At 37.7% G+C, this 121,896-nt stretch overlaps 3 protein-coding genes across 3 annotated transcripts; all 3 read right to left on the reverse strand.

The window, feature by feature from the left end:
• Positions 1-11,371: 11,371 nt before the first annotated feature.
• Positions 11,372-76,467, reverse strand: LOC136237615 (uncharacterized). Its single transcript, XM_066027826.1, has 11 exons — positions 76,362-76,467; positions 67,516-67,632; positions 67,430-67,463; positions 67,244-67,383; positions 66,997-67,191; positions 59,974-60,028; positions 59,608-59,700; positions 54,622-55,208; positions 22,890-23,015; positions 22,642-22,837; positions 11,372-11,615 (listed from the first exon to the last, which is right to left on the reverse strand). Exons 2-11 carry the CDS (start codon positions 67,603-67,605, stop codon positions 11,548-11,550), a joined length of 1,584 nt encoding a protein of 527 aa, XP_065883898.1. The 5' UTR covers positions 67,606-67,632; positions 76,362-76,467; the 3' UTR covers positions 11,372-11,547.
• A 118-nt stretch (positions 76,468-76,585) lies between these two features.
• On the reverse strand, positions 76,586-118,419 carry LOC136237614 (long-chain-fatty-acid--CoA ligase ACSBG2-like). Its single transcript, XM_066027825.1, has 19 exons — positions 118,345-118,419; positions 118,180-118,290; positions 118,032-118,127; positions 117,880-117,975; positions 117,719-117,823; positions 117,230-117,340; positions 117,073-117,177; positions 116,912-117,016; positions 98,139-98,381; positions 97,999-98,087; positions 97,824-97,944; positions 97,496-97,576; positions 97,309-97,410; positions 82,289-82,336; positions 82,140-82,235; positions 77,336-77,404; positions 76,824-76,882; positions 76,729-76,779; positions 76,586-76,668 (listed from the first exon to the last, which is right to left on the reverse strand). The coding sequence occupies exons 1-17, from the start codon at positions 118,399-118,401 to the stop codon at positions 76,850-76,852; spliced, it is 1,668 nt and encodes a 555-aa protein (XP_065883897.1). The 5' UTR covers positions 118,402-118,419; the 3' UTR covers positions 76,586-76,668; positions 76,729-76,779; positions 76,824-76,849.
• On the reverse strand, positions 108,669-111,925 carry LOC136239195 (uncharacterized). Its single transcript, XM_066029924.1, has 3 exons — positions 110,320-111,925; positions 109,110-109,725; positions 108,669-109,057 (listed from the first exon to the last, which is right to left on the reverse strand). The coding sequence occupies exon 1, from the start codon at positions 111,701-111,703 to the stop codon at positions 110,567-110,569; it is 1,137 nt and encodes a 378-aa protein (XP_065885996.1). The 5' UTR covers positions 111,704-111,925; the 3' UTR covers positions 108,669-109,057; positions 109,110-109,725; positions 110,320-110,566.
• Positions 118,420-121,896: the final 3,477 nt, after the last annotated feature.

Raw genomic sequence — 121,896 nt, forward strand, 5'->3', positions numbered from 1 at the left:
AAATATAATAAACGGGTACGTACATAAAGTGTTTTTAAAAGCAATCTATAGGATATAATATATATCAAGACTCACGGTTGTGAGTCGCGCGGCCAGTAAAGCAGAAACGCGCCGCAGACAATAAATGACGCGACCACTGCGTGAGGATTTTACAGGAACGAACGTTGTCAAATTCGGCCGTTCTGTAACTCACCCGCCACTTACGCTATCCCTCTGAAACTCTAGAGTTGAACTCATCGTGTCACTAGTAACTACCACACAAGTAGTGAAGCAAATCCATGCCGATTGTTTCGTGATCGAGATTGCCGACATCAAAGGGGAAGTTTCATTTTTTTTTTAATCGCATGCGGTTATACGCAACCGCAGGTGTATGCCTTGCGTTCCTTTGTGCATTCCAAACATTGATTGCCCTGCTATCGCTTCAGTATTCACTCAATCGCCTCAAGATTCACATCATCGATTTCACCATACATGATTATCCTACAGTCGTAATTTCAGCACCAAACGAAGTTTCAGTCGTCCTCAGTCGACCTAGAGGCCAAATGCAAAACCCAGATTGTTGTTTTCCGCAATACTCGCTTGGCATGTAGGGCAATGTGTCTTTAAACTGTTCTAAAAGTTTGTTTAGATTGAAACATATGTTTTCGAGAATGGCTAGTTTGAAATTTGAATTTAGTCGCCCCCACGTAATTTGCTCTTTCTAAGAATTTTACTCGGAATTTAAAGAATGACGCAGAGCACAACTGCGGTCACTGGGTATTGATGAACTGGCACTCTATGTAGTTAATCAGTGCATAAAGCCACAAAGAAGTGTGCTGCCATAGATTATAGTCCACAGATATAATCTATGGTGCTGCATACCATCGTTCGGCGTTTTTAACAAATTTAGTCGCCCCCACCGTGATGTAATTTGTCCTCTAAGGGCGCGGCTTAAAGAATGACAAAATACAACTGCGGTTACCAGATTTTGACACAAGCTGCGAGTAATTAGCACATGTAGCTAGCCAATTGTCACCATGCATTATTACATTTTATAGCACCCCCACACAAAAATTATACATGTAATTACAACATACAGAGGACACATGAATGCCAAACACTTTTCACAACAATAATGTAAGAATTGTACAATAATGACTGTAATATAACAGCTATGAAATGTTTTCCAGTGGCCCGCCATGGTAGCAAGTCTCACATGACGGCATGTATATTCATCCAATCCAAGCACAATGGGAGTAACACGTAAGTATGATGACAAGTTGGTATGACTCCATTTGTAGAATCCAGATGAGTGGGTGTGGCTCCAGTATGTCTAAACAGTTAACAAACATTCCTATTATAAATACGTGCTAGAGTTGCAATATAATAGCATAGTATTTAAATGCAACAATACATAGTCACTATCAAACGACACTAAGCGGAGGATATTGTTGCATCTCTAGTATGTACACTCTATCAGTACAACCTGTCTTAATGGCCACCAGTATAGAAAGACAACCTCTCTTGAAAAGCCAATTCCAATTGAGAATTTATACACTGTTACCTGCTTATTGAGTGAAGGTGGCAATAAACAAGTTCCACCGTAATTTATACACATGGTCTGATCTGTATATCATGTTCTGTCAGTGGATGAGAACCACTTGGCCAGGACAAAATGTGACCCAAATGTCCTGGATGATCCATACTCAACCCACTTATGACCCAGTGGCACAATGGAATTGAGTATAGAGAATACATTTATATTTATTTCTAAGATGTGTGGATGTGTGGACACATTACAACACATTACATGTACATACAAGACATGCTACGTACTGTTTTAGCATTTCAAGTCACCACATTATGCACAGACCAGTCAACAATGCTTCATAGTGCCCATCAATAAACCTGAAGAAAAGTTACGAAAAGTAAAAATTCACATAAGTACAATGAAACCTCATCAATATGGCCAGCTGTGGAACCAAAAATTTGGCCTGAATAACAAGGTGGCCTTATGAATGTGGAAGATTGCTCTCTACACAAAATGACACATTCAGAGATGGATGATACAGTAACACATTGTGACTTCAATACTCGTGATGTGTCACTGCTAGGCAGCAACCATATACATGGCACTGCCAATGTACAACATCGCACTTGCTTGTACACACAATTTTGCTCAAGATTTTACAAATTGGTAATTAAGGGGTGTGGAAACTAGCTGCTCGCTCGAAAGACTGTGTGGCAGCTGTTTCCCTTCTGTACAAGTGGCCACCAAGACAGGTCCACTGTGGATGAAAGCCAGGCATTAGATATTTGGTATTTCATGTGTTGAAGGCATTCCAGGGCTTCCGGTAGTCTCAAATTTCACCACAGTTTAACTCAGGCAGTGTTGTGGTCACCACTAAACCACTGGAATGCTGTGTTATGTGAAAAATATATCCTATGGATAATGACTTCATCACTTTCTTCATCAGGAGCTTATAAGGACCAATAGTGAAACTTTTTACACTTTGGGCTGACAGCCAACTGCCTAAGTCTGAAGCAGTGCCTTTGGTGCTCTAACAGATTGGCTGCCCCCTTGCTGCCAGCACTCACTGTCTCATACGTTGTCACACACTAAATCCATTTCTATAGCCAGTTAGAACAGTATGCTTCTTACCTTTTTTATGGCGCAAAATGCAGCGACCTCTTTAAAAAGCTAGGTCAGAAAATTTTTGTCCCTACGGCCTGAATAATAACCAGCTTTCACTGTACTATTAGTGATTAGTGATCATGGAGGATTATTTATTAAGATACTAAGATATACAAATGCTACAACCTCTAAATATAGCAGTAAATTTTTTACCCTGGTCCAATGTCTAATAATCGTGAGAGACTCTACTGTGACAAATACATGTTTATCATGATATGTGCTAATCGCCTTTTTACAATAAGTTTTACAGCACAAATACATGTATAATTAAACTCACCAATTGTGACTAAATCCCTTCAACACGAAAAGACAAGTAATGAGACAACCTCGGAGACAACAGCCTCACAAGCCTATTCTGCACTGTTAAAAATAAAGAGTAACCACCACTCTGAGAGTTCCCAGTGTAGGGAGGATTTAACACCCCATGGAGAGTAACCAACACTCTGAAGAGAATAACCATTACTCTGAAGAGTAAGTGACACCACCTTCAGAGCATGTACTGTGTTACTCCCCAGTTACTCCTTTGGAGTAATGGTTACTCGTCAGGGGTGTTAAATCCTCCCTACACTGGGAACTCCTTGAGAGTTGTGGTTACTCTTCATTTTAACAGTGTGGTGCACTTATATAATAGTAATATAAATTTTAAAGGCATTTATTTACTACAGGAAATAATTACGCGCCCCTCTATTGTCTCTGTACATACTTGCCTTTTCTATTCTCATTTCATTTCACAAGATCTCTTGGCAGGGGCGTAGCTTCTTCACTTGAATTAGTCAATGCTTGAAGTAGATCGAGGTACTTTAATAGAACAGTCACATTTCTACAAGTGCCATATTTTTATATTGTAAAGTGTGTAAGTAGCTAGTAATTTAAAAACTATACAATCCAATGCTAAGCAGAAGTTGTAACTATGCTAAATATTGATTGCAGTGTTACAGCTATTTTGTGACTGCTCTAATAGAGTATTTTGATCGTTTTAATGCAGTACAAGATGAAAGGCAAAGTGTTATTAAGGGTTTACTAGTTAAAATGGGTGTTAGTTGACTGCATTTGCATGCCACTAACAGGGCCGCCCAGAGAAATTAGGGGGCCCAGGGAAAAGAGTTAAAGAGGGGCCCAGGGGCAAGGAAGGGTCTAGATCCTGACTGCTCTATTAGAGTATACTGATCTTTCTTTATTAAACAGGTATTCAAGGGGCCCCTTTTGGGCGGGGGCAGGGAGCAAAATACCCCAGTTACCCCCCCATGTGGGCAGCCCTGGCCACTAAAATTACAGTTATATTTTAATATTCTGTCACTGTAATCTGGGGTTTCTGTCAAAACCATGGAAACTCATGACCTACTGTTATCAACAGTGCATTGCTTATTCTAACAAAAAGTATTGAAATCCCATCCAAAAACAGCTTATAGCTGTAAAAAAGTGCGCGTCCAAGTAAAGCAGAGGTAACTGCGACAAAAAGTAATGATATCATAATGCGGCCATGTACGAGGTGTGCAAGTTGTAAAATTCATATTAGCTAATCAGATAATACAATGTTATTGTTAAAGTGTTAATGAGAACTATGTGCTGCTAGTTTATAAGTGTGTGAGCATCTTCATAAATGCCACACAAATTTAATTCTCAATAAAGCAATGTGTATAGATTCTCTGATAGTAATAAATAGTTTGAGTTTGGCCGCCTTTCCTGTATACGGCAATGCTACGAACAAAGGAAAAGTGGTCAAACTCAAACTATTTATTGCTATCAGAGAATCTATACACATTGCTTTATTGAGAATTAAATTTGTGTGGCATTTATGAAGATGCTCACACACTTAAAAACTAGCAGCATCACATAGTTCTCATTAACACTTTAACAATAACATTGTATTATCTGATTAGCTAATATGAATTTTACAACTTGCACACATCGTACATGGCCGCATTATGATATCATTACTTTTTGTCGCAGTTAACTCTGCTTTACTTGGATGCGCACTTTTTTACAGCTATAAGCTGTTTTTGGATGGGATACAAGTAACAGATTGCAGATGGTATATATAATCCAGCTATGAAAACTATTCTCTGTTGGTTGTTGATTGCATGCATATTGATTATATACCTCATTGTTCATGCATGTGTATGCATACACTACATGTGTGTAGGATCAGTGATTAGCAGCAAAAATATAATTCCTTGAGGCTGTACTGGACAAACACAGACTAATGTATGAGGTAATGCCATATATGGCCAACATTCTGTGCAACTTGTTTCTGATGCAACACATTACAATAATGCCAAGTGTTCGTAATATTATGGACTATATACATCAACAAAAATACTATGTCATTAGTGTATAATACACTAGGGCTAGATTAGCTGGTTAGCCGTACATACATGTCTGTGGAATTTCCTGCAAGATGATATCAGACAACTAAATTCAAAAGTGTCAAAATCAATTAATGAACTTATATATGCACAAGGCTACTAATATTATAAGTCATCCAATACATTTGTATGTAGCATAACTTCAAAAACTGCTATATAGTTGTAATGCAGGTTTTCTAAAGGCATCATGGTTGTTTTTTCCACTTAACAAATTATTATAAACTCGGCCTGGCTTCACCATGTTGCTACAACAACAGATGTTGTGTTGCATGTGCAAAATTAATGTGAGAGTATCTCAATCTTGCGTTACAAGCACTGAATAAGCTACTAGGAGCACTTAGCTTGATAAATGTACGTATTTGTGACGTCACATTATTGCGTTTCCTATCCCTTTTATCAAGAGTTAATAATATATTATGTACTCTATTATCTACGATAAAATCAAACCGGCAGTCATACAACAATACATCTAATTTAGTTTTAAAGTCCAGTACATTAGGTGCAGATACAATTTCGTGGGGTAAGGTGTTCCAATTATTGACGATTCTTTGTGAAAAACTATAACCTCTAATAGCAGTGTTGAAGCGATTTTTGTAAAGTTTGAGTCCATTTGATCAGATGGGACTTTAAAAGTTAAAAAAATTAGTCTTTGTCCACAGATACTTAATTGTTCAGGATTTTGTAAGTCATAATCGGATCCATTCTGGTTCGACGGTAAAGTAAGCTGGGTAGATTAAAATCTTGGAGTCTTTCAGAGTATGTCAAATTATAGAAGGAGGGTATAAGTTTTGTGGCTCTTCTTTGAACTGCTTCTAACTTACGGATGTTTTTCATAAGATGAGGGTTCTAGACAGTTGACGCATAGTCTAAAATTGGGCGAACAAGAGTAACGTATAATAATCTTATTGTGTTGGCATCCCTGGAGGCAAAGGTACATTTAATAATTTCCAATACCCTGTTAGCTTTCATTACAATTTGATTAACATGATATATAAACTTCAAATCTTTATCAAATACTACATCCAGATCTTTTTCCTCCACAACCATGGAGATCACATTTGCTTCATTTTCGGAGGGGAAATAATACTCCGTGTTTGATGAAGAATGTCCAATTGTGCTGTAGTGACATTTAGGAAGGTTAAGAAAGGATAACCATGTGTCACACCATTGCAAAGTGGAATCATTGTCTTCTTGCAGAATGGAAGAATCTTCAGATGAGCAGATGGGGTGATAAAGTTTTGTGTCATCAGCAAAGATACCCAAATAGCTCTGTATACAGTCAGGTAGGTTGTTGACATATATAATAAATAAGATGGGACCGAGCACACTACCCTGTGGGACACCACTAGTGACAGTAGACCACTCAGAGAGTGCTCCACGAACAACTACTCGTTGCTTCCTGTTTGATAAAAAAGCTTTAATCCAACGAAGTACCAAGCCATTAACATCATATGCTTCTAACTTAGTCAACAAACATCTGTGGGGAACTTTATCGAAAGCTTTTTGGAAATCTAGGTACACAACATCAACACTAGTTCCATCATCGATACACCTAGTCCAGTGTTCCATAACAGTCAATAGCTGCGTCTCACAAGATCTCCTGCTACAAAATCCATGTTGCTCATTGCAAAAAAAAGTTCACCCTTCTTATGAATGGCAGTGACTGTTGCTAGTTTCCAACATGAAGGAAAAGAGGACTCCTATAATGATTAAATAGGAGATAGAGGGGTAAAATAAGTCCATCTTTGATTTCTTTCAACACACGTGGGTGACAGTTGTCTGGGCCACAAGATTTATTTGGCTTAAACCGGTTGAGTTCAGTCAATATAATATCACCATAATATTGCCTAAGTGGTGGCCCATAGATTTATCTGGTAAAGATGGCAGATCTGTTTCTGGCTCAATAGTAAATATATTAGAGAAAAAATCATTTAAACATTGAGCTGTTTCACGATCAGAACAGGTGAATGATCCATCCCCTTTCCGTAAGGACATGATGTCACAACGTGTTTTCACATTCTCTCTAACATATTTCCAGAACATGGATGGATTTGGTTTGACACTATCAACAAGCTTAAGTTCAAAATGGGATTAGCCCTTTTAACAGTACCAGTGGTAATGTTTCTCTTTGTGGTGTAGGAAAGATAATCAACATGATGGTGAGTAGCTTTATAGGTGTTCCATGCTTTATGTTTCTGTTTAATTGCTTTAAGAGTAGAAGAATTTAGCCACTTAGCTTTAGAATTAGATTCAAACATTTGAGTAGGAACATATTTGTCGATAAGAAATAGCGGTTTAAGAGTGGAAAAGTAGCCACATTTTCTCAGTATTGAGTCCTTCAAAGAGTACTTCCCAGTTGGTGTTCAATAAAATCTCTAGTCATTGATACATAATCTCCATGGTTATATAGGTATTTAGATACACTATGGCATTCCACTGTGCGATAACACAAAAAGACAAACTCTATAACAATATGATCGCTTTTTCCAAGTGGCGATAAAGAGGTCATACTAGACACTGTTTTTTTATCGTTGGTTAACATAAGGTCCAGCAAGGAAAGCACTTGGTTGCTTCTAAATCTAGTGGGAAATGTGACATGTTGGATAAGATATAGGTCATCCAATAGGCTTAGAAAGGCCTCATTGTAAGTATTAGCAAGTGTGACAGTTAGAGATGTCCAGTTTATGTAGGGCATGTTAAAATCACCGACAAGTGGATGAGACACACCAACATCAATCAACAGCTTGTGTTAACAAAGAGCACAGGAGGTCGAAGTTTAGTGAGTCACTGTTAGGGGAATGATAAATCACACCCAAGAGTAAGCAGTCATTACCGGATAAGAGGATATGGCACCAAATGGACTTGGAATATATCACAGAGCACAAAACATCATCCTTGTAAGCACGAAGACTTGAGTTAACAAAAATACAAACTCCTTGTTTGTGAGGTTGAAAATTATTACAAAAAGTGTTTTACCCTTGGATTCACCAAATTTCGGCTTGATCTCTGTATGAGCCACAATATCAGGTTTGTCAACTGAGATTCTGGTGTTAAGCTCACCTAATTTATTGGACAATGAATCTGCATTTGTATACCAACATTTCAAAGATTTAAAAGTTGGATTAGATTTGTCATGTGGAGGGTCAGGGATTGGTCAGGGTCAGAAAATCCATTAGAGGCAGCCGAGACTGAATAGCCTAGGCTACACATGCTGCTGGTCTGCTTCTGCTTGAGTAGCGTCCATAGAACTATTTACAGGTGGGGTTTTACTAACAATTTGTCCTCTACGCATTATCAGTTCACTTTCGCCATTTCTTTCGCGTCTGAGCAATTCTTCACGTAATAACTTGTTATCCTGTCTCTCTTTTAGAGAGAGATCAGGTGTGATATAGATATTTTGATGAACTCCTGAAAGACCCTTCAACTTTTTAGCATTTGATAATAGTAGACGTTTATGTTGAAGGTTACAAAGATGGACCTTTAGGAGTCAGGATCTTCCTTCTATTTTTTTGCCTAGACGCACAGTGCTAGAAACATCAACTGATCCAATAACAATTTTATCAGCGATGTCGGCAACAGCATGGGTGTCATGAGTAATGCAAGTAGTGGACTCAGTTGATTCAGATCCAGGTACATTGTGTAAGATTATTTTTCTTTGCGGCTTTCTCTATCTCTGTATTCATTAATTACTTGTGAAGCTGAGATAGCAGTAACAGTTCTATCAGGCTTGTGAGCAGAAGACAAGGACTGCATCACAGAATTACTGCTAGGTAAGTTTGTTGTAATCTTTTTTTCAAGCTGCTGGAAGCGAGAATCAATTTGATCATTAATTCTGGCTGCCAGGTCAGTTAACTGAGTTTGTAATACTTTGATTTGCTCGTCTACAGTGGACTAGGTGTCTTTGCTTCCATTAAACTTTTCCAAGACTGTAGGTAGTTTGACAATGCATACACAGCAAAAGAACACAATTTGATCAGGGCAAGTGTTTAACATATCATATTGAGACTTACTCACGTTTGCACATTTTATATGTTGCCACTTTGCACACCAATGACATTCTACCGCATCATCCTCAACAATTTCTTTGCAAATTTCTCTTTCTGCTGAACTGGTAGCTGAACTGGTAGATGGAATACACTTCCTTTTCTTCTGCTTCTCTCTACCCATTGTGTATTCTAAATAAGGCCACCCTTTGGGCAACAAAAAACAGCGACAAAACAAACGACAGCAACAGGACACAGTTCAAACCTTTTGGGGCATTGTTAGTAGAATTTCCTGGCCACGGTACAACAGCTTTTAAGCAAGAATTTAGTAAGTTAGCAAGCAAGATGAATCAAGAATCAAACGATCACACTGAATCACGTGATTTTGTTACCTTGTAGAGAGTTCAGTTACAAAGAAACCATCATGTAGAGAGTTCAGCTGCAAACAAATCTCCCAGTAGAAAGTTCAGCTATGAACAGATCACCCTGTAGAGAGTTCAGTCAGAAACAAGTTATCCTGTAGAGAGATCAGCTAGAAGAAGTCACCTTGTAGAGAGTTCAGCTACAAAGAAACCACCATGTAAGGGAGTTCAGCTGCAAAAAAAACCACCTGTAGACAGTTCAGCTAGAACCAAGTCACCCTGTAGAGAGATCAGCTAGAAACAAGCCACCCTGTAGAGAGTTCAGCTGCAAACAAATCTCCCAGTAGAAAGTTCAGCTATGAACAGATCACCTTGTAGAGAGTTCAGCTACAAACAAATCACCCTGTAGAAAGATCAGCTAGAAGAAGTTACCTTGTAGAGAGTTCAGCTACAACGAAACCACCATGTAGAGAGTTCAGCTAGAACCAAGTCACCCTGTAGAGAGATCAGCTAGAAACAAGCCACCCTGTAGAGAGTTCAGCTGCAAACAAATCTCCCAGTAGAAAGTTCAGCTATGAGCAGATTACCCTGTAGAGAGTTCAGCTACAAACAAATCACCCTGTAGAAAGATCAGCTAGAAGAAGTTTCCTTGTAGAGGGTTCAGCTACAAACAAATCATCCTGTAGAGAGCTCAGCTAGAAACAAGTCATCCTGTAGAGAGATCAGCTAGAAGGATAACCCTGTAAGAGAGTTCAACTACGAAGAAATCACCCTGCAGATAGTTCAGCTACAAACAAGTCATCCTGTAGAGAGATCAGCTAGAAGGATCACCCTGTAGAGAGTTCAGCTAAAAAAACAAATCACCCTTTAGAGAGATAAGCCAGACAAAGTAACCCTGTAGAGATATTAGTAAGAAACAAACCACCTTGTAAAGAGTTCAGCCACAAACAATGTCACCCTGTAGAGAGTTCGGCTACATTTCAAGTCACTCAGTAGAGAGATCAGCTGCAAACAAGTTATCCATAGGAAATAATTGACATGTAATAAATGCATGTATTTGTATTGTATATATAAGTTGTGACCAGATTTGCAAAATGGTACCTTTTCCACACACAAAATTTGACCCATTTTTTGAACTTTGAAGCTTCACAACTTTTTGATCATTTTATATAATTGCCTGAAATTTTCCATGAATGAAGCTACAGTATCTGGCCGCAGTTTAAAACCAAGAGCAAGTTAATCAGTTTAAGGAGTCAGATGTTAAATCATTTTGTTTGCTGGTATGTGAAATTGGTGGAAAAGGTACCTTTTTGCAAATCCAGTCACATATGTATATTTACTGATAAAATCTGAATTAGTTAAAGCATTTAAAATCTGCTTCATCTTGTTCTTCTTCCTGTGGCAAAGAAAAAATGATAGGTTAAAAATTCCTAAAGCCAGCTATAGGCCGGCTTTTGGGTATACAAATACAAAAAGAAGTGAAATCTAATCCAAAACAGTCAGGCTGTAAAAAAATAGTGTGGCCCTCAGAAAGGCTATGGTGAAAAAAGATGTGAAATCCAAGGTGGTGGCCAAGAAATGGCTGTGATGGTAGGTTAATGGTAAATTTTAATAACGACAATTCAGGTGAATTTTGTGCCAAGGCTAAGCGGCACCAAATTCACCTGAATTGTCGTTTTTAAATTTTTACCATTAACCTACCATCACAGCCATTTCTTGGCCGCCACCTTGGATTTCACATCTTTTTCACCATAGCCTTTTTGAGGACCGCACTCTTTTTTTACAGCTTGGCTGTTTTGGATTAGATGTCTATAACATGAATACAATTGCATGAGAAACACAGATTTTTGAATTTATTTATGCATGAATTCTCTTCTAAAGGTACACTATAATCTGTAGGCATGGTCAACACAATGCAAAAGCACTCAGATCTAAAAATACAAGTGTATAAGATGTAAGTAACAAGGTCACAAACCTGTACAGCTAACATTAATTATATCCAACCCATTTTAGACTGCCTTCAATATACTTTTGCAATGAGATATTGTATATTCTAATCATAAATAATATTGCTAATAAACTGTTTTGTACATATATCATTGTATGCAATTAATAAAGTAACACATGCTCAATATATGGCAATTATGGTAGCTGCATCTTGACTAGGATTCCTCCTCTTCAGAGTCATCATATGCTGAGTGTTCACTTGACTGATTTACTGCTTCAAGACCTATTGGTAAACAACATAATTAATTTTGTGAACCAGTTTTTTAGTGGAACAGCAGCCTTTAGTAGATAGACTACATACCAAACTTAAGCTCTAAAATTAGTACCTCAAAATTTACTTTATTTTTTAACTTTCACACATACATCACATATTAATTGTATACACATTTAACAGATTTTGTCCTGAAATTTGGCATGCCTCCCAAGGAAAATTGTAGTTTTAATTTTCATTGGAATCCAACAAAGATCTGCAGGGTTGGGAACAATCATTAATACCTGGTTAATGACAATTACATCATTGCAGCCATTTTGATTTCACACTTTTCACCATGGCTCTTTGAATTCCACACACTTTTCAACTTGGCTGTTTCGTATACTTTGTATTTGTAAATGGTAAGCCCCAAAACTGCTCTATGGTTAACTTTAGCACTTTTATTTGTGAATGCTCAATTGTAGTGTAGCTGCCCTAGCTATTAGAGTAACTCATCTTGTACCTGTTACATATGATTAGTAGTTTTTGTTCTAGCTCCACTCAGATTTTAAACCACTAAGAGGCACTGCTATGGTAACTGATCTATGTGTAGACTGTTTTTCACTTTATTTCCATATAATTATTGTACTTTGCGTGGGAGAATCAAAGCAATGCCGCATATCGTATTGTCCATACAGTACTAATCAACTGCAAAACAGTACTGTATGAGTCATACAGTACAGTTATGCAGCTAATTGGGCAAATACAGTACAGTTATGCAGAGAATTTATTTAAGGAATGTTACATAAACAACACACTGTAAATCACTAAAACCAGCCAAACTGATCCTACAAGTTTGTTCTACGGCTAGAAACAGATTGTATAAACACATACTGATCATCTGATCATGAAGCTTTTTAAACACGACTCCTTTAAGACAGCACAATTGATCACGTGTTTGACATTATAAATTGCTAAAATTAGCCAAACTAATCCTATTGGTTCGTTCTACGACTAGAAATAGATTAGTTAAACACTTACTGATATCCTGATCACCGAAAGTCGCAGCGGTTTGAGTACTAGAGAAAATTGCTCTAAGCCAGACAACCAGGAAGTACAATATAACAGTTAAAGCACTGCCTATGCTTGTGTGTATGAAAAATACAGCACTCGGGGGTGTCTCAAGGTGAATACAGCACTCGGCTTTGCCTCGTGCTGTATTAGCCTCTCGACATGCCCCCTCGTGCTGTATTTTCTATAGACACGTGCGGCAGTGCTTTAACTATAATAAAGAGTTTACCTTGCGGGTAGGACAACACATTAGTTACTTTACAATAATACAAGGATACCTATATGTACACGCAGTAAATGGCTATGAGGATTATAGATTACGCTATTACTAATTTAACATATAACTGTCTGTGTGTTTATATACTCTTTCTGTGAGGTCTGCTAAATAACAATAACCTTTAAACTTTCCCAGTCAGGTAATCAGTTGGTCAGTTAGTCGATCAATCAGTCACTCAATAAAAAATTTGTAGCATTGGAGGCAATCTAAGTCATTATTCTGAACACGTTTGCGCTTGAGGTTACCAAACCATCACAAGCAAGCCATGTGATGCCTACAAGCAAGCCATGTGATGCCTAAGCCAGATTGTTGACACCTTCATGTTCAATTCTTAAGGAAACATAGCTTTCATTCTAAAATCTACCATAATTATAATGATTCCATAAATGTGGCCTGTACTATTATAGATGCCATTGTTACTTGTGGTATTGTTTCATTGTGCACTATATACTGTACAGATATATGTATTAGGGTTGTAGTGGGTCATGCAGCAATGCTCACCTCGTTGACCTGAATGGTAACCTGGATAGGACCCATATCTGACCCGGTTTAATTAATGCAGAGGCATGCACCAAGGACCAGATTTTAAAAGTCCACAGTCACAAGCTAGCCCTACAATTTTACAGTAGCATAGATTATACAGGTTATTACACTATAGGAAGGATTGCTTGCAAGAGGAAACATAAATGAGTAGCTAGCAAAGAGTACAGTAGTTTAACACCCATAATGAATAATCATTAAGTAGTAAGTCTACAATCAGCTCACAATTCCAGGCTATAGCCTGATACCAAATAGTTGCCTACAAGCAGCAACACTCAATCCTAATAAGTGGGCATGATACCATGCTGGTGCTCTGCAATATACCCATGTTTAGTCATACCAAAGTATTAACACCAAGGCACAACACTGAACTGTGATACCAAAATATCAAAAATACCAATTATATTGTAGTGTTTAATAGCAAAACACAAGGAATTAGACGTTGCATGTGGCAGACTTGGTAGCTGTGTACAAATTATGGTTGGAACAAAGGTTTGGAAGCTTCAAAACCTTCAGAGGTTTTTTAACCTTCGAAGGTGGTTTTACCCCTCCAAACCTTCATAACCATGGATATTGCCATGTTAAGCCATGTGCTTTCTAGGAAGCATGCAAATATCATTGACAAATTCATAGTATAATGTTGTAGTTTGAGCTAGAGCCTGTACTATACTGCAATAAAATGTGAGACCATATATGGGTATACACCCATCAGTTATGATCATTAATTACTAAAGTGGCATAATCAACAAAGTTTTGAAGGTTTGGTGGCTTTCTTACAAGAAGCTTCAGAAGGTAAAATTGACGCACACCACTAGTATCTAGATGATCATGATGTGAGCCATGGCAGTTTAAAATATTGGTGAAATAGGTCAGTTTCATGTAAGGGAAAGTATTTTAATTGATCTTTTAATTGTGGTTGCGCAACCACTGGATGCTGTGGTTAGCCATAAAAATGTACAGAAACCATTGGGAAACGGACAACCACGGACACAAAATCAATTGTCACATAGAATCTAATGGAAATATCCGAGTTTTTAAAGCAGCACTGTAGACTACATTGATTTCTACTCCCTGTGGTATTTGTCTGCTGTAAATACGCTAAGCCACTAGCAAGTTATGAGCCAATAAAGGTTAGAATGTGTGATAAAAATGTTTTCTGGAGACGAAACACACAAGCAGCTGCTTGTTATTCTTGTTTACCAGATGTACAGTATACAAGAGCAAGCTGTACTATCACCTGGATGATGTATCTGGGCTCCCTGAACACGCTGTTAACTTATTAGCTCTCATGCCAATTCAGCTCTTTCCTGCGAAGCGATTTGCAACAAAAACTATTGTTAAGACTTGTTGAAGTTCCTATGTTATTTTCTGACTTCGAACTTACAAATATCAGCTGTGGAAGGCCTTGTCTGGTGACATTTCTAACTTCACCACCCTATTAACTCGGGAATCTTTCGTCCTATTCACAGCGGACAACCACGAAACGAAAGAGAAATCAATGTAGTTTCTTTCCATGTACAGAAAATTAGAACATACCGTATACTTTGTAAGTTACCGAAGTTTTGCTGCCGGTTATCATCGTTTTCCCAATGGCTTCAATACATTTTTATGGGCATCCACAGCATCCAGTGGTTACGCAATAGACAATTAACACTGATTGCATTCTTAAACTGGCCTATTGGCTTGTTTTGTCAGTGAGAACTGCATCAACTGGCCCATTGCACTATTCAGTATCTTGTAAATAGTAGATTCAGTAGCCTCATTTACCAGACTTGTTGATATAACTTATAACCAGTTCATCAAAGCTAGCAAACAACCAGTGAATAGCCACTTAATTATGACCATGCAAGTCAATTTTGCAAAACACATCTTAGCTGTTGCATGCAATGCAAAACAATCACATACAACATTCACACTGTATTGTGTACTCATGTATGATTCACCAAAGTTATCACAATTATAATCAGCATGATCAAAATCCTTTTCTATGCACCAGGATAATGTATAGAGCAAGTGCCAAAGTAATAATGTCATAAAACGTACATGCACACTAATTCTAATCAAGTGCAGCAGGTAAACAGGTGCTTTAAGCAAAGTTTCATGCATCCCACAAGTTATGGATAACAAGGTTATAAATACATATTGCACTTTCCATAGCTGATAAGCACAAGTAGGCTAATCAAGGTTAGTCTTGGGGCACCACAAATGTCAACCAATATAACTGTCTTTGTAAGGCTATTCTCCAGCAGTGGTGTTCTGAGTTAATCATGCAAAGACCCATATATAGTGCAGATCACACCACAATCTTGGCCACATGACATTGTCACTTCATTGTACAACACCTTACATTATGTACTTCCATTGCAGACAAACTTTAGCAGAAAGTTCAAAACTGCAAGGCTACTTGCTTTGAGCAGCAATTATTCTTCTTATTTTTATTATTGCTTTACCTGTCTAAGGCAAAATGTATCCAAATTTTTGTAATAAAAACTATATAGTCAATGCTCCTTCTGCATGTTCACAATCCATGTATAAACCTGTATTCCATAGATCATTATCCACCCCAAGCTCCAAATTCTCATCGCCATTATTATGTACAAGGCTGTACCAGCACGCTTCATCCTTAGAAGATTGCATATAGCATCCCTGGTTCACATTGTATGCAATTTGCTATGAAAAGTTGTCTAAGCACTCATCATGTGTTTGGCAGTGCTGCCGCTGACTGATACCAAATTGACTGTTGTCATGAATTTGGTTGCCATAAATTATTTCCCTTCACACAAATCCCTATACAGTCTAGTCTTATTAACTGAAAATATTTTGTGGGTGTGATATTGTCTAGCCACAATTTTTAAATAACACCCAGAGAAAAGTTGCTGAGAACATTGTTTTCATGTGCTGCCTCTGAGTAACTGTAATACTTCCTAACTAAACCATAACAACTTATCTTTCTGATATTGGTAATATGAATGATGTGAGTACTGTCAGATTATCTATATACTAGCTATAGCAACACCGTGCAATGTGACAGTGTGTGCAATTAGGCTTTATTTTTCTTTTTTTGGTTATACCAATTCTGGCAATGCATTAAGTAGCAGAGAAGATTCCTGATTCCAGCTGCTATGGTTCCTTTGGCACATGTCTATAGAATGTATGTTGTTGGGAACCACTATAAGCTAGGACTATTTTCAGCATTTCACACAATTTTAAGTTCAATTGCAAGATTCTGACTCCCTAAATTTACAAGGTTTAGCTTTTTCAAGTGGGATAGCATGTACTAGATGTTGCTAGGCTGTGAATTAAGCACTCACGTCTAATCAGAGATAGAGTCTTCCAATACAGTCGAGATCATGTGCACTCATACTAAATATTTAGCCATATGTAGAAACTACATTCACAAGAGCTGCACAATTTTCAAGCATATTTTGCCTATTGCACAAGGCAGGGTACAGTATCAATTCTAAAATGTTCAGCTACACTGCATGCAATATATCAGTCTTCTCTGTACCCACCTTTTTGCATGCAGCCTTAGTAAACGACTAAATCAATCTATTAATGAATTTATAAAAAAGTTTTTAAAAATAGATAAATTAAAAAAAAAAGAAATTTAAAAAAAGGATCACTAAAAGAGCTACCAAACAAAAAGGGATTGCTGGGGTGGTAATGTAAACCACATCCCTATTTAGAGTCAAAATGTGACCGGGCTTGCAAAACTAGGGCATGTGGGTACAAGCTACATGTTGTCACACAGCATGTCACATAATATTGCTATAGAACATTTGCATTCTAAAGCCAATTTAATGCTGAATAAGCATTCTAAACTGCATGGCCTTAGCATGATGGCATATAGAGTTAGTCATGAAAGTTTTAAAAGTAGGCAACTTTTATGTGCCCACATGTCCTATTTTTGTAGGCCTGTTTACAAATAGAGATTTGTGGTTTACATTACCTCTCCCAACCATGCATTAAAAAAATTAATTAAAGGGTGGAGGAATGAGATGGAAACTTAGTTCATGCTACTAAAGGACTTAGCCCAAAAAGGCTTAGCCCAATTAAAAACAAATATAAGAAAAAATTAGGAATTTTAAACTAGAGAAGGGATCAACTAGAATATAGTGCGCCAATAAAAAGTACTGAAACAAGCTTGAGTTGGTATATTATGACAGCAAATTACTGTAACACAAAAAGAAGTGAATATCCATACTGCACTATGGAGTTACTATAATTGAAATGCACAGTAGGATCTTCAGTAGGGACCTTCTTCTAGTTTAATTTTTTTCTTATACTTGTTTCTGTTCTTTTTATAGAACTGGTGATCAATCTACATAACTAGTTTGTTTCATAAAGATGATTTGATGAAGCTATGGGTAGTCAATCAAAGAAGACGCCATCAATATTTTTTGTTGAACATATACTGTATAATTTTGTACATAGATTGGTGTACTGATATTCTACAACAACTGATTCAATTGATTAACTTATACATCTTATATGGTCTAAGACAAGTGTACAGGAAATAAATAAGTGACCTAGATGCAGGGGTACTAAGCTTTAAAGCAGCTGGAGCCCTGGCAAGGCAAACACACACACACAAAAGAAGCAAAACACACACAAATACATCAATTACTACATTAGATCTGACAGTTGAGGAGCAAGCACTGAAAATTCTGTCAGTATATACGTATGAGCAGGATATTGCAATTCTGGCAGCTTGATCAAACAATGGCTTAATGGTAACTTGCATGCATGAGATAGGGTGGTCAGTGTCTCAGGTGTCAAGTGCCCTGAGCAACCAATCTCAATTGTAACAAGCTGGGGATACAGGCCAGTACATCAGTGTTCATAGAATGAAATAACTTAGTACAAAGAACTTACACAGCAAAGCAGCGTGAAACCGTGCCAACTAATCAGCACATCTCTGTTCTACTTTGCTAAGAATGAGTCCTTATCTACCCCGGCATCGTCTGAAACAGTTTAGTTGAACTCAGACACACAAGACTAATCAGCACGTGCCTGTTCTACTTTGCTAACAAGGAGTTCTTATCCTCCAATCATCTGGAACAGTCAGTTAAACTCAAACACACAAGAAACAAACAATTAACAGTGTTCATATAATGAATACTGTAGTACAACTTACACAGGCAGCAAAGCAGTTCATTAATGAGAAACACAAGTGATTAAACCATGCCAACTAATCTATTCTACTTTGCTAAAAACGAGTTCTTATCCTACACTCATTGTCTGGAACAATCAGTTGAGTTCAAACAAATGAGAAACAAACATGAGCGAGCAGCATAGAAAATCAAGCAGCGTGTATTAAATAAATCAACAGGAAGCCACTAATGTGCTATCATGAATAAATGAACACCTTGCCTTGTCAGCAAAAAGAGCTGGGCACAAAGAAAATTCCATGTACTGGATAGAAGCCTTTAAATGCAGACAGCTTGATTTTGGAAAACTTCAATGGAAAATTCAATAATTTGTTTGATGTACTGTACATACATACATACTAACTGTGAAATAGCAAGCCTTCCTTCATAAGCAATGAGGTCATCTTCACTGAGACAATAACACAATTCTCATTCTTAAATAGCACTACGTATGTTACACATAAGCAACTTGATATAGCTACTCTAGACATAAAACTGGAAGATTTAACAATTACCACTAAGGGTCTCCATAGTTAGGGTGTTTGTTTTCATATATCACACCATGCACGGTGGCTATTAGAAGCATTATATGGGTATCTATGTTACTGCTATGAAAGTTCAGGGACAACAGACTGTCTAATTAAAATTGATACTGTTTCCTAGACTTGGTGACACCCTATATAGATTTTCCACAGCTTAAATCACACAATATGATAGTACTGTATAGTATAGGGACCACAAAGGAGTAGGTGTGGCCCATGAAAAAACATCACCCAAAAACCAGCCTCACTTTTCCCTGACGACAATGAAGCAGTATTGGTTAGTTAAAACTAAGCCCAAACAAGCCTTTGGATTACTCTAATAAGCTTTCAACCAGTTGCTATGAATTTTTTTTTTAAATTTATAAAATGGAATTTTCTACTGACTGACTGATGTCTTCAGACAAGCGTAACTTGATAATGGCTAAGGTTATGGGCTTGGTTTTTTTCACTGCTCGACGTTGCATTGGCCCGAGAGGTGCCTTTGGCATACCATAGTACATACAATGCATTCCTCATGGACTTACCAGTGTCCTCCTTTGTGTCCCATTCATCTTTGCTGACAGCGAAGTGTTGATTTGGTGGTAGCACATGATGATGGCTTTCCTTCGTAATGGAAAATTCTCTGTATTTTCATAGTGGCTACTTTGATTGCAGGGGTGCTTTTCGAATAGTTCATGTGTAATAGTGTGTAACGGGTTGAACATAGCTGACAATGAAGTGTACTGGATACTTTACTTTCAGACGATAATTGATAGTTGGGACGTCTAGCACCATTTCTTTCATTTGATGTGGTATGCATGGGTTCACCAGTCATAATAATTTTATTTTTCAAAAAAAGTTGACAGACAAGTAAACAAAAAAATCTTTGGAATTTTCAACTAGAGTAGAGACCATAGCACACTGATAAAAAGTACTGAAACAAGCTGGAGTAGTGCACAATATAGTAAAACAATAAGAAATGTTATATCTCTACTGTGCATGGTATCTTGAGCATAGTAGAGATACAAACATAGGTGGCGGAAAGGGGGGGGGCTAGGGGGCTTAGCCCCCTCTCAGAATGATATCACACCGAAATTATCTTTCTTGGAGTGGGGCTGAAAACCGTGATAAAGATCGAGATACTCTAATAGAGCAGTCACTCTAATAAAGTAGTCAGTGTGTAGCGAGCTATTAAAGGATTTTTATGTAGTTTATCAGCTAGAAATGGTAGCTGGTGAGGTGGAAAGCTCTTGTCAGTTGGTTGCGACCTTTTTTTTTTTTTTTTTTTTTTTTTTGGTCTCACCTTACCAAACTATAGAAATAAGTCTGGGTCAGCCCAGCCCCCCCTCATATCAACTACTTGCTCCGCCGCTGGATACAAACACTTCTTATTGTTTTACTTAACGTGCACTACTCCAGCTTGTTTCAGTACTTTTTTATCAATGTGCTATAGTACCTACTCCAGTTGAAAATTCCAATTATTTTGTGTACTTGTACTATAATTGACCAATCACTGTTCAGAATATGAATAAAAGCATAATAGCATAATCTACATCTACACCTTTCATATTCAAATATAGAAATACCACATATATACCATGAGCAATTATTATGCAATATGGTAGTACATACTGTAAAGTAGGATCCCCCAAACAAAATAGTGCCCCCAAAAATCACCACAGGAATATTTTCATGACAAAAAGTGCCTTCATGGAAGTTATAGCATTGCTAAACCAAATCCATTATTTAAAACAAGAAAACTCTTTAAAAACTATATTATTTTAATTTCTAAAAAAATTGCCCTCAACATCCAAAATTGGTCTACAGGCCTGCCAGCCTGCCTGACCATGGTTGCAAAGCTAGAGGTTAGAAAATGCAATAGCTATACATCTACAATTTTATGCCACAATACTTGACTCATAACATGTGCCTTTTGGGGTTCCAACAAGTGCCTGCCTTCTGCACCTTGTCTTTCTTTTATTTTCAGCCATGCTGTAACTGGTAGTCATGCAATGAAACCATACCAAAACATTCATTTTCCACATCAATGTTTTCCATAATTAGATGCCACAAAATTTTTTAACACTTAAATCCACGTACACCAATAAACCAAAATTTACACATGACTGTAAACAAAGCAATGTAACTTACGAATCGTTCTTCGTATGGATATGTAATCAACACCACTTTATTCCTAAGAATTAAAATGACACCTGGAGGTTTACCCTATCACAAACGCCTAGGGCCAAAACTCACCCTGAAACTGTTGTTACATAAAATAAGCACACATATCTTTTACATACTTTTAGAAAATAGTTAATATCTCCTTTCTACTTTATCAGATTTGTATGAAATAAACATGAGGTGATTTCCCATTCAATATCAAGTCAAGCCATATATAGCTCATGTGATTTAATTAATTGTTATTATGGCTGCCATCACGAGTATTGAGAAATAACAGAAAATTGAGTTGTCATTTTTCATTGCTCCATAACAAGTAAGCCTCTGTTGTTAGAGTGGCTATTTAGACTTCCTCAAGTAGCCCAATAAATAAACTTTCTGTTGGTATATGGTTTTAGGCTAATAAGAGTTAGGCTAGTCTAGTCTGGCATTTAAAATGGTTTTGTGTAATCACATATTCCTTAAAATTATGTGTGGGTTCAATGAATAAAGTGTTCATACTGCTGTAAGATACTCAATAGATACCATACCTGTAGCTGCACAATTAGAATGGCCACACCCCTTTATGAACTAATAACAACAAGCACAGCACATGCTTAGTACGATATTCTAATAGAACAGTAACACGTGTAAATCATAGCTGCATGCTATAACAAAAACTACTAACCAAACTAATTAAAATGAAGTTGGGATCTAAATAATAGTTAGACATCGAAATACAGGGTTCTGCGGAATTTAGAAACCCAAAGGGCCCTGTGTTGTGATGCATGAGCAAAGCGAGGGTGCTACTACAGAGCATGAGGGTTTCTAAATTCCATAGAACCCTGTGCTTTGATGTCTAATTATTTAGACCACAGCTCATTGTTGTACCTTCACTTGTGAGACAAGAAATGTAGCATTAACAAGCCCAATATACCTCCCTGTAACTTGTTACGCACATTACAGCACTTGCCATCCAGTTAAACACCCATGCATTGCCAATGTTACAGGCACGTAATTGCTGTGTTTTGTATCACCCCAGAGACAGAGATCTATTGAGACATGAACAAGGAATCTGCAGGATTTAGATACCTGTAAGTAGCAGGTAAAATTTGAGTATTTCACTTTGCTCTGGTATAAGTGGTAAAAAGTAGTGAAACAAGAGATGAATGATGGTATTACAACACAGCACTTGGGAAAATCCTAGGCCTACTTTGGCATTGAACAAAACAATTATGACATGTCAATGTAGGGATTTTCACATATACCTATGTTGTAATAGCTACCATCATTCATATCTCTTGTTTCATGTAATATACAGGTTATCAGTATAATGTTACCTGGTACATGGAGGTTCCAAGTACAAAGCACTTTTTCACTCTGGATGCATATATAAAAGTTAATATTCAACTTTGCTCTTGAGTTTTGACGGTTTACTCCAATCTTAAAACATGGTGGATAGCAATGTTGTTCAGTTTCTCTAGAAATACCATGGGTATCTTGAAAACTCTGAAGTATGATTTCACTTGAGCGTATCTACAATTAAGTAGACATGCACTGACAGAACTATAAAAATACACATAACTACCTTGAAACGACAAACATCACAGCTATAAGCCCGCTGGCGCAATTGGAGTTCTTCATTCCCAGCTATTTCAAACATAATACAGTTGTCTTGAATCATTTCCCTTTTTTTGTATATGTTTTCAGTTAACTGATAATGACAATAAACAATTTCAAAATATGATGATAAAAACATCATAAGCAAGTACACAATGTGTATATTTCAGTGTTTACTTAACCTAATGTTTAAATATTATGGTATAAACATCAAGACCATAAGAACAACATTGTCATGTGATCATTTATTGAAAAGGCTTTTTCAAAATAAATATTTCTAAGCAGACATATAATATCAGCAACAGCAGTAGAAAACCCTTTATTAACACATGACGCTGCAAAATAATGCTCAAAATTAAACATACATGGCATTTAAGATTTGATACATATAAGATCACATCTGTTTATAAGACTGTGATGTACATAAATTCTAGTAAGACATATATAAATGTTCATTATTGTTTAAGATAAAGCAGGTTGCTGAGGTTTCAAGTGTTTAACAATTCAAAAATTGCCTTTCACATACACATACACATTTATAGTATGCTGGTATGAGAAACAAGCCTTGTAATGATAATCCCATCCAAAAACAGCTTATAGCTGTAAAAAAAGTGCGCGTCCAAGTAAAGTAGAGTTAACTGCGACAAAAAGTAATGATATCATAATGCGGCCATGTGCGAGGTGTGCAAGTTGTAAAATTAATATTAGCTAATCAGATAATACAATGTTATTGTTAAAGTGTTAATGAGAACTATGTGATGCTGCTAGTTTTTAAGTGTGTGAGCATCTTCATAAATGCCACACAAATTTAATTCTCAATAAAGCAATGTGTATAGATTCTCTGATAGTAATAAATAGTTTGAGTTTGGCCACCTTTCCTTTGTTCGTAGCATTGCTGTATACAGGAAAGGCGGCCAAACTCAAACTATTTATTACTATCAGAGAATCTATACACATTGCTTTATTGAGAATTAAATTTATGTGGCATTTATGAAGATGCTCACACACTTAAAAACTAGCAGCATCACATAGTTCTCATTAACACTTTAACAATAACATTGTATTATCTGATTAGCTAATATTAATTTTACAACTTGCACACCTCGCACATGGCCGCATTATGATATCATTACTTTTTGTCGCAGTTAACTCTGCTTTACTTGGACGCGCACTTTTTTTACAGCTATAAGCTGTTTTTGGATGGGATTTCAATACTTTTTGTTAGAATAAGCAATGCACTGTTGATAACAGTAGGTGAGTTTCCATGGTTTTGACAGAAACCCCAGATTACAGTGACAGAATATTAAAATATAACTGTAATTTTAGTGGCCAGGGCTGCCCACATGAGGGGGGGGGGGGGGGGTAACTGGGGTATTTTGCCCCCTGCCCCAGCCCGAAAAGGGCCCCTTGAATACCTGTTTAAAGAAAGATCGATGTACTCTAATAGAGCAGTCAGGATCTAGACCCTTCCTTGCCCCTGGGTCCCTCTTTAACTCTTTTCCCTGGGCCCTCTAATTTCTCTGGATGGCCCTGTTAGTGGCATGCAACTGCAGTCAACTAACACCCATTTTAACTAGTAAACCCTTAACAACACTTTGCCTTTCATCTTGTACTGCATTGAAACGATCAAGATACTCTATTAGAGCAGTCACAAAACAGCTGTAACACAACAATCAATATTTAGCATAGTTACAACTTCTGCTTAGCATCGGATTGTATAGTTTAAATTACTAGCTACTTACAGACTTTACAATATAAAAATATGGCACTTGTAGAAATGTGACTGTTCTATTAGAGTATCTCGATCTACTTCAAGCATTGACTAATTCAAGTGAAGAAAAGCTACGCCCCTGCCAAGAGATCTTGTGAAAAGAAATGAAAATAGTAAAGAAAAGGCAAGTATGTACAGAGACAATAGAGGGGCGCGTAATTATGTCCTGTTGTAAATAAACGCCTTTTTAAAATTTATATTACTACTAAATAAACGCACCAGAATAGGCTTGTGTGGCTGTTCTCTCCAAGGTTGTCTCATTACTTGTTTTTTCGTGTTGAAGAGATTTAGTTGCAATTGGTGAGTTTAACTATACATGTATTTGTGTTGTAAAACTTAATTGTAAAAAGGCGATTAGCACATATCATGAAACTAGGTTAGGTAATCCTAAGGCTGCAGCACATGTTGTTGTAGACCTTCAGTGCTGGTTACTGTAAATTGTTAATAATAAATAAATAAATAAACATGTATTTGTCACAGTAGAGTCTCTCATGAAGTCACGATTATTACGAGACATTGGACCAGGGTAAAAAATTTACTGCTATATTTAGAGGTTGTAGCGTTTGTATATCTTAGTATCTTAATAAATAATCCCCCATGATCACTAATCACTAATAGTACAGTGAAAACTGGTCATTATTCAGGCCGTAGGGACAAAATTTTCTGACCTTGCCTTTTAAAGAGGTGGCTGCATTATGCGGCCTTAAAAAAAGGTAAGAAGCATGCTGTTCTAACTGGCTATAGAGATGGATTTAGTGTATGACAGCGTTTGAGACAGTGAGTGCTGGCAGCAAGGGGGCAGCCAATCTGTTAGAGCACCAAAAGCACTGCTTCAGACATAGGCAGTTGACTGTCAGCCCCAAGTGTAAAAAGTTTCACTATTGGTCCTTATAAGCTCCTGATGAAGAAAGTGATGAAGTCATTATCCATAGGATATATTTTTCACATAACACAGCATTCCAGTAGTTTAGTGGTGACCACAACACTGCCTGAGTTAAACTGTGGTGAGATTTGAGTCTACCAGAAGCCCTGGAATGTCTTCAACACATGAAATACCAAATATCTAATGCCTGGCTTTCATCCACAGTGGACCTGTCTTGGTGGCCACTTGTACAGAAGGGAAACAGCTGCCACACAGTCTTGCGAGTGAAACAGCTAGTTGCCACACCCCTTAATTATCAATTTGTAAAATCTTTAGCAAAATTGTGTGTGCGAGCAAGTGCGATGTGGCAGTGCCGTGTATATGGTTGCTGCCTAACAGTGACACATCACGAGTATTGAAGTCACAATGCGTTACTGTATCATCCATCTAAATACAATCTCTGAATGTGTCATTTTGTGTAGAGAGCAATTTTCCACAAGAAGTGACCTGCAGGTTTCAGTGTATATTGTTAACCATTAATATTGTTCACAATATTGTGAACTATATGTACAGTGAAACCTCACTTAGTGGCCACCTCTTTAATAAGACCACCTCATTATATTGGCCACCTCTAGTAGGTCCCAAATATAGCTAAGCATTACTTATGAACTCATTAATAAGGCCACCTTGTTGTTCAGGCCAAATTTTTTGGTCTCACAGCCTGCCATATTAATGAGGTTTCATTGTACTTATGTGAATTTTTGTTTTTCGTAACTTTTCTTCAGGTTTACTGATGGGCACTATGAAGCATTGTTGACTGGTACGTGTATAATGTGGTGACTTGAAATGCTAAAACAGTACGTAGCATGTCTTGTATGTACATGTAATGTGTTGTAATGTGTCCACACATCCACACATCTTAGAAATAAATATAATTGTATTCTCTATAAATAGTCAGTTCCATTGTGCCACTGGGTCATAAGTTGGTTGAGTATGGATCATCCAGGGCACTTGAGTCACATTTTGTCCTGGCCAAGTGGATCTCATCCACTGACAGAATATACAGGATCAGATCACGTGTATAAATTACGGTGGAACTTGTTTATTACCACCTTCACTCATTCAGCAGGTAACAGTGTATAAATTCTCAATTGGAATTGGCTTTTCAAGAGTGGTTGTCTTTCTATACTAGTGGCCATTAAGACAAGTTGTACTGATACAGTGTACATACTAGAGATGCAACAATATCCTCCACTTAGTGTCGTTTGATAGTGATGCAATGGAGACTATGTATTATTGCATTTAAATACTATACTATTATATTGCAACTCTAGCACGTATTTATAACAGGAATGTTTGTTAACTGTTTAGACATACTGGAGCCACACCCACTCATCTGGATTCTACAAATGGAGTCATACCAACTTGTTGCCATCATACTTACTCGTTACTCCCATTGTGTTTGGATGAATATACATGCCGTCATGTGAGACTTGCTACCATGGCGGGCCACTGGAAAACATTTGCATAGCAGTTATATTACAGTCATTATTGTACAATTCTTACATTATTGTTGTGAAAAGTGTTTGGTATTCATGTGTCTCCTCTGTATGTTGTAATTACATGTGTAATTTTGTGTGGGGGTACTATAAAATGCAATAATGCATGGTGACAATTGTATTAGGCGATTTTGCACACTTCCTTTTAAGCTAGCTACATGTGCTAATTACTCACAGCTTGTGTCAACAACTGGTAACTGCAGTTGTACTCTTGTGTCATTCTTTAAGCCGCGCCCTTAGAGGACAAATTATGTGGGGGCGACTAATTTCAAAATGAAGGATGGTATGCAGCACCATAGATTATATCTATGGACTATAATCTATGGCAGCACACTTCTTGGTGGCTATATGTACTGATTAACTACATAGAGCGCCAGTTCATCAATACCCAGTGACCGCAGTTGTGCTCTGCGTCATTCTTTAAATTCCGAGTAAAATTCTTAGTGAGCAAATGACGTGGGGGCGACTAAATTCAAATTTCAAACTAGCCATTCTCGAAAACAAATGTTTCAATCTGAACGAAACTTTTAGAACAGTTTAAAGACACATTGCCTTACATGCCAAGCGAGTATTGCGGAAAACAACAATCTGGGATTTGTATTTGGCCTCTAGGTTGACTGAGGACGACTGAAACTTCGTTTGGTGCTGAAATCACGACTGTAGGGTAATCATGTATGGTGAAATCGATGATGTGAATCTTGAGGTGATTGAGTGAATACTGAAGCGATAACAGGGCGATCAATGTTCGGAATGCACAAAGGAACGCAAGGCATACACCTGCGGTTGCGTCTAACCGCATGCGATAAAAAAAAAAAAAGAAAAAAAAAAGAGAAGAAACTTCCCCTTTGATGTCGGCAACCTCGATCACGAAACAATCGGCGTGGATTTGCTTCACTGCTTGTGTGGTAGTTACTAGTGAACACGATGAGTTCAACTCCAGAGTTTCAGAGGGATAGCGTAAGTGACGGGTGGATTACAGGAAGGCCGAAATTTGACAACGTTCGTTCTTGTAAAATCCTCACGTAGTGGTTGCGTCATTTATTGTCTGCGGCGCGCGTTTCTGCTTTACTGGCCGCGCGACTCACTACCGTGAGTCTTGATTATAACTATAACCCTGAGTAACATGTTAATTTTTAAGTTGAACTCTGACATTAAAACACAAATATTACAGTGGTACCGATCACAATATTTAATAGTTATACCACGGCCGCAAGGGATTTGTTGATATATACACCCAAAGTCCAAGGGCTGCGGGTGTATATCATGCAGTACGATAGTACTGTGTAGTAGGGACATCGAAGGTGTGGGGGCGATCCGTGATATAATATAACCCAAAAACCTGCCACGATTTTTCCTCACAATGACATGACAGTATTGGTTGGGTAAAACCAAGCCCAAAAGTGTTTTCAGATTGACCCAAAACATTTCTGTCAAGTTTCTACAGATTTTTTTAAAAAATTTATTCAACGGAATTTTCTACCGCCTGCCTGCCTGCCTGACACCTTCAGTCAAGCGTGGTGGAAAACTGGCTACAGCTACAGCCCTAATTCTTTCGCAGAAACGTTTCTAGTTCACTTAAAAAAACCTTTGGTATATTATTATTATTATTGTTTGTTAATTGGTACAAGGAAGACAAAGTCTTATAAAAACCAATCTCAAATACTTCTAAATAAAATCAAACCGGTGGTCATATAAAAATACATCTAATTTAGTCTTAAAGATCAGTACATTAGGTGCAGATACAATTTTGTGGGGTAAGGTGCTCCAATCATTGACAATTTTCTGTGAAAAACTATGATCTCTAATAGCAGTGTTGAAGCGATTTTTGTAAAGTTTGAGTCCATATTGATAAACATACAATACTTGCACTATTGTTTTATTTTTTATTTATTTATTAATTTTATTTATTAATGCTTTACAGCACAAGTGCTGAAGGTCTGTAGGACACCTGGTCCTACAGCCTGCTCAAAGACTTGAGCTACTTAGACTTTAACTACTTGTCTTACCTTTTATCCTTCTTTACCATGGCCATCAGTCAAGTTTCTACCGCTGAGTGTTAATAGACTATAGTACGGCTTCCACACCAGTGTATACCAGATCAAAACTATTCAAATACACATGGTCGCCGGTTGAACCAAAACCAGAACTGCAGCTCGTCCACAATCCTGATGAGTTCCATCTTTCCACCTCAAGTACTCAAGAAGGGGCTCGCTTGGACATTGCCATGAATGGTTTTTGGGGTAGTCGTTCTGAGAGATGCTTTATTGATGTTCGTGTTTTTAATTCGCTTGCCCCATCTAACAGTTCTTCATTGCTTTCTTCTACCTTTAAGAAGCATGAGAATATCAAGCGTCGAACTTATGGTCAGAGAATTCATGAGGCTGAGCATGCTTCTTTTACACCTATCGTCATGTCGGCAACAGGGGAGTTGGCTCACGAATCCATGGTTTTTTACAAGCGTCTGGCTTCCCTCCTATCGGCTAAGTGGAGTGATGAATACTCTGTAGTTCTGGGTTGGCTTCGGTGTTGTCTTGGTTATTCTTTGCTCCGTTTGGCTATTCAGTGCATTCGAGGTGCGTGTTCATCCATTGATACTTACACTAGGGCTCCACCACCAATGGATTTAGTGCAAGTAGAGTCCTGCTTGTCAGAGTAACATGCTGGCTGCTTTACTCTGTTTTTCTATTGTTTTTTACAGTTGTCCAGCACATGCCTTTCTTTGTGCTGGGGGTGGTAGGCAAGGGTAGTCCATCAAGCCCGGGTTAAAAACAAACAACCAAAAACACATGCGTACGTGACTCCGATCAGAGAGAGAAACTCAAGGCGGACTATATAGCAAAGTGTAAGTCAATATAGTTTATTTAGTAACAATGTTAAACCGAGTTGGGTCATCCAGGTCCTGCTTTACAGATTATTCGGGTCTGACTTCACGTGCTAAATTAAATGTGGACGTGTTACTACATGCCATAGTGTAGCTCTGCTTCTTTTGTGAGCCACGTCCACTTATGTAAATTACTGTCTGCATACATATGGTAGCCACGCCCATTCATCAGTGTATAGGTATACACGAATCCATGCCCACCTATGTAAATTACTGTCTGTAGATATATGGTAGCCACGCCCATTCATCAGTCTTCTGTAGGTATGCACGAATCCATGTCCATTATTGTCTTCAGGCCTCGCTGCAGGCTTATGTAGAGTCATGCCCACTGATCAGTTGTTATTGTATAAGTCATAATCTAGTATAGTAGTGCTGTGATTACCTCAGCAGGCTATTTAGTGGTCATGAGCTTGCAAAACAACTTCACAAACAAGTATAAGAAAAAAATAGGAATTTTAAATTAGAGTAGGGACAGTGTATAATGCTGCAAATAAAAAGTACTGAAACAAGCTGGATCAAAGTAGTACGGGTCATTCCATACCAAATCAGGATCCCTTTCAATTTTCATGAAATTTGGGCACAAACATGGACCCTATCAAGAAACTTTCTCACGCAAAAAATTGGCTCATTTCATTGGTTTCCCTTTAAGTTATGACCACTCAAAGTTTCTGTTGGAAAGTTTATTTTGCTTACATGTCTTCAATAAAATGGCCACAACTCTGCATGTGATTGATTTAGCCACTTCTGGTTTAGAGTTTTGAAATGCTTATTAAATTCTCTTTCAGGTGATATATAATGTTTTATAATTGCTCAAAGGAAAAGGTCAAACCACAAAAATGTAGTCTTTTCCTTTGATCTTAATTTTCAAAAATATATATTCTTTAATTAATTTTATTTTTGGTTTACATGTTGCTCTAATACCTATCATTCACCACGGTGAGTTTAAAGTTAGGACCAATAGTAGATCATGAGTTATAAGTCTTAATGTGTAGACGTGTAATTACTGCTGGTTGTATGGTTCAAGTATGCAAAGATGCAATACCAATTGCTAGTAACCTTATATAATACTATGTCACAATCATTTTATACATTGTTAGTTTGTAAGTAAGGTTAATTTGTATATGTTTTGTAAGAAAACCCAGAAAAAGCTTATACTTAAATACACATACTCAAGCAATTTACCCCATATCAAGCTTGTATATGTGACCGTCTCAGCAAAAACCCAACTTGTTGGGGGGTTTAGAATACCCGGACCGGACCAGGTCAACTTCGTCAAGTAAGTCAATTCACACAATAGCTATAACATACAATTCACACAATAGCTAGCTATAACATACACTCTTCACCTTGTAGCCACTCTGCCAAGAACATAATTAGCTAGCTACGATAGCTCAGACTGCAACAGCGATTGCGATCGCGCACGAAACTTCATCCACGATAAAACAACCTAACTAAGCTATTAAAATACTTTCTACTACATTTCACTACACAATCGCTACAAAGCTACAAGCTCTTTCTGCTGTACTCAACTGTTACACACACTAGTGACCTGTCACGCTGCAGGTGGTCCCCCGCCGCAAGTGGTCCGGCCGGACCAACTACCGCGCCTCAAGTAGTCCGGCCGGACCATGTAAAGTTGCTGCAGATGGTCCGCCCTGCTGCAACTGGTCCCCCCAATGAAATCTCCACTATCAGCTTCCCAGTCAGTACTAGCTCAACGTCTTGATCAAAACGCACTGCCCTCACGAAATACGAGTCCTGCAGCCGAGTGAAGCGAAATTTGAGCAATGCATGACCTATTCTTAAACATATAATTCTGAACATTGCATCGTTTTGCATTTGCACGTGGTTCTTATTTGTGTAACGCATTGTGGGCACTGGTGTCCCTTTCGATTCTCCCTTTCAAAAATCAATACCAACAAAACATACTCTAATAGAGCAGTCAGTCAAATAGAACAATCACCACTATGACATGTCTTAGTGTCATGTAGTCATCCACAATCAGTTTCCAGAAGTATGTGACAGGATAACACTAAGATGCATCTCCAGAAGAGGCTACAAATAAAGCTCCTGGGAACCTCCATCACTTTGGTGTAACTTGCAATGCTCAATTTACCATCTCCCTCCACACTAAAATGTCAGTTTCGTCGAAAATGGTATATTATACAGGCAGGCTATAGCTGAAGGGTTCTATTCTAGTCTTAGCGTGTAAACTTTAAACTCCCAATTAATGATACTATAGAACTACTGCAGTATGGTGACATTAAGTGGTTCTTACAGGCCAATAAGTTAGTAAACTAAAGTGTGACATGTAATAGTTTAATTGAGTCACCACACACAATGGTTTTATTGTTCTACACCAGCCATATCTTATACCTTATTTACTTGGCTAAACACTGCAGCATTTATTACCTAAATTTCAAAAATCGATGTGGTGGCTATTCAAACTTGACCACCTCTCGATGTTCACAAACAATGTTTAAATTTTGAATTTTGAGCATAATTGGCTGGACTTTTGAGCACAGCTCAACAGCATAATAGGCTATTAAATTTTTCAAAGCATAATTAGCTCAAGCCTATAGCAGAGAATAACCAAAGCTAATGCAAAAAGGCTGTCTTCCCGGCAATGAGCCTAATATAATCAGCATGCATGTATAAACACAACTTGACTAGTTGAAAATAAGAGATCATTTGTTCAGTTATGTGATTCTCCATTTTAAAACCTGTTATTCACTTTAATTTAACTTGATGTGCTTTTCAGTCACTTGGAGCAACTGATTGTGACAACCGGCAAGGATTAACATTTTAGGACTTACTTATGTAGAAAATCAGGAACAATTACAGCAAATACTGTATACTCAGTAATGTTACTTAGCAGTTGTCAGCAGACTTATGTGTGTGTGTGTGTGGAGTCAGTAGAGGTCACTGATAAAGACAAGCTGAATGAATTGTACAAGAATTTTTTGGGATGAAAAGGTGGAATTTTATTTTATTTCAAATTATTGTGATAATGAGTCAGTGCTGTGTAGTTTCACGCTTTCCATTTCTTGAATCCTTGAGATTCATACCAGCATTGGCAAAATATGCATCTAGTGGATTCTCAAAAAAACTATAATATCCACTGTTTTACCCATAAATGTGTGAAAGCATCAGTGGTATGAACAGACCACCCTCACTGTTGGCTAGTGCTATATATGGTAGGTTAGGATGATTACCAATCAAGTAATAATTGCCAAATCTGAAAGCTCCACTTGATGTCCATGCAACTATTTAAGTTACTATTTCACCATTTTACACAGGGTCATGGGTGTCACATGGTTATATAAGAAAGGTTTCACCATGTTCACAACAACACTTCACAAAAGCACTGGCACACAATTCATCACGAAGATTGTACTGGACACTCAAAGTTGCACTGCAGGACTCTAAAAGAGTATACATGCAACATGGTATAAAATAATATTATTGATTACAGTGTAAGTGTGAGTAAGTTAGTTATTGATCACATGATCATTACAAACAATTATCCTTGAAAATGATATCTGGTATCTCTATTGCTTGATATTATGACATTCACTTCTTGTGCGTTATACTCCTTGACTGTGCAGCATATGGTCAATAGCTGTAAAGAGCTCAAGTACTTTAATTATAGATGGTGAAATTGCAGTACGTTCCAGTTAACAACTGCCACATAGCTATTGCTTCAAATGGCACCGACCTTCCTAGTGACTTAATGACTACGATATCAGCTCATTGAGGACTGCATAATAGTGTTGTACATGAGATCAGTGGTGTTACTGTACTTGCATGAAAATCTGGCTCCTAATTTAATCATGCTTCATGTCAACAACATAAGATTACCTTCCAAGAACCTCTTATAATTGCATTTATGTGATGTGTAATAAGCCATTATACTGTTCATCGTCATTTAGATAGCACTGTAGCTGTAATGCATGGATGTGGGTACATTATGCTCAGGCATCACAGCCAATAAACCTCCAGTAGCCAATTACTGTGCCAGTGGATTATGCCAGTCTTCAATACTGTGAACACTATAATAGTTAGTTACTAATAATAGTAATAATAGTATCAGCTAAAGTTTTGTTATTATATCATTTATATGTAATTTATCATTGTCAGCATTAAGTTGCAAGTTTAATTGTACAGTGGAACCTCTCTATTACGGATATTGTGGGACCCAGAATTTTTGGCCACTTTTTGCTGTAATATAGAGGTTTTCCTTTTTAAAGGTATAAATATGTATTTCCTAGACCAGTTGGGGCCAAAGAATTTGTCCTTATTATGGAGGTTTTTCTATTGTGTCCTTAATTCGGGGAGTTTGTTAAGAGAGGTTCTACTGTATGTGCTAGCTACCTATAATGCTTTTACCCCTAATGTTTACAGCAGCTGATCCCAGCAGGGTTTATCAAAGGAGGTGCACCAGTATATGGAGTAGGGATCTGTGCCCCCAGAAGCTAAAGCTTTTTTGCAGGACAAAATATCTTGAATGGTTTAGATCATACGGCTTTTATTGTGGACTGCATAGATCAAGAGTTGTATAGGGACATTAAAGTGACAATCATGTTAGCAGATAGACCTGAAGAATGGCATCGCATACATTTCATTTGCAATATATCCTTAGCAGGCAATGAAACTGTAGATGTTAGGTGACTGTTCTATTAGAGTATTGACTGACTGCTCTATTAGAGTATCTCGATCTGTTGTAACACGTACGCGTACTAGTAATTATAAAGCCACCTCGAAGGCCACAGTGGAACGGGAAACTAGGTCGGCACAGTGGGGCACTTGTGCCTAGCCCTATACGCCTTCTCAAAGATCTATGATCGAGTCTATGATAAAGCCAGTGGGGGACCACTTATGGCAGAGGGGGACCAACTGTGGCGGCGTAAGTTGTCCGGGGGGGACAAGTTGCAGTGCTGCAAGTAGTCCGGGGGGACCAAGTATGGTTGCTGCAACTGGTCCGGGGGGACCGATTTTGGGGGGACCGGTTGTAGCATGACAGACCACCCGAATTTATTAGAATCGTGATATACAAAGTGAAAGGAACTAAGATAACAGCAAACCTTCGAACTTATGTAAAGGAATGGTCATGGATGACTGGCTAAACTAAGAAAGGTAAGCTAGTGCCCATGCAGGGTAGCTATATAGAGATTTTTGGAATAGTAAGGTTTTGTACTATTTAAAGCTTACCTTGACATGTAGCTATAAATACTCCATTAGCTACTCATTCATCACTACCGAAATAAACTCAGAGGTTTGCTGTTATCTTAGTTCCTTTCACTTTGTATATCACGATTCTAATAAATTTGGGCGGTTACTAGTGTGTGTAACAGTTGAGTACAATAGAAAGAGCTTGTAGCTTTGTAGCGATTGTGTAGTGTAATGTAGTAGGAAGTATTTTAATAGCTTAGTTAGGTTGTTTTATCATGGATGAAGTTTCGTGCGCGATCGCTGTTGCAGTCCGAGCCATCGTAGCTAGCTAATTATGTTCATGGCAGAGTGGCTACAAGGTGAAGAGTGTATGTTATAGCTAGCTATTGCGTGAATGGTATGTTACAGCTATTGTGTGAATTGGCTTACTTGAAGAAGTTGACCTGGTCCGGTCCGGTCCGGGTTTTCTAAACCCCCCAACTTGTTCGCACAATTAAAAAAAATATTTTTTATTCACTCAGCATTATTGGCAGTGTCCAAGGAATGGATCACCAAAAATTCAACCTTCTGTGGTGTGTAGTTTTGAAATTACAGCACTAGACAGTAGGCAGAGTAAGATAATCAATTTGTACATCGACTATACTGAAAATAAACTACAGGCACTTACATTCGCAGTCATAACTTCCGTTTGGATTAGTCTACAACGTTGCAATTTGGCTTAAAATGTTCACCATGCATCAGCACATCAGCCAAGATATAGTGTTAGCCTTGTAAACACTTGCGCGTATGGATATGAAGGCAGTTTAGTAGAAGAAACTATGACGAACTTGTTACGTTTACCGCATCATAAACAAACGCACGTGACATGCATACCGTTGGAAGTTACAGACACGAAACAAATATTTTCGAACTCTCCATGAGCAGGCGAATAAGATTGTATATAGTTTTAATCATTTGAGTCTTCTTTCTTCGAATACTGGCCCGATAAAAACTTGCATATTTTTTTCTTTGTAGCATGTGTAATTTTACAAAATATTTTTAAATTTTGTTTTTCTCAATACGCATGCTTGTGCAAACAAGTCGGGTTTTTGCTGAGACGGTCACATATATTGTTTCTCGTTATGATGCCAAGCCTATTATAAAAGTAGTGAAATATGACATTTTCATTAGTTACAGTAACTTCTACTGCTACTGTTAGCATTTAATGCTGATTGTTGATATGCAAGTACATATTTTGATAGCTATAGTGGAAACTGTCTAAGCTAGTCAGGGCTAAATTTTTTTGGCCTTAATATACAGGTGGCTATTTATACAGTTTGGTGTGTATAAATGTTTTACTAGAACAATTTAAAGTTGGCCCTTCATATAAAGGTGGCCTTTCATTACAGGTGGCCACTAAGACAAGTTCCACTGTAATTTGGAACACTTACAAATAAAACATGATGTTATGTAGCTGCATTCTTTGTTGTTAACACAGGCATGAATGTTTCAGTATTGTAATCTACTAGAGCTTTTCTAACAAGTAGTAATAAATGACTGATACAGTAGAATGGCTCTAAACTCTTTTCAACTGACATCTTCAAAGATTCAATTGTGTACTGATATCAATGCATCAGATTTCGTTGCATGTCAAAGTTACATATGAATGATTATAGAGACCATCATGCACCACTTTCAGTCTCAACTTTTACTGCAGCACTCTTCTTTATTATATGATTTAACTGTGAAGTTAATTGCCTTGACCCTTTCTTTAATCGATTATTGATGTATTTCACTTAAAGCTATAAATATGTATCAGTGTGCAATTGCTGTAATGAATCTTTGTACAATGTTACACAATTTCTATGGAACATTTCTATGATTCTACAATTCTCAATTATAGAATTAAATTATGAGCTACATTGCTATATCTATGTAGTTTCATCATGATATAGTTGATGTATGGAGTTTAAGCTAGTTGCCCTAGGGCCTAAATTTCTGGGCCTTAATGTGTAGGTAGCTGCTTAATACAGTTGCAGAAGTGTATAGGCAATTTTAATTTAAAATTGGCCCTTATGGAGTGGTGGACTTTTCCATACAGGTGGCCACCAGGGCCGCTCATAGGGGGGGGCAACTGGGGTATTTTGCCCTGGGCCCCAGCCTGAAAGGGGCCCCAGGAGGCTCCCTTGAATACCTGTTTAAAATATTGATATACTCTAATAGAGCAGTCAGATCTAGATACTCTAATAGAGTAGTCACAGTATTCTTCAGAGGAACAGTGTAGCAAGCTTATAAATAAGGATATATGGTTGGTGAGGGGTAGCTATAGCTATATTGTCATTGTCAACATGTAATGACTTTTTTTTTTTTTGATCCTTAACTTACAGTTTGGGTGAGGTTGTGATTCAGAATGGAAACCTTCTTGCCTCTGGGGCCCACTTTACTCTTTTCCCTGGGCCCCTTAATTTCTCTGGGTGGCCCTGGTGCCCACTAAGACGGGTCATGGGTTCCACTCTATTCCATCAATTTTTGACAAGTAAGACAATGCGTAGTGGTTTTAGAAGTGTACATTTTATAGGTACAAGCATATAAAGATGGCTTTTAAGTGGTCAGTAGTAGTAGGCATGCCCTTTCAAAGTATGATTCAAAAAGTGATATACAGTGGAACATATCTTAGCGGCCACTTTAAAGGCTACCTCTTTATAAGGGCCAAATTTAAATAGGACATTTCTACTCCAATGCAACTATACGAAGCAACCACCTAGGTATTAAGACCAAGAAGTTTTGGATACCATTAAGACATGGCATTTTGATCAACAATTCTACATTACATGTACATACATATGAATAACTGTGTTGTTTGCATCCTGCAGTTACTATAATTTATTACAGCTGTATACACACATATAAGATTGGAAACTAACATCATAATCTGTGGCAGTGTATTATCATTATTATACAGTAAGATTGAAAGAATAGATTGGAATATCATTAGTTGTACAGTAAATCCCCTATAAATATAGCTACCTCTATAATAAGACCACCTTGTTATAGTGGCCACCTCTATTATATAGGACACTGGACTTACAGCAAAATATAATCAGTGATTCCTTTATTAGGCAGCCTTATTATTGCACTAACTTTCTTAGCTTTAAAAATGGCTTTGTTAATGTGGTTTCACTGTAGTGAGCCCTTGTCAATACAAACCCTAACTATTTTAATGCATAAAAAGATTTGTGACATATTAATATAAGGTTACTTGCAATTGGTATTAAAAATCAAGACACACGGTATGTCGTGCAGCCCAAGAAGCCGGCGCGCCAAACCTGTGAGTATATTGACAGGAAGAACGAAAACGTCATTTTCACACCTTTGTATCTCAGTGATCACTTATCCGATTGGAACCAAACTTGCTACACAGTTGCCCGCCAGCCAGGGGAGTCTACATTCCAAATTTGAAGGAAATCGCTCCAGCCATTTCCGAGATACGAGCTGCCAAAGTTTCATTTTTTCTTCTTCATTTTTTTTTTCTTCTTCGTCTTTTCGCACACTTGCAAACATTGCTATAACAAGCAAACGCGTACTCCGATCGCCATAAAATTTGGCACACAGAAAGGGAGTCCAACGGTGAATCCTAGCATCAAATTTGGTACAAATCCGATGAATGGTTCAGGAGTTATGACCGATTATTCGCGTAAAACAAGATCGATTTGTTGTCACGCCTACAGGGTAAACCGCTCCATGGAATGAGTTGAAAATTGCTATGTAGATGGAGTAACCATCGTAGGAGTGCCTTTTGGTGGTTTGAAAGGAATCGAGATAAAGACCATGGAGATATGACACAAAACCCAACCTGTGTCACAATTAGGCGATCGATTTTTACGAATAAAAAAGTATTAGTTTTCACGCCTACTAGGCAAACCGCTTAGAGCAATGAGCTGAAAATCGGTGTATAGCTGGAATAATCTTCATAGAAAGTCCTTGCAGTAGTACAGAATATAATCGGATTACAAACCACTGAGTTATGATTCTAAAGCCAACTCCACGTAGCAAATGCGAGATCGAGATACTCTAATAGAATATTCACCCTAATAGAGCATTCGGATAATTTATTTACTCCATTATAGAATTTTATTACATCACAAGTTATTCTGTAGGGAGTTCAAACAGTTGATCTTATAGACAGTTCAGCAAGAAGCAAGTCACCATGTGGAGAGTTAAGCAAATATAACACTATAGAGATTCAGAACATTACAAGCCACACTGAAGAAAGTTCAGCTATAAACAAGTCATGCACCCTGTAGAGAATTCAGCTACAATTAAGTCACTCTCTAGAGAATTCAGCTACACAGAATTCAGCTACACAGAATTCAGCTAACAGAATTCAGCTACACACAAGTTACTGTGGAGAGAGTTCAGCTACAAACAAATTACCCTGTAGAGAGATCAGCTACAAATAAAACACTTTGCAGAGTGTTCAGCTACAACAAATCAACCTTTAGAGCAATCAGCAATGAACAAATCAACACAAATCTACATGTAGAGAGATAAGCTAAAAACAAATCACCCTGTAGAGAGTTCAGCTACAAAAAATCACCCTGTAGAGACATCAACTAGAAACTAGACACAATGTAAGGAGTTCAGCTACAAGCAGTCACCCTGTAGAGAGTTCAGCTATAACAAATCAACCTGCAGAGAGATCAGCTACAAACAAATCACCTTATAGAGAGTTCAGCTACAAACAAATTACCCTGTAGAGAGATCTTCTACAAACAAATCAACCTGCAGAGAGTTCAGCTATACACAAATCAACTTGTAGAGAGATCAGCTATAAAACAATCACCCTGCAGAGACATCAGCTAGAAACTAGACATAATGTAAGGAGTTCAGCTACAAGCAATCACCCTGTAGAGAGTTCAGCTAAAACAAATCAACCTGCAGAGAGATCAGCTACACACAAATCACCTTATAGAGAGTTCAGCTACAAACAAATTACCCTGTAGAGAGATCAGCTAGAAACTAGACACAATGTAAGGAGTTCAGCTACAAGCAATCACCCTGCAGAGAGTTCAGCTAAAACAAATCAACCTGCAGAGAGATCAGCTACAAACAAATCACCTTGTAGAGAGATCAGCTACAAACAAATCACCCTGTAGAGAGATCAGCTAGAAACTTGACACAATGTAAGGAGTTCAGCTACAAGCAAATCACCCTGTAGAGAGTTCAGCTACAAACAAACCAACCTGTAGAGCGATTAGCTAGAACCAAATCACCCTGAAGAGAGGTCAGCTACAAAAAATCACCCTGTAGAGATATCAGCTAGAAACAAATCACCCTGAAGAGAGGTCAGCTACAAAAAATCATCTTGTAGAGAGATCAACTACAAACAAAACACTTTGCAGAGAATTCAGCTACAAACAAATCAACCTTTAGAGCGATCAGCAACAAACAAATCAACCTGTAGAGAGATCATCTAGAAACAAATCAACCTGCAGAGAGATCAGCTACAAACAAATCAGCTTGTAGAGAGATCAGTTACACACAAATCAGCCTGTAGAGAGATAAGCTAGAAACAAATCACCCTGTAGAGAGTTCAGCTAAAACAAATCAATCTGCAGAGAGATCAGCTACAAACAAATCATCTTATAGATAGTTCAGCTACAAACAAATTACCTTGTAGAGAGATCGGCTACAAACAAATCACCCTGCAGAGAAATCAACTACACACAAATCAACTTGTATAGAGATCAGCTACAAACTAGACACAATGTAAGGAGTTTAGCTACAAGCAAATTACCCTGTAGAGAGTTCATCTACAAACAAATCAACCTGTAGAGCAATCAGCTAGAAACAAATCACCCTGAAGAGAGGTCAGCTACAAACAAAACACTTTGCAGATAGTTCAGCTACAAACAAATTACCTTGTAGAGAGATCGGCTACAAACAAATCACCCTGTAGAGAGTTCATCTACAAACAAATTAACCTGTAGAGCAATCAGCTAGAAACAAATCACCCTGAAGAGAGGTCAGCTACAAACAAAACACTTTGCAGAGAGTTCAGCTACAAACAAATCAACTTTTAGAGTGATCAGCAACAAACAAATCAACTTGTAGAGAGATCAGCTACAAACAAATCAGCTTGTAGAGAGACCAGTTATACACAAATCAATCTGTAGAGAGATAAGCTAGAAACAAATCACCCTGCAGAGAGTTCAGTTACAAGCAAAACACCCTGTAGAGAGTTCAGCAACAAAGAAACCACCATGTAGAGAGTTCAGCTGCAAACAAATTACCCTGTAGAGAGATCGGCTGCAAACAAATCAACCTGTAGAGAGATCAGCTAGAAACTAGACACAATGTAAGGAGTTCAGCTACAAGTAAATCAGCCTGTAGAGAGTTCAGCTAAAACAAATCAACCTGCAGAGAGATCAGCTACAAACAAATCACCTTATAGACAGTTCAGCTACAAACAAATTACACTGTAGAGAGATCGGCTACAAATTAATCAACCTGCAGAGAGATCAGCTACACTCAAATCAACTTGTAGAGAGATTAGCTACAAACAAATCACCCTGTAGAGAGATCAGCTAGAAACTAGACACAATGTAAGCAGTTCAGCTACAAGCAAATCACCCTTTAGTGAGTTCAGCTACAAACAAATAACCTGCAGTGAGATCACCTACAAAAAAGCACCTTGCACAGAGTTCAACTACAAACAAATTACCCTGTAGAGAGATCGGCTACAAACAAATCAACCTGTAGAAAGATCAGCTACACACAAATCAACTTGTAGAGAGATCAGCTACAAACAAATCACCCTGTAGAGAGATCAGCTAGAAACTAGACACAATGCAAGGAGTTCAGCTACAAGCAAATCACCCTTTAGTGAGTTCAGCTACAAACAAATCAACCTGCAGTGAGATCACCCACAAAAACGCACCTTGCACAGAGTTCAGTTACAAACAAATTACCCTGTAGAGAGATCAGGTAAAAGAATTCACCTTGTAGAGAATTCAGCAACAAAGAAACCACCATGTAGAGAGTTCAACTGCAAACAAATCACCCAGTAGAAAGATCACCTAGAAGAAGTCACCTTGTAAAGAGTTCAGCTACAAAGAAACCATCATGTACAGAGTTCAGCTACAAAGAAACCACCATGTAGAGTGTTTAGCTGCAAAAAATCACCTGCAGAGAGTTCAGCTAGAAACAAATCACCCTGTAGAGAGATCAGCTAGAAGAGGTCACCTTGTAGAGATTTCAGCTACAAATAAATCCCACTGTAGAGGGATCAGCTAGAAGAAGTCACCTTGTAGAGAGTTCAGCTACAAAGAAATCATCATGTAGAGAGTTCAGTTACAAACAAATCACCCTGTAGATAGATCAGCTAGAAGAAGTTACCTTGTAGGTAGTTCAGCTACAAACAATTCACCCTGTAGAAAGATCAGCTAGAAGAAGTCACCTTGTAGAGTGTTCAGTTACAAAGAAACCATCATGTAGAGAGTTCAGCTGTAAACAAATCACTCTGTAGAGAGTTCAGCTACAAAGAAACCGCCATGTAGAGAGTTCAGCCTCAAACATACCACCTTGTAGAGAATTCAACTACAACAAATCACCCTGTAGAGAAGAAGTTACCTTGTAGAGAGTTCAGCTACAAAGAAACCATCATGTAGGGAGTTCAGCTACAAAGAAACCACCATGTAGAGAGTTTAGCTGCAAACAAATCACCTGTAGAGAGTTCAGCTAGAAACAAATCACCCCGTAGAGAGATCAGCTGGACGAAGTCACCTTGTAGAGAGTTCAGCTACAAAGAAACCATCATGTAGAGAGTTCAGCTGCAAACAAATCACCCTGTAGAGAGTTCAGCTACAAAAAAATCACCCTGTAGAGAGTTCAGCTAGACGAAGTCACCTTATAGAGAGTTCAGCTACAAAGAAACCATCATGCAGAGAGTTCAGCTACAAAGAAACCACCATGTAGAGAGTTTAGCTGCAAACAAATCACCCTGTAGAGAGACCAGCTAGAAGAAGTCACCTTGTAGAGAGTTCAGCTACAAAGAAACCATCCTGTATATAGTTCAGCTACATTTCAAGTCACCCAGTAGAGAGATCAGCTGCAAAAAAATATCCTGTGGGGAATAATGGGCATGTAATAAATATATGTATATAATTTGTATAATTACTAATAAATTCAAAAATAATTGAAGTATTACAAATCTTCTTTAAGCTCTTTTCTTCTTCCTGTGGTAAAGAAAAAAAACACATAGGTTAAAAAAGCCACAAAGCCAGCCATAGGATAGGCCGGCTTTGCAGTATACAAATACAAAAAGAAGTGATATCTAATCAAAAAACAGTCAAGCTGTAAAAAAAGGTGCGGCCCCCAAAAAGGCCATGGTGAAAAAAGATGTGAAATCCAAGGTGGCGGCCAAGAAATGGCTGTGATGGTAGGTTAATGGTTACATTTTAATAATGACAATTCAGGTGAATTTTGTGCCACTTGGTCTGGGCACCAAATTCACCTGAATTGTCGTTATTAAAATTTAACCATTAACCTACCATCACAGCCATTTCTTGGCCGCCACCTTGGATTTCACATCTTTTTTCACCATGGCCTTTTTGGGGGCCGCACCTTTTTTTACAGCTTGGCTGTTTTTGATTAGATTACTATACACACATAATTATTTATACCATACAAACAGCAGTGATTACAAGGCTACACATTAACACTTATAACTCATGATCTACTATTGGTCCCAACTTTAAACTCACAGTGATGAATGATGGGTATTAGAGCAACATGTAAACCAAAAATAAAATTAATTAAAGAACATATATTTTTGAAAATTAATATCAAAGGAAAAAGCTACATTTTTGTGGTTTGACCTTTTCCTTTGAGCAATTATAAAACATTATATATCACACGAAAGAGAATTTCACAAGCATTTCAAAAGTCTAAATCAAATGTGGCTACGTCAATCACACGCAAAGTTATGGCCATTTTATTGAAGACATGTAAGCAAAATAAATTTTCCAACAGAAACTTTGAGTGGTCATAACTTAAAGGGAGACCAATGAAATGAGCCAAATGTTTGCGTGAGAAAGTTTCTTGATAGGGTCCATGTTTGTGTCAAATTTTATGAAAATTAAAAGGGGTCCGGATTTTTGTTGTTGATTTGGTATGGAATGACCCATACGTAATGTCCAAATACTGTAAAACAATAAGAAGTGAATATCCCTACTGTGTATTGAGTGTAGCACCATAGGGATATTTACTTCTTATTGTCTTACAGTATTTGGACATTACGTACTACTCCGATCCAGCTTGTTTCAGTACTTTTTATTGCAGCATCATACACTGTCCCTACTCTAATTTAAAATTCCTAATTTTTTCTTACACTTGTATATCAGCAAATACCAAGCAGCCGTGGTATAAGTGATCAAGACACACGATAGTGTGTCGTGCGGCCCAAGAAGCGGGCGCGCCACACGTTGGGTATATTGACAGGAAGAAAGAAAAGGTCATTTTCACATTTTTGTATCTCGGTGATCTCTTATCCGATTGCAACCAAATTTACTACAGAGTTGCCCGCCAGCCAGGGGAGTCTACATACCACATTTGAAGGAAATCGCTCCAGCTATTTCTGAGATATGAACTACCAAAGTTTTGATTTTCTTCTTCGTGTTTTCGCACACTTGCAAAAATTGCTATAAAACGCAAACGCGTGTTTCGATCGCCTTGGAATTTGGCACACAGAAAGGGATTCAAAGGCGAATCCTAGCATCAAATTTGGTGCAAATCCGATGAATGGTTCAGGAGTTATGACCGATTATTCGCGTAAAACAAGATCGATTTGTTGTCACGCCTACAGGGTAAACCACTTCTTGGAATGAGTTGAAAATTGCTATGTAGATGGAGTAACCATTGTAGGAGTGCCTTTTGGTGGTTTGAAAGGAATAGAGATAAAGTCCATGGAGATATGACACAAAACCCAACCTGTGTCACAATTGCGCGATCAATTTTTATGGATAAAAAAGTATTAGAGTAAGCCACCAATGTTTGACCACCATCGGTTCGGACGCAATTTTTCTTTTAACCCGCAAAGAAATTTTTTGTTCTTGCTATGTCTTTGGAGAGGTCTAGGCCATAAACTCTTGCATACAAAATTTCAGATCTGCAGCTTTCTTTGTCTGGCTGCAGGAGCTGCAAAAGTGACCTGTCCAAATGTTCTCAATTCTTGGACAAAAATATGTATTATCGGTCGAGTGGCACTGCTCATATTGCTTGAAGCTGATCAAGTCTTTCTGTACTTGATATGAAAGAGCAACTCTTATACTCTCCAAATATATATAGATATTTGGCTTAGTCCTTATTGGCTGTGAATTAAAAAGCTCCAAAGTCAGCTCTGTCGAGCAATCTTAAATTCGGCCACATGTGAAACTTGTGCAAATCAAATAGTTAAATATATCGAATTCAAAGCTATTTTTATGAACATTGAGAGCATCAGCTACCGTTCAATAGTAAATAGATACATGCACGATGACGGCACCTTGCTTTTTGCCCGAATAGCTACATTACATTTAGGCTTCTCTGACGGCAGCAGCCTACCTACTGCACCCAGCACATATTTACACAATCCAAATCCACTTAAATGGGGTTTTTACTCTCCCAAATCTTAAAAATGTCAAAAGTTTCTCTTTAAAATGTCCAGGATATTAGCCAGATCGAAATACTCTAATAGAGCAGTCACTTACTCTAATATAACGATCAGCGAATGTATTATCACGTGTAATTAGTATTAAAGCATTGTAATCAATGAAATTTACACATTAATAGTCTTATTGAAGTGAAAATGCCACAGCGTGGCCCTCAGATTTTCTGACTGCTCCAATTGTATAATAGGAGACTGTTCTATTAGAGTGTTTCGATATGGCTAATGTCCCAGACATTTTGGAGAGAAATTTTTGACATTCTTAAGACAGGGGTTAGTCAAAACTCCATTAAAGTGGATTTGGGTATGTGTGGATTTGGATATGTGTGCTGGGTGCAGTAGGTAGGCTGCTACTGTCAGAGAAGCCTAAATGTAATGTAGCTATTCGGGTAAAAATCAAGGTGCCGTCATCGTGCATGTATCTATTTACTACTGAATGGTAGCTGATGCTCTCAATGTTCATAAAAATAGCTTGAATTCGTTATAGGTAACTTTGATTTGTACGAGCTTCACATGTGGCCGAATTTAAGATTGCTCGACAGAGGTGACTTTGGAGCTTTGTAATTCACAGCCAATAAGGACTAAGCCAAATATCTATATATATTTGGAGAGTATAAGAGTTGCTCTTTCATATCAAGCACAGAAAGACTTGATCAGCTTCAAGCATTACGAGCAGTGCCACTCGACCGATAATACATATTTTTGTCCGAGAATTGAGAACATTCGGACAGGTCACTTTTGCAGCTCCTGCAGCCAGACAAAGAAAGCTGCAGGTCTGAAATTTTGTATGCAAGAGTTTATGGCCTAGACCTCTCCAAAGGCATAGCAAGAGTAAAAAATTTCTTTACGGGTGTAAAGAAAAATCGCGTCCAAACCGATGGTGGTCGAACATTGGTGGCTTACTCTAGTTTTTACGCCTACTAGGCAAACCGCTTAGAGCAATGAGCTGAAAATCGGTGTATAACTGGAATAATTTTCATAGAAAGTCCTTGCAGTAGTACAGAAGAATCGAATTACAAACCACCGAGTTATGATTCGAAAGCCAACTCCGTGTGGCAAATGCGAGATCGAGATACTCTAATAGAACAGTCATCTTAATAGAGCATTCAGCTAATTTATTTACTCCATTGTAGAATTCTATTACATTACAAGTTATTCTGTAGGGAGTTCAGCTGCAAACAATTAATCTTATAGACAGTTCAACAAGAAGCAAGTCACCCTATAGAGAGTTCAGCTACAAATATATTGCTGTAGTGATTCAGAACATTACAAGTCACACTGAAGAGAGTTTAGCTATAAACAAGTCATGAACCCTGTAGAGAGTTCAGCTACAAACAATTTACTCTGTAGAAGTTCTACTACAAACAAGTCTTCATTCAGAGTGTTTAACAACAAAAATCCACCATGTAAAGACTTCAGCTTTACTAACAAGTTACTCTGTACAGAGATCAGCTAGAAGTAAGAGAGAGCTCAGCTAGAAAATGTCACCTTGTAGAGAGTTTAGCTACAAACAAATCACAGTGTAGAGAGATCAGATAGAAGAAGCCACCTTGTAGGGGGTTCAGCTGTGAAGTAATCACCCTAGAGAGAGTTCAGCTAGAAAACAATCACCCTGTAGAGAGATCAGCTAGAAAGAAGTCACCTGTAGCGACATCAACTACAAAGAAACCATCCTTTAGAGAGTTCAGCTACAAACAAATCACCCTGCAGAGAGTTTGGCTACAAAAAATCATCCTGTAGAGTATTCAGCTACAAACAAATCACCTTGTAGAGTGTACAACTAGACACGAGTCACCCAGTAGAGAGATCAGCTACAAGAAGTCACATTGTAGAGAGATCAGCTAGAAGAAATTACCTTGCAGAGAGTTCAGCTACAAAGAAAGTATCCTGTAGAGAGTTCAGGTACAAAAAAATCATCCTGTAGAGAGTTCAGCTACAACTTCATCACCCTGCATAGAATTTGGCTATGAAGAAACCATCATGCAGAGAGTTTAGCTGCAAACAAACCACCCTGTAGAGAATTCAGTTACAAACAAATCGCCCTGTAGAGAGATCAGCTAGAAGAAGTCACCTTGTAGAGAGTTCAGCTATAAACAAGTCACCCTGTAGAGAGATCAGCTACAAAGAAACCGTTCTGTAGAGAGTTCAGCTACAAATAAGTTACCCTAAGAGAAATCAGATAGAAACAAATCATATTGTAGAGAGTTCAGCTACAAAGAAACCATCATGTAGAGAGTTCAGCTACAAATAAGTTACCCTAAGAGAAATCAGATAGAAACAGATCATATTGTAGAGAGATCAGCTACAAAGAAACCGTTCTGTAGAGAGTTCAGCTACAAATAAGTTACCCTAAGAGAAATCAGATAGAAACAAATCATATTGTAGAGAGTTCAGCTACAAAGAAACCATCATGTAGAGAGTTCAGCTGCAAACAAACCACCCAGTAGAGAATTCAGCTACAAATAAATTGCCCTGTAGAAAGATCAGCTAGGAGAAGTTACCTTGTAGAGAGTTCAGCTACAAAGAAACACCATCATGCAGAAAGTTCGACTACAAACAAGTCATCCTGTAGAGAGATCGGCTAAAAGAAGTTACCTTGTAGAGAATTAAGCTACAAAGAAACCATAATGTAGAGAGTTCAGCTACAAACAAGTCACCCTGTAGAAAGATCAGCTAGAACAAGTTACCTTGTAGAGAATTCAGCTACAAAGAAACCATCAAGTTGGATCAGCTACAAACAAATCACCCTGTAGGAATATGTGTTGGAAACAAATCACCATGTAGAGTTCAGTTAGAAACAAGTCACTCTGAAAAGAGTTCAGCTACAAACAATTGGAGTTTCAGCTACAGTTCAGTTATGTATAAGAAGTCACCTTATTACCTACAGTATGATTATCTTTCATTGTTAAATATACAAATATTTTTAATCATACAAAAAACTGTACACAACATTTCTTCCTTTGTTCCACAATTCCTGCAGAAAAGAAAAAAAAAACAAGTTAGAAGGAAGCCCTAAAGCCGGCCATAGGCCAGCTTTGGGGTATACAAATACAAAAAGAAGTGAAATCTAATCCAAAACAGCCAAGCTGTAAAAAAAGAGTGCGGCCCTCAAAAAGGCTATACTGAAAAGAGATGTGAAATCCAAGGTGGTGGCCAAGAAATGGCTGTGATGGTAGGTTAATGGCAAAAATTTTAATTACGACAATTCAGGTGAATTATCGTAATTAAAATTTTTGTCATTAACCTACCATCACAGCCATTTCTTGGCCGCCACCTTGGATTTCACATCTTTTTTCACTATAGCCTTTTTGAAAGCCGCACTCTTTTTTTACTGCTTGGCTGTTTTGGATAAGGTATATATATATATATATATCATTTGGGGCGCACTCACCTAATAGGCGAAAGAACTAATGAGAACTCATCCCGTTTGTTTTATACAGTAGCATCTGAAGATTGATCGTGGTTTTAATAGCATGGGCTAATAGCCATCAGAACAGTATCCATACGTTAAAATGTTATTAATACATTACTATACTTCAACACGCAACCTTAGAAAATTTGCAATTGTGAGATGGAATTCAGCTATATTGTTGTGATTTTTGTACTAAGTTAAGCCAACTAAGTTTGCTATTGGGACAGTAATTATTATGTTAAGTTAAGTTAAGCACAGTACTTAGGACTATAAGTTACTAACCTATTTCAACGTCATAGTAGTAGCTTTGCTGTTCTGTGGTCTGTTCAAAGGCTGATACACAGTTGGTAGAAATACGCATCAACGATTGCCCAAACAATTATTTTGTGCCTTCATTATCCTTTAGTAACAACCAACTAGTCTATCTTAACAAATATACTCAGCTTAGCAACCACTACAAAAATGAGTCCTACAATAGAAAGTAAAGGTGGACCGATACCGAACCAGTATCGGAACGGTAATACAAGGTACAGATATCGCAGTAGACACTCACCACTTTTATTAAACCATCTCTAGCTAAGTTTCCAGTAGCTAATAACTTAGTTGAGCTAATCAGTAACTTGGTGGAGCGAACAAAGTAGCAAAACAAAGCCTTTGTTACTCTTTTCCAAGTATTGCCACAATTGCTCTGTGTGTATTCTAATATATTAGAGCACGTGAATCCTTTGTAATTAAATGGTAGTGCAGTTGTTCCTCAAGAAATAAGTTTATGACTACTTGGCTTGCTTTTTCATGAAAGGTTTGGTTGAAAAGCTGTAACAAACATTGTACAATTATCGGCCGCCCACGCAATTAATTGCCTTATCAATAAGCTTTCAAGAAAACTACCTCAAGTCAAGAAATCAGTAATCCACATTGATGTTTATCATGTTTAGCTGTTATACGATGAATATTTTAAAACTTGATTGAACTGAGATCAATCAATTACTGTGATATTTTAATAGCTAGCTATGTATCACAACAATGAAATTTCTATAATAAACTTGTCTAGGCTTCAATGTATAGTATCAGTATTGGCATCGGTATTGGCAAACAATTTCAATACAAATACTCGTATCGGAAATATTGGTAAAAAGTGGTATCGGTCCATCTCTAATAGAAAGCTCTATGTCGCTCAATATAATGAGTCAAAGTGCATCGTTTCTTTGAACTGGCTGGGTATTAAAGTCATTGGCAAACTACTTTCCCATGATACTGCCCAGGCAATATGCGAGTTAAACCCTGAGTGGTGCCTTTGCACGCCCACACTAAAGTGGTATATATCAGTATTACAACTACCTGTATTTGCTTTAAGCTAAGCCTATATTACTGATATATATATATATATATATATATATATATATGTACCACTCTGCATGGGCAGTTCAAAGGCACCGCCAGTGCCATAATTTGTATATTGCACTGCTGCAGACCGCAGCGAGTGCATTATAACTTATAACGCACTCGTTGCGGTTTTGTAGACCACAACGAGTGAATTATAAGTTATAATGCACCGACCGCAGATATTGCACTGGCTGCGGTTTTGTGCAGCATAGCACAAGTGCCGGTGGCGAAGACCACTACGACACCTCACCTAATAGGTGGAAAGACACTTCACAGATCACTCGAATTCTTTTATAGCCTAACATGTAAAAGTCGATTGTGGGGCCGTAACGTCACAGAACGTCAGCAAACGGCATGGAAACGTCACCAATACGTCTAGCAAATAATTTCAAAGCATCCAATAGCGATCGCAAAAGCCAACACAGAGGGCACAACTCTAGTCTATGTGTATATTAACGTAGTTATATACCTTACTAGTCTGATCCCAGGTGAAATCATAATTCATTTTCAACACAGAGACGCTTATCTAAATAATCCTCACCATTGCATTCAATTGTGGCAACCAATGAAATTTTTGCTTTACCACTTAAATCAAGTTTAGCCAGTATAGCTATAGCCAGTAAGCATCAAGAAACTTGTGCTAATTCTATCTAAAGCACACTAATTATGTTAATTGTGGGTTTTAGTTTTAACTTCACAAAATGAGTAAAGTACAACATTAAAAAACCTAGTGCCTAGTGTCTTCAAAAACCTATAGTACAGAGTCCAGTTCAAAATCTAATTAAAAATGTCATCCATATTTACACCCTGAAGAGTTTCTTGAACTATGCGTTGCTCATTTATCTCCTTAACTGCCTTAGTTTGTTGCACAGTGGTCCCTGCAAATGACACAGAGCTTCCGGAGAATGTACAATTGTTTAGGATAAATGTTGGGTTCCTTGGCATCAGCATAGCATCATTTCCATAGCTGCTCTGTATAGTTGGAGATACTATGCCTGGTTGATGCTTTGAAACTGCCACATGATCACTGCTTGTGCCAGGATTCCAATCCTTACTACTACCTGCCATTACATTAGACACTTCAACAAGCTGAGATTCTGATGTACGCTCATACTGCCTTAATGACTCCAAAGAACGATGGCCAGTTCTTTGTTGGATTAGTTTTTCAGGAACCTTTGCCTGAAAGAGTGCAGTAGCTCCGTATGCTCTGGGACTATGGTTAGTAAACCCACCAGAAATTCCTGCCTTATTGCACATATTCTTCATCATATTGCCCAACGTGTTTCTTCCAACTGCTACATTTTAAACCAAGGTGCAGAAGAACTTCCAGGTATGCCACTGAGCGGTTGAAGATAGAAAATATCATTATCATATGCACCCGGAGGTAGCAACTTCAAATATCTGTCTAAAATTTTAACATGGCAACGTTCAGAGTCAGTAGCATACTGTCTTACAGTCTTGTTTTTCTGATTCAAGCTGGTAAAACCACCTTGGTTGTTCTTAGATCCAAACTCACTATATACGTAACAAGCAACCGCTTTACCTTGTACCTTGGCTACTTCCCTTTTCACTTGCGACAGCTGTAAGTTTCGATGTTCGACTCCGCCACGTAGGCAAAAGTTTTTTCCATTGTAAAAGAACACAGCATTCATCAAGCTTGCTGGGTTATGAAAACCAATTATTCCTTTGTTCCAAAGGATATCTTCTTCGCTAGGAGTAATAGCTGGTGTTGCTTTAGTTTCTGTTCCTATGCCTTTACTGTGTAACTTTTTGAAGATTGCATCACACACATTTTTGAGTGGATGAAATACTGGATCACGAAAGAAGTTGACATCTTGTACGGGGTGGATCTTTCTTACATGCCTTTGTAATGCTGATAACAACAGATATAAACTTCGTGGAGTATACTCTGTGCCATCTGCTTTGCGTGTTTCACTAACAAATTTACAAAGCCAGTCACAAATTTCTTCATTAGTGCCATCTGTAAAAAGATCTGAAGAACACATATCCTCTGGGTGTTTATCATTGCGAGCGTTTCTCCAAGTTTCAAAATTCCGCAGTGCCCAATCAGTGTTCTTTGCTGTGTTCTCTGGGCAAATCCCTTCTTTAAATGCATCAAGTTCTTCTAATGTAACATCAAAAGAAAACCGTTCTTTACTGCTGTCCACCATTTCTTCATTGTCATCACCATTCTTCGTATCAACTACCTTTACTTTCTTTGTAACAACATCATCTCCTTTTTTGCTACGGGTTCGCTTAAGTTTAAGTGACTTTCGATTTTGCTGCTCTGGTCCTTCACACGGTGACACATTTTCTCTTTCTGCCATATCACTAATGCAACATGGACACCAATCAGGTAGCCCTAAACAAAACTTCTTATAATCCGTCTTTGGTACTCCTGGTTTAGGAGAAGTAACAATTAGTGAAGGACTAACAAACTCTCTTGCACGTGTTTGACTCATTTAATGCTCGCCAATTCCATTTAATGCTCACCAATTACTTTGATTGTGGGCTCGCGTTTACGTTGTCAAGTCGTTTCATTCTGAAGACCACGATCGATATTGGTGTTCTACCTTATAAAAGAAATGTAGCTGCAGCGTTGGATCTTTCCACCTATTAGGTGAGTGGTACATAGCAGTTATACAACGCGCACTTGTGCTCTGCCTGTATAAACGCACTTGCCTTCGGGCCTAACGGCCCTCAGGCTCGTGCGTTTATATCAGGCAGAGCACTCGTGCCCGTTGTATAACTATATAATATTTCATTTGCCTTAAACCTGTCCAAGTGAATATGTATGTAGACTGGTTGGTAGGTTCCAATATAGCGTGAGTGGATGGGATTTCTGGCGTGGCATGAGTTTGAATTAGATGTTGGTCAGGTTTTATGTCATTGAAGGTTTTTAAAAACCATATTGTTGGTAGACTCTTGTTATATTCTGTAGCTTTACGCTGACAAAACAACCTAGTTTGGCACCAAAATACTTCGTAGACAGACAGTCAAAAATATCATCTTTGGAAAACATATATATTGAGTAGAAGAGTTTTGGTAAATTTCACACAGCAATAGTGCTGTACACCTACAAAATTTTTGTCACCGGTTAATTGCCTACCAATAATTGGCAAAACAAGCCTGCTGGAAGGTTTAGGGTGGTACCAAAGTGACCATCAAAATCTTGTCTAGCAGTAACAGTTATTACAATCACATTCTTTGAGGTTATGTTATGATGTTAACACTTATCAGCAGGGGTAATTTATGGTTTACCAAGTGGGTGGGCAATAACCGGTTTAAAGGTTTCTTCACCGGTTATTGGCTGACCTAGACAACACTGGTTAATAACTGGTTAATTGGACACCGGTGTACAGCACTACACAGCAATATACAGTAATCGTGTTTTATATACTCCAATGTGTTGGTACTAGTAATAGCATGGGTAGCAGTGAAATTTGGGATAAATACCACGAGTGTTGTATTGGAAATGGTAAATTTCATCCGGCTTCACCTCATGAAATTTATCCCCATTTCCAATACAACACTCGTGGTATTTATCCCAAATTTCACTGCTACCCATGCTATTCCCAGTTAACACCATACTCGCTGCATATATGCATGCTGTGCATTAGTGTTGCCATGTACGCAATTTGTCACTATGTACTAAACACGCGTCAACACTAATTGATGCTACATTGTTAACATAAATCCTAGCCAATGAAATTGCAATTACAACTTTTTCACTGCTACCAGTGAAATACGGGATAAATTTCACTGCTACTATTGAGACTTTTGTATGGACAGTGAAACAGGTATGGTATTAGATTTGAAATATTATAAAGAACAAATATCAGCTACACTTTTGAGGAACATATCTAATAAATGTTGGTTTATTAGAAAAGCTGCATCAATTATTAGACAATAAATAACATGTCAATATCAGATTAAATATGTGCATAGAGACATGATACATTAATAATAACTATACCTTCCTAAGAAATTTTAAATTGCAACAAAAGCAAATTTCAACAATGAAAGTATCTAGTTCGGAATAATTCTTTGGTAGAAACTGATACACTGCTATTTCAGTAGCAATCTGTACAATTCTCATTGCTACACATGTGCATTTAGAATTGGTATAATACGTGTAGAACGGACTCCGTATTTCACAATGATTGGAGTTATTATGAGTAGCTACATGAAGCATCTCATATTCATCACTGCTATAATCTGCTTTGTTTTTATTAGAAGCTTCCATAACACATAATAGTAAAATATCATCGTCTTTTAAAACAACACCATGATGTTCAATTTCTATCTTCAGTGGCTTCTTAAAGCCATAATTTGCTCCTATCCACACATAAGGACTAATGCGAATATAGCCTTTAGGAAGCTTATGTGGCCCAAACAAACTAACAGCAATTTCTACTTCCACTACGTAACCTTTCTCAATTGCTCCTTTAGGAATTGTTATTGTAACATTATGCTCCTCGATCTCTATCACGCTTCCATAATTGCCACATCTTTTTGATACTGAAATTGGTTCCTTTAAGACACACACCTCCTGGTTTGTTACTGTACACATTTAGAAATGGCAATGCAGTTTACAAACAAGTAACACCACACATACACAATTAATAATACATTATTGTTACATACTTATTAGTAGGAGACATGACGTGTTACTGCTTGTAAAAACATGAATCAAAAAATAAATTTGGATATTAGTCATGACAGCTTGGTAGTACTGGCTGGGTAAATCAAGCTCAGGTTGGCTTTAAAATTATGTATGTATTTGCTATGACTTTCAGCTAGTATTCCACCAATAATTGGTTCAGTAGCCAATATTTTCGGTTTTAATCCAGTATCGGTTAATGTACAGTGTACTACTCTGATACCAAATTAAAACCAGTTGCATTGATCATCATCATCATCATCATTGCAAGCACTGTGCTAGCAAAACTTGGGGAACGATAAGCTGGAATTTTGTATAATACACACCTGTTGGATTTGTTTTGTTAAAACATTAGTAACAAAAAAAAACTTATCAAAGATCAAGATACTCTAATACAACGGTTACTACATAATAAAATATTATAATAGAACAATCGCTAAGTCTTAATGGAGCAAGTATAATTGAGAATAAAGTTATATGGTCAATATCAGTATAAGAATCATTCCATACCAATCAACAAAAAAAATCCGTACCCCTTTCATCTTCAATAAAATGGCCATAATTTTGCGTGTGATTGACATAGACACATCTGGTTTAGATGTTGGAAATGCTTATTAAATTCTTGTTTAGATAATATATAATGTTGTATAATTGCTCAAAGGAGGTCAAACCACAAAAATGTAGCTTTTTCCTTTGATCTTAATTTTCAAAAATACATATTCTTTACTTAAATTTATTTTTGGTTTACTTGTTGCTCTAATACCCATCATTCATCACTGTGAGTTTAAAGTTGGAGCCAATAGTAGATCATGAGTTATAAGTGATAATGTGTAGCCTTGTAATCACTGCTGTTTGTATGGTATAAAGAATGAAGTGTAGATAGTAATTTCCAACACCAATTGCAAGTAACCTTATATTAGTGTCACAAATCTTTTTATGCATTAAAAGAGTTACGGTTTGTATTGACAAGGTTTCACTACAGAGAAACCATACTAACAGAACCACTTTTACAGCTAAGAAAGTTGGAGCAATAATAAGGCTGCTTAATGAAGGAATCACTGATTATACTTTTGCTGTAACTTCAGTGTCCTATATAATAGAGGTGGCCACTATAACAAGGTGGCCTTATTATAGAGGTATTTATATTTATAGGGGATTTACTGTACAACTAATGATATTCCAATCTATTCTTTCAATCTTACTGTATATAATAATAATAATAATGCTGCTACAACATTTACCTACATACTTAGGTGGCCTCCCCAAAGTTGGCTCTGAGTGTGGCGCTTGGCCAGAATCTGGGTGGCCTGTGGATCAAGTCATGATGGGGTTGGCTTTTTTTCAGCCCTTCTAGGTATTTGTCCCGTTTCACCTTAGGATATTTAGCACAAAGATTTTTACTTAGGCTCCTAGGCTATGGGTGAACACCTCGAACAGGCTCTGCCTTCTGTGTACACCTTTTAGTGCCTAACTGGTAAAGTAGATAATTATAACAGATTATGAGGATAGTTTCCAATCCTATGTTTGTATAATAAATTATAGTAACTGCAGGATGCAAACAACACAGTTATACGTATGTACCAGCGTTGAAACCGGGTCGGGTCATCCGGGTCACATTTTCTTCGGGTCATCCGGGTCTGACCCGGTTTACAATTTATCCGGGTCTGACCCGGATTGGATCACGTGAGAAACGAAATTGTTTGTTTGACGACATGGAACTTATAAACGCTATCGCGTAGCTCTTTCATGAGCCACGCCCACTTATCGCATTACCAACATATGCTCAGCCACGCCTATTTGTTAGTAAGTGCAGTATGTAGCACGAAACTGAGGGTATCTATGGTGAGGGGTAGCTATTGTCAATAGGTGAAGACCTTTTTTTTTTTTTTGGTCTTCAACCTACAGCTAGGCTGAAGTTGCAATATTTACTCAACATGAATCGAACGCTCAAAATGTAGACTCGTTCGCTCACCCGAGACTAGCCGAAACACGTCTCGGCTTTAATTAATCCGGGTCACATCCGGGTCACATCCGGGTCTGACCCGGATTGCTATCCGGGTCAGTGGGTCATCCGGGTCAGCAGTAGTGACCCGGTTTCAACGTTGGTATGTACACATAATGTGGAATTGTTGAATTGAAATGCCATGTCTTAGTGGTATCCGAAACTTCTTGGTCTTAATACCTAGGTGGTTGTTTCATATAGTTGCATTAGAGTAGAAACGTCCTATTTAAAGTTGGCCTTTATGAAAATGTGGCCTTTAAAGCGGCCGCTAAGATATGTTCCCTTTTGAATCATACTTGAAAGGGCATACCTACTACTGACCACTTTAAGGCCATCTTTATATGTTTGTACCTATAAACGATGTCTTTGCTGGAAAAATGTACACTTCTAAAACCACTATGCATTGTCTTACTTGTCAAAAATTTGATGGAATAGAGTGGAATCCATGACTTATCTTAGTGGCCACCTATATAGAAAGGCCACCACTCCATAAGGGCCAATGATTGCGTATACACTTATGCAAATGCATTAAGCAGCTACCTGCACATTAAAACCCAGAAATTTTGGCCCTAAGGTAACCAGCTTAAACTCCATACATCAACTGTATCATGATGAAACTACTTATATGTAGCAATGTAGCTCATACTTTGATTCTATAATTGAGAATCGTAGAAATGTTCCATAGAAATTTGTGTTACACTGTACAAAGCTTCACTGCAGCAATTGCACACTTATGCATATCTATAGCTTTACGTAAAATACATCAATAATTGATTAAAGAAAGGGTCAAGGCAATTAACTTCAAAGTTAAATCATGAAATAAAGATATAGTAAAGTTGAGACTGAAAGTGGTGCATATTGCATGATGGTCTCTACAATCATTCACACATAACTTTGACATGTAACGAAATCTGATGCATTGATATCAGTACACAAATTGAATCTTTGAAGGTGTAAGTTGAAAAGATTTTAAAGCCATTCTACTGCATCAGTCATTCATTACTACTCGTTAGAAAAACTATATTATGGTAGATTACAATATTTGAAGTAGTATTCATGCCTGTGTTAAGAACAAAGAATGCAGCTACACTGTACATAACATCATGTTTATTTATAAGTGTTCCAAATTACAATGGAACTTGTCTTAGCAGCCACCTGTAATGAAAGTCCACCTTTCTATTAAGGGCCAAATTTAAATTGTTCTAGTAAGACATTTATACACATTGAACTATATACATGTAAATAGCCATTGGCCCTGACTGGCTTTGACAGTTTCCACTATAGCTACATTTGTGTATCAAAATATGTACTTGCATATCAAAAATCAACATGAATGCTAACAGTAGCAGTAGCAGTTACTGTAGCTAGTGAAAATGCCATCAAGTTCAATATTCCACCACTACATATATAATAGGCTTGGTGTCATAATCAGAAACAACATATACAAGCTTGATAAGGGGTAAATTACTTGAGTATATGTATTTATAAGCTTTTACTGAAACATAAAAAAATTAACCTTACTTACAAACCAACAATATATGTATAAAATGATTGTGACATAAAGTTACTTGCAATTGGTGTTGCATCTTTGCATACTTGAACCATACAAACAGCAGTGATTACAAGGCTACACATTAATACTTATAACTCATGATCTACTACTGGTTCCAACTTTAAACTCACAGAGGTGAATGATGGGTATTAGAGCAACATGTAAACCAAAAATAAATTTAATTAAAGAATATATATATATTTGAAAATTAAGATCAAAGGAAAATGCTACATTTTCGTGGTTTGACCTTTTCCTTTGAGTAATTATAAAACATTATGTATCACCTGAAAGAGGATTTAATAAGCATTTCAAACATCTAAACCAGAAGTGTCTATGTCAATCACACACAAAGTTATGGCCATTTTATTGAAGACATGTAAGCAAAATGAAATTTTCAACAGAAACTTTGAGTGGTCATAACTTAAAGGGAGAACAATGAAATGAGCCAAATTTTGGTGTGAGAAAGTTTCTTGGTGGCGTCCATGTTTGTGTCAAATTTCATGAAAATCAAAAGGGGTGCAGATTTTTTTTGTTGATTTGGTATGGAATGACCCATAATATCATTGGTATCAGTATTAATACAATTCGCAGTTCAGGATTAATAACAGATGGGTCATGCAGCATTTGCTGTATCAGTGGAACACTATTTTCAACACTCTAAAATGGTCTTTTAAATTTTCTACTGACTAACCAACTAAATTACTGTATGTAATTATGCTACATATTTATTGCAGTTCTTACGTACATATGAGACCTGGCCCAACATTGCCATATAGTGTTTCAATTGTGTAAGCATGATTCTGCATAATCATTGATCTCTTCAGCTTTAATATAGGACCTTTAGATACAAAGAGAGAAGACCATCATGATTATGATGAATGTGTACAACAAAAAAAAGAGACAAATATGTGAATCCTTGGACTAACATGCGACCACAGATCTGATCTACATAGTAGTCAGTTGTGGGCATGACAAGGAAAGAAAAAGTGTCACTACATGCATACGTACATACATACATACAACAAGAAAAAGCCCTATAAGATAACTACAAAATCTAGTTCAATCAGTCTGGGTTGATGTAATATTATAGATCTGAAAATGCACACTCAACCTAATTCTCCTCCAGGTACTGTAAAATCAGTAGACAACAATCTCCAATTGTGTATCTGTATTAAATTTAAACAAAAAAGGGAATATATCAAGACACATGGTAGTGTGTCGTGTGGCCCAAGAAGCCAGCGCGCCACAGTGAGTATATTAACAGGAAGAAAGAAAATGCAATTTTCACACCTTTGTAGCTTCATGATCCCTTATCCGATTGAAACCAAATTTGCTACAGAAATTCCGGCGAGGTAGGTGAGCCCAAATTCAACATTTCAAGAAAATCGCACCAGCCATGTCCGAGATACAAGTGACCAAAGTTTGGGGTTTTTTCCTTCGTTTTTTTTTCTTCTTTTTGCACACTTTGCAAATTCCACCATAAAACATGAATGCATGTTCCACTCAGGCTGAAATTTGGCACACATAAAGGACTCATTAAGGCGGATCTCAGTACCAACTTTGGTACGAATCCGATGAACATTCACGGAGTTATGACCGATTATTTTCGTAAAATAAGGTCGAAGGTCTGTCACGACCACAGGGTAAATGAAGGAATGAGCTGAAAGTTGCTATGTAGATGGAGTAACTATTGTAGGAGTGCCTTTTGTGATTTGAAAGGAATCCAATCAAAGGCCATCGAGATATGACACAAAACCCAACCTGTGTCACAATTACGCGATCGATTTTTATGAATAGAAAAAACTATAAGTTGTCACGCCTACCAGGCAAACTACTTAGAGCAATGAGCTGAAAATCGGTGTGTAGCTGGAATAATTATCTAATCCAAAACAGCCAAGCTGTAAAAAAAGTGTGCGGCCCTCAGAAAGGCTACGGTGAAAAAAGATGTGAAATCCAAGGTGGCGGCCAAGAAATGGCTGTGATGGTAGGTTAATGGTAAAAATTTTAATAATGACAATTCTGGTGAATTTTGTACCAATTGACCAAGCGGCATCAAAATTCACCTGAATTGTCGTTATTAAAATTTTTACCATTAACCTACCATCACAGCCATTTCTTGGCCGCCACCTTGGATTTCACATCTTTTTTCACCATAGCCTTTCTGAGGGCCGCACACTTTTTTTACAGCTTGGCTGTTTTGGATTAGATTTCATTTCTTTTTGTATTTGTATACCCCAAAGCCGGCCTATGGCCAGCTTTGGGACTTTTTTAACCTATGTTTTTTTCTTTACTACAGGAAGAAGAAAAGATGAAGTAGATGTACTTTAAATATTTTATCAGTAAATGTACAAATTATATATATATAATATATATGTGACCGGATTTGCAAAAAGGGGCCTTCCACACACATCTAATTTGCCAACTTTGACAATTGATAACTTCAGATTGGAAAGAGCTATTGCCTTGAAATTTGGGCAGTGGTGATTTCTTTGCAGCTGAACTCTCCACATGATGGTTTCTTTGTAGCTGAACTCTCTACAAGGTAATTTCTTCTAGCTGATCTCTCTACAGGGAGATTTGTTTGTAGCTGAACGATCTACAAGGTAACTTCTTCTAGCTGATCTCTCTACAGGGTGGTTTCTTTGTAGCTGAACTCTCTAAAAGGTAAATTCTTCTAACTGATTTTTCTACAGGGCAATTTGTTTGTGGCTGTATTTTCTACAGGGTGATTTCTTTGCAGCTGAACTCTCTACATGGTGGTTTCTTTGTAGCTGAACTCTCTACAAAGTAATTTCTTCTAGCTGATCTCTCTACAGGGTGATTTGTTTGTAGCTGAATTCTGTACAGGTGATTTGTTTGCAGCTGAGCTCTTTACAGAATGGTTTCTTTGTAGCTGAACTCTCTACAAGGTAACTTTTCTAGCTGATGTCTCTACAAGGTGGCTAGTTTGTAGCTGAACTCTCTACATGGTGGTTTCTTTGTAACTGAACTTTCTACAAGGTGACTTCTTCTAGCTGATCTTTCAATAGGATGATTTGTTTGTAGCTTCACTCTCTACAAGGTAACTTCTTCTAGCTGATCTCTCTACAGGGAGATTTGTTTGTAGCTGAACTCTCTACAGGTGATTTGTTTGAAGCTGAACTTTCTAAATGATGGTTTCTTTGTAGCTGTACTCTCTACAAGTTAACTTTTTCTATTGATCTCTCTACAGGGTGATTTGTTTGTAGCTGAATTCTGTACAGGTGATTTGTTTGCAGCTGAGCTCTTTACAGAATGGTTTCTTTGTAGCTGAACTCTCTAAAAGGTAACTTCTTCTAACTGATCTTTCTACAGGGCAATTTGTTTCTGGCAGAATTTTCTACAGGGTGATTTCTTTGCAGCTGAACTCTCTACATGGTGGTTTCTTTGTAGCTGAACTCTCTACAAGGTAATTTTTTCTAGCTGATCTCTCTACAGGGAGATTTGTTTGTAGCTGAACTATCTACAAGGTAACTTCTTCTAGCTGATCTCTCTACAGGGTGATTTGTTCGTAGCTGAATTCTGTACAGGTGATTTGTTTGCAGCTGAGCTCTTTACAAAATGGTTTCTTTGTAGCTGAACTCTCTACAAGGTAACTTCTTCTAACTGATCTTTGTACAGGGCAATTTGTTTGTGGAAGAATTTTATACAGGGTGATTTCTTTGTAGCTGAACTCTCTACATGGTGGTTTCTTTGTAGCTGAACTCTCTACAAGGTAACTTCTTCTAGCTGATCTCTCTACAGGGTGATTTGTTTGTAGCTGAACGATCTACAAGGTAACTTCTTCTAGCTGATCTCTCTACAGGATGGTTTCTTTGTAGCTGAACTCTCTAAAAGGTAACTTCTAACTGATCTTTCTACATGGAAATTTGTTTGTGGCTGTATTTTCTACAGGGTGGTTTCTTTGTAGCTGAACTCTCTACAAAGTAATTTCTTCTAGCTGATCTCTCTACAGGGTGATTTGTTTGTAGCTGAATTCTGTACAGGTGATTTGTTTGCAGCTGAGCCCTTTACAGAATGGTTTCTTTGTAGCTGAACTCTCTACAAGGTAACTTCTTCTAACTGATCTTTCTACAGGGCAATTTGTTCGTGGCAGAATTTTATACAGGGTGATTTCTTTGTAGCTGAACTCTCTACATGGTGGTTTCTTTGTAGCTGAACTCTCTACAAGGTAACTTCTTCTAGCTGATCTCTCTACAGGGTGATTTGTTTGTAGCTGAACGATCTACAAGGTAACTTCTTCTAGCTGATCTCTCTACAGGGAGATTTATTTGTAGCTGAACTCTCTACAGGTGATTTGTTTGAAGCTGAACTCTCTAAATGATGGTTTCTTTGTAGCTGAACTCTCTACAAGTTAACTTCTTCTAGCTGATCTCTCTACATGGTGATTTGTTTGTAGCTGAATTCTGTATAGGTGATTTGATTGCAGCTGAGCTCTTTAAATAATGGTTTCTTTGTAGCTGAACTCTCTCAAGGTAACTTCTTCTAGCTGATGTCTTTACAGGGTCACTAGTTTGTAGCTGAATTCTCTACATGGCGGTTTCTTTGTAACTGAACTCTCTACAAAGTAACTTTTTCTAGCTCATCTTTCTACAGGGTAATTTGTTTGTAGCTGAATTCTGTACAGGTGATTTGTTTGCAGCTGAGCTCTTTTAAGAATGGTTTCTTTGTAGCTGAACTCTCTACAAGGTAACTTCTTCTAGCTGATGTCTCTACAAGGTCACTAGTTTGTAGCTGAGCTCTCTACATGGTGGTTTCTTTGTAACTGAACTCTCTACAAAGTGACGTCTTCTAGCTGATCCTTCTACAGGGTGATTTGTTGAAGCTGAACTCTCTATATACAAGGTAACTTCTTCTAGCTGATCTCTCTACAGGGAGATTTGTTTGTAGCTGAACTCTCTACATGATGGTTTCTTTGTAGCTGAACTCTCTACAAGGTAACTTCTTCTATTGATCTCTCCAAAGGGCGATTTCTTTGTAGCTGAACTCTCTACATGGTGGTTTCTTTGTAGCTGAACTCTACAAGGTGATTTCTTCTAGCTAAACCATCTCTTTCCATAGTTGCATGAACTCCCTACAAGGTAACTTCTTCTAGCTGATCTCTCTACAGGGTGACTTGTGTGTAGCTGATCTCTATACAGGTTTCTTGTTTCTAGCTGATCTCTTGAATTCTCTTCAGGGTGACTGCTCTATTAGGATGACTGCTCTATTAGAGTATCTCGATCTCGCACTTGCTGCACCAAGTTGGATTTCGTGTTATAACTCCGTGGCTTTAAGTCTGATTCTTCTACACCATTGATGAGCCTTTCTAAGATGATTACTCCATCTGTACAACGATTTTCAAAGCATTACCCCAAGCGGTTTATCTGGTAGGCATGGCAAGCAGTCGTTTTTTTATTAGCTAATCTCGATTGCATAATTGTTACACACTGTTGGTTTTTTCGTTGTATCTTCCTGGTTTTTAGCTCAATTTCTTTCAAACCACAAAAGGTTTGAGGTTCAATAGTTAACCTATTCACCCACCGAGTTTCAGCTTCTTCCCATACGCGGTTTACCCTGTAGGCGTGACAACATATTGGTGTTATTTTTCGTGAATAATCGCGCATAACTCTTTGCCTGTTTATCGTATTCCAGCCAAAGTTGGTACAGAGATGTGCCTTTATATCCCCCTTCTGTGTGCCAAATTTCAAGGCAATCAGATGTGGCGTTCGCATTTTATAGCAGTTTTTATAAGTGTGCGACAAGAAAAAGAAAAATAAGAAGAAAAAAACCCGAAGAAACTGAGCCAATTTTTGAAGTCGCATATGTCGGGAACCCGTGAAGCGATTTCGCTCAAATTTGGAATGTGGAGTGCTGCAGTTGGGGGGCATGTCCACAGCAAAAATCATCTTGTTTCATCAAGGACGCACAGAGCTACGGAGGTGCGAAAATTGCGTTTTCTTTCTTCCTGTCAATATACTCACGGGTGTTACGCGCCGGCTTCTTGGGCCGCATGACACACTACCGTGTGTCTTGATCATAGAAAGTCCTTACAGTAGTACAGAAGAATTGGATTACAAACCACTGAGTTATGATTCGAAAGCCAACTACGTGTAGCAAATGCGAGATAGAGATACTCTAATAGAACAGTCACCCTAATAGAGCATTCAGCTACGTTTATAACTTACTCTATCATAGAATTATATTACATTGCAAGTTATTCTGTAGGCAATTCAGCTACAAACAGTTAATCTTATAGACAATTCAGCTACAAGCAAGTCACCGTGTAGAGAGTTCAGCTACAAATATGACGCTGTAGAAATTCAGAACATTATAAGTCACACTGAAGAGAGTTTAGTTATAAACAAGTCACCCTGTAGAGAGTTCAGCTACAACCAGTTACTCTGTAGAGAATTAAGCTACAAACAAGTCACTGTGTAGAGAGTTCAGCCACAAAAGCTACCCAGTAGAGAGTTCATCAAGATCAAGTTACATTATACAATGTTCAGCTACAAGTAAGTCACTCTGTATAGAGTTCAGCTACAAAAAGTCACATCTGTAGTACAAACAAGTCACCATGTAACTGGAGAGTTCAGCAACCAATCAAAAAAACCACGCTGTAAAGAGTTCAGCTATACAAACATGTTATAACTATATAGAGAAAGTTATAACTCTGGAGAGAGATCAGCTAGAAACAAGTCATCCAGTAGAGAGATCAGCTAGAAGACATCACCTTATAGAGAGTTCAGTTACAAAGAAAGTACCATGTAGAGAGTTCATCTGTTAACAAATAACCCTGCAGAGAGTTCAGCTAGAAACAATTCACCCTGTAGAGGGATCAGCAAGAAAAAGGGAGAGATCAGCTATAAGGATCACCTTGTAGAGAGTTCAGCTACAAACAAATCACCCTGCAGATAGTTCAGCTACAAACACATCACCCTCTAGAGAGATCAGCTAGAAGAAGTTACCTTATAGAGAGTTCAGCTACAAAGAAACCATCATATAAAGAGTTCAGCTGCAAACAAATCACCCTGTAGAGAGTTCAGCTACGAACAGGTCAGCCTGTAGAGAGATCAGCTAGAAGAAGTCACCTTACAGAGAATTCAGCTACAAAGAAACCACCATGTAGAGAGTTCAGCTGCAAACAAATCATCTGTAGAGAATTCAGTCAGAAACAAGTTCGCCCTGTAGAGAGATCAGCTAGAAACAAGTCACCCTGTAGAGAGATCAGCTACAAAGAAACAATCCTGTAGAGAAATCAGCTACAATATAGAAAGATCAGCTAGAAACAAATCATGTTGTAGAGAGTTCAATTGCAAACAAATCATGTTGTAGAGAGTTCAGTTGCAAATAATTCACCCTGTAGACAGTTCAGCCACCCTGTAGAGAGTTTAGCTAGAACAAGTCATCTTGTAGAGAGTTCAGCTACAAAGAAACCACCATGTAGAGAGTTCAGCTATAAACAAATCATCCTGTAGAGAGTTCAACTAGAAACAAATCATCCTGTAAAGAGCTCAGCTAGAAACAAATCACCCTGAAAAGAGTTCAGCTACAAACAATGAGAGTGTCAGCTACAGTTCAGTTATGTAAGAAGTCACCTTATTAACTACAGTATGTGATAATCATCATTTAATGTTAAATATACAAATATTTAATCAGACAAAAGCTATACACACTATATTACTTCCTTTGTTGCACAATTCCTGCAGTAAAGAAGAAAACAAGTTAAAAAGAAGCACCAAAGCCAGTTTATGGCCAGCTTTGTGGCTTGCAATACAAAAAGAAGTGATATTTAAACCAAAACTGCCAAGCTGTAAAAAAAAGAGTGCGGCCCCAAAAAATCCAAGGTGAAAAAAGATGTGAAATCCAAGGTGGCGGCCAAGAAATGGCTGTGATGGTAGGTTAATGGCAAAAATTTTATTAATTGTGACAATTCAGGTGAATTTGGTGCGGAATCCTAGTGGAGAAGGCAACGCAAATTCACCTGAATTGTCATAATTAAAATTTTTGCTATTAACCTACCATCACAGCCATTTCTTGGCTGCCACCTTGGATTTCACATGTTTTTCACCTTGGCCTTTTAGGGACCGCACTCTTTTTTTACAGCTTGGTTTCGATAAATTATTAGCTATAGTACCTTTTGAATATCAAAAATGTTTTGGTAATTGTTGTAACGATTAATACCCTCCTGGACAGCCTTGAACACTGCTTTGTCTCTTGTCTTTATCACTTGTGACACTGTTGTACATGTACTACCTAACTTTTCAAATATCCTTATCACTTGTGGTTGAAGGTCATCTGTGGCTTCTCCAGTATCAGGATCCACAACACACTATGTACAGGAACAACACTACTAGCCTCTTACTAGTCAAGCGTGTCTTCACCTTGAGTGTCAGTAGACATGTCAGGTATTCCCTTTGATGTCCTATCAATACCACATTACTCAGAAACTCAAGTTCACTTTTAACACGCTCTTCTATTTCTATTGGGACAATTTTTTCTCCTCCAGCCATTTCAATCAAGTCTAGATATACAGTCAATTACAATCTCTAAAAATACATGCCACTTACCATCAATTCGACAGACAATTTGCAAATAGTTTTCCTACATGTACAAGTGTGAATAGAAAATTTAAATTAAAGCAAAGTATACTCACACTATCAAGCCAGCCAATGTCTCCTGTGTGTAACCATCTTTCATCATCAATAGTTTCCTTTGTCTTCTTTTCCAAATTAAGGTAGCCCATGAAAACATTTCTACCACAGCATACAATCTGCCAAAAGTATTACCTGTATTCACATTCTATATAGCTAGTCTGTAACTAATTTTGCTACATGCATCATTCACAATAATGGTTGTATACTATAAATCAGGAAAATTTCAGTGTAGTAAATTTTCGTCTATTATAATTTCAAAGCAGCCTGTTTTTTTTGCTAGCACAACCAATGAAAATTTTTGACGGAATAACTATATGTTAATAGCTATTTGTATGCACAAATTATTCATATACATACATATATATAATATCAAGACGCACGGTAGTGTGTCGTGCGGCCCAAGAAGCCGGCGCGCAACACCCGTGAGTATATTGACAGGAAGAATGAAAACACAATTTTCGCACTTCCGTAGCTCTGTGCTGCCTTAATGAAACAAGACGATTTTTGCTGTGGACACTCCCTCCAACTTCAGTATTCCACATTCAAATTTGAGCGAAATCGCTTCAAGCATTTCCGAGATATGCGACTTCAAAAATTAGCTTAGTTTCTTCGTTTTTTTTCTTCTTATTTTCTTCCTCTTTTCGCACACTTACAAAAACCGCTATAAAACGCGAACGCAATATCTGATTGCCTTGAAATTTGGCACACAGAAGGGGGGTATAAAGGCGCATCTCGGTACCAACTTTGGCTGGAATACGATAAACAGGCAAAGAGTTATGAGCGATTATTCATGAAAAATAACACCAATATGTTGTCATGCCTACAGGGTAAACCGCGTATGGGAAGAAGCTGAAAATCGGTGGGTGAATAGGTTAACTATTGAACCTCAAACCTTTTGTGGTTTGAAAAAAAATCGAGCTAAAAACCAGGAAGATACAGCGAAAAAATCAACAGTGTGTAACAATTACGCAATCGAGATTAGCAAATTTTTTATTATTATTTTATTATTATTATTATTATTATGCTTGCCACGCCTACCAGATAAACCACTTGGGGTAATGCTTTGAAAATCGCTGTACAGATGGAGTTATCATCTTAGAAAGGCTCTTCAATGGTGTAGAAGAATCAGACTTAATGCCACGGAGTTATAACACGAAATCCAACTTGGTGTAGCAAGTGCGAGATCGAGATACTCTAATAGAGCAGTCATCCTAATAGAGCAGTCACCCTGAACAGAATTCAAGAGATCAGTTAGAAATAAGTAACCTGTATAGAGATCAGCTACAAACAAATCACCCTGTAGAGAGTTCAGCTACAAACAATTCACCCTGTTCAGACATCAGTTAGAAGAAGTTTTCTTGTAGAGAGTTCAGTTACAAACAAATCACCCTGTTGAAAGATCAGCTAGAAGATGTCACCTTGTAGAGAGTTCAGTTACAAAGAAACCATTCTGTAAAGAGCTCAGCTGCAAACAAATCACCTATACAGAATTCAGCTACAAACAAATCACCCTGTAGAGAGATCAGCTAGAAGAAGTTACCTTGTAGATAGTTCAGCTACAAACAATTCACCCTGTACAGAGCTCAGTTAAAAGAGGTTTCCTTGTAGAGAGTTCAGCTACAGACAAATCACCCTGTAGAGAAATCAGTTAGAAGAAGTTACCTTGTAGATCGTTCAGCTACAAACAATTCACCCTGTACAGAGCTCAGTTAAAAGAGGTTTCCTTGTAGAGAGTTCAGCTACAGACAAATCACCCTGTAAAGAGATCAGCTAGAAGAAGTTACCTTGTAGAGAGTTCAGCTACAAAGAAACCATCATGTAGAGAATTCAGCCGCAAACAAATCATGTATAGGGAGTTCAGCTACAAACAAATCTCCCTGTAGAGAGATCAGCTAGAAGAAGTTTCCTTGTAGAGAGTTCTGCTACAAACAAATCACCCTGTAGAAAGATCAGCTAGAAGAAATCACCTTGTAGAGAGTTCAGCTTCAAAGAAACAATCATGTGAGAGTTCAGGTACAAACAAATTGTCCTGTAGAGAGATCAGCTAGAAGAAGTTACCTTGTAGAGAGTTCAGCTACAAAGAAACCATCATGTAGATAGTTCAGGTACAAACAAATTACCCTGTAGAAAGATCAGCTATAGAAGAAATCACCTTGTAGAGAGTTCAGCTACAAAGAAATTATCATGTAGAGAGTTCAACTACAAACAAATCACCCTGTAGAAAGATCAGCTATAGAAGAAATCACCTTGTAGAGAGTTCAGCTACAAAGAAACCATCATGTAGATAGTTCAGCTACAAACAAATCGGCCTGTAGAGAGATCAGCTAGAAGAAATTACCTTGTAGAGAGTTCAGCTACAAAGAAACCATCATGTAGAGAGTTCAGCTGCAAACAAATCACCTGTAGAGAGTTAAGCTACAAACAAATCTCCCTGTAGAGAGATCAGCTAGAAGAAGTCACCTTGCAGGGAGTTCAGTTACAAAGAAATAAACCATGTAGAGAGTTCAGCTGCAAACAAATCACTTGTAGAGAGTTCAGCTAGAAACAAGTCACACTGTAGAGAGATCAGCTAGAAACAAGTCACCTTGTAGAGAGTTCAGCTAGAAGAAGTCACATTGTAGAGCTACAAAGAAACTACCATGTAGAGTTCAGCTGCAAACAAATCACCCTGTAGAGAACTCAGCTACAAACAAATCGCCCTGTAGAAAGATTAGCTAGAAGAAGTTACCTTATAGGGAGTTCAGCTATGAACAAATCACCCTGTAGAGAGTTCAGCTACAAACAAATCACCCTGTAGAGAGTTCAGTTACAAAGAAACCACCATGTAGAGAGTTCAGCTGCAAAAAAAATCAATCACTCTGTTGAGAGTTCAGCTAGAAGAAGTCACCTTGTAGAGAGTTAAGGTGCAAATAAATCACCCTGTAGAGAATTCAGCTACAAACAAATCACCCTGTAGAAAGATCAGCTAGAAGAAGTTACCTTGTAGAGAGTTCAGCTACAAAGAAACCACCATGTAGAGAGTTCAGCTGCAAACAAATCACATGTAGAGAGTTCAGCTACAAACAAGTCACCCTGTAGAGAGATCAGCTAAAAACAAGTCACCCTGTAGAGAGTTCAGCTAGAAGAAGTCACATTGTAGAGAGTTCAGCTACAAAGAAACTACCACGTAGAGAGTTCAGCTGCAAACAAATCATCCTGTAGAGAATTCAGCTAGAAGAAGTCACCTTTTAGAGAGTTCAGCTACAAAGCAACCACCATGTAAAGAGTTCAGCTGCAAAAAACTCAATCACCTTGTAGAAAGATCGGCTAGAAGAAGTTACCTTGTAGAGAGTTCAGCTACAAAGAAACCACCATGTAGAGAGTTCAGCTGCCAACAAATCACCTGTAGAGAGTTCAGCTAGAAACAAGTCACCCTGTAGAGAGTTCAGCTAGAAGAAGTCACATTGTAGAGAGTTCAGCTACAATGAAACTCCCATGTAGAGAGTTCAGCTGCAAACAAATCACCCTGTAGAGAACTCAGCTACAAACAAATATGCAGTGTAAAAAGATCAGCTAGAAGAAGTTACCTTGTAGAGAGTTCAGCTACAACGAAACCACCATGTAGAGAGTTCAGCTACAAACAAATCACCTGTAGAGAGTTCAGCTAGAAACAAGTCACCTTGTAGAGAGATCAGCTAGAAACAAGTCACATTGTAGAGAGTTCAGCTACAAAGAAACCACCATTTAGAGAGTTCAGCTGCAAACAAATCACCCAGTAGAAGGTTCAGCTATGAACAGATCACCCTGTTGAGAGTTCAGTTAGAAACAAGGAATCCAGTAGAGAGATCACCTAGAAGTATCGCCTTGTAGAGAGTTCAGCTACAAACAAATCACCTGTAGAGAGTTCAGCTACAAACAAATCACCCTGTAGAGAGATCAGCTAGAAGAAGTCACCTTGTAGAGAGTTCAGCTATAAAGAAACTACCATGTAGACAATTCAGCTGCAAACAAACACCCTGTAGAGAACTCAGCTACAAACAAATCACCCTGTAGAAAGATCAGCTAGAAGAAGTTACCTTGTAGGGATTTCAGCTACACACAAATCACCCTGTAGAGAGTTCAGCTACAAAGAAACCATTCTGTAAAGAGCTCAGCTGCAAACAAATCACTTGTACAGAATTCAGCTACAAAACAAATCACCCTGTAGAGAGATCAGCTAGAAGAAATTACCTTGTAGATAGTTCAGCTACAAACAAATCACCCTGTAGAAAGATCAGTTAGAAGAAGTTACCTTGTAGAGAGTTCAGCTACAAAGAAACCACCATGTAGAGAGTTCAGCTGCAAAGAAATCACCCTGTAGAAAATTCTGCCAGAAACAAATTGCCCTGTAGAAAGATCAGTTAGAAGAAGTTACCTTTTAGAGAGTTCAGCTAAAAAGAAGCCATTCTGTAAAGAGCTCAGCTGCAAACAAATCACCTATACAGAATTCAGCTACAAACACATCACCCTGTAGAGAGATCAGTTAGAAGAAGTTACCTTGTAGATCGTTCAGCTACAAACAATTCACCCTGTAGAGAGAGCAATTAGAAGAAGTCACCTTGTAGAGTGTTCAGTTACAAAGAAACCACCATGGAGATTTCTGTAATCAATATATGTGACCGGATTTGCGAAAAGGGGTCTTCCACAAACATCCAATTCCATAAACGTTGGAGACCATAACTCAGTGTTCAAGTAACATATTAACCTGAAAATTTCACCATGTATTCAGCTATAGTGGTGCTCACCACTGTCCAAATTTCAAGGTAATAGCTCTTTCCAATCTGAAGTTATCAATTGTCAAAGTTGGAAAATTGGATGTGTGTGGAAGACCCCTTTTCGCAAATCCGGTCACATATGTATTATACAGCATATATAATTTGTACATTTACTGATAAAATATTTAAAGTACATCTACTTTATCTTTTCTTCTTCCTGTAGTAAAGAAAAAAAACATAGGTTAAAAAAGTCCCAAAGCTGGCCATAGGCCGGCTTTGGGGTATACAAATACAAAAAGAAATGAAATCTAATCCAAAACAGCCAAGCTGTAAAAAAAGTGTGCGGTCCTCAGAAAGGCTATGGTGAAAAAAGATGTGAAATCCAAGGTGGCGGCCAAGAAATGGCTGTGATGGTAGGTTAATGGTAAAAATTTTAATAATGACAATTTAGGTAAATTTTGTGAAGCGGCACAAAAATTCACCTGAATTGTCGTTATTAAAATTTTTACCATTAACCTACCATCACAGCCATTTCTTGGCCGCCACCTTGGATTTCACATCTTTTTTCACCATAGCCTTTCTGAGGGCCGCACACTTTTTTTACAGCTTGGCTGTTTTGGATTAGATATATATATATCAAGACACACGGTAGTGTGTCGTGCGGCCCAAGAAGCCGGCGCGTAACACCCGTGAGTATATTGACAGAAAGAAAGAAAACGCAATTTTCGCACCTCCGTAGCTCTGTGCTTCCTTGATGAAACAAGACAATTTTTGCTGTGAACATGCCCTCCAACTGCAGCACTCCACATTCCAAATTTGAGCGAAATCGCTTAACGTATTCCCGAGATATGCGACTTCAAAACTTGGCTCAGTTTTTTCATTTATTTTTCTTATTTTTTTTTTCTTGTCGCACACTTACAAAAACTGCTATAAAACTCGAACGCCATATCCGATTGCCTTGACATTTGGTACACAGAAGGGGGATATAAAGGCGCATCTCGGTACCAACTTTGGCTGGAATACGATAAACAGACAAAGAGTTATTAGCGATTATTCACGAAAAATAACACCAATATCTTGTCACGCCTACAGGGTAAACCGCTTACAGGAAGAAGCTGAAAATCGGTGGGTGAATAGGTTAACTATTGAACCTTAAACCTTTTGTGGTTTGAAAGAAATCGAGCTAAAAACCAGGAAGATACAACGAAAAAACCAACAGTGTGTAACAATTATGCAATCGAGATTAACTAATAAAAAAACGACTACTTTCCACGCCTACCAGCAAAACCGCTTGGGGTAATGCTTTGAAATTCTCTGTACAGATGGAGTAATCATCTTAGAAAGGATCTTCAATGGTGTAGAAGAATCAGACTTGAAGCCACGGAATTCTAAAACAAAATAAAACTTGGTGTAGCAAGTGCGAGATCGAGATACTCTAATACAGCAGTCACCATAATAGAGCAGTCACCGTGAAAAGAATTCAAAAGATCAGCTACAAACTAGTAACCTGTATAGAGATAAGCTACAAACAATTCACCCTGTAGAGAGATCAGCTAGAAGAAATTCCTTGTAGGGAGTTCAACTACGTAGTTCAGCTAGAAGAACTCACCTTGTAGAGAGTTCAGCTACAAAGAAACCACCATGTAGAGAGTTCAGCTACAAACAAATCGCCCTGTAGAGGAATCAGCTAGAAGAAATTACCCTGTACAGAGTTCAGCTACAAAGAAACCATCATGTAGAGAGTTCAGCTGCAAATAAATCACCTGTAGAGAGTTCAACTACAAACAAATTACCCTACCATGTAGAGTTCTGTAATAAATATACGCATTATATATAAAAAATTTGTACATTTATTGATAAAATTAGAAATATTTAAAGTATTCATCTGCTTCATTCTTTCTTCTTCCTGTGGAAAAAAAAAAAGATAGGTTAAAAAAGCCCAAAAGCTGGCCAATGGCCAGCTTTGGGGTATACAAATACAAAAAGAAGTGAAATCTAATCCAAAACAGCCAACCTGTAAAAAAAGAGTGTGGCCCTCAAAAAGGCTATGATGAAAAAAGATGTGAAATCCAAGGTGGAGGCCAAGAAATGGCTGTGATGGTAGGTTAATGGTAAAAATTTTAATAACGACAATTCAGGTGAATTTGATGCTGCTTGGTCTTGGCACAAAATTCACCTGAATTGTTGTTATTAAAATTTTTACCATTAACCTACCATCACAGCCATTTCTTGGCTGCCACCTTGGATTTCACATCTTTTTTCACCATAGCCTTTTTGAGGGCTGCACTCTTTTTTTTACAGCTTAGCTGCTTTGGATATTTCACTTCTTTTTGTATTTGTATGGCCAACTTTGGAGCTTTTCTAACCTATCTTTTTGTTTGCCACAGGAAGAAGAATAGATGAAGCAGATGTTAAATACTTTAAATATTTCTGATTTTATCAGTTATAGTACAAATATCTAATCCAAAACAGCCAAGCTGTAAAAAGAGTGCGGCCCTCAAAAAGGCTATGGTGAAAAAATATGTGAAATCCAAGGTGGCGGCCAAGAAATGGCTGCGATGGTAGGTTAATGGTAAAAATTTTAATAACGACACTTCAGGTGAATTTTGTGCCAAGACCAAGCGGCACCAAATTCACCTGAATTGTTGTTATTAAAATTTTTACCACTAACCTACCATCACAGCCATTTCTTGGCCGCCACCTTGGATTTCACATCTTTTTTCACTATAGCCTTTCTGAGAGCCGCACTTTTTTTACAGGTTGGCTGTTTTGGATTAGATTTCACTTCTTTTTGTATTTGTATACCCCAAAGCTGGCCTATGGATAGTTTAGGGCTTTTTAACCTATCATTCTTTTTCTTTACCACAGGAAGAAGAAAAGATGAAGTAGGGTGATTTTTTTGTAGCTGAGCTCTCTACAAGGTGATCCTTCTAGCTGATCTCTCTACCGGATGACTTGTTTGTAGCTGAATTCTCTACAAGGTAATTTCTTCTATATAGCTGATTTTTCTACAGGGTGATTTGTTTGTAGCTGAATTCTCTACAGGGCGATTTGTTTGCAGCTGAACTCTCTACATGGTAGTTTCTTTGTAGCTGAACTCTCTACAATGTAATTCTTCTAGCTGAACTCTCTACAGGGTGACTTGTTTCTAGCTGATCTCTCTACAGGGCAATTTGTTTGTAGCTGAATTCTCTACAGGGTGATTTGTTCAATTATGTACGAAGTTTGGCTGTCGAGCTGCTGGACTGAAACTTGCTTAGGTAGTAATCACTATTTCCCCTGAATATTTGTATGCACACATGTTTCTAAACTTTAGTAGCTAGTCGATATAATAGGCTAGTATGCTCATTGTGCAGCAGGCGAGTGGAGTCAGCTTCAGACACTTTTTCAGAGGTGTTTATTGTTTCTAATTGGTTCAAACATTGTGTGAGACACCCACGAAGGGGAAAAAGTGGATTGACCATGCAAGACTACTTGCAGAGGTGTCTAGTACAAGTATAGAATATTGTGAAGTCCATAATATTCCAAGAAGAGTTAGATCTTTGTGGGTCCCCTGGTCCCGGATCCTTGGTCCCTGAGTCCACTGTTTTTACCTACCCAAGATGTAATGGGACTCAGTAATTATGGCTATATAGTTTAATTTGGATAACTTTTGTTTACATCCATGAATACATGAACAAAATGGCAAATTTCAGTTTTGACACAAATACACATACTGTTTCCTATTCACTTGATCTTCACTACTGGACCTATACTCATTGTGAAGAAGCACCATAGGGTTGTTTCACATTGAATGATGCTTTCTAACATGGTTTTAGGTGTGTGTTCTAATAGGATTTTTGTAAAAAAAAAGGGCAATCCCTACTATGGACCCACTATCATGGTTCATGATAGAAGTACTGATATGTTCATATTGACAATAAAAAATATCCCTGCAGCCATTTTATGCCTACTGTTTTTGGTATTACATCTTTACTGAACCAGCAATTTAAAGACCATGTCTTTTTCAAGGCTCAACTGTTTTGTAAGATTGCAATTCACATGTTATAAAACTTTAAGTTATAACACATGCACACACACAGAAAACATTAGACAAATTCCAAATCGCTTACTTCCCCTACATAAGTTTCTGGTGGAGTAAGATGAAAAAGTTGTAAGTTCTTGTATTTATTTTTGTTGACTATTTTAATCTGAACACCATTTGTATTGCGTCCACATGATCCAAGTTTCTCATTGTCTTCCAAATTTGTAGTTGCAGGCAAAGTAGATTCACTCATTTCATAGTGACTCAGAATTGTTAATTTCTTATCACGAAAATATTTATGAGTTTTTTCATGCACTGGCTCAGCTCCAACAGATATGTATTTACACTTGAGAAGACCTAATTCCCTTTTGATCCACAGTGAAATATCTAACTCCCTTTTGGAATCAGGCAAAGAGCACATTTAGATAAATCCTTAACATAACCAAACCTCTAACCTTTTTTCAAGTAACCTAGATTCTATCTTTTCCTTTATCTTTTCCCATACCCTGTGTATCATATTACAGTCAGTATCTTATTATCATCAATGTACCGTGGTGTTGAAAATAGGAATGTGGGTTAGACTTCTTGCATGGTAGATATCAGAGACCCCTATACACATACATATACAGATGCATGTTGGAATTTGCACACCTTAAGCTGAGTATTGTGCACCTGTATGATAAAACTGGTTATTTACCAGCATTGTCTATACCAGGTCAATTATTGGCTAAGATACTTTTAAATCTGTTTCCTACTCACCTGGTTAACCAAAACTTACACATTCTGATAAATGCTAACATCAAAAGAAAAAGGATGCTTAAAGATGTGATTGTAGCCAGTAACTGCTATTGTAAGCCAAAACATTAATGGTCACTTTAGCACTACCTTGAAGCGTCCAGCAGGCATGTTGAGTACCATCATATCTGCAAATTTACAATGAAACAATAACCTGTCAATATCCAAATTTTTGCGTTTCAATAACCAGTTTTAATAAGGTCTGCATTTTCGCACTTTACAGTGCTAATAAACATAATATATGTTTGTACATACATACATACTAACCTCAATAGCACTTGGAGTAGCAAAATATACTGTGCCACCAACAGGAACGGGTAGAAACATATCTGCAAACTGTATAAAAAAACTGTATAAAAGAAACCACTAGCTAAATCCCTTAGAATTCAATCTCCTGACACTTAATTTTTAAACATTTCCCCAGGCCCTCTGTATGGATTGAAATTCAAAGCATTGCAAACTGAAGAGCAGGCAAATTTAGTAAAAAAAATGGTCAGGTGATGCTATATCCTTTCTATAAACTGTATGACACATGATGCATTTTGCATGGTGTAAACTTACTGAGCTTTCTAACAATATGTACTTAGAAAACTCTAAAGGAAAGACAGATACTTTAGCCGTTAACACTGCAAATGCACCATCACACAAAAAATATGGCAGTTCTGATAAAGTATGCATAATTAAACCTATGTGTGAGTTTGGAGCAACCTAAAGTGCTTTTAATGAATTTCGACAGAATTTAAATTTTTTATTTAACTGAACTTTCTAATCACTGACTAACTGATGCCTTCAGCCAAGTGAAACTCAGCTACATTTAATGTTATGTTATTATCAATTTTGTCAAAAGACCGGGTTGTACAAAAGGACAAGCCTGTAGGCGTACTTCCCACAAAAAACACATACACACCAGAAATTATAAAAACAATGACATAAGCAAATACACCTGTAAAACAAAACTACTACAAGAACAAAAATAAATACTAACAAAACAAGAACATTAAGTATACAGAAGATTCAAAAAAGAAAACGACGGAGGGCTAAACGGAACAAGGGTGGCTGTTTAATTCGCAGGATGGTATGGGGTATGGTATTCCACAGAAATGGGCTGTTCACAAAGAAAGAGTAACGAAACGAATTGATAGACGATGTCACAGGCCGGAGAGATAGAGGGTGACACCTTGTGGGAGCTTGGGACAACTGAAAATGTTCACTAAATGGTAAGGAATTCCTGTGGTAGAGACTATCATGAATGCAACAAATAGTAAAGTAGTTGTGACGCTGTTGAATGGTAGGCCACTTTAATGTTTGGATGCATTCGTCAGAAGACTTACTCCAACAGTGAGATGAAGGAATCCACCTACTATTGGAAACCCAACGGGCAGCTCTACGCTGAACAGATTCCAGAGCATTGATGTTTTTTAGCAGTATGAGGATGCCAAACCGGACTGGCATATTCCATAACGGGGCGGACAATGCATTTGTAAGCAGTAGATTTAATGGATGAAGGAGCATTGAACAGGCAGTAGCGAAGAAAATTGAGTGCTTTAGTAGCTTTAGCTGAAACATATTTACAGTGTTCATTTCAGTTCAGCTTTGTGTCAACTATAATGCCTAGGTATCGAATTACAGGATGGTGTAGAATAACAGAAGAATCTAGATGGTATGAAGGTAAAATTGGGGAACGCTTGTTGGAAATCACTATGCTATCACATTTAATTGGATTGAGATGCAAGAGCCACTTTTTCGCCCACTGAGCTATACTTGAGAGATCAAACTGCAACAATTTAACATCATCAGGTGATGAGATTTCCTTGTAGATCGTGACATCATCAGCAAATAGTTTGACTTTGCTGTGAGATATAACAGAGGAAATGTCATTAATGAAAAGTAAAAAAAGAAGAGGGCCTAAGACTGAACCCTGGGGCACCCCTGAGGTAACCGGAAGCCATGAGGAAAACCTCCCATTAACTACAACACGCTGGCGTCGACTTGTTAAAAATGCCTTTAACCAAATCAAAATATCACCAGAGATTCCAAGAGATTCCAACTTCAACAGTAAACGAGGATGGGAAACAGAATCAAAAGCCTTTGCTAGGTCTAAGAAAATGCAGTGAGTACTACTACGCTGTTCCAGAGAAGTTGCCCAATCATTAACTGCCTCCAAAAGTAAAGAAACAGTAGAGCGTTTGTGGCAAAAACCAAATTGACAGTCATTAAGAAGGTTGTGTTGTTCAAGAGCAGCAACAAGTTTGCGATGGATAATTCTCTCCATAACTTTAATAACAATGGAAGTTAGGCTTATAGGACGGTAATTACTTGTAGCGTGTTTGTCGCCTTTCTTATGAACTGGAACAACATTGGCACTAACCCAGTCTAATGGCAGTTTCCCAGATGATAGTGATAGTTGGAATAGTTGTGCCAAAGAAGGTGCAAGAAATTCTGCACCTAACTTAATGCCATAGTCTCAATTCTTATAGTGCTGTACACTGGTGTCCAATTAACCAGTGTTGTCTAACACCCCGTTCACACTACCCTCTAACGCGGGTAGAGCACGGCACGGTTTGAAACAAACTGGAGTGTGAATCAATCGAGCCGTGCCGAACTGGGTCCAGCATGGCACGACAAGGAGAGGTGGGCTGGCACGGGTTGGCCCTGAGTTGACTCAGGATAGCATACAGTCTGAATGCATTCCGAGCTGGCCAAGTCAGGTTAACAATATAAGTTGTTTCTGTTGGCCACACAGCAAGTATATTCTATGTTCTAAAACTGTTCTTCAATGGCTATGACGTACCGTAGTTCTAGTAGACTTTGTGACAATTACGCTCGAACGACGTGTTAATAACCCTGGAGAAAGGAGCATCCACTAGCTTAAACATGGTGTCTCTAACATTGTACGGCTTATTTCAGCTGGTTCTACACTTCTTTGCTACAATTCTAGTGTCTTTTTATTAAGCGCCTAAATAATCAAAAGCTCATGCGCTTCTCTTAGCTAATTATTATTCGGCGCTCGCACTATCGAGCTCCTGTCAGATGCAGTAGTGTGAACAAGTGTGAACAAGTGCCAACCCGAGTTCAATAACCCGAGTTGAAAACACTCTGGCTAACCCGGGATAGTGTGAACGGGGTGTAGGTCAGCCAATAACCAGTGAAGAAACCTTTAAACTGGTTATTGCCCACCCACTTGGTAAATCATAAACTACCCCTGCTGACAAGTGTTAACATCATAACATAACCTCAAAGAATGTGTAAATATGTGATTGTAAAAACTGTTATTGCAAGACAGGATGTTGATGGTCACTTTGGTACCACCCTAAACCTTCCAGCAGGCTTGTTGAGTCATATTATGTCTGCCAATATACAAACCAATTGACCAGTTATTACCAATTATTGGTAGGCAATTAACCAGTGACAAACAGTTTGTAGGTGAACAGCACTAGTGTTCAATGTTGTTTAGTATTAGATGTGTATTTTCGCCTACCTTGGGTGATATATCTCTGCTACAGCTACAGACAGCATCATGTTGTCCACTTTTGCATCCAATTTTTATCTCTACGGTACTGATTCATGAGTATGTATAGAGAGTTCTGTTTTGGCTGTTACATGTATAGTGGCAATCATTAAAAATTTTGTACCACACCTTCTACATTTAAAGCAGAGAAACTTGTATTGTTTCAGAACAAGGCTGAAAACAAAGTGAAATAATCATGTTACTTGCCAGTAATTGATGGTTGTGCTCAACAAAAATTTTTATATGTATAGTTCCTTTGATGTGGTATGCACAGGTTCACTAGTCACAAATTGCTTTGCAAAACGAAAAATTAGGAGTTTTAAAGGGCTCATAGAAATAAAGTAATGAAACAGGGAAGAATGTCAGCACCTGCAGCTATTATATGCACCAGATGTAATCTATTGCATTACAATAAATTGAAGTTAACATGCATGCTGCAGATGTAGGAATATAAGAACTTGCATATAATTGCTGTGATTTATATGAGTGCACACTATGACCTAAGGCCTAAAGGTACACTTTGACCTAAGTGCGCAGTAATGTTGAAATGATTTCAAACATTATGTAATCTGTAAACTGGTTTAACAAGTTTGGATCACATGACACACCACGTTCTTGAAAGATGACAGACATAAATGTTACCACCCACCTGCCCACTATTTGGATATGAATTAGATATATGTGCACATATATGTATGGCTGCTTGTACATTGTATGTTTATGTAAGGTTTGCAATTTTTTATTGCACAACTTTTGTTAGGATCGAGGGCAGATAAATTAGATGCTAGTTATGCTTTATCAATCTATGCCCAATATTAATGTTTGTGACATAGCTATGTCTGTCATTTTTGGTTGCTAGTCATTAATTGTTGCAGTTTGACAAGTCTTAGCAGTTTGCTATCATCACTTGCTTTCTAGACAATACTAACTCGCAAGTGTTATGTTCATTCATTTACCCTGTTTATGGAAGAGCTCACTGCCTGCCCTATGATTTCCTCAGTTGCCTATTTATTACTCATCATCTCTCTATTGTATATTATATTATTGTTGTGTCATGCATAATACATAATACGTAATCTCATTTGCTATTATGGTGTTATTGTGTTCTTGTTGATTGTTGTGTATTGTTACATACGCTGCTGGCTTCCTGGAAAATGTTATGTAGTTAGCATTAGGGAAAAGTAGGCAATAATAGAGTTTGGTGTGGTGGAAGGGTGGATAGCTAGGAGGCAAATAACTGTGTGTATATGAACACATATGTGTAATAGAGTTCTCAATAAATGGTGGCATCACCACTACTCCCAGGGGTGGGCCAAAGCAACCAACAGGTTAATGGATATTTACTCCTCATGCAGGTAAAGCCATAATTATGACTGAAGTAGGCTTGCATATTAGAGCAGCAGTTGTAGGTAATATCTCTTGTTTCATTACTTGTTTTTATGCTCTCTGCTCAAATCAAAATTTTTAATTTTAATTGTATTATAAAAGGACACATTTTGACTGCTATGATTCACCCTTCTTATTACTCAATCATTTTACAAGTTTATGAGAAATCATGCTTACTGTTCCAATCATGTGAGATGATGGTAGATAACTAACGGTGGATTTGGCAGTTCCAAAGCCAATTGTCTCCAAAAATGCCATTGCACTCCATGTAAACTATATAGCAGACTGGTTATCACAGATATACGTATGCAAAAATATAGACTCACATTGTCATGACTTAACATAACTCCTTTAGGATTACCAGTAGTTCCTGACTAAAATATAAAATATATATACATACCAATACTATTAATTAATAAACGGGCCACTATTATTATTTTCAAATTTCAATACTATGTCATAAGTGTGAAGCTATCTATTAATATCATTTCTGGTGCTGATATGTCATTATATGACTTATTCAATATCATAGACGTATCTAGTAAAATCACCTAACTGTGTAGATGATACAGAATGATAATTTTAAAGTAGCAGGAGCCAATATATAGTAAAATGATACTAAGAGTTTATCAAGACACACGGTAGTGTGTTGTGTGGTCTAAGAAGCCGGCGTGCCACACTGTGACTATACTGACAGGAAGAAAGAAGGCATGATTTTCACACATATGTATGTAGCTCTGTGATCCCTTATCCAATTGGAACCAAATTCACTACAGAAGTGCTGGCCAGGAAGGGGAGCCTACATACCAAATTTGAAAAAAAAATCGCTTCAGCCATTTCCGAGATATGAGCGGCAAAATTTTGTTTTAATTCTTCGCTTTTTTCTTCTATTTCTTCATTTTGCACACTTTGCAAAATCCACCATAAAACACTAATGCATGCTCCAATCTGGCTGAAATTTAGCACACTTAAAGGGCTCATTACAACAGATCTCAGCTCCACGTTTAGTAGGAATCTGATTAACATTCATGGAGTTATAACTGATTATTTGCGAAAAATAAGGTCAAACTTCTGCCATGCCCACAGGGAAAACCCCTCAGAGGAATGAGTTTAAAATTGCTATGTCACAGCGCATGGAGTAACCATCGTAGGAGTGCCTTTTTGTGGAATTGAGATAAAGATCATGGAGATATGACACAAAACCTGACCTGTGTCACAATTACGTGATCGAATTTTATGAATAAAAAAACTATTAGTTTTCACCCCTACCAGGCAAACCGCTTAGAGCAATGAGTTAAAAATCGGTATGTAACTGGAATAATCATCATAGAAAGTTCTTGCAGTAAGAATTGGAGTACAACCCACTTAGTTATGATTTGAAAGCGAACTACATGTAGCAAGAGCAAGATCAAGATACTCTAATAGAACAGTCATCCTAATAGAGCATTTATCTGCCTAATAGAACAGTCTCCATGCAACTGCTAATAAATCGCTCTAGCGATTCAGACCATTACAAGTCACCCTGTAAGGAGATCACCTTGAAATCAATTCACCCTGTAGAGAGTTCAGTCACAAACAAACCACCTTGTACAGAGTTCAGCTACAAGCAATTAACTGAGTCACCCTGTAGAGAGCTCAACTAGAAACACGTCACCCTGTAGAGAGATCAACTAAAAGAAAATCACCCTGTAGAAAGTTCAGCTAGAAAAAAAAACTCACCCCTGTAGAGAGATCAGTTACAAAAAAAGTTATCCTGTAAAGAGCTCAGCTACAAACAAATCACCCTAGTGATATCAGATAGAAACAACTCACACTGTGGAAAGATCAGCTACCACAAGTCACCCTGTAGAGAGCTCAGCTAGAAACAAGTCACCCTGCAGAGAGATCAATTAAAAGAAAATCATCCTGTAGAGGGTTCAGCTAGAAAAAAAACTCACCCTGTAGAGAGATCAATTACAAACAAGTTACCCTGTAAAGAGTTCAGCTACAAACAAATCACCCTAGTGATATCAGATAGAAACAACTCACGCTGTGGAAAGATCAACTACACACAAGTCACCCTGTAAAGAGTTCAGCTACAAACAAATCACCCTGTAAATATATCAAATAGACATAAGTCACCCTATTAAGAAATTAGCTAGAAATCATTTACCCTGCATGCAGAGAGATCAAGTCACCATGTAGAGAATTCAGCTACAAACAAATCACCTTATTAGATCAGGTAGAAACAAGTCCCCCTGTAGAGAGATCAGCTAAAAATAATTTACCCTGTAGAAAGATCAGCTAGAAACCAGTCACCATGTAGACAGTTCAGATACAAAAAAATCACCCTTTTAGATCAGCTAGAAACAAGTTACCCTGTAGAATTCAGCTAACACCTTATACAGATAATCTGTACAAGGTAGTAGCAGAGAGTTCAGCTACAAACAAATAACCTGTAGAGACTTCAGCTACAAACATATCACCCTGTAGAGAGTTCAGCTAGAAACAAGTCACCCAGTAGAGCGATCAGCTAGAAGAAGTCACCTTGTAGATAGTTCAGCAATTTCAGCTACAAAGAAACCACCCTGTAGAGAGTTCAGCTACAAAGAAATCACCCCGTGGAGAGTTCAGCTACAAACAAATCATCCTGCAGAGTGTTTCAGCAGAGTGATATGCAGATATTGCTCAGTACAATATACAGATATTGCACTGGGTGTGGTTTTGTGCAGCATTGCACAAGTGCCGGCAGCTGAGACCACTACAACACCTCACCTAATAGGTGGAAAGACACCTCACAGATTACTCGAATTCTTTTATAGCCTTACATGCAAAAGTTAATTGCTGGTCATAACGTTACCAATACGTATAATGTTTACCAAGCAGCCAATGGTGATCAAAAAGGCTAATGCGGCGGCCACAACTCGTCTACATATATAAAAACGTACTTACACACCTTACTAGTCTGGTGCCGCTGATATGAACCCAGATAAAACCGTAGTACATTTCGACAATGATTCAATTAAACTATTATATTTTAAATAATACTCACCATTACATTTGATTGTGGCAACCAGTTTTTGTCATGTCACCTGATTCGAGTTTAGCCAGTATGGATAGCAAGAAATAGACTAGTACTGTTTAGTAGTTAGGTTTTGTTTACTTAAACCATCTATTAGTTGCTTTTTTCACTTGAGAGAATCACTACCGGCAATTGAGTGATCGTATATGCTGAGCACTACATGATGAGAGTCAAACAGCGAATGTAAGTTAGTGATATGCCCATAGCGTACTATCTTTCAATATCTCAGGTGGCTGTGGTACTGTAGAGGGAATGTTACCACAACATTTGGCTCTGTCACCCACAATGGATGTTAGAAACCTGGCCTTTATAAGAGTTACAGCTGTCTTGTGAGACTCTCCCCACTTATTAGGTGAGTGGTACACAACAGGTATACAACGTGCACTTGTGCTCTACCTGTATAAATGCACTCGTGCCCATTTTATAGCTATATAATACACACATACTTAAGTGCATTTATACCAAAACAGCCAAGCCATACAAAGGATGCAGCCCCTTAAAATGTGATGGTGAAAAAAGATGTGAAATCTAAGGTGGTGGTGGCCAAATGATGGTAGATTAATGGCAAAAAATTTAATAACAACAGTTTAGGTGAATTTGGTGTTTCACTTATTTTTGCAATTGTATACTCCAAAGACAGCACATGCCAGCTTTGGGGCTTCTTTTTACCTGTTTTCTCTCTTTACAGCAGAAAGGAGGAAGAGGTCCAGAGCAGACTTAAAATGTGGATAAAATTTCTTGCTCAAATTTGATATTACTACTGAATAAAATTATTACATGAACTTTCCTCTACAGGTTGACTTGTTTGTAGCTGAATTTTCTACAGGGTGAGCTGACAGGAAACATGATTGTAGATGAAGTTTCTACAGGGTGACTTGTTTGTACAAATCATTTGGTAGAGAGTTCAACTGCAAACAAGTCAACCTGTACAGAATTCATTTACATTAGAATCACTACTGTAGAGAGTTCAGCTACAACCACATCACCCAGTAGTGAGTTCAAACAAATCACATGCCGGAAAGTTCAGTTGCAAGCAAGTCACTCTGTAGAGAGTTTAGGTACAAACAAGTTACCCTGTAGATATTTCAGCTGCAAACAAGTCTAGGTTGTAGAGAGGGTCCATTTGCAAACAAGATAGTTTAACTATACAAACAAGCCAACCTGTAGAGATTCAGCATGTATCTAGAGAATTCAGCTACAAACAAATTACCCTGTAGAGAGTTCAGTTACATACAAGTCACCCTGTGCAGAGTTCAGCTGCAAACAAATCATCCTATGGGAAGTTTAGCAACAAGTACAGTAAGTAATCCTGTAGAGGGTTCACGGGGTGTCTTGTTCATTGCAGAACTCTACAAGTGACTTGTTGTGTGGCTGAACACTTTACAGGGTGACTTGTCACTTGTGATTTAGCTGAACTCTCCACACAACAACTTGTTGCATAACTGAACGCTCTACAAAGTGACTTTTACATAGCTGAACGCTCTAAAAGAATAACTTACTAATGCTCTAGCATATCTCGATCACACAGGATGTTTGCAGCTATCTGAAGCCATGACAAACACTCTTTGTATTGTTACTTAAATTGTACTAACACAATGTGTAAAATGAATCCATATGCTACTTACATTGGCAGTGCTTCCCTTTCACTTGAACACAAACCTAGCCTATATTGTTTTATAACTATGCAACATTCTTTATGAAGTCCTTAAACTAATCCTTCATTTTTTACAGTAGCACACTGGAAACCACTTCAGCTTATTTTATAACTCACAACTCTATGTTTAGTACAAATACATAGATCTATACAAAAACAGCCAAGCTGTGAAAAAGGGTGTGGCCTCCAAAAAAAACAGGGTGAAAAAAGAAGTGAAAATCAAAGGTGGCGGCCAAGAAATGGCTGTGGTGGTAGGTTAATTGCAAAAATTTTAATAATGACAGTTCAGGTGAATTTGGTGCCACTTGGTCTTAGCACAAAATTCACCTGAATTGTTGTTATTAAAATTCTTGCCATTAACCTACCATCACAGCCATTTCTTGGCTGCCACCTTGGATTTCACATCCTTTTTTACCCTGGCTTTTTAGAGGACGCACCCTTTTTTCACAGCTTAGCTGTTTCGTATAGATATCACTTCTTTTTGTATTTGCATACTCCAAAGCCAGCCTGTGGCCAGCCTTGTAGTTCTTTTACTTGTCTTTTTCTGCAGAAATGAGAAGACATTAAGACCTGAATTCTATGGATACTTTTTTATAATGATGCATTTCTTACAAAAATTAATACCGTATGAAAATTATCACATGTCCTCTCTCCAACAGGTAGACAACTTTATAGCAGAAATCTCCACAAGGTAACTTGTTTGTAGCTGAAGTCTACAGAGTGACTTGTTTGTTGCTAAAATCTCTACAGGATGACTTGGTTGTAGTTGAACTCTCTACAGGGTGACTTGTTTGCAGTTGAACTCTCTCCAGGGTGACTTGTTTGTAGCTGAATTCTCTCCAGGGTGTCTTATTTGTAACTGAACTCACTACAGCGTGATTTGTTTGTAGTTGAACTCTCACCAGGGTGACTTGTTCGTAGCTGAACTCTCTCCAGGGTGACTTGTTTGTAGATAAACTCTCTCCAGGGTGACTTATTTGTAACTGAACTCACTACAGGGTGACTGGTTCATAGTTTAACTCTCTCCAGGGTGACTTATTTGTAACTGAACTCACTACAGGGTGACTTGCTTGTAGTTGAACTATATACAAGGTGACTTATTTGTAACTGAACTCTCTACAGGGTGACTTAATTGGTTGTAGTTGAACTCTCTTTTGAGCAACTTATTGTTAGCTGAACTATCTACATGGTGACTAGATTGTAGCTGAACGTTCTAATAGAAAGATTTATTATGAAGCTAAATGTTCTATTAGGGTGACTGCACTATTAGAGTATCTTGATAGTGCACTTGTTACACCTAGTTGACTTTCGTAGTGTAACTCAGTGGTTTTTTATCTGATTCCTTATAAACCACTGAAAGCTTGTTCTAAACAATTAATCTACTTCTATACGTATTTTCAGCTGATTCCATAAACTAGTTTGCCTGGTAGGCATGAGAAGTAATACTTTCTTATTAGCAAAACTTGATCGTGCGCTTTTTACACATAGTTGGCATTTTGTTATAACTCCATGACTATTACTGCGATTTCTTCAAACCACAAAAGGTTTGCACTATCATAGTTACTCCATATACAGACCGATTTTCAAGTAATTCTGTCAAGCAGTTCACCCTGGAGGCGTGACAACAAATCGCCTTTGGATTTTTGAAAAAGCGCGCATAACTCCCTTGTTCTTTATCAGATCTGTACCAAAGTTGGACTGTTAATGTGCAGTATTATGTTCCTACTGCCCTCCAAATTTTATGTAAATTGACCAAAGCACGTGCGAGTTATTACAATTTTTTTCTAAAGTATGCAAGGCATGCAAATAAGAAGAAAAAGATTAAGAAGAAAAATACGAAGAAAATAAGACAAAATTTGAAGGCACGTATATATCTCATTGATGGAAAGGCAGATTCACCTCAAATTTGGAATGGGAGGTGCCCTATCCCAAGGGAGTTTCCACATAAAAAATGGATAATTTCCATCTTGCCATTATCAAGCTCCAGATGCGTGAAAATGGTGTTTTCTTGGTTGCTGTAAAATACACACTTGTCTGTCGCGCGCCAGTACTAGATGTACTTGGCCGCACAACACACTATCGTGTGTCTTGATTACATAGAACTCAAGTTAGCATAGATTATATAAAACTCAAGTTAGCATAGATTATATAGAACTCAAGTTAGCACTAAAGTGTTACACCATTCAAAACCTTGTGTTCTCACCACCATAACTTACAAAGCCATAAGGCTATGCACAAAATCTAAACGTAGGCCTCTAGAGAAATTAACAGTGAATCTTCTTACAAAATTTGAAGCCTTCTTGGTTATTACTCAAAAACTAGTTTTAATTTTAGTAAACATGTGTAAAGATAGTGTGCACCTAACAACATTGATATAAATGTAGTTTAAAGATACCTTTAAGGTTGAACATGACGGCAGTCCCAAATAATCATCCATAAACGCAAGACAATAATAGGAATAACAGTGCTTAATAAAAGTACTACCACATGCGCAGTAGCACGTGGCATCAGTCGTTTGACAAGTGGCCGTCAAGTGTTATCAAGATGCCTCCGAAGCTAAAAGGCAAGTCACAATCGACTGCAAAGAATTCAACAGAAAAGATAACAAGGCAGAAGAAAGCTCGCCCAAGAGGCCTCCAGCCAAGACCAGATCGCAAGCCAGCGAGGCATCCAGGGATTCTACCATGCAGGACAGAAGAGAAGAAAAACCAAAAGCACTAGAACTCCCCTTATGAAGAGATCCAATACACACCCCTTAACAGCAGCAGACATCCTGGATATCGTGTTGGCAGTGGTCAAGGCTATGCCGCAGCCTCAGGATGCAACTTCGTCTATGCTCCGAAGATCAAGCCGTCGCGTGCCGGATACCACTGATCAGGCCAGCCAATCAATGCGCAGCTGCAGCACTCCTTCCATAACCGACCCGCAGGATAGCACAGATGAAGAAGACATCAAGAACAAAGATTTTGGTAAGTTATTGTATACAGTAGCTGAGTTCTCTACAGGGTGTTTGTTTGCAGCTGAATTCTCTACATGGTGGTTTCTTTATAGCTGCATGAACTCTCTACAAGGTGACTTCTTCTAGCTGATCTCTCTACAGGGTGATTTGTTTGTAGCTGAACTCTCTACAGGTGATTTGTTTGTAGCTAAACTCTCTACAAGGCGATACTTCTAGGTGATCTCTCTACAGGATTCCTTGTTTCTAACTGAACTCTCAACAGGGTGATCTGTTCATAGCTGAACTTTCTACTGGGTGATTTGTTTGCAGCTGAACTCTCTAAATGGTGGTTTCTTTGTAGCTGAACTCTCTACAAGGTAATTTCTTCTAGCTGAACTCTCTACAGGGTGACTTGTTTCTAGCTGATCTCTCTACAGGGTGATCTGTTCATAGCTGAACTTTCTACAGGGTGATTTGTTTGCAGCTGAACTCTCTACATGGTAGTTTCTTTGTAGCTGAACTCTCTACAATGTGACTTCTTCTAGTTTAACTCTCTACAAGGTGACTTGTTTCTAGCTGATCCCTCTACAGGGTGACTTGTTTCTAGCTGAACTCTCTACAGTTGATTTGTTTGTAGCTGAACTCTCTACATGGTGGTTTCGTTGTAGCTGAAATCTCTACAAGGTAACTTCTTCTAGCTGATCTATTTACACTGCATATTTGTTTGTAGCTGAGTTCTCTACAGAGTGATTTGTTTGCAGCTGAACTCTCTACATGGGAGTTTCATTGTAGCTTAACTCTCTACAATGTGACTTCTTCTAGCTGAACTCTCTACAGGGTGACTTTTTTCTAGCTGAACTCTCTACAGGTGATTTGTTTGTAGCTGAACTCTCTACATGGTGGTTTCTTTGTAGCTGAACTCTCTACAAGGTAACTTCTTCTAGCCGATCTTTCTACAGGGTGATTGAGTTTTTTGCAGCTGAACTCTTTACATGGTGGTTGCTTTGTAGCTGAACTCTCTAAAAGGTGACTTCTTCTAGCTGGACTCTCTACAGGATCATTTGTTTGCAGCTGAACTCTCTACATGATGATTTGCTTGTAGCTGAATTCTCTACAGGGTGATTTATTTGCAGCTGAACTCTCTATAAGGTAACTTCTTCAAGCTGATCTTTCTACAGGGCGATTTGTTTGTAGCTGAGTTCTCTACAGGGTGATTTTTTTGCAGCTGAACTCTCTACGTGGTAGTTTCTTTGTAGCTGAACTCTCTACAATGTGACTTCTTCTAGCTGAACTCTCTACAGGGTGACTTGTTTTTAGCTGATCTCTCTACAGGGTGGCTTGTTTCTAGCTGAACTCTCTAAAAGGTGAATTCTTTTAGCTGAACTCTCTACAGGATCATTTGTTTGCAGCTGAACTCTCTACATGATGATTTCTTTGTAGCTGAACTCTCTACAGGGTGATTTGTTTGTAGCTGAAATCCCTACAAGGTAACTTCTTCTAGCTGATCTTTCTACAGGGCGATTTGTTTGTAGCTGAGTTCTCTACAGGGTGATTTGTTTGCAGCTGAACTCTCTACGTGGTAGTTTCTTTGTAGCTGAACTCTCTACAATGTGACTTCTTCTAGCTGAACTCTCTACAGGGTGACTTGTTTTTAGCTGATCTCTCTACAGGGTGACTTGTTTCTAGCTGAACTCTCTACAGGTGATTTGTTTGTAGCTGAACTCTCTACATGGTGGTTTCTTTGTAGCTGAACTCTCTACAAGGTAACTTCTTCTAGCTGAACTCTCTACAGGGTGACTTGTTTTTAGCTGATCTCTCTACAGGGTGACTTGTTTCTAGCTGAACTCTCTACAGGTGATTTGTTTGTAGCTGAACTCTCTACATGGTGGTTTCTTTGTAGCTGAACTCTCTACAAGGTAACTTCTTCTAGCTGATCATTCTACAGGGTGATTTGTTTGTAGCTGAATTCTCTACAGGGTGATTTATTTGCAGCTTAACTCTCTACAAGGTGACTTCTTCTAGCTGAACTCTCTACAGAGTGATTGATTTTTTTGCAGCTGAACTCTCTACATGGTGGTTTCTTTGTAACTGAACTCTCTACAGGGTGATTTGTTTGTAGCTGAACTCTCTACAGGGTGATCTGTTCGTAGCTGATCTCCCTATAAGGTAACTTCTTCTAGCTAATCTTTCTACAGGGCGATTTGTTTGTAGCTGAGTTCTCTACAGGGTGATTTGTTTGCAGCTGAACTCTCTACATGGTGGTTTCTTTGTAACTGAACTCTCTGCAGGGTGATTTGTTTGTAGCTGAACTCTCTACAGGGTGATCTGTTCGTAGCTGAACTCCCTATAATGTAACTTCTTCTAACTAATCTTTCTACAGGGCGATTTGTTTGTAGCTGAATTCTCTACAGGGTGATTTATTTGCAGCTTAACTCTCTACAAGGTGACTTCTTCTAGCTGAACTCTCTACAGAGTGATTGATTTTTTTGCAGCTGAGTTCTCTACAGGGTGATTTGTTTGCAGCTGAACTCTCTACATGGTAGTTTCTTTGTAGCTGAACTCTCTACAATGTGACTTCTTCTAGCTGAACTCTCTACAAGGTGACTTGTTTCTAGCTGATCTCTCTACAGGGTGACTTGTTTCTAGCTGAACTCTCTACAGGTGATTTGTTTGCAGCTGAACTCTCTACATGGTTTATTTCTTTGTAACTGAACTCCCTGCAAGGTGACTTCTTATAGCTGATCTCTCTGCAGGGAGATTTGTTTGTAGCTTAACTCTCTACAGGTGATTTGTTTGCAGCTGAACTCTCTACAAGGTAATTTCTTCTAGCTGATCTCTCTACAGGCCGATTTGTTTGTAGCTGAACTCTCCACATGATGGTTTCTTTGTAGCTGAACTCTCTACAAGGTGATTTCTTCTATAGCTGATCTTTCTACAGGGTGATTTGTTTGTACCTGAACTATCTACATGATGGTTTCTTTGTAGCTGAACTCTCTACAAGGTAACTTCTTCTAGCTGATCTCTCTACAGGACAATTTGTTTGTACCTGAACTCTCACATGATTGTTTCTTTGAAGCTGAACTCTCTACAAGGTGATTTCTTCTAGCTGATCTTTCTACAGGGTGATTTGTTTGTAGCAGAACTCTCTACAAGGAAACTTCTTCTAGCTGATCTCTCTATAGGGAGATTTGTTTGTAGCTGAACTCTCTACACGTGATTTGCTTGCGGCTGAATTCTCTACATGATGGTTTCTTTGTAGCTGAACTCTCTACAAGGTAACTTCTTCTAGCTGATCTCTTTACAGGGTGAATTGTTTGTAGCTGAATGATCTACAAGGTAACTTCTTCTAACTGATCTCTCTACAGGGTGATTTGTCTGTAGCTGAACTCTCTACAAGGAAACCTCTTTTAACTGAGCTCTGTACAGGGTGAATTGTTTGTAACTGAACTATCTACAAGGTAACTTCTTCTAGCTGATCTCTCTACAGGATGATTTGTTTGCAGCTTAACTCTCTACATGGCGGTTTCTTTGTAACTGAACTCTCTACAGGGTGATTTGTTTGTAGCTGAACTCTCTACAGGGTGATCTGTTCGTAGCTGAACTCCCTATAAGGTAACTTCTTCTAACTAATCTTTCTACAGGGCGATTTGTTTGTAGCTGAGTTCTCTATAGGGTGATTTGTTTGCAGCTGAACTCTCTACATGGTAGTTTCTTTGTAGCTGAACTCTCTACAATGTGACTTCTTCTAGCTGAACTCTCTACAAGGTGACTTGTTTCTAGCTGATCTCTCTACAGGGTGACTTGTTTCTAGCTGAACTCTCTACAGGTGATTTGTTTGCAGCTGAACTCTCTACATGGTTTATTTCTTTGTAACTGAACTCCCTGCAAGGTGACTTCTTCTAGCTGATCTCTCTACAGGGAGATTTGCTTGTAGCTTAACTCTCTACAGGTGATTTGTTTGCAGCTGAACTCTCTACATGATGGTTTCTTTGTAGCTGAACTCTCTACAAGGTAATTTCTTCTAGCTGATCTCACTACAGGCCGATTTGTTTGTAGCTGAACTCTCTACATGATGGTTTCTTTGTAGCTGAACTCTCTACAAGGTGATTTCTTCTATAGCTGATCTTTTTACAGGGTCATTTGTTTGTAGTTGAACTCTCTACATGATAGTTTCTTTGTAGCTGAACTCTCTACAAGGTGATTTCTTCTATAGCTGATCTTTTTACAGGGTGATTTGTTTGTAGTTGAACTCTCTACATGATGGTTTCTTTGTAGCTGAACTCTCTACAAGGTAATTTCTTCTAGCTGATCTCTCTACAGGCCGATTTGTTTGTAGCTGAACTCTCCACATGATGGTTTCTTTGTAGCTGAACTCTCTACAAGGTGATTTCTTCTATAGCTGATCTTTTTACAGGGTCATTTGTTTGTAGTTGAACTCTCTACATGATATTTTCTTTGTAGCTGAACTCTCTACAAGGTGATTTCTTCTATAGCTGATCTCTCTACAGGCCGATTTGTTTGTAGCTGAACTCTCTACATGATGGTTTCTTTGTAGCTGAACTCTCTACAAGGTGATTTCTTCTATAGCTGATCTTTCTACAGGGTGATTTGTTTGTACCTGAACTATCTACATGATGGTTTCTTTGTAGCTGAACTCTCTAAAAGGTAACTTCTTCTAGCTGATCTCTCTACAGGACAATTTGTTTGTACCTGAACTCTCACATGATTGTTTCTTTGAAGCTGAACTCTCTACAAGGTGATTTCTTCTAGCTGATCTTTCTACAGGGCGATTTGTTTGTAGCAGAACTCTCTACAAGGAAACTTCTTCTAGCTGATCTCTATACAGGGAGATTTGTTTGTAGCTGAACTCTCTACACGTGATTTGTTTGCGGCTGAATTCTCTACATGATGGTTTCTTTGTAGCTGAACTCTCTACAAGGTAACTTCTTCTAGCTGATCTCTTTACAGGGTGAATTGTTTGTAGCTGAACGATCTACAAGGTAACTTCTTCTAACTGATCTCTCTACAGGGTGATTTGTCTGTAGCTGAACTCTCTACAAGGAAACCTCTTTTAACTGAGCTCTGTACAGGGTGAATTGTTTGTAGTTGAACTATCTACAAGGTAACTTCTTATAGCTGATCTCTCTACAGGGTGATTTGTTTGTAGCTGAATTCTGTACAGGTGATTTGTTTGCAGCTGAGCTCTTTACAGAATGGTTTCTTTGTAGCTGAACTCTCTACAAGGTAACTTCTTCTAGCTGATGTATCTACAGGGTCACTAGTTTGTAACTGAATTCTCTACATGGTGGTTTCTTTGTAACTGAACTATCTACAAGGTGACATCTTCTAGCTGATCTTTCAACAGGGTGATTTGTTTGTAACTGAACTCTCTACAAGAAAACTTCTTCTAACTGATGTCTGAACAGGGTGAATTGTTTGTAGCTGAACTCTCTACAGGGTGATTTGTTTGTAGCTGATCTCTATACAGGTTACTTATTTCTAACCCATCTCTTGAATTCTGTTCAGGGTGACTGTTCTATTAGGATGACTGCTCTATTAGACTATCTCGATCTCGCACTTGCTATAGGGTGATTTCTACAGGGTGATTTCTTTGGATTTCGTGTTATAACTCCGTGGTTTTAAGTCTGGTTCTTCTACACCATTGAAGAGCTATTCTAAGATGATAACTCCATCTGTACAGTGACTTTCAAAGCATTACCCCAAGCGGTTTATCTGGTAGGCGTGGCAAGCAGTCGTTTTTTATTAGCTAATCTCGATTGCATAATTGTTACACACTGTTGATTTTTTCGCTGTATCTTCCTGGTTTTTAGCTCGATTTCTTTCAAACCACAAAAGGTTGAGGTTCAATAGTTAACCTATTCACCCACCGATTTTCAGCTTCTTCCCATACGCAGTTTACCCTGTAGGCGTGACAACATATAGGTGTTATTTTTCGTGCATAATCGCTCATAACTCTTTGCCAGTTTATGGTATTCCAGCCAAAGTTGGTACCGAGATGCGCCTTTATAATCCGCTTCTGTGTGCCAAATTTCAAGGCAATCGGATAACGCGTTCGCGTTTTATAGGAGTTTTTGTAAGTGTGCGAAAAGAGGAAGAAAAATAAGAAGAAAAAAAAAACTAAGAAACTAAGCCATTTTTTGAAGTCGCATATCTCAGGAATGCCTGAAGCGATTTCGCTCAAATTTCGAATATGGAGTACTGAAGTTGGAGGGAATGTACACAGCAAAATTTGTCTTGTTTCATCAAGGCAGCACAGAGTGCGTAAGGTGCGAAAAGTGCGTTTTCTTTCTTCCTGTCAATATACTCACGGGGTTGCGCGCCGGCTTCTTGGGCCGCACGACACACTACCGTGTGTCTTGATGATAGGAAGCAATAGGATGATTTTTAAAGGTGGAATTTTGGATTGCATGAGGAACTTTTGGGGGGATCTCTACTTAAATGGTATTACCGTACTGTTTGATACATTTATGCTACACAAGTATAAGGAAATAATTTATCACAGAAAAAGAAACTAGCAAAGGAAACAAGTGACCTGCAGATATAGCAAACAATTAATCCCTAATTCAATGGCTGAATTAGGGATTAAATGTTCAATAGTATATCTGCAGGTTTACTTGTTTCCCTACTTTTTTCTATGATCCCTAATCAAACTTAAAATTCCTAGTTTGCTTACTTTTTGCTCATTATGACGGGTGAACCCACACATATTGAATCAAAAGAAAGGGTAGTGCCAGAGTTATTGTTTTCGTCTGAACACATGCTCTAGCTATCAACTACTGCCTCGAAAGTGCAGTGGCCATTACGCTTCGCTTTCAGCTATGTTCAGCCCATTACACAGCATTACAAACAAAGAACAGCATTAGAGATGCCTCTGCGATTAATCCAGTCACCACGGAAAGTACAGACAACTCTCATTTAAAAACGTACAGTACTGTAAGGAAGCCATGCATCGTGCTAATGCAAATCGACACCTTGGGCTGTTAGCGAAAAGAAATGGGACACAAAGGGGTACAAAAAAGGAGGACAAAGATGAGTCCATTATGCGTGTATTGTACATACTGTAGTACGCCAATAGGCTTGTATCAGGACAAAGCAGTGAAAACACCGGCAGGCAGGCTAGAAATGTAATAGATTGGAAATGCTTATATTTTTTTATGATTACAAGCTTGATACAGTCACATGATGATATTTACGGGATACAGATTCATTTTCAATACACTTTTTATCAAATTCACTCAAGGTTTTCTTAACAATATCTCGGTTGGTTGATTGATATTACATTGCACTCTTTGCCTGAATAAAGTAATTGTTGTACCAAACAAAAAATATTCCTGTGCATACACTCATTTGGGTGCAGCAAAACTGTCTATAATAAGTACAGTATATAATACACCCTATACACCAAAACCACCACACTAGTAGTTGCTAAACACAAACTCCGTGTACTTTCCTACACACCTTCAGTTGTACAAAACAACTAACCTTCATTCACAGACCAACAAATAATTTAACGATTTGTAAACCCCGTAATATCAATCTTGCATAAAAGAATTTCTGTACCTGGTAATGCTTCTATAAACCCATATCAAGCCAGTAACCATAAAACTATACTATATCCATCATGTATTTTAGTACCCATGTTGGTACATATCTTAGTGCATATATCACTTACAGTATACAACACAACAGCACACTGGTTTGGTTGTTGTTTGTTGATGATATCATCAATCACAGAATCTTCTGTGTCCTTGCCCAGCTCCAGAAACTTTGTCCACTATAAGGAGACACACAACTACTCAATCACACACTATTACCAACCTATAGGATACCACTGTACATAAAACAATACAACATCATACAGTGTAGGTGTTAGGATGGTCCTGGTGGAGTTCTCCCTTGTACTGAACTATGGCCTTCAAATGAGGGAGCCTGTCACGAATCTGCAACAAGTGATCATTATGCATACATAAATAGCACTATTATATTGACATGCTATTACGTATATTAAATCAACATGCAAATTTTACCCAACCACAAAATAACATTGTATGTAGTATTTGTAACGTCATCTAATGAAATAGCACTATACAAGTACCACAAACCATCAGCCTTATACCACTTTGTTTAATTTACACGAGTACATAAACACACATAGCATGATAAACTTTATTTATGCATGGCACATACCTTAATAATAGTGTCTAATAGTTTAGTATTTTCCACAACTACAATATGTGCTTTGCAGTCCTTTAAAATGTACTGACATACCTCAGGACTGTTAGTGGTATGTATACCAGTTGATAATCCCCTAATGATAGTCAACACATTAGTAGCTAACTCTGTTACTAATACTACTTCATACCCAGCAAACACTGCTCCTATACTAGATGCAAACCATTCAACAGAGTTGAAACCCAGAATACCAACAGCATGGTAAGGTTCCAATCCAAGCTACATACATACAATAACACATATTGTGCTATGTTACTACCAGTATGCTACCTTGTGGAAGGACTTGGCCACTTTATAAATGAGTTTTTTGTATTCAGTATAAGTTATGCTCTGCCACTGACCATCATTGTCCTTCCAACATAATGCCTTTTCATTTGGTGTATTAGTAAACGTTTTCATGTAAAATTCTGGGATGGTAATTGGCTCTCTACTAGCAATACCGGACTTTTCAAAAGTAATGTCCACAATACCAGAAGGATCACAGCAGTGCAATCTTTTAGCACCTAAATTTACCTACATGGTCATAAAAAATACATACTACGTATATCAAACAACACATACAGTACTGTGACATGCAACCACAAAACTGGTGTGTACAATAACAGCAAGTGTGCATGTTTTAGAATTGCCTGTGTTGTATCCCAGACATAAAACAGATCATCTAAATATTGAGGCTTCTTGAGCACCTAGTTTCACATACTTAATAGGTGCTTTCAAAGCTCATCTAAACTATGTACATACCCCACTTATCATACAACTAACCAAGCAAACACTTGCCCTACTTGCACATTTCTTTTGATTGTTTCTCTCAGAGCAATAAAGTAGTAGACTACCCAAACATTTATGGTTAATGGTCTTGGGCTGTACAAATGATTGAATTGAAACAACAATTAAAATAAGTTACAGGTGCTTAATTAATTGTAAATCAAGACTGTAACTGACTACAAAGATAGGTTCCCATGAAACTGGCAAATTCATTCATATACTGCTTTCCTACATCCATCTGTATTTGCAAACAAGAAGGCAATTTTAAATTAAATTAAAACAGCAACTTCATTTTTTTACCACACTGTACACAAGCACACATTACTGATGTTCCCTTTACTACAGATATGAAACAAAGATATTGTTCGTAGGCAATTACCAATTTGATCCTTGTTTCACTGAACACTAAAGCAATTAAATTTGCATAATTTAATTGTGAAGGACAGGCATATATATATATATTTAGACTCTATTTAGGCTGTTTTGGGTGGGTAATAAATCTCATATACTCCACCTTGTTTTCTAATATACTCCACGCCTTTAAGCACAATATGACATATGCTCAAAATCGGATTTGTCCAATCGCTATGCGTTGTTCACGTGCAGTGATTTAACGAGCGCCGATTATTTAGTCACGTGAGGACGCATAGTTGCCATGGCGCTAGTATTATCGTAAGAAAACCAGCCGCTTTTGCCGAGCCTACAGCAGAAACAGCCATGGATGAGGTAAGTGATCTGAGTGTAATGTGAAATAGAGTCTAAAGCAGTTATACGGGCACAATGTGGAGTCTATGAAATTTATAAACCCTCAGGCCCTTAGTAGCGCCCTCGCTTCGCTCGTGCGCTACAGCCCGGGCCTTCGGGTTTATAAATTTCATAGATTTTGTGCCCGTATAACTATTATATATATATATATATATATATATATATATATATATCTAGAACATTTATCATTAAGTTTTGTACATTGACTTTTTACAGTTAATAGTTGTGGTATTTGTACAAGTGTTTTAAATCATATCCATATAGGAGCTGTAATGTAGTCTGGCAGGCTCCAGAAACTTCTAGAACATTGTGTAATCACTGTAGTATAAATAGCAGCTGAAAAATCATTTTCTGTGTGTGTGCTTTCAAGTTACATGATAAAGAGTTGAATTATAGCTGTTATAGTGACTATGCTAGCTATATGGGTCATTCCATGTCAAATCAACAAGGAATTTAGGGTCACCTCTCGGATTTTGACGAAATTTGGTGTGTTTGTAGTACCTGTGGTGCTTATCACTCATGCAAATTTTTAGCTCCATACATTCCATAGTTTCTGATTTATGACCTCAAATATTTTGAATATTTCATGAAAATTTGGTCTATCTCTGGTTACAAAATCAACTGCAATTTTGTGCTGTGTAAATATTTTTAAACACAGTTTTCACTGATGGAAGACTGTTGATTGACCTTTCCAGTGATCCCTAAATTATGGGATATCTACTTAATTATGGTTCAAAAGTACTTCATTGAAAACTTTAATCCTTTATATTTTGAAAAATGCTGCTTGAAATTTTTCACATACTTTTGTGAATAATGATTGGGTCATAGTCTATGTTTGATAAACTTTTTGTGGTGGGACCACAATGGGCTCAAGAGATATAATGAATTATGTTGTGGTATGTGGAGGAATTTGCAGGCTATTATTGCTGTATTGGAGTGTACACCTCCAATAACCACTCACTGCCAAGTTTGTCTTACAGAGTGAAGGTGTCTAGGTACATTGAAACCTGTATTAATGACCACCTGTATTGAAAGACCATCCATAAGCTGCAGCTAATTTATACTTTAATTTGATCTTAATGTATAGCACCAAAGCATCAATCTTTTCTAGCAAATCCAAAAATGGTCCTTATTAGACAGGTTGACTATAAATGAGATCATCATGCGTCCATAAACACATTAATGGTGTACCATCTCTTCAGTTATACCTTATTTATTAAGTAAAATCTCGCCGTAGTGCACTTACATACATATCCCCAATCTACACTATTCAAGTTACGTACATGGCTGCATAGGTACAACAGACCTCCTCAATAAGGATATCTGGGTACCTTGATAGCCTCATGACCTCACTTTGTAATTGTACGTACATTTTGGACCCAAGACAAGTCTGTGGTTTCTCAAAAATGAACACTTTATCAATGGTCCAGGGAATAGAATAGTTACACTGTACATAGTAGATGCATTACTTGTACCAAGAGTTTTTATATTATTAACACTTGCTTGCACCTCAATGCGTGATTTATAGTACTGTAATTACTAAAATTAATGGTTTTTCAAAGTATTTTGTGTTCACGTTTTTGAAGGTCAGTACAGGTAAATGTTCAACATGTTTACTTCCTATGTGAGTATGTGTATGAATTTATGACTTGATCTTCAAAGTGGTCGTGAATGTAAAGTAATGTAGTAATTAATTTCACACATTGAGGTACAATTAATGCATGTACGTATATGGCAAAATCCCTCCATTGTTAGGAACATAATAAAGTGCTCATATTACAGAAGCTACAGAAGTATCTTGGCCAAATGTACGTGCACCGCTATAGATTGGGAATACATGCAGTGTATAAACAGGTGCCCTGGTTATCAAGGTATCCAAGTATCCCTTCTGAGGAGTTCTGTTGTATGTATCTATGCAGCCACATACGGAACTTAAATATGGCCAAATCCACTACAGTGGGATTCAACTTAATAAAGAAGATACTTGTGAAGAGATGGTACAACATTTACATGATGTTTAGGGACACATGGTGATCAGATCTATAATTTATAGTCAACCTGTCTAATGAGGACCATTTTTGGATTTGCTAGAAAGGGTTGATGCTTTTGTGCTATACATTAAAGAAGTATAATTTAACTGCAGCATATTGGTGGCCTTTCAATACAGGTGGTCACTAATACAGGTTGCAATGTACCTAGACACCTTCACTCTGTAAGACAAACTTGGCATAGCCTTGTTGTGAGTGGTTATTGGAGGTGTACACTCCAATACAGCAATAATAGCCTGCAAATTCCACCGCATACCACATCATAATTCATTATATCTCTTGAGCCCATTGTGGTCCCACCACAAAAATTTTAACAAACATAGACTATGACCCAATCATTATTCACAAAAGAATTTGAAAAATTTCAAGCAGCATTTTTCAAAATATAAAGGATTAAAGTTTTCAATGAAGTACTTTTGAACCATAATTAAGTAGATATCCCATAATTTAGGGATCACTGGAAAGGTCAATCAACAGTCTTCCATCAGTGAAAAATGTCTTTAAAAATATTTACACAGAACAAAGTTGCAGTCAATTTTATAACTAGAGATGGACCAAATTTTCATGAAATATTCAAAATATTTGAGGTCATAAATCAGAAACTATGGAATGTATGGAGCTAAAAATTTGCATGAGTGATAAGCACCACAGGTATTACAAACACACTAAGTTTTGTCAAAATCCGAGAGGTGACCCTAAATTCCTTGTTGATTGACATGGAATGACCCATATCTGTTACACGTGATGACAGGAGTGGGATAAGCGATCCGTGGGTTGCATTATTGCCATTGCCGCACAGTACTATACAATACTTCACATACGATTACATGGATTTTCTGTCTTCACTGCATTAATTCCCTTGTTAAATCCCCCCCATATGCACAGTACATGAATAGTTGGAACATGCTTGTCTATTGATTGCCGTCTGTGGCCTAGCTAATTCGTGATGGCTCTTATGAACACTTCATTGCCTGATCTTGGTAGCCTAGCTAGGAATGGATATTTACTATCTGGAGTTCAGGTTCTTGTGTCCTGTATCAAGACACACGGTAGTGTGTCGTGCGGCCCAAGAAGCCGGCGCGTAACACCCGTGAGTATATTGACAGGAAGAAAGAAAACGCAATTTTCGCACCTCCGTAGCTCTGTGCTTCCTTGATGAAACAAGATGATTTTTGCTGTGAACATGCCCTCCAACTTCAGCACTCCACATTCCAAATTTGAGCGAAATCGCTTCACGCGTTCCCGAGATATGCGACTTCAAAAATTGGCTTAGTTTCTTCGTTTTATTTTTTCTTCTTATTTTTCTTCCTCTTGTTGCACACTTACAAAAATTGCTATAAAACACGAACGCAATATCCGATTGGCTTGAAATTTGGCACACAGAAGGGGGATATAAAGGTGCATCTTGGTACCAACTTTGGCTGGAATACGATAAACAGGCAAAGAGTTATGAGTGATTATTCACGAAAAATAACACCAATATGTTGTCACGCCTACAGGGTAAACTTCACTACAATTAAGGACACAAAAATTTTCCGATACATTAAAGAGTTCTCGAAATCTCACAACCTACCGCCTGAGCTACACAATGACTCCATCACAGCGAACACAGACCTCGGTAAGGCTGAGTTATTCAACCAGTACTTCCATTCAATATTCTCTCAGAGTAACTTTAATCTACCCGACACTTCGAATCTACCAGTCCCTGGTAAATGCTTGGACTCGATCCACTTCACAGTACAAGAAGTCCTAGAGGCCTTAAATAACCTGGATCCCAACAAGGCCAGTGGTATAGACAACATTCCTCCAACTGTTTTAAAACATTGTGCCTTTGCTCTTGCCATACCTATTCACCACCTTTTCACGATTAGCATTACCAGTGGAACCATACCATCTGAATGGAAGTTGCACAAAATTACAGTTGTACCAAAGTCTGGTGACAAAACCTCAGTTAAAAACTATCGTCCCATTTCACTTCTTTGCATTACATCCAAAGTTTTAGAAAGACTAATTTATGATAAGATAATTAACTCAGTTTCTAATTGTATCACACAATATCAATTTGGGTTCCAAAAGAATTCTTCAACCTTGCACCAACTACTTATCTATTTTAACCAGCTAATAACATCAAAAGGTGAAATAGATACTATATACATTGATTTTCGAAAAGCTTTCGATAGTGTGCCGCATAATGAACTCCTAGTTAAACTTTGGAACATGGGAATCACTGGCACCCTATGGAATTGGTTTAGTTTCTATCTACACAACAGAACCCAGTGTGTTTCTGTGGGCAACCACCTATCCGGCACTTTACTTGTTATCTCCGGCGTGCCACAGGGGAGTATTCTGGGTCCTTTGCTCTTTTTAATATTTATCAATGACCTCCCATCAATTGTCACATCAGATCTATTTGAGTTTGCTGATGATACAAAATTATTCAGACAAATCACATCAACATTAGACATTGAGCATCTCCAAGAAGACATCAATTCATTATTCAACTGGTCCATCAACAACTTTCTCTCATTTAATCTTTCAAAGTTTGTGTTTATGAGCTACCATCGCAAATTCAACTCTACATATCATGTCAACGGTCATTCAATTGATGAATCTTCCAGCTGTAAAGACCTTGGGATTATTTTTACTAATTCGCTAACATGGCAAGCGCACTATGAAATGATTTCTTCTAATGCCTATAAATCTCTTGGCTTATTGCATAGGGTCTTCAAGGACTCCAATTGTCCCCAGTCCAGAAAATCTTTGTATATCACTCTAGTTAGATCAAAACTACTGTATTGTTCCCCACTGTGGAGGCCATACCTGTTAAAAGACATTGAATCACTTGAGAAAGTCCAACGAAGAGCCACTAAATTCATATTATCAAACTATCAATCAGACTATAAAACAAGGCTAATACAAACTGGTATGTTGCCACTAATGTACATTTACAAAATTGCTGACATATTATTCTTCATCAAATCCATCAAAAATCCATCAGACAAATTTGACATCTTGAACTATACCAACTTTACTACAGGTTCAACAAGATCTGCTGGCACAAAGTTATACTCCAAGACAGCTCATATCAACCCTATCATGAACTCATATTTTAATCGTTTACCAAGATTATGGAACTCTTTACCAATAATTGACCTATCTCAATCACTAGATGTAATCAAACCAAAGTTGAAAGCATTTTTATGGAATCATTTTTTAGCTAACTTTGATAATACCCCCTGTACTTTTCATTACCTATGTCCTTGTACCCGCTGCTCCAAGACTCCTGCACCAACCAATTATAATTATTTGTAATTATTATATATGTATGCATGTATAGTTTTTGTAGTTAAGTAATTAGTGCTCTAGGCTACCAGTGCAGGACACTGGTAGTCCTTCAGAATTGTATGTCTCTGTAATCACTATAGCCTCTACTGTATGTAATTCCAATTCTGTAAAGCAATTATTAAATTAAATTAAATTAAACCGCGTATGGGAAGAAGCTGAAAATCGATGGGTGAATAGGTTAAATATTGAACCTCAAACCTTTTGTGGTTTGAAAGAAATCGAGCTAAAAACCAGGAAGATACAACGAAAAAACGAACAGTGTGTAACAATTATGCAATCAAGATTAGCCAATAAAAAAAACACTGCTTGCCACGCCTACCAGATAAACCGCTTGGGGTAATGCTATGAAAATCGTTGTACAGATGGAGTAATCAACTTAGAAAGGCTCATCAATGGTGTAGAAGAATCAGACTTAAAACCACGGAGTTATAACAAAATCCAACTTGGTGCAACAAGTGCGAGATCGAGATACTCTAATAGAACAGTCATCCTAATAGAGCACAGTTACACTGAAGAGAATTCAAGGGATCAGCTAGAAATAAGAAACCTGTATAGAGATCAGCTACACACAAGTCACCCTGTAGAGAGATCAGCTAGAAGAAGTTACCTTGTATGGAGTTCATGCAACTATGGAAAGAGATAGTTCAGCTAGAAGAAATCACCTGTAGAGTTCAGCTACAAAGAAACCACCATGTAGAGAGTTCAGCTACAAACAAATCGCCCTGTAGAGAGATCAGTAGAAGAAGTTACCTTGCAGAGAGTTCAGCTACAAAGAAACCATCATGTAGAGAGTTCAGCTACAAACAAATCTCCCTGTAGAGAGATCAGCTAGAAGAAGTTACCTTGTAGAGAGTTCAGCTACAAAGAAACCATCATGTAGAGAGTTCAGCTGCAAACAAATCACCTATAGAGAGTTCAGCTACAAACAAATCTCCCTGTAGAGAGATCAGCTAGAAGAAGTTACCTTGTAGAGAGTTCAGTTACAAAGAAACCACTATGTAGAGAGTTCAGCTACAAACAAATCACCCTGTAGAAAGATCAGCTAGAAGAAGTCACCTTGTAGAGAGTTCAGTTACAAAGAAACCACCATGTACAGAATTCAGCTACAAACTAGTGACCCTGTAAAGACATCAGCTAGAAGAAGTTACCTTGTAGAGAGTTCAGCTACAAACAAATCACCCTGTAGAAAGATCAGCTAGAAGAAGTCACCTTGTAGAAAGTTCAGTTACAAAGAAACCACCATGTAGAGAGTTCAGCTACAAACTAGTGACCTAGTACAGACATCATCTAGAAAAGTTACCATGTAGAGAGTTCAGCTACAAAGAAACCATTCTGTAAAGAGCTCAGCTGCAAACAAATCACCTGTACAGAATTCAGCTATAAACAAATCACCCTGTAGAGAGATCAGCTAGAAGAAGTTACCTTGTAGATCGTTCAGCTACAAACAATTCATCCTGTAGAGAGAGCATCTAGAAGAAGTCACCTTGTAGAGTGTTCAGTTACAAAGAAACCACCATGGAGATTTCTGTAATCAATATGTATTATATATATAATTTGTACATTTACTGATCAAATATTCAAAGTACATCTACTTCATCTTTTCTTCTTCCTGTGGTAAAGAAAAAAACATAGGTTAAAAAAGTCTCAAAGCTGGCTATACAAATACAAAAAGAAATGAAATCTAATCCAAAACAGCCAAGCTGTAAAAAAAGTGTGCGGCCCTCAAAAAGGCTATGGTGAAAAAAAGATGTGAAATCCAAGGTGGCGGCCAAGAAATGGCTGTGATGGTAGGTTAATGGTAAAAATTTTAATAATGACAATTCAGGTGAATTTTGTGCCAAGACCAAGCGGCACAAAAATTCACCTGAATTGCCGTTATTAAAATTTTTACCATTAACCTACCATCACAGCCATTTCTTGGCCGCCACCTTGGATTTCACATCTTTTTTCACCATAGCCTTTCTGAGGGCTGCACACTTTTTTTACAGCTTGGCTGTTTTGGATTAGATTACATTATCATGTACAGTACTTCATACTTATAGGTAATGTCCAATATTTCTATTGTTATTAATGCAGAGATTAGTGTTCTAGTTATTGGTGGGTCAGTGTGAGGTTCCTAGGTAAGTGTGGCTTGGTGGGAAAGACTGTAGCCTTTCCTATGGCCTCAGAAATCTCTGTGGCTTCAAAGATGAGGACCCCCATGGCAGCTCCTTACCTCATGCAATTGCATGGGAGCCACAATTTGTGGCTGATCATACCACTGGTCCTATTTGCATAATCGTACAGGAGAACCAAGGAACCCTGCCCACCTACCAAAACAACCACCATCATTGGAGGGCAGTTGACAAGTGAACAATATCAACTTGAAACAAACGGCTGATTGTTCGTGATTCTATGAGTAACACTGATTAGAAATCATCTCACTCAACAGTTCATTTTAACATTGGCTGTAGGGTCCACTCTGTGACATAATAGCTGTTTATGCCTTTCAATGAACCTTCTAAACAGTGGCAGATCTAGAAATTTCAGGGGAAGTTTCAGGTGAAGGCAAGAGGAGCAGGTCTAGGAATTGCTTAGGGGACATTGGTAAAAGGCACTTAACTCAGCATGCTAAGTATGCAAAGCATGCTCTAACTAGGAGGGTCTGGGGACATACTCCCACAGAAAATCCAGCATTCTAAGGTTGAATTTTGTAACAATTTTGTTGAATAAACACTAAGAATTACTGAAAGCGACACATTATTGATGCCACATACATTTCTAGCAGTGGCATGCGCAATTCTATAAGTTAACAATTGGAGTACAAGCAAATCTGAATGTACCCTACAGGAAATTTTGACATTTTAGTCTTTTGAGATTGTATTTGGTTAGAATTTTGGCAAAACTTTATTGAATAGGCCTTATACAAAATGACGCGAAACCATACGTATACTATCCATTTTATGGACGCTATACATTTCTGCATTGCATCTGGGATATTTAACTGGGGGGTGTAGTTTCTACAGGAGCCGATTGGAGAATGGAAAGTTGACCGTATAAGAGTAGCTCTAGCTTTACGAGACACAAGTACGTAGTTTTGTCGTTAAAAAGATGGACTTTTAAGATAGCAAAAAGTTTAGAAGTAGGCTTTTTGATGTGCGCTAATTAGACTTGGCACAAAAACATGTTATTGCGTTAATCTAGCGTTCATCACTGTTTCAATTAGCCTACATGCTTTTTACATTGCTAGTTACATGCAAACATAGTGTAGTTACTGTTCTTTAAACAAATCTATGGAAGTTTCTACTTAGCACACGCAGCAAAATAAACCTGTTTTGAGGCATCATTCCTGGGTTTTGGCATCTTGTAGTGCCATATTTTAAACAACAAAACAACATACTTGTGTCTGATAAAGCTAGAGCTACTCTTATATACTTAAACTCACCATTCTCCCATAGGCTCCTGTAGAAACTACACCCCAAGTTAAAATATAACAGATGTTACATGGAAATGTAGTGAAAGTATAGTATTCATAAAAAGGATAGTATATGGCACTTGTAAGGTTTTGCGTAGTTTTGGATAAGGCCTATTTGAAAGGAAGTTCATTTAGTCTGGATGCTTATGGAAATGATCGTTACACAGTGGATCAAAGCACCAAATTTGGTACAGTGATTCCTTAGCATGTACTAAGTGATTTCAGAGGGGGTGCCATGATGAAATGATCTGGCACCCCCTCTAAAATCAATTAAATGTAATAAACCGTAAAAAATAAAAATCGTTATATTTTTATATACTATCGACCACTTGTCTTTACTTGTTGTGTTAGTATTACTATTAAATATGATTTAGCTATCCATCACATTATAAAGTATAGTACATTGATACATGTTATCCTGATTATAGAGTGCAGAAGATTAATTTAAGATTAGCGAAAATAAAACCCGCTAAATTAAAACCTTATATTACATTATTATAGCTTGTTATTTCTATTCTAAAATGTTATGTGCACATTCCACCACACTGGCATAATGCAGTGCAAGGAAGGCCTGCCTCTTGGCACTTGCACCTCCTAGAACAAAGAGGCTCAGCCTTGCAGCCACACTTAATCAAATCTCGGCTAGCTTTTGCCACCTCAGGGAGTAGTGTCCACATTGGTTCCCAGGAAAGCTCATCGGCTTGTTTCCAGCCATATCCTTCTGGTGGTGGCTTATCTGCTTGGACTTGCAGGCATGTTGCCCAAACACTTGCTTGATAGAGAGCTCTTATAAAGTGTTGAAGAAGAGCACACTATTGCAAAAACTTTGATTTAAAGTAAAGAATTTATTAGCTAAAGAAATACCTGTGTTGGTGGAATGGTTTCCATTGTCTTTGATCGCTTGCAAAACAATTTCTTCGGTAGCTCATTGATGGAGCAGAGTGGAGTTGTTTTATCATATAAGACACACACACATCGCTTGATCAGTTTCATTTCAGAAGATCCCAACTGTAGGATGTGAAATGGATGCTCTAGGGGAAACAGGAAGGCCTCTGAAACATCTGGATATGCCTTCCATGCTTCCCAGGCTGACTATTTCCCTTTTCCGAGAAACTGCGATGTGGTATCATAGCCTGAAAAAGCATGGAAGAAAGGCAGGCCTTTGGATTTTACTTCTCCAAGATGTTCACAGATAGAATTGATATCATAAAATTTCATATGGTTGCCAGTTCCAAACCTGACCCAAACATTGAATCCTGAGAATGTATCGTTGAGTTGGAAGTAAATGCTGATTAGCAAGACGATGACATCTGTATCAACTGTGCTGACCAGGATGTTGCGGGCTCCTCTTTCAAGAGCATTACGCAGATGAATACATATCCTTGTGTCAGCCTCTTCATGATCACAGTCCTACATAGGCCGATCACTTCCTTTACAAATGACTGATTTTCCTACAGGACTGCAGGACCAAATGAATATTCTAAATGTGAACAAAATGAATAATTTTAAAGGAACAAATATGTGCATTTAAAATATGCTAACAAACTATTCAGCAAAAAACATTTACTAGAACAGGGCTAAAACAAACCATTCAATCAGTGACACATCAGCACAAATACAATAGTCTCCTATAGTATGTTCACGTTGAGCTGAATCCTGAAAAACAGCTAAAAATTAAAAGTGGATTTTTCTCAACAGAGTTAACATTTCAGCCAAGATGATTAGTGGTAACAGCAAAGGTGTCAATAAGACACGTATGGTTTGGCTCCATTACAAGTTGGGCTGTAATGGGCTGTAATGGACACTGTACTTATATGGCTTCCCCATAGGAAATGTATTGTGAAAATTTTGATTGGCCATAAATATTATGGCAAACATTTGAACAAAAAGATTTTGAAACAATTTTAGCGGGTCAAGCAGTACTACAAATGAGCCAAATTTCAAGATCGTGTGTAATTGCATCCAGAGTTATTAAATGTTTTTGAGGATTCAGCTCAACGTGAACATACTATAGCATGAGAAAGCATAATTGTAAGTGTATGTAAAACCATATAATACATGTAAATTTACTAACCTGAAGTAATGTAAACCTGCTTTCCACTAGGATGTTCATGCATTGACACCTTTTGTGATAGAAATTCAAACAATTCTGCTTTGTTTGTGTTGTCTCGAAGAAAGTCAGAAAAATTTGATGGTATCTTAGTCTGGGCTTGTACCTTTCGTCTAATGCCTCTGCCTCTCTTCTCTCTGGTAGAGTCTTTCAGACTGCCAGATACATACTGATCCCAAATAATGTCGATCCTATCACAGAGACAGAGTTGTTAACTAGTCCATGGCAAGAATACTTCATTGGCATATTCCTCAAATGTGCTGACCTTAGTAGGAAGACAGTGGACAACAGCAGGGCCATCAAATATCTTAGCATGGAATGTGATAGGAGCTTCCACAAATGATCCACCCAAGCAACTCAATAATTCTGCTTTTCTATTGGGCAAGCAAAGCTTTCCATGCTCTGAAATAGAAGGAGGCCAAGGGTGATTTTCATACAAAAAGAAGTCATCTAAGTCACCATCTCGAAACTTGCTTGCTATGAACAAATGGCTGAACAGATTACAGTCGCTTCTAAGGCTTGCTATCTTTTGTACACTTTTGGTAGCAGGCTTAGAGGATTGTCTCTTTAGTAAAGGTATTGAGTTTTTCTTGATGGGCTTATGGATTGAAACAGTTCCAGTTTTAATCACAACATTCACATAATTTTGGTACTGAGTTTCTCCAATCCTTTTGATATTCCTAATTGTTTCAACTACACCCTCTGTAGCACAATTATGGGAATCCAAAGCTAAAAGCTCTAAACAATTGTCTTTGAAAGGATTGCCCATACCTGTCATGGTTTGATACATGCTGTTTGCATGCTTCTGGAATAGGTCTTGAGCAGAAAGACCTTGTTCATGTTGCTTGCACCAACTATTCTCCTCTCCCATAAACTGGCTCTCAAATTCAGTCAGTAATCTAGCCTGCTCAGGTCCTGCAACCATCCATCTTCTAAAAGCTGTTGGATTTTCTATAAGTCCAACTGCTCCACCAGACCCCTTTACCAGTTCATTGTTCTGCTCATGACCCTGGTCAATTGGAATGCACGAGAATTTGCTATGGGTTTTTCTCAGCACCCAGCACTTTTCAAACTCATTTCTGAAGTTGTCTGAAAGTGATTCCATATCTCGAATATGAATTGGAATCCAGCGTGCATAGTTGATATGGTCTAAGGAAAAAAACCACGGAGTGAGAGCTTTCAGAGATTCTAGATACAAGTTGAAATCATTTATGCGATGAGCACGGATAAATATCAAAGCAAGAATTTCAAACTCTAAAACAAGATCCCAGTACTGAAAAGTGGGACAATTCTTTATCATTGTTTGCTTCCATTCTTCAAATGAAACCTCTTCATTTTCAGCTCTCATACTCTCCCAAGCTTCCTGCTGAAGCTTGCTTAACACCAATGCTGTGATCTGATGGCTACGTTTGGTTCTAGTGAGATGTGACACCTTCAAGAAGGAATCTGCTACTCCAGCAGTGGCTACACCTGCTTCACACAAAGCTCTGTCCAACCAGAGCAATCTAGAAAATCACCAATAGTACTCCACAGAGCCACTTCGATATGAAGAACTCCAAACATAACTACAAAACCATCTTCTCCAAGTGACTGTGGCCATGACCACTGAACATATTTTGCTAGAGCAAACAATGGTTGATCGAAAGCCATTACTGGAGTCTGAACTGGATTGAGGTAAGCTGTAATCTTTCGCAGAAGATCCATGCCATGTTTGCAGATTTCTCAGAAAATAAGGGTAAAAGAGCAACCACAGAAATGGGATCAACAGGATTAGGCTGATTTTCAGCATGAAATGCAGCCCAGGAAACATAATCATAACTTCCAGCTTGTCCTTTGCCAACAATGCTGTAGCATGTTTGGTCCATTTTACTTCTTCAGCTTTAGCATTTTCTAAATGGTCTTTGGTTTCAGTATACTGTATCTGAGGTACAACTGTCTCACTGACTTTGCAAGTGACAGCTGGAACAATGGTGTAACTTTCTGGTAAAGAAAACTTAGATAAATCACCATGCGATGAGACAATGATGGGGTCTCTACACACTCCACTATTACTTGTAGTGGGGGATTAAAATATACTTATTCCAGTGCCATGAAACGAGCCCTGAGTGGTTGTAGAAGATAAATTGTGGTCAATATTATCAAATGCTCCAACTGTAAATAAATCCTTCCGCAACTGAGAAGGACACACCACACTGTCTTGTTCAAATCTTGTACAGACATTACTCGCTAAACAATTTTCTACTTCAATGACACGGTTATAGCTAATGCTAATCCCTAATCTATGGAGACAATTTAAAAGCTTCTTGCTCCTTGTTTGAGAGTGAATATTCAAACCTATATAGAGAGGAAGTGGAGTTTCTCTGTCTTTGAAATGTGGACTGCTTTCAGCAGAAGATCTTTTCGATTTGACATTAAAGCACACAAGTTGAGAAATTGTAAGACAAGCTTGAGATTCATCATCACCTTGATTCCGTACATGAGGTCCAATCAGCAAAATTGAGAGGAAATTCTTCAAGACAGTTGGCACAGAGTTTTCTTGGCATTTGGGTGGAAAAGTACCGGAGAAACGGAAAGAATCACAGTCAAAAATTTCCTGCCTCATGATTTTTACTAATTTGGTCATTAAAAATGCCTCCAATCCAAAATTTCGAGATTTCATTGGCTCCTTTAACTTTTGTTAAACCTTCATTGAAAACAAGCAAAAATTTTTTTCCATCTGATTGCTCTTGACACTCACCACAAAAAATGATCTAGTATCTGTTTCTTCAACCTGGTTGATACCCAAGCATTGCAAACGTTCCACATAAAGACTGTGCAATTGAGCAATAAACTTAAAGATACACTCATCATTCTCTACACTGTTTTCAATGTAACATACAAGCTCAGCAAATGCTCTCGCCAGGAGTTGCTTTTCTTCTGTATTGTCACGTGACTGTTGCAACCGCATAAAACTTCTGTGCCGATTCCTGTATTAAGCTATCCGACATTTGCTGTGGTATTTGGCTTCAATTGCTATCAGATCTCCACCCGAAAGCTTTGCAATCAATGCTGTGTCTTGAAGATCTTCTGCCATTTTTTGCAGATCAGAATCAAACTCCATTGTTGCACACTGATGAAGCTTACCGCGTGTTTATACTGCAGATCGCTCTGGATAAGATCGCTTCAATGCGATCCAGATCGATTTGTGAGCCCCGTTTATACTATGAAGGTGAGCCCGCTCCAATCTGTAAAAACGTAAACCCACAATCATAATTTGCATTGAAGTAAAGGTTGTTGATAGAGTTAAAAAGGATTTGTGCTCTCTGAATCGCCAGGTTAGTAGCATGATAAAGTCTAAAGTGTTAGCTTCGATGTTGGCGACTACTCTCAACTCCATGTAGTTGATTCGCAAGGAGTTGTTTGAGAGTGAATATTTAACTACATTTAACTATTGATTCGCATGCGTACATGTTTGCTTTGAGCCCTTGTGTTGTTCTTTAAGCTGTGTTTCCTTATCGTCGCCTAAATACTTCTCTGTTGCTTCACTTCATCATTACAGTCACCATTTTAGCTGTAACTGTCCGTACTTTTATTCCGTTTATTAGAGTTAAATCGAACTGCAAGGTCACAATTGTTTACACACAGATGTGAGTCGCATTGAATTGAACTGGACCACCTCAGGTAGGTAGCCCCATTCGAATTTGCATGGCTCAATTCGGCATGTGTTTACATTGAAGCACTAATCGGACCGGATCAAATTATTCCACAATAGCTCGAATTCTACGTCTAGTGTAAACACGCTGTTACCAGATGGCAGTGAACAAAATATACAGCACTCTTCATTTACAGTATTTGCCATCGAATGACGTTTTGACCACCTTTGATCATTAATAGAGGCACACTCTTTCTCTCTTTCTCTTTGTGCTCTAACTCTAAGCAATTTAGAAGCAGAGAATTTTAAATGACAAGATTTGTGCCATTTAGCTTTGTTTTGATAAAACACTTCTGCCAAGTTGTCACCTTCAAATTTGACATCAACTGGTGATGCATCTAAACTGCAAAACTCTTCAACAATTCCCAGAAAATTTCTGTAAACTTCCAAACCATTATACTCATAACTATCTACTGGGCATTTCAAATTTCCAGTGTGTTTACTGAATATAATGCATGAGTCCCAGTCTATGGCTTCCATAGGTGTTAATTAAGACCTACATAAAGTTATGTGCAGCTAGTTTCAGAAGGCAGCTATAAAAATAGAACATATTGTATATTATGGTGATCATTAATTGGAGTGCGATACTTGTTGCTATGCTACAATATTAAACAATTAATGAATGTTTACCTTACAAACACTGTAAAAGGGCTAAAGAGCTCCTTTTGTACAAAGCAGCTGCAACAAGCTTGTTAACATGATTTAGTAATTTGTTTTCATGTAAATGAACAATTGTCTTGAGATTAAATATGAGGGTATAACTAGGCGTACAGAGGGGTTAGGTGATGGCACCCCTCTGAAATTTGGTTATACATGTAACTGTACCAAGTTTGGTGCTTTGATCCACCGTGTAACGATTTTGCCAAAATTTTGACATAAGGGACCGGACTAATTATTCAATACCAATCTCTAGAAGTGGCTACAAAAAATATCTTTAAGTGACTATAACATATAAAAATGTCACGACTAGCTACACAAATCTATGATCAAACTACTCTGAAAATTCTTCAAATATATTTTCACCAGTAGGTCTAAGAGAATCTTATTTATGTTGTATTTATAAAAGGAAATCAGGAGTTTGAAGGGATACATAATAAAGTGGCTGTGGAAGGAGGGCTGGAGCCCCCCCAACTTTCAGATGAAAAGGGCAGAGTTTCTCCAATAACCACCTTGTGCAACGTTACGAGTGTATCGTGACATTAAATATCATTGTGATTTTCAAACTGACTATATATCACATAGTGGAAGGATCCATTACGTAGGTTGTAGCTGAAAGATTTTAATTGACAATACTTTTTCAAAAAGTGTCACCAAATTCAATCTCATAGCACTTAAATAGCTGAGTGTTCTTCACACACTGTTTTAAATCCACTGCTGTATTTCATTTTAGCTGTTTATGTTCATAAAGAACTTTATAATAGCTAGTTTTATGTTTAGGTACATTCAACTGTTTTATAAAAGTAATAACTTTGCAGCAGAGTAACTGACTGCTTTATTAGAGTGCCTACCACATTAGAATATTGTTGATCTGAATCCTAGTCTAGTGCCATTGCAACCACCTCTAATCCTGGTTGAGACAGTGCCCGAGTACCATTTAATACATAGATTGTACAGCTATGATATAGCTAACAACTGTAGTTTTAACCACTTAGCTGCTAGTCTGCAGCTGCAAATTATGCAGATTCACTCAACCGCTCCGGAAACTGATTTTGGGTGTGCACAATGTTTTCAGAGGGGTTTCAGTCAAAAATGCAACCCTGTTGTATCCACCCACTGCTAAATCACTCATGTGGGACCATATGATTGACACTGATCTTCCCATGTCATGTGCACATGTGCACATGATCCTGCAATGATACTTACTTGCTACCTCATTCTACGTGCAAGATGATTGTTTCTGGCTAAGAAAAACTCCATAATATATACTACAAAAAATTCTAATCACTAGCATATACAGTGAAAAATACTAATTTTAAATGCATATACACTGTCACACTTTCCTGTTCAATGACAATATCTTGGTTGCATATCCATACAGCAAAGGTCAAGTGACTTACACATGCACTTGTTCATGGTAGAAATAAAGTTTACCATCATCATTCTTTACAGGATTGGCTTTCTTCTTTGTGTACACAAAGGAGTATAGGGAAAACACTATACCTTGATGAATTTACCTAGCCTGCTTTGATGATGAACTATGAACAATTTCATAAACACCTGTAGTTTATTTGTCGTGCAGTTGCTGTACAAAATAATTTTTTTCTGTTACAACTGTCTAGTGCTATAACTTTAAGACTTTTTAACATACAGTAATTATTGGCTAAAAAATGGGCAGTTCACTTCTTTGTTAATCAATTTGAGGAATGTGAAAACAAGAGAGCTGTATGCTCAGCCAGTCAAATTGCTCCTCTTCTGTGACAGATAAGAACAGTTTAGGCCATGGCTTGCCTGACCTCTCCTAAGATTCTTTATAAATCAGAACAGTAAAGTGTATTGGTATGAAAATTAATGCCATTCACCTATAACTAACCTTGAATTTACGAAGTTTTTTTCATTGAAAAAAAAACACCTAGCAATCAAGTGTTTCATAACCATATAGAAATATTCATACTCTAAAACAACATTTTGATAAAAGGATAACATATGGTACTGATAAGATAACAAATAGAGAGGCTATATAGAAAATGCACATCTAATAAGCAAAACCTAATGTTTTCAATAATCAAAATATGGTCACTTGTACCCTTCACTTTTAAGAGACCATACATCACTATGACATTACTATACATCATGTGGTCACTTCTCCAAGTATTTGTGTGATACACAAAAGAACAAAGGACGTAATGATTTAGCATTTCCTGCTACCTTTTCCATAGCACTGCTTTGTTCCTCAAAGCCTTGTTTCGTTACGTCTGCATGTGAGACCGCTTCATTGAGCTTAGCTTTTAATTCTTCACATTCTTGTAATAGCTATACAAACATAATAACATAAGTTTATACAATGGTTCAGCATCTTCCATTATCACCTTTTGCTTTTCACTCTCAAATTCTAGTTTCTTTAAGTTTGCATGTGAAACCTCTTCCTCAAGTTTGTTATGCTTAACTTTTAATGCTTCATAGTTTCGTGATAGCTAAACATAAATATGAATGATCACAATGGTTTAGTACCTTATGATACATTACCTTTTCTCTAGCACCACTTTTCTTCACAAATTCTTGTCCTTGTCCTTGTTCTGCATGTGAGACCTCTTCATCAGGCTTAGCTTTTAATAATTCTTCACATTTCAGAGAAAGCTGATTAAAAAGAAACAATGAAATTTTTTACTGTCATATAAAGAAATACTAAACCTTCTTTTCATTGATAAAAAAACAACTAGCAATCAAGTGTTTCATAACCATATAGAAACATTCATACTCTAAAACAACATTTTGATAAAAGGGTAACTTATGGTACAGATAAGATAACAAATAGAGAGGCTATATAGAAAATGCACACTAAGAAGCAAAACCTAATGTTTTCAATAAATAATCAAAATATGGTCACTTGTACCCTTCACTTTTAAGAGACCATACATCACTATGACATTACTATACATCATGTGGTCACTTCTCCAAGTATTTGTGTGATACACAAAAGAACAAAGGACGTAATGATTTAGCATTTCCTGCTACCTTTTCCATAGCACTGCTTTGTTCCTCAAAGCCTTGTTTCGTTACGTCTGCATGTGAGACCGCTTCATTGAGCTTAGCTTTTAATTCTTCACATTCTTGTGATAGCTATACAAACATAATAACATGAGTTTATACAATGGTTCAGCATCTTCCATTACCACCTTTTGCCTTTCACTCTCAAATTCTTGTTTCATTAAGTTTGCATGTGAAACCGCTTCACTGAGCTTAACTTTTAATTCTTCACATTCTTGTGATAGCTATACAAACATAATAACATGAGTTTATACAATGGTTCAGCATCTTCCATTACCACCTTTTGCTTTTCACTCTCAAATTCTTGTTTCTTTAAGTTTGCATGTGCCTCAAGTTTATTACGCTCAACTTTTACTGCTTCATATTTTTGTGATAGCTAAACATAAATATGAATGATCACAATGGTTTAGTACCTTATGATACATTACTTTTTCTCTAGCACCACTTTTCTTCACAAATTCTTGTCCTTGTCCTTGTTCTGCATGTGAGACCTCTTCATCACGCTTAGCTTTTAATAATTCTTCACATTTCAGACAAAACTGATTAAAAAGAAACAATGAAAATTTTTACTGTCATATAAAGAATTGCTAAACCTTCTTTTCATCATTCGAAACACTTTGCAGGTGCTGAATGTTATAATTAATATTCATTATCCTTTTATATAAATAGTTATCCTGGTTTTTTTCCTGTTAAAATACAATAGACTATAAAACAGTTATGTCAGTAATTACATAAGCTAATATATTTCATGAACATATTTTCATGATGAACATTTTCGTATATATTTTTATATCATTTATATCAAACACGGACAGAGCTTTAATAACTAGAATGCACAATACTTACACAACAGCACTTTTTAGACTACAAAACAAAACTTTCTTTCTGAAACTTTACAAACATCTTTAAACAGGCTGTAGGACCTGGTGTTTTAAAGTCCTTTTGCTGTATAGCCTTGATAAACAAAATTTCTTATGCATGCTCCAAAGGTAGTTGAATTCAAGGAAGAGTCGATTAGTAAAGTTGATTGGGCTACTTGTCTTCTAAATTGCCAAGAAACAGCAAAAGTACAAGACTTTCAGGATGCACCAGTTGTTGTTTTCGATACGCTTTCTGCTACTATAAGGCATCAGTTTCTAACATCCGTTCACCTGTTATTAATGGATGCTCGTAGCAGTTTATGCTTTATCACGTTGATTATTGGAATACTATCCTTGAATTGTTATTTTATTATTTTATTTCATTGCTGTACAGAATAAATTTCTGGATATAGTTACTAAGAATGTCCTCATTGTTCCATTGCACTTAATCAAGGGAGATACACTTGGCATCATGACTCTGTTTTGCAGGTTTTTGTTCAGAATTTTAAAAAGGATTTACCACCTTGTTATAAGCTTTATGCTGATCTTCCTGGCTACCAGGCTAGTCCCATGCCAAGTACTACTCCACCTCATATCACATCTACTCTAAGCAAACCTGATCTCGTGCTAGTTTCCACAGATTCTATTGTGCTACTAGATCTTACTGTAGTCACCAATACTGAACATCACTTTTTGGCAGCAAGGAACCATACAGAAGATTACTATGGTTCATTACTGCTTGACCTTCAACATACTGGATTTTCAGTGTGACAATTGAATTTGGCTGTCTAGGCCATTTCATGCCAGTGACTGTTACAAGACTTAGCTGTGTGCCATCTACCAAAGTGTTGTATACTTCTGAATCAGCAGGCAGCTCATGTTACCATCTCCTGTTCATACAAGATATTTAATGTTCGGGCATTAGCATCATGGGATGTAGTTGATTTGTTAATATAATTATTTAGTCTTATAAGTAGCTACATTTTAATTATTTTCTACTTTTGTCTTGCAAGGGCTCCAGTTACTACTTTTTAACATATTGGTAACTCTGAGACTAGATTCCTGACCCCTTGTAATTATATTATAATATAATTTTCTAATTGTAATGTTATCATCATTTAGAAACACCATGCTGCGATCTAATAGTCAAGAAAAGGTAATTACATTTGTATTATAGCTGTACAGAGGAGGTTTTAAATCCAGTAGGTAAACAAATACAAAACTACATAAAGCTGATCAAAATTTGGGAACCTGTAAGATGGTTCAATTTGCAGTCAATGCAAATGGAGACAGAAAGCTGGTAACGAATTAAGAATCAACGAGGAGTTAAAATTATTTTGCCTTTGTGCTCTACAGGTTAGAGGTTACCTTTTAATCTTGTACATACATAATGCATACCTGTGGCTGTAAAACCCACTTACATTCATTGAACCACAGATATATTGCATACTAACCTAGGTAGTTCCATACGTATGTCATGACTATAGCTCGCTATAGCCTGGCATTGAATACCTAGCAAACAATGCATAGCATCGATGTCAGCAGTTACACTAGATAATGGGTGCTTGTTGTTCCAGTTAGCTTGATGTGTCCATCTTGTAATTTAGTTAAGTGTCAGCCAAGTGAGATTTACAGCATCTCATTGTATACCTTAGGTTTGCATAGGTGGAGCAGGCTAAACTATGAATTTCTTAAATTATAGCAATGTGAATGAAAACTTGCCACAACACTAAATTATGTTCCACTTCTCATCCTGCCCACAGTATATGTTGCCTCTCTTTTAAACCACATAAACTCTTTTTGTAGTTTCTGATCCACTCGCTGAGTGTATAGGTGAGCATGGTGTTGTCTGGAATGTGTGGGACATTGGAAACAGCTGAAATTGAAAACTGAAACACTAAAATTGGTCAATACGTCATATTAACATGTACCTCTTAACAAAGACCAACTCTGTAATAAGATCACCTCTGTAATAAGACCGCCTCGAATAAGACCACCTCATTATAGTAGTTATGTCAAGTGGGTCCAATAAATATGGCTAAGGTATACTCACAATGTAATCAGTCAGTACTTAAAGATAAAATGACAGCTGCAGGGTTGTACAAAACAATATCAAGACACACGGTAGTGTGTTGTGCGGCCCAAGAAGCTGGCATGCCACACCGTGAGTATATTAACAGGAAGGGAAAAAAATGCAATTTTACACCTATGTAGCTCTGTGATCCCTAATCTGATTGGAACCGAATTTGCTAGAGAAGTGCCGGCCAGTTAGGGAGGTCTACATACCAAATTTGAAGAAAATCGCTCCAGCCATTTCCAAGATGCGAGCAATCAAAATTTTGTTTTAATTTCTTCATTTTTTCTTCTTCCTCATTTTGCACACTTCGCAAAATCCGCAATAAAACACGAATATGTGCTCCAAATGGGCTGATATTTGGCAAACTTAAAGGGCTTATTAAGATGGATCTCAGTACCAACTTTGGTAGGAATCCGATGAACATTCACATAGTTATGACCGATTATTTGTATAAAATAAGGTCGAAGGTCTGTCACACACACAGGGTAAACCCCTACGAGGAATGAGTTGAAAATTGCTATGTAGATGGAGTAACCATCGTAGGAGTGCCTTTCTGTGGTTTGAAAGGAATCGAGATAAAGAGATATGACATAAATGCCAACCTGTGTCACAATTACACAATCGATTTTTTACGAATAAAAACTATTAGTTTTCACGACTACCAGGCAAACCGCTTAGAGCAATGAGCTGAAAATCGGTATGTAGCTGGAATAATATCATAGAAAGTCCTTGCAGTAGTACAGAAGCAGAATTACTTGTAAGGTGATTTACTTGTAGCTGAACTCTCTACATTGTGTCTAGTTTCTAGCCGATCTCTCTATAAGGTGACTTGTTTCCAGCTGATTTGTTTCTAACCGATCTCTCTACAAGGTAACTTGTTTATACAGTAGCTGAACTCTGTGGTTTCTTTGAAGCTGGACTCTCTACAGGGTGATTTGTTTCTCGCTGCTCTCTCTACAGGGTAACTTTGTTTGGCTGATCTCTCTAAAGGATGTTTTGTTTTTGTAGCTGAATTCTCTACAGGTCACTGGTTTCTAGCTGATCTCTCTACTAGTGATGGGCGATATTGATATTTTGCTATACAATTATTGCCATGAACAAATATCACGATTATCATGATGTCAACTCAATTCTTGTGATGAAAAACACTAAACACATCATGAATTGTTAATTGCATGGTTAAATTACATGGAAAATTTACAAATATT

The sequence above is a fragment of the Dysidea avara genome, chromosome 11 (assembly GCF_963678975.1).
Source record: "Dysidea avara chromosome 11, odDysAvar1.4, whole genome shotgun sequence".
In the NCBI taxonomy this organism is placed as follows: Eukaryota; Metazoa; Porifera; class Demospongiae; order Dictyoceratida; family Dysideidae; genus Dysidea; species Dysidea avara.

Coding starts and splice junctions, on each gene's coding strand:
- LOC136237615 (XM_066027826.1), bottom strand. CDS start 67,605: ATGGGCTACCTTAATTTGGAAAAGAAGACAAAGGAAACTATTGATGAT. Junction 67,192..67,243: donor CATGTCTACTGACACTCAAG/GTGAAGACACGC, acceptor TCCTGTACATAG/TGTGTTGTGGATCCTGATAC. Junction 55,209..59,607: donor TGTTGGGCCAGGTCTCATAT/GTACGTAAGAAC, acceptor AAATGTGTACAG/TAACAAACCAGGAGGTGTGT.
- LOC136237614 (XM_066027825.1), bottom strand. CDS start 118,401: ATGAATATTAATTATAACATTCAGCACCTGCAAAGTGTTTCGAATGAT. Junction 97,577..97,823: donor TATTAGACACTATTATTAAG/GTATGTGCCATG, acceptor CACTTGTTGCAG/ATTCGTGACAGGCTCCCTCA. Junction 76,883..77,335: donor CTACTCCAAGTGCTATTGAG/GTTAGTATGTAT, acceptor GTATGTGTATAG/GGGTCTCTGATATCTACCAT.
- LOC136239195 (XM_066029924.1), bottom strand. CDS start 111,703: ATGAGAGCTGAAAATGAAGAGGTTTCATTTGAAGAATGGAAGCAAACA.